Below are 144,179 nucleotides of genomic sequence, written 5' to 3'. Positions count from 1 at the left end.
GGATGAATTACTATATGGGGGATGAATTACTATGGGGGATGAATTACTATGGAGGATGAATTACTATATGGGGGATGAATTACTATGCTTACTATGGGGGAATATTACTATACTTACTATGGATGACACATACACATCATTCATCTACTCTTGGTCCGGCCCCTGGGTCCAATATATGAACCCATTGCGGCCCTCAAGTCAAAAAGTTTGCCCACCCCTGCACTAGATACATGTTAGGAACATACAAAAACAGCATTTTTGCACATGATTGGATGATAGAAGTCAGCAGAGTTTCCTCTCATTTACTTTTAGATCCCCTTTTAGATTGTAAGCTCAAAGAGCCAGGCCTTCTGATTCCTCCTGTATTCAGTTGTATTGTAACTGTACTGTTTGCCCTCACGTTGTAAAGTGCTGCACAAACTGCTGGTACTATATAAATCCTGTATAATAACAAAAATAATAATTTAGTAAGATCTGCAGCAACTGCACTTGCAGAGTGCACAGTCTATTTGCCTTTAGTAAATCAGCCCCACTGTCTACCTAACATGCACACTACTGTTTACTTTGTGCCCTTAGGATACCGTCTACATGCCAACAGGTAGGAACATATGCAGTCTGATTCATCTTGTCTCTTTTTGGGTCAACTTTTTTTACATTCTTTTTTCACGGTCACTGTAGCCTCCCTGGTGGTATTCCCAAGTTTAGCTTGGGGTTTCAGTACTACAAGCGGTAATCCCGAGCTACACTCGGGCTTACCATGCGGTGCTGCTCCAGGATCTGTTCTTATCTTGTCCTGCGCTCCCGCGATGTCCCTCCTGCAGTGTCCCCAGCCATCTCCTCCGGCCGATGCCGGCATCTGTCTTCTGGGTTCCGTTCCCTGCGACGTCGGGACGTACGGGGGACGGAACTGGCGGGAAATTTGAAAATGACAAAAAGTGACATTCACTAAATACACTAAAATCACATAGTATAACATTCCTGTATCAAACCATTTCACATACATTTTGTCCCGAGTGCTTTGTCCGGCGCCCTGCCTGCATTTTTACTGTTCTTTCTGCCTGGAAACTGAGAAACGTCCATGGCGTCCAAAAAGCGTCCCTTTAGGTCAAAAGCGGTTTTAGACCGGCTAGAGAACAGCGATAGTAAATCAGAACCACTTGCAGAATTGAGTGATAATGATTCGTGGGGGAAATTCCTCATCAGACACTGAAAACGATTCTGCGACTTTGCTCAGCGATGTGCGAACTTGGCGCTATATTTCACATTTCAGTGTTTTTGGTTTGATTATATTATTGAATTACATTTATTATTATTATATTCATTTTTTTATGATTATTTATTAAATTATAATTTATGATTTTGTGTTTCAAATTTTATCATCCCTGGGATGTTTACTACACTCTTGTTCGGACAGATTTCAATGAGTTATTCCTAAAAATTACAGGCCTACAATAAAAAAATACATATTTCCATGCAAAAAAATGTACCGCTTTGAGCACAGAAATATGGACATAATCAGACCGCTAGGGAGGTTAAGGCCAAATCCTTTCACCCAGTTGTTGCCCAAGTTAACATTTCTAGTTTGTAGAGTGATTGTTAAATGTTCTTTTGACTGACCTTGTTTCTGACACTGCTTGTTCTGACCTTGCTTGAACTCTACCCATGAACTCATTGTGCCTACTGATTTCATGTTTGCGCATTGCCCTTGTTTCACAATGTGTTCTCATAGCCATTGGCTAAATGCCAATAGCCATTTGGACCACCCCTGAATTTGAAACACTCCTGTTTCACCCATTTTTCATCTTTTATCCTTTGGAATTCTCAACAGCAGAGGCGTCCCTAGGCTTGGTGTCACCCCTCCAGAGAGGAAGAAGCGGTGCTGGTCGGGTGGACTGACAACTCATGGGGCCCCCGGGCAATAGGGGATCATGGGGCCCCTGTGTCCTTCCCCACACTCAAAAAAGCCTATGAAAAAGGTACCAGGGGCATTTCATGGGGCCCGAGTGCTCGAATGGTCAGTCCGCCCCTGGTGCCGGTGTATTGGTAAAATGAGTATCCCTTAAAGATATGTATCCCCTGAAGCAACTGTGCATGTGCCAGTTTCAGGCCGAAGAAGCAGATCTCCAACTCTAGCACAGAGCCGGCGATCGGCTTCTTTGGCCTGAAACCGGTACATGCACAATTGCTTCAGGGGATACTCATTTTACCACTGCACCAGGGTGCAGGCAGCTGTCACTGTGCCGGCATCCTGCACCCCCTGTGATGGGGTCACCCGGTGCGGCCTGCACCCCCCTAGGGACGCCACTGCTCAACACCCAGCTGATTTTGATCCCTGTTAGTTTACCTGCTACCCTTTGTGCACCCCCTGAATCTATATTGATGTTCAATACAGCCCCTGGAAATCCAGTCAATAACTAAGGCTGAACCTGCTCCCACCCCCATTCTAAAGCCATTCTATAGAACCCTATATTCCTATACTTTCCTATTCTGAAGACGCTTTGTTCTGGTCTCCAGTGGTGGTCTCTATGTGTAGGGAGAAAGCCGACAAAGGCTTAGAAAGACCTGGGAGATGACAATAGATTTACTACGGAACATCCGTTGGCTGCTGCCCCTCCTGCACACAAGAGCCACCACTGAGAGCTCATCCTGGAGTGGAGCGGCTTTAGAATAAGTAAGGGATCTTCAGAATAAGCGATCTTTTCTTTACAGTGTTAGATCCAATAGCTTTAGAATGGGGGTGGCAGCAGGTTTAGCCTTTGTTAGCTATTAACTGGAATTCCACTTTAAGAAATTCAAGAAAGGTGCCACCACTTTCCCATAGAATGACAACCTATGACTACCCCACATTGATATTAACACCTTACCCCCACCTCCCAGGTAGCTCTACAAATGTATCAATAGTCATACAAACCCCTGCATATTATATACAGTATACTCTCATCTGCATTTCATATATAATACAGTGCATTATATTTACCCTCCTGTAGTTCAAATACACTACCTTATACAGGTGTACCTCGGTTTACGAACGCCTTGGTTAATGTAATTTTTGGTTTACGAATGGAAATCCATTGAAAATAATGCCTCAGTTTACAAATTTTTTTTGCAATACGAAGCAAGTTTCCCCAGGATGCATTGTGCCTGGGAGGTTTATTGCGCTGGCCCCGTGCCTTTAAAGTACACTTTATTATTATTATACAGTATTTATATAGCGCTAAAAGGTTTGCTCAGCGCTGTACATTATAGTGGGGGACAGAACATGAGACAATACAGTAACAATACAATACACGAGGGGTTCGAGGGCCCTGCTCTTTCGAGCTTACAATATAGGAGGGAGGGGATAGTGGCACAGGAGGAAGTGGCTGTGGGGGATGGAGTGGTAGAAGGAGTGGAGGAGATCGGCTGTTAGGTGAGGGTGGGGTAGGCTTCCCTGAAGAGATGGGTTTTCAGGGTGCGCCTAAAGGTGAGGAGGGTAGGTGACAGTCTGATGGATAGGGGTAGTGAGTTCCAGAGGATGGGGGAAGTCCTTGCGAAGTCCTGCAGTCGGGCGTGAGAGGTGGAGACCAGGGAGCTAGAAAGTAGGAGGTCTTGTGAGGAGCGAAGATTACGGGTAGGATGGTATTTAGGTATCAGGTTGGTGAAGTAGTTAGGGCAGTATTATGAATGGCTTTGTACGTCAATGTTAGTAGTTTGAATTTAATGCGTTGGGCAAACGGGAGCCAGTGAAGGGAATGACAGAGGGGGGTGGAGCCAGTGGAGGGAATGACAGAGGGGGGGGTGAAGCCAGTGGAGGGAATGACAGAGGGGGGTGGCAGAAGTGGAGCGGTTGGTAAGGTGGAGGAGTCTGGCCGCTGAGTTCAGGATAGACTGAAGCGGGGATAGTCTGTGATGAGATAGGCCGATGAGGAGGGAGTTTTGAAAAGATAAGACTTTTTTATACTTTTTTCTGACCTCCAGAACTGATTAATTGGTTTTCAATGCATTTACGAATTTTTTTTTTAATAATGTCCCTGTACAGTATTTATGCCTTTAAAGTGCACTTTTTAAAGAGTTTCGAACAGATAAGACTTTTTTTTACTTTTTTCTGAGCTCCGGAACGGATTAATTGGTTTTCATTGCATTCCTATGGGAAACCGCGTGTCGGTTTATTAATTTTTTGCAACATGAAACATCCCGGAGAATGCATTAAATTCGTAAACCGAGGTACACCTGTACATTCTTTCTTGTCATTTTTTTTCTTTTTACTGGAAGACACATTACTCTTTCCCATACCAGAAACATTAAAATGCGTGTTTTGCTTCTTGGGAAGGGGGAGCATGGCTAGTTGTTAGCAGTGTTGGAGATATACCTCTCGAATGAAAAATGTTCCACAAGATGCAAGAAACCTCATTTTATCCCAACCACGGCACCACCTGCCTGGAGTTTGCATGTGCTGTCTGTGTGGGTTTCCTCAAGGCACTCCAGTTTCCTCCAAAGATATGCTGGTAGGTTAAATGGCTCCTGTCTAAATTGTCCCTAGTATGTGTATGTATGAATGTGAGTTAGGGACCTTAGATTGTACACCCCTTGAGGGTTAGGGACTGATGTGAATGTACAATATATATGTAAAGTACTATGTAAATTGATGGTGCTATACAAGTACCTGAAATGAATAAAATAAATGAATGACAGTAATGCTCCCAAATGATATCGTAGAACGTTTTCGCTGAAAGCCATGTGTGCAGGCAGTGGATTCTTTTTATATGCTTGTTTATCTCTTGGGGCTCAGCCTTTGTGATTTTATACATCTGATGTTCAACTGCTCTGGGTCTCTGAGTTGTATTTTAATTACTTCAGATTCCATTTTAATTAGATTCAACAAACATTCATTAAATGACTGATAATTACAATATCACCAATTAAAAAAAATTTAATGGGGGGATATATATATATATATATATATATATATATATATATATATATATATATATATATATATATATATTATATATACAGTCATGGCCAAAAATATTGGCACCCCTGCATTATTGTCAGATGATGAACTACTTTGCCCAGGAAATTGTTGCAATTACAAATGTTTTGGCATTCTCATGTTTATTTCTTTTGTTTGTATTGGTATGACACAAAAAAAGTGGAGAAACAAAAAGCCAAATCTGACACATTCCACACAAAACCCCAGAAATGGACTGGACAAAATTATTGGCACCTTCTCAAATTGTAAGAAATAATTGCATTCCAAGTTTGGGATGCTCCTGTAATTTGTAATTAAACTCACCTGTATCAATTAACAGGTGCTGACAATATAGAAATCACACCGACAATTAGTTAAAATGGTGAAAAATTTACTCAACCTTTCTGTTTTGCCACATGGAGTACGGAGACGAGAAGGAGCAGGAAAGAATTGTCTGAGGATTTGAGAACAAAAATTGTTACAAAACATGGGAAATTTCAAGTTTATAAGTCCATCTCCAGAGATCTTAATGTTCCTGTGTCCACTGTGCACAGCATTGTCAAGAAGTTTACAGCCCATGGCACTGTAGCTAATCTCCCTGGACATGGACGAAAGAGAAAAATTGATCAAAGATTGCAATGAAGGATTGTTTGAATGGGGGATAAAGAACCTCAATCAACTTCCAAACAAATTCAAGTTGACCTTGAGGCACAGGGTACGACTGTGTCAGCTCGCACTATACGTCGCCATCTGAATGAAAAGGGACTCTATGGTAGGAGATCCAGGATGACCCCATTGCTGACACAGAAACATAAAAAAGACAGATTGGAGTTTGCCAAAACTTACCCGAGGAAGCAAAAATCCTTTAGGGAGAATGTGCTGTGGACAGACGAAACAAAATTACACCTTCTCCGGTTGATCGCCACCTACAGTGGAGAAAGCAGTACTGTTTTTAGAAAAAGTAATGAGGCTTTCAAAGAAAAGAATCCAGTCCTTACAGTCAAACATGGTGGAGGGTCACTGATGTTTTGGGGTTGCTTTGCTGTTTCAGGCACTGGATGTCTTGACCGTGTGCATGGCATTATGAAAACGAAAGCGTACCAAAGTTTTCTGGCATGCAATGTAGGGCCCAGTGTCAGAAAGTTGGGTCTCTGTCAGAGGTCTTGGGTCTTACAGCAGGACAATGACCCAAAGCACATGTCAAAAAGATAGTATTGAACTGGCCAGCAATGAGTCCAGATCTCAATCCCATAGAGCACCTGTGGAGAGATCTCAGAACAGCAGTTGGGAAAAGGAACCCTTCCAATCTGAGAGACCTGGAGCAGTTGGTGAAAGAAGAGTGGTCTAAAATTCCAGTAGAGATGTAGAAGAAACTCATTGAGGGTTACAGGAAGCAATTGATTTCAGTTATTTTTTCCAAGGGGTGTGCTACCAAAAATTAAATTGAGGGTGCCAACAATTTTGTCCAGTCATTTTTGGGGTTTTGCTTGGAATGTGTGAGATTTGGCTTTTTGTTTCTCCACTTTTTTGTCTACCTGTATGGGCCCCACATGGTTATTTGGACAGTTTTGTTCGCCTTCTTCCTTCACTTCCTGGAGGGGTCTTTTGAGTACAGGGCAGGATATTTGCAATACATTGATCATAGATTTTTCAATATTTTAGTTCTTTTCTGTAACTGTCAATAATTTTTGTTTGGAAGATTGAGTGGTCCTTTGGTTCCTGAAGAAGTGGACCAAGTCCAAGAAACATGTTGAGCTATAATATGATACAAAGGACAACATGATGCACAGACATTTACTTACTTGTTAACATAATATTCAGAATTTGTGTGTCTGTTTTTATGGAAATGTTTGTAAATTTTTTAATATATATGAATAAACATTTGAAAATGTTTAATTTGTAATTTGTTGTGCCTCAAAAGTCCCACCCATTTAAGTTTGGTATATTGTAGAATGTTGCAGAACAATCACAACAACCCGGCAGGGAGAACACCTGTCCAGGAACTCACAGTCAGTGTAGTGGAGAGTCAGGGGTGGCAGACTCAGGGGTCTTCAGGTCAGGGGTGGCAGGCCTGACCTGAAGACAGTGCCTGGCGAGGGAGATGGAGTGACTGGTCCAACCCAAGGGCAAGAACCTAAAAAGGCTCTGCTTGACCCAAGATGGCCAACAGGGTCACCTGGGTGCAGCGTAGCCAACCGGAATGCTGCTCTAGGGGACTGAAGAAACCACAGAGAAATTTCTCCACTTCCATTCCACTGCAGTACGGCTACGGTTGATTGCCACCTACAGTGGAGAAATCAGACTGCACCTGCCTACAGCCTGTTCCCGATTCACAGCACCACTATGCTCACATACAAACTCTGCACTTATCTCTTTATTGCACTTTTGCTGCTCCCTACTGTGCTGATCCACACCTTGGCCTCTGGGCATGGGACTTCCTGTCTCCTGGGTGGAACCCTGAACTGACTGGCCCTTGATTATAAAAGCTGTTCATACCTGCACTCTCAAACTTCTGGTCTCCAGTAAGACCGGGACACAGGGTTAGAGGCTTAATCCCCCCTAAGACTCTTGGAAACCTCCAAACTCCAGAACGTAATCCAGGAATTACAACCCCCAGAGAACTGAAAACCCAATTTTCTCCATTCAAAATAGTCATGGAGCCTCTCAGCAGGGGCGGACTGACAACTCATGGGGCCCCCGGGCAATAGGGGATCATGGGGCCCCTGTGTCCTCGCCCACACTCAAATCACACCCAAAAAAGCCTATGAAAGGTACCAGGGACATCTCATGGGACCCCCTACTGACCCTGGGCCCTCGGGCAGTGCTTGAGTTCCCCAATGGTCAGTCAGCCCCTGCCCCTCAGTCTGCATGTCTGAGAACCTGTGTGCCATTTGCCTCTTTTTACACAGTGGAAGGGACTGTCACTATATACACCCATCAGCCATAACTTTTTTGACCACTAACAGGTTGAGCGAATAACATTGTTTATCTTGTTACATTGGTATCTGAAAGCCAGTGGGATATGTTAGGCAAAAAATAAACATGCTGTCCAATTTTCCATGTGGTTGATGCATTGAAACCAGGAAAAATGAGCATCACTGTTTATTCTGTATGGGACTGTGTAGCTGCAGATGAGTCAGGGCGCCCATGCTGACCCATGTCCACAGCCAAAAGTGCCTACAATGGGCATGTGAGTGGCAGAATTGAACCACGGAGCAATGGAAGAACGTGGCCTGGTCTGATGAATCACATTTTCTTTTACATTATGTGGATGGCTGGGTGCGTGTGCGTCACTTTCCTATGGAACAGATGGCACCAGGATGCAGTGTGGGAAGAAGGCAAGCCGACAGAGGCAGTGTGATGATTTGGGCAATGTTCTGCTGGGAAACCTTGGATTCTGCCATTCATGTGGATGTTACTTTGCAACATACCACCTACCTAAACGTTGTTGGTGACCAAGTACACCCTTCGTGGAAACAGTATTCCCTGATGGCAGTGACCTCTTTCAGCAGACTAATGAGCCCTGCCACATGGCAAAAGTGGTTCAAGGATGGTCTAGGGAAAACAACAATGAGCTGTCGAGATTTCAATCCAGTTAAGCATCTGTGGGATGTTCTGGCCCCACCTCACAACTTCCATGACTTAAAGGATCTGCTACTGACCGCTTTGTGTCAGATACCATCGTGTACCTTCAGAGATCTAGTGGCGTCCATGCCTCGATGGATCAGGGCTATTTTGACAGCAAAAGAGGGACCTACTCAATATTAAGTGGTTGGTCATAAAGGTATGGCAGTTCAGTATGTATGTATATATATATTTAGCCTGTGACAGCCCCTTAGTTGTATTACCCCCCCCCCACCGCACCAGGAAATTACAGAGAAATGGGTGGAGGGGTATAGTGGAATGTGGATTTCATCTAAAATCCAAGTTCTTTTGTTTTTTATTTTGGCTGCTCTTAGGCTTTAACTTCCCAACGACCAGTCTGCAGTGTATGCACATTAACCAGTTATGAACCGCCTTCCCGCATTGTACTGCGGACTAGCAGCGTGTACAGGTATGGTGACGTATCTGTACATTGCGCCCCCCTCTGACTCCCACTGTCATTGGACACAGCAGGATTTTGTCAGCAGGTCCCAGCCAATAATTTATGCTGATGATCGGCTGTGCCCAACCACAGCCCAGAGCTCTCCACGTGCGAAAACAGGGAGCATATTGAGATCATGAGGCAAATACACCAGAGGACATAATTTTAAAAAAACAATAAAAAGAACGATCTGGCCTCCTACCTGATGCTAAGTATCCACAAAAGGCATGGTACAGCATCGGCTATGGTACAAGACTCCAGGAAACTACCCAAGAGGCACAATCGCCTTCAAGTCTGACAATCCTGGAGCGATATGTGGATTACTACTACCACTTTTCTGATGAAAGGTAACGTCGTGACGTCATCCGCATGCTCTTCCTGCCTTGCTCTTTCTTTTTGCAGCCTATTCAAGTACTTGTGTACGGTTTTGACAGGTTTGCCAATTTCTACACTGTATACTGTGAGCCTTTAGAACAGTGGGGGACTATTAACTATTCTTAAATAGTAAGGTATTTCTTTTAAACAAGCAAGAAAGAGCAATTGGTTATAGTTCATGTAATTTCAATATTTTTCAAAATATTTCCAAAAGCTCTTTAAAGCTTCTATGAGCTCAGAATTCATAAGGCTATATATCAGAGAATTTAACATAGGTATATCTGTAGTGTAACAATATATATGTGACTTTTCTATGAGCAAATACATCAAATCAAATGAAATAAAAACCAAAAAAAATTTATATAAAAATTATAAAATTATAAAAATTATATAAAATAATGTTCAAAGTCCCACCGTGTCCAAAAATAAAATCAAAAATCCCAAAAAAATAATCCTCACAAGTGTAACACAAAAACTTAAACTTTTTCTTCTTCTTTCATCACAAAAACCTTCTTAATACCCGCAAATCCTGATATTCGTGTACCTCAAAAAGGAAAAAAAACTCGACATAGTGTCATACCTTAAATAATAAAACACACGTGCCACTCACTGTGCAGCATGCAAAATAAACGTGTATACTCAAAGCAAGTGTCAAAACACATACAAATAAGTGAAATGACAATATGAGTGAAAGCACATTCACATAGGATATGCAATGCAATGTGTAAAACCACTCCACAAATAACACTGCCAGTGTATAACACAACACCCTATATATAAAAAGTGATAACCAAAACCCAGATCCCCACTCTCCAACTCTAATATGGATGGGTAATTACCCTATAGCAGAAACAGCAGGGCAGATTAACCACTCTGGGTTACACTCTCCTCTCATCGATTTTCTCCAAAGACTAGGGTCACTTCCTCCACTTTCCTCAATGGTTCCACCCGTTAATTTCATGAATCCATATAAACTTCCCTCATACACATGGGATATTTTACAAATATCGTAAGCCACAGAGCCACAACACAGCACCCTGGTATTCTGTGGTCCTAGCTCTACAAATTTTGAGTCTCAAAATTTGTAGAGCTAGGACCACAGAATACCAGGGTGCTGTGTTGTGGCTCTGTGGCTTACGATATTGTTTGTAAAATATCCCATGTGTATGAGGGAAGTTTATATAGATTCATGAAATTAACGGGTGGAACCATTGAGGAAAGTGGAGGAAGTGACCCTAGTCTTTGGAGAAAATCGATGAGAGGAGAGTGTAACCCAGAGTGGTTAATCTGCCCTGCTGTTTCTGCTATAGGGTAATTACCCATCCATATTAGAGTTGGAGAGTGGTGATCTGGGTTTTGGTTATCACTTTTTATATATAGGGTGTTGTGTTATACACTGGCAGTGTTATTTGTGGAGTGGTTTTACACATTGCATTGCATATCCTATGTGAATGTGCTTTCACTCATAGTGTCATTTCACTTATTTGTATGTGTTTTGACACTTGGTTTGAGTATACACGTTTATTTTGCATGCTGCACAGTGAGTGGCACGTGTGTTTTATTATTTAAGGTATGACACTGTCGAGTTTTTTTTCCTTTTTGAGGTACACGAATATCAGGATTTGCGGGTATTAAGAAGGTTTTTGTGATGAAAGAAGAAGAAAAAGTTTAAGTTTTTGTGTTACACTTGTGAGGATTATTTTTTTGGGATTTTTGATTTTATTTTTGGACACGGTGGGACTTTGAACATTATTTTATATAATTTTTATAATTTTATAATTTTTATATACATTTTTTTTGGTTTTTACTTCATTTGATTTGATGTATTTGCTCATAGAAAAGTCACATATATATTGTTAAGCTGGCCTTCAAGGGTGAAGATAGATCACTTTTCTGGGATATTATAGGTTTAAGTGTTGTGATATAGAAGTATATCTATAGTGTAGAAGATAGAAGCCACCCATTCCTGATGTAAAATGGGTGGTAGGATGGAAATACATAAAGAAGACAGTTACATAGAAGACATATATATATTATTATTATTATTATACAGTATTTATAAAGCGCCAATAGTTCGCTCAGCGCTGTACATTATTATATTATTATTATACAGTATTTATATAGCGCCAAAAGTTTGCTCAGCGCTGTACATTATAATGGGAGACAGTACACGAGACAGTACAGTAACAATACAATGCGATACACAAGGGGTTCGAGGGCCCTGCTCCTTGGAGCTTACAGTCTAGGAGGGAGGGGAGAGTGGTATAGGAGGAAATAGTTGTGGGGGATGGAGTGGTGGGAAGAGCGGAGGAGATCAGCAATTAGGTGAGGGCTGAAGAGATGGGTTTTCAGGGTGTGCCTAAAGGTGAGGAGGGAAGGTGACAGTCTGATGAATTGGGGTAGTGAGTTCCAGAGGATGGGGGAAGCCGTGGAGAAGTCCTGGAGACGGGCATGGGAGGAGGAGACCAGGGAGTAGTGGTTAAAGAACTCCACAAGGACAAGGTTACGGATCCACTGTATGGAGAACCAACAGTGGTGACTGCTATAACAAGAACCACAATCCTAATGCCTGATTCTCAAACCTGGATCCATACTTCAAGAAAGTCCCAGAGGATCATAGGATACAAGACACAGAACAACAGAGTGAGGTAGGTGCACAAGTCTTGAAGCAATCAAATCAAAAGAAGCAGAAGACACAGAGTAAGATGTTGATTCTCAGTCCCCAGACATCTTGGAGGTTCTTCCTACTGATAGGCTTTCTCTCACTGACAGTTTTCTTGCCTGTATGGGTGATTAGTACCTGTTATTATCATCCATTCCAAATATATATATATGGCTTCTGTCTAAATTGTCCTAGTTTTATCCCTGGCCATGCGGGATCTCCTGCATGGTGGGGGTTGGGTAAAGACCTGGCAACCTACCCTGTAAAAATAATTGCTAAGAGAATTCATGGAAAAAGTCGCTTACGAGTGATGGTCCATGCAATCACCAAGGGTCGGATACGACTGAATGGATATATATATATAAAATGAGTGCGCTGTACACTAAATAATCACAAACAATAATCAATCAAATAAATTCTGCTACATAAAAAATGTGCATAAATTAATTGAAATAATATAAGTCCACATTAATATATTAAATAATTAAAAGTCCCAAAATCCAATAACACAGTGCTGTGTGCTAAAGAAATCCTCCAACGGAAAGTGCATAGGTGTCCACACATGCTTGACACAAAAGAAAAAAATCAGCCTCTTACCAGACACTTTGGCCTCCAATCAAGAGATCAAACGAGCAGATGGTGTTCAGATCCCACACTGACACCCTAGTTAGCCGTATCAAGGAGAAGAATAGGAGATGAATGGACAACTGCAGGTTCACTTGAACGAATCCATCACATCAGACAGCTCTCCACATCATACAAGGAAAGGTTTAAAACAGAAGAAGAAACCTTCATAGTGCAACCCGATAAACCAGCAAAGAATTTATTAAATTATTGCACTTACATAGATAAGGTGCATAAAGGCAGTGTAAACATTTAAAATTCCTGCGGTGTCAGACCACCGGCCAGAATGAGGTGACGTCACAGAAAGCTCCGCCCAATTATATGTTTTATATTCTCTGATGTTCAGGGAAAGAGTAGCAGCAGTTCACTAATTGTTTCACTATTGTTTCAGAATATATATTTTTTTCACACATTTATTCACATATTGTATTGCCTGGGGTGTAGCATAGGTTTTTTCCCCCGTCTTACATAAAAGACACTGACAGCAGTTATACGAGAAGTACATGTTTTCAAAGCCTTGTGTCTACCATGGAAATAGATATACAAATACAGTGAGCGCTCTCAATAATTAGCAGCTGAGCATTCAAGGAAAAACATATAAAAAGTCCCAAAGAATATATATATAATAATGCAACGCTTTTTGATGTTGTAATGCTATATGCAATTAAATGCAAATGGATATATGAAATAAAATAAATTATATCAAATCACAGTCCACAAGAAAAAGTGCTCGTTGATTCCCAGTGCGGATGGTAGAAATGCAAACTAACCAGAAGCGTATTGGTAATACGCATATGTATAAAATATCCTGAAGATTCCCCTCTCTTTTTTGGTCTGGTCATGGGCAGAAGCTGGAAAATATGAAGATGAAGCGCCCTCGTGTGGAGAAGATGAGATCCGACAGGTCAGAGAAATCTTTACCAAGATGTAGTCCCCCTTCTCCCAGGAGCTGGTACAGAGATCACTCTGGGGCTGCAAAAATTGAAAAGGCTCCTCGCAACTCCAGCGTTTATTGATTCTGCATCTATTTCTTTAGCCTTTTTCTCCGCCACTTTAGCTAGCGCCAATTCACCCTTATCTAGTGCAAGGTAATGGATGTCCTAGTGGGTAGCTAGGGAAAGCTGTTGGTACAGAGAGTGGAGGTGGAATCCCAGAATTGATCTGGACCCGGGAGTTTGAAGCCACTTGTGTCTACCATGGACTGATCGTGTCCTCAGAATGGCCCGGACAATATTGGTGACAGAAAAATGAGTATGATGCAGGTTAGGTTGACCAAACTATCCAAAATGATCAAACCAGCAAAGTTCATGAATATATCAGAACAGGACAGCTTAAAGAGTGGTTGAAGGTCTCAGAAGAAATGATCAATAATGTTGGATCTGCAAAAGATCAGACAGAATGCGGCCACTGTGTGCACAAGAGAACTGAATAAACCTCCAAAAAAGACAGCAATCAACATATGGAGATACAAGACACTGCTCATGTGGACCTGGTATGGGCTACAAATGGCCACATAGCAATCATGCCATGGCTCCTAGCAGACGTTCAGTGATTCCAAAGAATCCAAACATGAAAAACTTCATGGTGCACCCAGCCACTTATCACATCACGAATAGTAAAATAATCGGAGAATTTGAAATGAAAAACATCTTCAGGAAGCCATCATCTCTTTGCCTCTGAAGTCAGACTTAACTTTTCTGTATCCTGACACCCACACACTCCGTTAATTTTTTAATAGAAAAACTAATTTTGTAATTATTCATTTTTTTTTTCATAAAGAAAGGCTGGGGCCCCCTGTGGCAAGTGGGGCAATTGCCCCTTTTGCTCCCCTGTAAATCCAGCATTGGTGCTAAAACTCTGATAAAACGCAGAGCACCAACCCCTTGGGATAAAACCCTCCTCCAGTGATCCTACTGGTAAAATAACCAGGTGTTAAATTGGCAAATACCCTAATGGGCAAAAATAATAATTGCAACAGTGTAAAACATTATAAAAAAGATGTAATATAAAAGCTGAATAAAGCAGGTAGCTCAGAGTGCTATACAATGTACTTTTAATCTAACTATGGAAGTGCTGCTTCAGTCCAACATGGGTGTGCTGTAAAGCTGTATGAACACAAGAGGAAGGGGAGAGAGAAGCGTAAATTCCATAGTGTAGCACGTAAAAAACATATTTTCTAAAAATGATTATGATTGTTTCTCGTAAGCGACAAAAACGCAGGTAAGGCAATTGCATTTTTTTGCATTTAAACATGCCTTTCAGTGCAAGAAAGGTAGGTAAACTGCGGGCAGGAGCCATTGGTATCAGTGGAAATTTACTTAGATCAATGTAATTCTCCACATACTGAAAACTATTTTGGGCCAATCAGATATTGTGATACTGAATTTCGGGTCGCTTTTCAAGATGTTCCACTCTTTGGACAGAATTTTCTTAATAGACAGATATTGTGTATTGCACAGGTGTCAAACACAAGGCCCGTGGGCCATATTCAGCCCTCCAGGCCATTTCATGTTGCCCTCAGACCTCTCCTGCAGCTGTGGCACTCCCTCGTCTCCACCTTGTCTCAGTAGTTAACAGAAGAGAGGAGGACAGATCTCCTCTGCCAGATCCTGCTCTTCTCCATGCAGCCACAGAGAGGCTCATTTCTGCAACCCCCCACCCTTGGTCTCAGCAATTGGCAGCATAGAGGAGGACAGAACTCTCCAACAGGTCCTGCACGTCTCTGTGCATCCGCAGCACTGCCTTGTCTCCACCTCCCCTGCAGACTTCAGCAGCTGACTGCAGCCCTCCTTTGGTCCTCCTCCAGACCCTGCTCTCGTATGCATTCCCCCCAGGGGTTCGTGCCAGGAGATTTAGGGGTGCACTAAAAAAAAAAATGTAATGATGTAGCTGTAGGAGGGGCCAGCTGTTAACACCAGAACAGCCAATGACACACCACAGGTGTATTGCCAAGGTAGGGGATACCGGGAGGTGTCCAATATATAGTGTGATACTTTATTTTATTCTTTTTATAAAAGGTTCTACACTGCTGGGGGCTTGGTTGAAATCAGCTACTGCCTTCATATATATATATGAATATTGATTATTTAAACAAGCTTTACATGTAGCGCCAGACATATTTTCAGGATAACGTCATAATGCAGCTCCTAGGATAAGCAAAATAAAGTTACCAATACCAATCAATCACATTTCATCCTAATATAGTCAACTGCAAACAAAACAATTTCCATATCTCTTCAAGCAATCACATCAGTAATGATAGCCATGCTTCCTTTACACTGAGATCATTACTACAACCTCGAGGTATGACCTGAAGTTAAGAATTTGTTTTCTATTGCTTGGTAGAGGTCTCAAATTATGTGCATCCTAATTGTTTTTTGCTTTCATTACTGTATGAAGCCAGAATTTTTTGCTTTTTACATTTCGGAGAAGGGATGGAACTTTTTCAAGGTTTGTCATATGTGATGCACAAAAAAAACCCCTCACCTTTCCTACTGCCCATGCCTCCAAATTACCATTCGGTTTCTGAGAATTCCTCATGTAAAGTCTCCAGAGAAACCTATAATTCCAGGAAATGTTGATCTCTTGGTTCCCCCACTGTGTTCATTGGTTTCTCCTATTGACCTCCACATTATAACTGTGTGCTGTACAGTAATGTATGGAGGTCAGCAGGTGGAACCATTGAGCACAGCGGGGATCCCAGGAAATCTAAACTCCTGGAAGTGTCATGAAGATTTCTCATGAAAGGAATGGCAGAATGGAGGAGTAATCACAGTTTTCTTTTATAGGTGTGCTTCTTTGGCTATTTTTTTAAATGAATGTCAGGGTCCTTTAATAGAGTCCATACTTTTACAAACTCTTTTATTATTGTGTGTCCCCACAATTCCTCGGCTATCTATTATTCTATTATCTATCTATCTATCTATCTATCTATCTACCTTAGTGCTAACACCCTAAAGGGCCCACTGTTTTGCTTCTTTCCCCAGTAGGTGCTCTAGCAGCCAAGCAGACAGTCTCCATGAACAATGACCACTTTTAAGCACAGGCTGACTCAAGGCTGGTCAAAAAAAGAAGTCCCTCAGTTAGCTCCAGCAAAGTTCGGTAGAATAGGCGCCCCAGCTAGCATAGTTGGGACCTCTATGAGCAGTAGAAAAACAGCTGGACTGGGCAGCAGGCCTTCAGGCTAGGATCTCCTCCTCCTAGACAAGAACCGCTCTGCTCCAGGCTTCAAGGTATTTATGCTCCCACCCAGCCACCTTCTGTGCCCTCTCCCCAGAATTGGCTGGGACCACCTAAATAGTCATACTATGACTTTGTCTCTCCCAACCCACTATCTTCCAGAACCATCCAAAAGGTAGGAGGAAGCAGTCAACTCACAGCCTGTGAAACTCAGAGCAGACCAAAGTAATCACAGGCAGCTCCACTGATTACAGGAGAGCTAAAGACTAAATTTACCTAGCCTACCTATTAATTATCGATATCTATCTATCTATCTATCTCATATTAATATACAGTTGCAAGAAAAAGTATGTGAACCCCTTGGGATTACGTGGAGTTTTGCATGAATTGGGTATAAAATGTGCTCTGAACGTCATCTAAGTCACAACAATAGAAGAACACAGTCTGCTGAACATAATACTACACAAACATTAGATGTTGCCATGGTTTAATTGCACATAACATGTAAACATTCACAGTGCAGGGAGGAAAAAGTATGTGAGGCGCTAGCTTAATGACTTCTCCCAGAGCTAATTGGAGCCAGGAGTGAGCCAACCTTGACTCCAATCAGTGTGATGATATTGGATGTGTTGCTGACAGCTGTCCTGCCCTTAAAAAACACACACCTGTTTTGGGTTTACTGGTTTCAAGAAGCACTGTCTGATGTGAACCATGCCTCGCAGAAAAGAGCTCTCAGAAGACCTACGATCAAGAATTGTTGACTTGCATGAAGCTGGAAAGGGTTAAAAAAGTATCTCCAAAAGCCTTGATGTTCATGTGTTCACGTTAAGACAGACTGTCTACAAATGGAGAAAGTTTAGCACTGTTGCTACTCTCCCTAGGCGTGGTCGTCCTGTAAAAATGACTGCAAGAGCACAGCGCAGAATGCTGCATGAGGTAAAGAAGAATCCCAGAGTGTCAGCTAAAGACCTACAGAAATCTCTGGCACATGCTAACATTTTTGTTGACACATCTACAATAAGGAAAACATTAAACAAGAATGGAGTACATGGGAGGACACCACGGAGGAAGCCATTGCTGTCCAAAAAGAATATTGCAGTTTGCAATAGAATATTGCATATTGAAGTTTGCAAAAGAGCACCTGGATGTTCCACAGCACTACTGGCAAAATATACTGTGGACAGATGAAACCAAGATTGAGATGTTTGGGAAGAACACACAACACTATGTGTGGAGAAAAAAAAGGCACAGCACACCAACATCAAAACCTCATCCCCACTGTGAAACATGGCGGAGGGAGCATCATGGTTTGGGGCTGCTTTGCTGCCTCAGGGCCTGGACGGATTGTTGTCATTGATGGGAAAATGAATTCCAGAGTTTATTGAGACATTTTGCAGGAAAACGTACGACCATCTGTCCGCCAACTGAAGCTCCACAGAGGATGGGTGATGCAACAGGACAATGACCCAAAGCATACAAGTAATTCAACAAAACAATGGCTGCAACAGCACAGAATACGCCTTCTGGAGTGGCCCAGTCAGAGTCCTGACCTCAACCCGATTGAAATGCTGTGGCATGACCTTAAGAGAGCGATTCACACCAGACATCCCAAGAATATTGCTACACTGAAACAATTTTGTGAAGAGGAGTGGTCCAAAATGACTCCAGATCGTTGTGCAGGTCTGATCTGCAACTACAGGAAACGTTTGGTTGAGGTTATTGCTGCCAAAGGAGGGTCAACCAGTTATTAAGTCCAAAGGTTCACATACTTTTTCCTCCCTGCACTGTGAATGTTTACATGTTATGTGCAATTAAACCATGGCAACATCTAATGTTTGTGTAGTATTATGTTCAGCAGACTGTGTTCTTCTATTGTTGTGACTTAGATGACGTTCAGAGCACATTTTATGCCCAATTCATGCAAAACTCCACGTAATCCCAAGGGGTTCACATACTTTTTCTTGCAACTGTATCTATCTCTCTATCTATCTATCTATCTATCTATCTATCTATCTATCTATCTATCTATCTATCTATCTATCTATCTATCTATCTATCTATCTATCTATCTATCTATCTATCTATCTATCTATCTATCTATCTATCTATCTATCTATCTATCTATCCTTTCCTTACATAGTTTCTATTAAGTTTTAAGATAAAAAAAAACAAGTCAACATTTTCTGATGTCATTCTCTGCCAATTTGTAATTAAAGCCCATTCATAACTAGTCCATTCTCCAGGGTAGGTGATCTCAGAGTACATTGGTACAAGTCAGTCTGTGTATTGAAACCTTGTAGCCAGAACTGTAATTTCTCCTCTAGGAAATGTGCTGTTTATGACTGAACCATTAATGAATCATATGGGATCTAATCTTCCATCGTGTCTCTGCGGTGGAATTATTTGTCTGGTTGTGTGAAAGAAATATTAATTTGGCTTTTCAGTCTTAAAGATGACCCAACTAGAAAATTGTCTCCCGAGGGACTTTAATGCATCCATGACACCATAAATATGCGTACAAAACATGTTTTTATTGATACACAATTGCTTATAAAAGAATAAAACCAACGAATGTATCTCTGGCATAAATATTGAGAGTCTGTATCTTCAGACAATATTGAGCAACAGATAACAGATGGGCCACCGGGCCCTATTCTACAATAAATGATTGTGGTTATTTTTGATTAGGGGATAAAAATCCCCTCAATCATTTATTGTAGAATAGGGCCCAGTAGCCCATCTGTTATCCGTTACGTAATATTGTCTGAAGGTACAGACTGTAAATATTTATGCCAGAGATACATCAATTGGTTTTATTGTTTCTTTGATAAGCAAGTTTGTATCAATAAAAACATCTTTATGACGTATTTATGGTGTCATGGCTGGATTAAAGTCCCACGGGAGACGATTTTCTGGTTGGGTATAATATAGGGACTCAGCAGCCTTAGATCAAGGATGATGCACTCACTTTCATCTCTTAAAGGTGAACTCTTAGCTGATGTAATTTAAAAAAAAAAAACAACGTAATGCAGATATGTGTCTATTAAAATCATTAAAGTTTAAATCCAGGCATCAGTGTGGTATGTATGTAGTTGGATTGGCCCATTGCTGGACAATGCTTAACCACTTCCCCGCCACCCTATAGCAGAAGTACTGCTACAGGGGTCAGGGCCACACCAAATCACGTAAATATACGTGATTTCCATTGGCGGCTACAGATGTCAATCACTGGGTCCTGGCCGGAGATTCCCCGGCAGCACCAGTCAATCGCTGAGAAACAGTGATAGGGGAGAGACCTGTGAGTAAACAACACAGGTCTCTCTCCTGCCAACAAGAACATGCTGCTTTGTATTTCTCTGCACAGCAGAGAAATACACAGCAGCATGTTTCTCTAGTAAAACACACACAGCACATGTTGTAAAACATGCACAGCACACAGTTAACCCTTTGATCGCCCCAGATGTTAACCCCCTTCCTGCTCTGTGTCATTAGTACAGTGTCAGTGCCAGGGGTGGACTGACAAGTCATGGGGCCCCCGGGCAATAGGGGATCATGTGGGCTTGCCCAAACTCAAAAAAACCTATGAAAAAGTTATCAGGGGCATCTCATGGGGCCCCAATAGATCTCCCAGATGACAAAATCAGTAGACCCTTCTTCAGCCAGTAACAATAGACCCCTCCCTCAACAGTAGATGCTTCTCAGCAACAACTTACCCCTCCAGCAACATAAGACCCCCCCAGCAACAATAGTTCCCCCACTAGCAACGAAAGCTTCTCCCAGCACCAATAGATCCCCCAGCATCAACAAACCCTCCAGCACATCCCAGCACCCCTCGCCATTACATTCAGTGGTGAGGGTGCTGGAACTGCGTTCCCCTATGTTCCCACTGAAAAAAAAGCCCTGATAATACATAACATTCTACATAAATAAAAATAACAATCAAAAGAATCCATAGAATTTCCCAAAATAAATCCTCTATTTATAGCAAATCTTACCACACTAGATAAAAAGCAGATTAACCCCTCGCCCTACAGAGGATTTCCTCCCCTCCCTGACCAGGCCATTTTTTGCAATACAGCGCTGCGTTACTTTAACTGATAATTGCGCGGTCATGCAACGCTGTACCCAAATGAAATTTATGTCCTTTTTTTACCACACATTTTCTGTGTGATTTCGTTCAGTGGTATTTGATCGCCTCTGCGGTTTTTATTTTTTGCGCTATAAAAAAAAACAAACATTTTGAAAGAAACAACATATTTGACATTTCCTAAAAAACATATCCAATCAAAAAATTTAAAAAAAAATCAAATTTCAGCTTAAATTTAGACCCCAATGTGTTCTGCTCCATGTCTTTGCAAAAAAAAAATCCCAATAAGTGTGAATTAATTGGTTTATGTGAAAGTTATAGACTCTACAAATGGCGGTATAGATGCTGAAATTTTTACTTTACTTTTTTTTTATACTAGTAATGGCGGCAATCAACAGGATTACGGCGGGCATTCTGACACTGGGGGGGAAATGATTAACTGCCACTGACATCCCCAGTGACACCAACACAATGATCAGTGCTAATAAAAAGCTCTGACCAGGGGCAGACTGACTATTTGGAAACTCGGGCACTGCCTGAGGGCCCGGGGTCAGTAGGGGCTCCATGAGATGCCCCTGGTACCTTTCATTGGCTTTTTCATAGGCTTTTTTGGGTGTGGGCAAGGACACAGGAGCCCCATAATCCCCTACTGCCCGGGGGGGCCCCATGAGTTGTCAGTCCGCCCCGGGGTGGGCTATCTATACAGCATTAACTAAACCAAAGGAAAGGGAGGAGCTGAAACAAAATATAGAAAACTCTTAAAGGCATATGACAGTCAACATGACCGTCATGTGAAACATGACATGTACTATGGTACCTAAAAAGTCCTATTGAGGGATTCTTTTCTCTTCCCCATTCTGTTTAGATTGGTCCAGCTTGGACCAGTGTAACAATGGCATACACCATACCTGGCCAGTGCCCCTGGAAGATGGAAATCACTGAAGTAGACACCGCTACTTCAATGATCTCCACGAGCCTCCCGATCATAGTCCGATGCAAGAGCTATGTTTAATCGTATGAGGATACACAGTTGTTCCATGCATCCCAGTGCAGGCGTCCCATTCATGTCATCGCTTCTCGGCCTTTTGGCTAAGATCAAGTGTAGTATCTGTTCTTATCAGTGTCCAGTGGGGGTGCTACCGACCATTCTGGTAAGAGGATGGTTGTTGTATGGTACCCTCACTGGTATGATGGGGGTCTGGATGGCTATTACGGGGAGGACAGAAACCGGGGAGCGCCATGATTCGTTCTGGGGCCTCGGGAGTAATTCTCCTTTGGAACGTCTGAAGGACCCAGTTGCCTCCTGATTTGGACGGTCTACCTTGGTCTGGCCTGGGGCTGGGAAGGCAGAGAGTCCGCAAACTAGGTGCCCCCTGAGTAGTCGCCTCAGGGGTGCTCTGAGTAACACTTGGGTGTGGGACCCCATGCTGTGAATGAGCACATGGTCACCGAGTTTAACACTTTTTGCACTGCGCCTCTAGGACCGGGCCTTTTGGTCAAGTTCTGGGCAATTTTTTTGCTACAGGCCTCAGGGTCTGGTCAGTGCACAATTTGGGCACGACACTTTTTATTATTTTTATAGATTTATTTAATTATTTATTTATTTATTTTTCCTCACCCCACGTTTGTCACCTTTTACTTTTGTGTGTGTTTTTTCTCACAGGATGGAGGGTGTGGGTCCTCGGGCCTACCCTGACGTCTAGGGGGAGGATGTGTGGCCATACGGTTCCTTCCTCCCCTGTCCCTAGGGGGTTTTCTCTTCGGGAGAACCCCCTGACCTAGTACTGGATGTCCGGCTTCGGCTGGACATAAGGAACGGTGGTCCACCAGGCCTTTTGGCCAGGAGGACCAAATGGGAACCTTGTCCCTGTCAGGAGCTTCGTGCCCCGGGGGATCAGGGTAACGGTTCAACCCCTTCGGGGGTAGGACAAAAGCACACCCTTAAGTGCACTTTTTGTGTGGTGTTTTGCACTTGCACTTTTTTGTGAACACTTACGGGTTTTTTCGTTATAGTCTCACGTTTGCGGACTTAATAAAAAAAAAAAAAAAATTAATGTCATTTGGGATGCAGCAGCTGCACGGACGCACATCCACACAGATGTCAAATTAGGAGCAGCGGCTGTGTCCGTGCAGCTGTTCCATCCAGATTGACATAAATGGGACTGCCTGCATGGGGATGCATGGAACACATGTGCATCCCGGTGAGGGCAAACACAGCCCCCACATGAGCATACGCTAAACCCCTTCACGCCGGCCGCACGCAAATGTGCAGCCTCCCGGCATCTGGTCCTAGACGCCAAGTGGCCGCACATTTGCGTTCATGTAACAAAAAACATATGTGCTGAGAGCTCCCAGCACACGTGAGGTACTCACGGAAAGGTCCCGGTCTGCTCTTTCGATCGGGACCTTTCCCAATCATGTCACCGGCCGTGACGTGACATCACGGTGGCCACATGACACTAAGCCACGCCCCGCCCCGCCCATCTCTCGGCGCAGGAATTGCTCTTCACACCGGGATGATCCGGCATGAAGGGGTTAAGAAAGTAACATGAACAAGACCTAAGAAATGAAGGCTTGCATGTGCTGAAAGCTTGAAGGATAAGTTCACCTTTCATAATATGTTATGTTGTACCCATATTCAGGGTGTAACATGTATCATGCTATGATCTGACCGGCCTCTGCACCCCCCCGATGCCCTCTGTGACAACTAGTGGCGGACCTTCTCTCCCGTCGCTAGCTGTCACAATTTTTAAAAAACTTGGCTGTGCGAGGCTCCGCCCACTCGGCCATATCGTTCATTCACAGCATTCTGTGAAAAGGAAAACTACAAGTCCCAGCAGCCTTTGTGGCTGTCAGCTTGTAGTTTTCTGTGAACTACCATGGCACTCCGCAGCGCTCCACAGTGCCAGGGTAGTTCATTGAGCCTTCCTGTCAGTAGTATCTGCTGGATTTACGAGCACACAGACATACTGACAGGTCAGGGGGAGATCTGCTGGTGCTATGCTTTAGAGCGGGGGTCTCCATACTTTCTAAACAAAGGGCCAGTTTACTGTCCTTCAGACTTTAGGGGGGCCAGACTGTAGCCATTGGGAGTAGAAAATGTCCCAGCATCAGTTGGAGTAAGCAATGCCCCATCGTTGGTGTCATTGAGAGGAATTGTGCCTCAACATTGGTAGGAATTGTGCCCCAACATTGGTGTCATTGACTCCATTGTTGATGTGTTTGGGAGAAATTGTGCCCTATCATGTCAAGGTCCTACCTTTTCCCTGTGGTTATGTTACTTCATGTGCTGGTGTCCATCTTGGATTCTGCTGTGCATGATGGGAGCCCTTTTATGCCTTCAGGTTTCTGTGGTCCATCCTCCAGAGGGGTGTGGCTGATGACATATAAGCCTGTGGCCCGCACATGCTCTTTGCACTTGTGTCTTGTGTCTTTGTGTCGCTGTTACTCTGTTCTGACTCTCGTGACTCTCCTGGTATCTGATTTGGCTTGTCTTGACTATTCTTTGTATTCTCCTTTGATCTGACCCTCTGTTGCTGAACCCGGCTCGTGACCTGTGATTCTCGTCTGCTGTCCTGTACTGTCCTGTCCTGTTGTTGTTGACCCCGGCTTGTCTGACTACTCTTTTGTCTCTTCCACCAGCTACACGCCATTGGTGGCGGCCATTACCGCAGCTGAGGTGTCTCGGGGGCCGCGACCTGGTTCCTGGCTGCGTCAAGTCCATCCCCACCATCAGGGGCCCTGGTGAAGGGCAGCCTGGGACTTAGACTCCGCGCCCTGAGGGACTTCGGTCTGTGGGTAGTGGTTGTCGTCAGCCAGTGCGTTACATTGTTAGGCCTGCCTGTCCGTTCCTCAGCTCCTGTCCTGACATATCACTAGTGTCATTGGAAAGAATTGTGCCCCATCACTGGTGTTATTGGGCCCCAATGTTTCTGTCATTGGGAGGAACTGTGCCCTATCATTGGTGTCACTGGAAGGAATTGTGTCCCATTGTTGGTGTCATTGGGAGGAACTGTGCCCCTTCATTGCTGTCATTGAATAAAGTAGTGCTCCAAGGGCCAGATAAAAGCAAGCAAAGGGCCGCATTCGACTCCAGATGTCTCATTAAAGAGAACTTGTCACCAAAAAAATCATCACATAGGGGACATTCTGTATTGCACAGTGGAAACATATGGGGTCTTTTAGACCCTGGATGTCTCATTAAAGAGAACCCGTCACCAAAATATCATCACATAGGGGACTTTTTGTCCCCTATGTGATGAAAAAATAAAGATAGGTTAAAAAAATTATATAAAATTAAGGTTACACGCAAGCATATAAAACCCCTTCCACCCCAAACGTAAACGCACATTTCGGGGGCACCTACGCATGTAAATGTTGATTACAATACACTTTACAGTAAAGCATGCTTGTTATACTCACTGTGGAACCTAAGAGGTTAATCCTCTGTATCGTGTAAAAAGGCTGTTTGATCCTGTCTTCTGCTCTAACTGCTGATGAGAAAATGTATTTATCAGTGTATATTTACTAAAATAATTGCATTTCCATGTTCTGTGTACTGTGGGAGACCAGAAATAGTGAATGCAGCGTCCGGGGAGACCAGATATAGTAAATGCAGCTTCCGGGGAGACCAGATATAGTGAATGCAGGGTCGGGGGAGACCGGATATAGTAAATGCAGGGTCCAGGGAGAGCGGATATAGTGAATGCAGGGTCTGGGGAGACCAGATATAGTGAATGCAGGGTCCGGGGAGACCGGATATAGTGAATGCAGGGTCGGGGGAGACCGGATATAGTGAATGCAGGGTCCGGGGAGAGCGGATATAGTGAATGCAGGGTCCGGGGAGAGCGGATATAGTGAATGCAGGGTCCGGGGAGACCGGATATAGTGAATGCGGGGTCCCGGGGAGACCAGATATAGTGAATGCAGGGTCCGGGGAGACCAGATATAGTGAATGCAGGGTCCGGGGAGAGCGGATATAGTGAATGCGGGGTCCCGGGGAGAGCGGATATAGTGAATGCGGGGTCCGGGGAGAGCGGATATAGTGAATGCAAGGTCCGGGGAGAGCGGATATAGCGAATGCGGGGAGAGCGGATATAGCGAATGCAGGGTCCGGGGAGAGCGGATATAGCGAATGCAGGGTCCGGGGAGACCGGATATATTGAATTCAGGGTCGGGGGAGACCAGATATAGAGAATGCGGGGTCGGGGGAGACCAGATATAGAGAATGCGGGGTCCGGGGAGACCAGATATAGTGAATGCGGGGTCCGGGGAGACCAGATATAGTGAATGTGGGGTCCGGGGAGACCAGATATAGTGAATGTGGGGTCCGGGGAGACCAGATATAGTGAATGCAGGGTCTGTGGAGACCAGATATAGTGAATGCAGGGTCCGGGGAGAGCAGATATAGTGAATGCAGGGTCTGTGGAGACCAGATATAGTGAATGTGGGGTCCGGGGAGACCAGATATAGTGAATGCAGGGTCCGGGGAGACCAGATATTGTGAATGCGGGGTCCAGGGAGAGCAGATATAGTGAATGCAGGGTCCGGGGAGAGCAGATATAGTGAATGCAGGGTCCGGGGAGACCAGATATAGTGAATGCAGGGTCCGGAGAGAGCAGATATAGTGAATGCAGGGTCCGGAGAGAGCAGATATAGTGAATGCAGGGTCCGGGGAGACCAGATATAGAGAATGCAGAGTCCTCGGAGACTGGATATAGAGAATGCAGAGTCCGGGGTTTAGTAACACTTTAACTTTAGTGAATTGTTTACTGAAATTTTGCTTTTTCCACACCTTTGCATTAATATCGTAACATAAACATTGGAACTACAGTGCTGCCATTTTATTCTCTAGGTTGTTTGCCTTGAAAAAATAATGTTTTAAGGTTTATGTAATCTTCAGGCCTAAACTGATTTTTTAAACATATGTGCGAAAAAAAAAAAACCGCAAAAACAGCTCTGGCAATGAAAGGGTTGTTATTTTTTTTTTTTTTCGATTTTAATTATGAAGATGGAAAGGAAATAAAATCTCCCATGAATTTAGCCTGTCACGTGGGTAGGGTGTGGAACCAAGGGATAGTGCTCTGAGGTGGGTAGGGGGTGGAACCAAGGGACAGCGTTCAGAGGTTGGTAAGGGGTAGAACCAAGGGGCAGTGCTCAGAGGTGGGTAAGAGGGTGGAACCTAGGGACAGCGTTCAGAGGTGGGTAGGGGGTGGAATCAAGGGACCGCACTCAGAGGTTGGTAAGGGGTAGAACCAAGGGATAGTGCTCGGAGGTGGGTTGGGGGTGAAATCAAGGCATAGTGCTCAGAGGTTGGTAAGGGGTAGAACCAAGGGATAGTGCTCGGAGGTGGGTTGGGGGTGAAATCAAGGCATAGTGCTCAGAGGTTGGTAAGGGGTAGAACCAAGGGATAGTGCTCGGAGGTGGGTTGGGGGTGAAATCAAGGCATAGTGCTCAGAGGTTGGTAAGGGGTAGAACCAAGGGACAGTGCTTTGAGGTGGGTAGGGGGTGGAGCCTAGGGACAGCGCTCAGGAGGCGGAACAAAGGAACAGTGCTTTGAGGTGGGTAGGGGGTGGAACCAAAGGAGAGTGCTCATAGGTTGGTAAGGGGTAGAACCAAGGGATAGCGCTTTGAGGTGGGTAGGGGGTCAAACCAAGGGACCGTGCTCAGAGGTTGGTAAGGGGTAGAACCAAGGGATAGTGCTCGGAGGTGGGTTGGGGGTGGAACCAATGGGCAGTGCTCAGAGGTGGGTAGGCATGAAACCAAGGACAATGCTCAGAGGTGGATAGGGGGTGGAACCAAGGCATGGTATTCGGGGGTGGTTAGAGGGCAGAGACCAGGAGTGACTCGGAAAGGGGGGAGAACATGCACTTATTCCCTGAGACAAAAGCCCTTGGGCTAAGTGATAATTGACACAAATTTTTAATTCAAGAAAAATGGTACAACTGTTTTGTAGGCAAAATTACAATTTTATTTCGATATTATACTCTAGTAATGTGCTAACATTAACATTGTAGCGCGTTATAATTTGTGTATTTGATGTAGAAATCAAATCTTCCCATGAATATCTAATAAGAAGCTACGCAAATATCAATTTTCCCTGTGGATACATAATCTGAAGGATGAGTGCTTCCACATTATTGGGGTTTCTGAATAAGAACTTGAACCAAGGATAGCCAGGCATGTCTGTGCACACATCTGCACTGAAAACGTTTTCTACTGTTTTTTGTTGTGATCCGTTGATATCCATCATCTTCTCCTCTTAAATGATTCATGAGTTCTCTTTGGGCGGAACTTTGCTCCCATCAGTAGGACATGGGCCGTAGGTAGTGGTGGCACTATCCTCTGTGTAAAGTGGAAAAAAAAATTATTTCATGTGGACAAAATACCACCCACGCTCTTCACACACTAAGAGCTCATTCACACTGGTGTTGAACCCCGTGGTTAGGCTGCGCTTCTACTACCCCCTAACCGCTACACCCCTGCAGAGGCAACGGCCGGGGGTCTACGCATGCTGCGACCCCCTGTTGCTTTCGGTGGGTGCAGAGCCTGCCAAATACAACCCATTAAAATGAACAGGGTTGCAAGCATGCGCCATGCTAGTATGGGATTCAGGGGTTTAACCTCCTCGGCGGTATGATTCTTTCTGATTTTTTGTGCTGAAAGCGGTACATTTTTTTGCATGGAAATATGTCGTTTTTTATTGTAGGCCTGTAATTTTTAGGAATAACTCACTGAAATCTGTCTGAACAAGAGTCTAGTAAACATCCCGGGTAAAATCAAATTTGAAACACTAAATCATAAATTATAATTTAATAAATAATCATAAAAAATAATAATAATAAATTTAATTCAATAATATAATCAAACCAAAAACACTGAAATTTGAAATAGGCAAATTCACACATCGCTGAGCAAAGTCGCAAAATTGTTTTCAGTGTCTGATGAGGAATTTCCCCCACGAATCATTATCACTCAATTCTGCAAGTGGTTCTGATTTACTATCGCTGTTCTCTAGCCGGTCTAAAACCGCTTTTGACCGAAAGGGACGCTTTTTGGACGCCATGGACTTTTCTAAGTTTCCAGGCAGAAAGAACATTCAAAATGCAGGCAGGGTGCCGGACAAAGCACTCGGGACAAAATGTATGTGAAATGGTTTGATACAGGAATGTTATACTATGTGATTTTAGTGTATTTAGTGAATGTCACTTTTTGTCATTTTCAAATTTCTCGCCGTTCCGTCCCCCGTACGTCCCGACGTCGCAGGAAACGGACCCCAGAAGACAGATGCCGGCATCCGCCAGAGAACATTACAGGGGACACTGCAGGAGGGACATCGCTGGAGCGCAGGACAATGTAAGTGATCGAGGGATCCCGGAACAACGCTGCATGGTAAGCCCGAGTGTAGCTCAGTGGGGGGTTACCGCTTGCGGTGCTGAAACTTTACCCCGAGCTACACTCGGGAATACCGCCAGGGAGGCTACTAAAAATTAAATAAAAAATGAAAATTATTCAGTCCCACTCCAAATCAATAAAGTGAAAAATAAAAGTAAAAAAAAAACATTCATAAAAGTCATTTTTCAAAAAAAACTTTTGACCCGTTTCCACCGAAATAGTGCTCAAATACCACACCGCACTCACTAGATATTGGTGAAAAAAACGCCTTTTAGGGTTTTTTTGGGATCCTAGACCCAATCAATAAGCCTCCAAACACCAGATATTATTGGATCTCCCTTACTCCAGACAGGAAGAAAAGGTTTTGAATAATGCAGGGAAAAAAAAACAAATATATAGTGTAATTCTGCAATACTCGGGCAGAATCAATTTCCAAGATGACAGCACAAGAATCACCCACAAGCAAGATGGCCCCCGGTAACGCCACCCGCCGGTGTGCGTTCCACTCCCAGAAGTGATGTGGTACGTTGAACGGAGATCCGATAATATCTGGTGTTTGGAGGCTTATTGACTGGGACTAGGATCCCAAAAAAAACCCCTAAAAGGTGTGTTTTGCACCAATATCTGGTGAGTGCGGTGTGGTATTTTAGCACCATTTCGGTGGAAACACGGGTCAAAAGTTTTTTTTGGAAAAATAACTTTTATGAATGTTTTATTTTTATTTTTCACTTTATTGATTTGGAGTGGGACTTATTAATTTTCATTTTTTATATATATTTTTATGAATTATTTATTTACTTTTTCACTGGAGTGTATATTTATATATACAGTTGTTTTCAAAATAATAGCAGTGTGTTGAAAAAAGTGAATAAAGCTGAAAATCCTTCTAATAGCTTTTATTTCCATCCACACAAATGCATTGGGAACACGACACATTCTATTCCAAATCAAAACACGAAGAAAAATACATCAAATTTGTGTTGTTCCTCTAAAAAAAAATTGAAGAAAAGTGAATATTAGACGGTTCAAAAAAATCGCAGTGTTTGTATTCTTCTTTACAAACTCAAACATTCACTATATAAACTGAGAAATGTTTGAAGATTTTGCTTTCCTTTGAATGACTTCATGAATATTTGGTTGTAGTCGCACTGTTTCTGAGAACTGCTGTACATCTGTGTTGCATGGAGTCCCCCAACTTCTGGTCCCTGTGATCAGGTATTCCAGCCCAGGATGATTGGACCACATTCCACAGTTCTTCTCTATTTCTTGGTTTTGCCTCAGAAACTGCATTTTTGATGTCACCCCACAGGTTTTCTATTGGATTAAGATCCGGGGATTGGGCTGGCCACTCCATAACGTCAATCTTGTTGGTCTGGAACCAAGATGTTGCACGTTTACTGGTGTGTTTGGGGTCGTTGTCTTGTTGGAACACCCATTTCAAGGGCATTTCCTCTTCAGCATAAGGCAGCATGACCTCTTCAAGTATTCTGATGTATTCAAACTGATCCATGATCCCTGGTATGCGATAAATAGGCCCAACACCGTAGTATGAGAAACATCCCCATATCATGATGCTTGCACCACCATGCTTCACTGTCTTCACAGTGTACTGTGGCTTGAATTCAGTGTTTGGGGGTCGTCTGACAAACTGTCTCCGCCCACTAGACCCAAAAAGAACAATCTTACGTTCATCAGTCCACAAAATGTTGCGCCATTTCTCTTTAGGCCGGTCAATGTGCTCTTTGGCAGATTGTAACCTCTTCAGCATGTCTTTTTCCCAACAGTGGGACTTTGCGGGGACTTCTTGCAGATAGCTTGGCTTCACATCGGCGTCTTCTAATTGTAACAGTCCTCACAGGGAACGTCACACCTTCTTTCATCTTCCTGGAGCTGATTGTTGGCTGAGTCCGCGCCATTTTGGCTATTCTTCTATCCATTCCAATGGTAGTTTTTCGCTTTCTTCCACGTCTTTCAGGTTTTGGTTGCCATTTTAAAGCATTTGCGATCATTTTAGCTGAGCAGCCTATCATTTTCTGCACTTTATATGTTTTCCCCTCTCCAATCAACTTTTTAATCAAGGTACGCTGTTCTTCTGAACAATGTCTGGAACGACCCATTTTCCTCAGAATTTCAGAGAGAAATGCACTGTAACCAGCATGTACAACATTTGCTGCCTTCCTTCCTTAAATAAGGGCAATAATTGCCACCTGTTTTTCAAAGAATGAATGACCTCACTAATAGAACTCCACACTGCTATTATTTTGAACACGCCCCTTTCAATGAGTGATTCAATGACACAGAATCAGCAGCATGCATGTCATGACTGTTGGGTCTGTTGGATTTCTATTACTCTACCACACCTGCTAGTAAATTATCTGCCATGTAGAAATATCATTTCTGCCAAAAACAGTGATTGATCCAGTTAGTGATGTCTGACTGCTATTATTTTGAACACAACTGTATATTTGCGTTGTTTTGATGTGTTATATTATTTTTTGGTGTTCACACTAATGAGCAGCAGCATTTATTTATTTATTTAGTATATAATTTCACGGTTTTGGCGCTGGTGATTTTTTTTATATATATTTGGGTCATTTGACTGCTCTGATTGGCTGTCACAGTGGTCACATGACTGTAAAGCTCTTGATCGCACGTATGCATCAGGAGTTTATCGATCTGCCGGCTACCGCGTTGGGAATGAGCAGAGAGCACGCTCTCAGCACGGCAAGTTGTTTTAACAGGGCCGCTTAGATGCAGCCGCTTGGTGTCGAGGCTCACGAACAGTCGCATATATGAGTGCGGCCGCCACCAAGAGGTTAAAGTACTCTGGAGTGACACTTGTCCAGTCATCAAATGTAGTGAGAAATGTTCTTCCAGATATCTGTATAAAGGTTCGTTGGAAGGTCTACTAGTGTATGGCCAAGCTTAGGTGCCCCAGGCAGCTCTATGAGTCTTCATGCTGGTCTACCTCTTACCATTCTGATAATAGTCATATATTTTTACATTGACCGGTTTGAGGCCAAACACCACCATATCTTGCACAATGATGATATCGTATTGTTGTTCTGAGTGATTCAGCTGGAAAAAAAAAGAAAGAAGAAAGTCAGAGGGATTCAAGAATTTCAATCAACTTTTGCACTTTAGCCCCTTGTCTACCAAAGGACAGTTATTTACCACATGGTGAAAAGCAAGGGGTTGAAGCAAGTTCCACTGCAGATGTGATCTCGGTGCCGATGTTTTATAGGCCTCCGTTTCCCGGTGGTTCCCAGGCTCTCCCATTTCTCCAGGGGGGCCCAGGACATTGGTAAATGGCCTTAAAGTCTTACTAAACCCACAACAGTACAATCAGTCTGTAGATGCAGTAAAGCATGCTTGTTATACTCACTGTGGAACCTAAGGGGTTAATCCTCTGCATTGTGTAAAAAGGCTGTTTGATCCTGTCTTCTCTGCTCCTCCTCTTGTTGAAATGCCCACCTGATACAGACTGAATCTGGAGTCAAGTGCACATGCTCAATTTGGTGGTGGGTTGGGGGTGGAACCAATGGGCAGTTCTCAGAGGTGGATAGGCATGGAATCAAGGACAGCACGTGGAGGTGGATAAGGGGTGGAACCAAGGCATGGTGTTCGGGGTGGTTAGGGAGCAGAGACCAGGAGTGACTCGGAAAGGGGAGAGAACATGCTCAGTTTGGTGTGTATTGCTAGAGAAGTTTTTTTTTTTTCTTGGGAGAGTGCATGTGATCAGCACAGGGCCAATCAGGGCTGTCCAGATAGAGGGTCAGGGATTTCACATCCTCCTAGAGCAGAAAGAAAACTCCTCCTACTAGCTTTAACCAGTGCTCTGCTGAAGTCACAAGACTGCTACAGTATATACTGCTGATTAGAAAAGGTATTTAGCAATTTTTATTTACTAAAATAACTGCACTTTCATGTTGTGTTTACTGTGGGAGACCAGATATAGTGAATGCAGGGTCCGGGAAGACCAGATATAGTGAATGCAGGGTCCGGGGAGAGCGGATATAGGGAATGCAGGGTCCGGGGAGAGCGGATATAGGGAATGCAGGGTCCGGGGAGAGCAGATATAGGGAATGCAGGGTCCGGGGAGAGCGGATATAGTGAATGCAGGGTCCAGGGAAGACCAGATATAGTGAATGCAGGGTCCGGGGAGAGCGGATATAGTGAATGCAGGGTCCGGGAAGACCAGATATAGTGAATGCAGGGTCCGGGGAGACCGGATATAGTGAATGCAGGGTCCGGGGAGAGCGGATATAGTGAATGCAGGGTCCGGGAAGACCAGATATAGTGAATGCAGGGCCCGGGAAGACCAGATATAGTGAATGCGGGGTCCGGGAAGACCAGATATAGTGAATGCAGGGCCCGGGAAGACCAGATATAGTGAATGCAGGGTCCGGGGAGAGCGGATATAGGGAATGCAGGGTCCGGGGAGACCAGATATAGTGAATTCAGGGTCTGGGGAGAGCAGATATAGTGAACGCAGGGTCTGGGGAGAGCAGATATAGGGAACGCAGGGTCCGGGGAGAGCAGATATAGTGAACGCAGGGTCTGGGGAGAGCAGATATAGGGAATGCAGGGTCTGGGGAGAGCAGATATAGTGAATGCAGGGTCCGGGGAGACCGGATATAGTGAATGCAGGGTCCGGGGAGAGCGGATATAGTGAATGCAGGGTCCGGGGAGAGCGGATATAGTGAATGCAGGGTCTAGGGAGAGTGGATATAGTGAATGCAGGGTCCGGGGAGACTGGATATAGTGAATGCAGGGTCCGGGGAGAGCAGATATAGTGAATGCAGGGTCTGGGGAGACCGGATATTCTGACCCCCCCCCCCCCCTCCCAAAAATGAAAAGTTAGCAGCTACAAATACTGTAGCTGCTGACTTTTAACATTAAGGCCCTTACCTGTCTAGGGATCCAGCGGTGTCCTCACCCCGAGCTGATTCTTCAGTCGGCTGTTGGGTGCTGGCGCCGCCATCTTAACTAAGGGAAACCGGCTGTGAAGCCTTGCAGCTTCACAGTCGGTTTCTTCCTGCGCATAGGCAAATTTGCGCTGCGGTTTTTGATGGGGCCACAGTCCTCTTGTACCTGTGAAATATCCCAGAGGGCTGAAGGCGGAAGGAAGGAGGGCCAAATTTCCGGCCAGAAGTGGGAGCAGGTACCTGTCAAAACCAGGTACCCGTTTCCCCTCAAAAGGTGCCAATTGTGGCAGCGGAGGGGGGAGGGAGGCAGATAAGCAGAGCTTCCACTTTTGAGTGGAACTCCGCTTTAAGTCACTTCTGAGTTCACAGCTGACATTTCTTTGCTAATGTAGTGGAGTATACAGCTAGTCAAGCATGATCTGTGATTGATTAGCTGCAGTGCAGGGCAGGGAGACATTGGAGGTCTAATGAACCTCCAATGTCTCCATAAGGAAAATGTCTCCTGCCCAATTCTATCACATAGGGGGCTTGTTAGATCCATTGTGTTAGCAAAAGCATTAAATGGAAAGAAAAAGGATAAATAAAAATAAGGAAAAGAAAATTAACACCCACCCTCCCACCACCGTATGCACCCCAATGCAAACGCACAGTGTATGGTGCACATTTGTACGCATGCATAAATTGCACCACATATGCGAGGTATCACCACGAACCTGTGTGAGAACAGTAATTCTTGAGTCTCCATTCTAGAGCCTCTAAACTAATAACCTGTAAAGGGTTTGAAAGTGTCACCTATGGAGAATTTGGGGTACTATAGGTTTTTTTTGCAGTTTCACAGGTTTGACATGTTTGGTATCTATTTACTTGATGCAACCCCATCTTTTATATTTTACCAACATACTGTATATTATATTGTGTATATGAACACTAAAAATCATTTTAGCGTATTTTTTCCTGAAAATATACAGTTGATAAACAGTTGTACAAATATCATACATAAGACATAAAAAAAGTGCAACTGCCTCTGCTTTGGGAAAATATAGAAATGTTTTTGGGTTTCAGATCATTTCCAGCAAAGAATACAGATTTTAACGTGTGAGTACATTTTTAAAAAATACCCAGGTAGACAAGTGGTTAAAGACCTGTAGACTTTTCCCACAGGGGTCTCCAAACCATGGCCTGCGGGCCACTCTGATCTTTACCTCTCCCTCTCCACTGGCACTTTCCCCTCCCCTCTAAAGCACGCGCACATCACCCCCATACTCAAAAAACCCTCCCTTGACGCCACTGACCTTAACAACCTTAGACCCATCTCCCTGCTGCCATTCACTTCCAAGTTCCTTGAGCGCCTGGCCTACAATCACCTAAGCTCCCACCTCACTGATAACAACCTCCTTGACCCCCTACAGTCTGGCTTCTGTCCCCTACACTCCACTGAAACCGCCCTACTTAAAATCACCAACGACCTGCTAACCACCAAAGCTAATGGCCACTATTCTATCCTCCTGCTCCTTGACCTCTCCGCGGCCTTCGACACTGTCGACCACCCTCTCCTCCTTGCCAAACTGAACTCCCTTGGCATCAGGGACACTGCTCTCTCCTGGTTCTCCTCCTACCTATCCCAACGCTCCTTCAGCGTCACCGATAACACTGCCACCTCCCCCTCTCTGTCGGAGTCCCCAAGGCTCTGTCCTCGAGCCCCTCCTCTTCTCCATCTACACCTCCTCCCTTGGTAAACTAATACACTCCCACTGCTTCAATTACCACCTCTTTGCCGACGACACACAAATTTACCTCTCCACCCCCCACCTCACCCCCTCACTCTCCGCCCACATCGCCCACCACCTGAATGACATATCAGACTGGATGTCGCTCCATTTCCTCAAACTAAACCTGTCCAAAACCGAGCTCCTAGTCTTCCCCGTGCCCCCCCATCCTCTCCATCACTACTAACAACCCCACCATCTCTCCCACCCCACACGCCAAAGTCCTGGGTGTCACCCTGGACTCACACCTCTCCTTCCTACCTCACGTCCAATTGCTATCAAGATCATGCAGGCTCCACCTCCGCAACATCTCCAAGATACGTACATTCCTCACCCCAGACACCACCAAACAACTCGTACACTCCCTCATCACCTCACGCCTGGACTATTGCAACTCCCTTCTCACTGGCCTACCCAAACGAATGCTATCCCCACTCCAGTCTATCCTGAACTCAGCGGCCAGACTCATCCACCTCACCAACCGCTCCACATCTGCCTCCCCCCTCTGCCAATCCCTTCACTGGCTCCCGATCGCCTCGAACCCCTCGTGTATTGTATTGTTTCTGTCTTGTCTCATGTTCTGTCCCCCTTGCTATTGTACAGCGCTGAGCAAACCCTTTGGCGTTATATAAATACTGTATAATAATAATGTAAGGGGGGACTCTGAACTTTGATGGGTACTTCTAGATGTAAGGGGGGACTCTGTTGGATACTTCTAAATGTAAGGAAGGACTCTGATGGGTCTCTGGGATGTAAGGGGGGCCACGGATGGGTGCTCTGGGATGTAAGGGGGGCCTGTGATGTGCACTATGGGTTGCGGGGGGGACTCTGATGGGTACTTCTAGATGTAAGGGGGGACTTTGATAGGCACTCTGGGATGTAAGGGGGACCTGTGATGTGCACTCTAGGATGCAAGGGGGGACTCTGATGTGCACTCTGGGATGCAAGGGAGGACTCCGATTGGTCCTTCTAGATGTAAGGGTACTCTGGTGGGCATTTATGGATGTAAGGGGAAACTTTGACACTCCTGGGTGTACAGGGGGATGTAATCCCAGTTCTCCGTAATCTTCTCCACTTGTCAACCATTTTTGTGAAAATCTCTGGTGCTGGAAGTTCAGTAGTGAACCCATGATGGGGCATTTAAGGCTCTCACACCTCTCTGGAGGACAGGACAGGATTAGTGGCTTCTATGGGCACTCCTGGAAGTAAGGCAAAACTCCAATGGGCACTCTTGGATGTAAAGGATGTAAAGGGGGGGACTGTGATGGGCACTTCTGAATGTAGGGGGAAACTCTGGGATGTAAGTGTAAGGGTGACTTTAATGGGCACTTTTAGATTTAGGGGGAGACTCTGACGGATACTCCTGGATCTAAGAGGACTCCTAGATGTAAGGGGGCACTCTGATGGGCATTCTAGAATTTAAGGGGGGACTCTGATGGGCTCTCCTGGATGTAAGGGGAACCTTTGATGAACACTCCGTGGTGTACTGGGAACTCTGATGGACATTCTTTGATGTATAAGGGGACTATGATTGGTACTCCAGAATATAAAGGGGAACTCTGATGGGTACTCCTGAATGTAGGGGGAAACTGATGAGCACTCCTGGATGTAGTGGGAATCTGATGAACACTCCTGGATGTAGAGGGAAACTGATGAGCACTCCTGGATGTAGGGGGAATCTGATGAACACTCCTGGATGTAGAGGGAAACTGATGAGCACTCCTGGATGTACGGGGAACTCTGATGAACACTCCTGGATGTGGGGGGGAACTGATGAGCACTCCTGGATGTATGGGGAACTCTGATGAACACTCCTGGATGTAGGGGGGAACTGATGAGCACTCCTGGATGTATGGGGAACTCTGATGAACACTCCTGGATGTAGGGGGGAACTGATGAGCACTCCTGGATGTACGGGGAACTCTGATGAACACTCCTGGATGTGGGGGGGAACTGATGAGCACTCCTGGATGTGGGGGGGAACTGATGAGCACTCCTGGATGTACGGGGAACTCTGATGAACACTCCTGGATGTAGGGGGGAACTGATGAGCACTCCTGGATGTATGGGGAACTCTGATGAACACTCCTGGATGTAGGGGGGAACTGATGAGCACTCCTGGATGTACGGGGAACTCTGATGAACACTCCTGGATGTAGGGGGGAACTGATGAGCACTCCTGGATGTACGGGGAACTCTGATGAACACTCCTGGATGTAGGGGGGAACTGATGAGCACTCCTGGATGTATGGGGAACTCTGATGAACACTCCTGGATGTAGGGGGGAACTGATGAGCACTCCTGGATGTATGGGGAACTCTGATGAACACTCCTGGATGTAGGGGGGAACTGATGAGCACTCCTGGATGTACGGGGAACTCTGATGAACACTCCTGGATGTGGGGGGGAACTGATGAGCACTCCTGGATGTGGGGGGGAACTGATGAGCACTCCTGGATGTATGGGGAACTCTGATGAGCACTCCTGGATGTAGGGGGGAACTGATGAGCACTCCTGGATGTACGGGGAACTCTGATGAACACTCCTGGATGTGGGGGGGAACTGATGAGCACTCCTGGATGTGGGGGGGAACTGATGAGCACTCCTGGATGTACGGGGAACTCTGATGAACACTCCTGGATGTAGGGGGGAACTGATGAGCACTCCTGGATGTACGGGGAACTCTGATGAACACTCCTGGATGTAGGGGGGAACTGATGAGCACTCCTGGATGTACGGGGAACTCTGATGAACACTCCTGGATGTGGGGGGGAACTGATGAGCACTCCTGGATGTACGGGGAACTCTGATGGACACTCTAGGATGTAAGAAGGAAATCTGACGAACACTCCTGGATGTAAGCGGGGACTTGGATGGTCACACCTGGATCTAAGGAAGGACTCTGATGGGCACTCCTGAATGTGGGGGGGAAAAGCACTTATGGGTACTCCTGGTTGTTAAGAGGAGAGTTGGATGGGCAATCCAGGATGTAAGGGGGGACTCTGATAGGCACCCCTGGATGTAAGGAAGGACTGATTTTTTTTTGGTCTGAGAGTGTTTGTAAAATCCACAATGTGGCCCCCATACTGGATAGTTTGGAGACCTTTGCTATAAACCATTAAAAAGATCAACTAAATGGGGAACTCCAGTGTTTCCAAACACCCCCACTGCCCCGACATGCTGATTGCCGGGAAATGTGTTCGGTAGCAAACTCTGTGCTTCCTTGTTGCATAAGCACCAAACAACAGTGGCGAAAGGATAACTGAAGCAACACACGACAACCAATCAGAAAAAACCTCTTCACTGAATGAAGTAGGCTGTCATTTGGTTACTATTGGTTACTGCAGTTTGGATAGCCTTGCCGGTCCATGTACTTCCTTACTGACTTGGCTTGTTGGTGTTCAGCTCCCGACGATAAAACTATTAATATATTTAGGAACGAAGCATGAGAATATACCAACCTCATCCAGATAAATGAAGATGGAGTTCTCACTGGTCTCCACTCTTTTAACAAAAGGATAACTCAAAAGCTATAGAAAAACAGAAACAAAAATAATCATTAAAGTTCAGGCAATGTGCATAGCATCCAATGTGCTAAGGTCATAAGTATCATAAACAATTGCCTATAGCAGTGGTGGGCAACCTTTTTTTTCAACTGAGCCAAATCTCGCCAAAACCACGATTGAAATTTATTTTGAGAGCCACATTTTTAAAACTGAAAATACATCCCCCATATAGTAATTCATCCCCCATAGTAATTCATCCCCCATATAGTAATTCATCCCCCATATAGTAATTCATCCCCCATAGTAATTCATCCCCCATAGTAATTCATCCCCCATATAGTAATTCATCCCCCATAGTAATTCATCCCCCATATAGTAATTCATCCCCCATAGTAATTCATCCCCCATATAGTAATTCATCCCCCATATAGTAATTCATCCCCCATAGTAATTCATCCCCCATATAGTAATTCATCCCCCATATAGTAATTCATCCCCCATATATAGTAATTCATCCCCCATATAGTAATTCATCCCCCATATAGTAATTCATCCCCCATATAGTAATTCATCCCCCATAGTAATTCATCCCCCATATAGTAATTCATCCCCCATATAGTAATTCATCCCCCATATAGTAATTCATCCCCCCTGTAGTAATTCATCCCCCCTATAGTAATTCATTCCCCATATTGTGTCAATTCACTTACCTTTGCTCCGCGCGTTCCTCTCGCTGTGTTCCCGCGCCGTTCTGGTCTTCAGGACGGACTGTGAGAGGAGAGGAGTTCGTCACGCTACCCCGCCTACATCCTGGCTGCCCCGCCTACATCCTGACAGCTGCAGAGTCCTGACTTTTGGGGCGGCCGCCCGAGAGGAGGGAGGGGAGCGGGCGCCCGAGAGGAGGGAGGGGAGGGGGCGGCCGCCCGAGAGGAGGGAGGGGATCGGGCGCCCGAGAGGAGGGAGGGGAGCGGGCGCCCGGCACACAGAAGAGCCGCATTTAAGTTTGTAAAGAGCCGCATGTGGCTCGCGAGCCGTGGCTTGCCGACCACTGGCCTATAGTAATAGTAACAGAAAGATAAAGTCAATGGTTTGAAAGTTAGAGGTGTTATAACATCATACACCAATAGCGTAGTAAACAAGTCAGAGAAACAACCCAACATGGCTAACAGGAAAAAGTCCAAGCATCTGCGTCGTAAAAATAGATACAGTTGGGTGGAGTAACAATGTGTGAACTACATTACTTACTGAACATACAAAAGAGGAAAAATATAAACAGGAACAGATCATGTTTTACCAATCAGTCCTGCGGTGGGGCCCAAAGGGAGAAAAAATAAAAAATGGGGGGAGAAATTAAAATATGAGATAAACAAGGATATCAGGTGCCCAAGCCCGAGCCCAGAGGACTCAGTGTTATAGTTACATCCTTAGTTTGGCTGAAAAAAGACAAAACTCCATCCAGTTCAACCATTACTTTTGTAATGAGTAGGGGTATACTCATTCACATGGGGGGGGGGGCGAGATCTGGTGGACCCTTGTTAAAGGGGGCCTCCAGATTCCGATAAGCCCCCTACCCACAGACCCCCACAACTACAGGCCATCACTGTGGGGAAGAGGTCCTTGTCCCCATCAACATGGGGACAAGCCCCCCCTACCCCAAAGCACCCCCCCATGTTGAGGGCATGTGGCCTGGTATGGTTCAGGATGGGGGGGGTGCTCGCTCGTCTTCCCCCTTTTCTGACTTGCATGCTCGGATAAGGGTCTGGTATGGATTTTGAGAGGGACCCTGCGCCTTTTTTTTTTTACATTTTGGTGTGGGGTTGCCTTTAAAATCCATACCAGACCCGAAATGCTTGGTATGGATGGGAGGGGGTCCCCACGCCATTTAAAAAAAATGTTTTAATTGTCGGGCAATGCTTTTTGCTTTCAGCTGTCAGCGGGGAACCCCTCTGACAGCTGAGACATGAATGAATGTTTCACTACTAAAATACCGCGTGACTTCATAGTAGAACCCATGCCGGATTTTAGTAACTGAGCGGATCTTCCCACATACTCGGGTGACGTAAGATACCGCTCAGTGAATTGTTCGTGTTTGAAGTTTCGCAGTCGAACATTCTGTAGGTTCAGATGTTCAACAGCGAACCAACCGGGGGGGGGTTCAGCCCGTCACTTCTGATAATCTTGGGTCTTTTTGTAAAATTTCAATGGGGCTTTGGGTTGAAACGTTTCTCGAGGAGCCTCCAATGACGTAAACCAATCTATTGGTGTTTGTTATACGGTTAATATTTTCTCATACTTTACCTTCTGCACCGTCAATTCATTCGTACTGAAACCCGACAGCATTTCGGCTTCAATAATGACCATATTGGTGGTCTTCCGAGGCCCATTGTACCTGCAAGAAACACCCGGTAGACCATCAGTTTCCAGCAGTCTATCCATCAATTATTTCCAGTAAAATATATTCAAGCCAGACATTGTTATATATGGCGGATAATAAAACAATCGAATTTTTTTTTTCTAAGCTCAGTTTCAAACAGATAATGGGGTTGATTTACTAAAACGGGAGAGTGCAAAGTCTGTTGCAGCTCTGCATAGAAACCAATCAGCTTCCAGGTTTCACTGTCAAAGCTTAACCGCTTGCCCGCCGCTCTATAGCAGAAATACTGCTACAGGGCGGCAGGTCTGCGCAAAATCACGTATATATACACGTGATATTGCATTTCCGGGTGGGGGGTGGCCTCAGCTGTAGATCACTGGGTCCCGGACAGTGATTCCCCGCCAGCACCTGGTGATTGCCAAGTATCACTGACAGGGGAGAGGCTTGTATGTAAACAATACAGATCTCTCCCGTCAGCTCCTGCACACTGCTTTGTATGGCTCTGCGTAGCAGAGCCATACAAAGCAGTGTGCTTACACAGCACACAGTTAACGCTTTGATCCCCCCAGATGTTAACCCCTTCCAGCCCAGTGCCGTTAGTACAGTGTCAGTGCTTTTTATTAGAACTGATCACTGTATTGGTGTCACTGGGGATGTCAGTGACACCAAGTCAATTAACCCCCCCAGTGTCAGAATGCCCACCGCAGTCCCGCTATAAGTCGCTGATCGCCCCCATTACTAGTCTTAAAAATAAAACTTCCAGTATCTATACCGCCATTTGTAGACGCTATAACTGTCACGTAAACCAATTAATTTACACGTATTGGGTTTTTATCAAAGATATGGAGCAGAATACATTTTGGCCGAATTTTATGACGATATTTGATTTTTAAAATTTTTTTACTGGATATGTTTTATAGCAAAAAGTCAAAAATATTGTTTTTTTTTCCTCAAAATTGTTGGCCTTTTTTGTTTATAGTGCAAAAAATGAAAAAACGCAGAGGTGATCAAATACCACTGAAAGAAAGCTCTATTTGTGGGGGAAAAAAGGACGTAAATTTAATTTGGACGCAGCATTGCATGACCGCGCAGTTGTCAGTTAAAGTAACACAGCGCTGTATCGCAAAAAATGGCCTGGTCAGGAAGGGGGGTAAATCCTCTGGAGGGCGAGGGGTTAACTGAACAAGCTGAAGTTAGAAGCTGATTGGCTCCCATGCATATCTGCACCAGATCTCCTAGCTTACAGCTCTGCGGAGCAGGGCCCTCTGATTCCCCTTGTACCAAAGTGTATTGTAACTGTCATGTCTGCCTTCATTTTGTAAAGTGCTGCGGAAACTGTTGGCGCTGTATAATAATAATGATAATTCTGAGTTCTCCAGTTTTAGTAAATCTCCCCCTTTCTCTCATTATAGGGGGCAGGTATGAAATGTCAAATTATTCATTTCATCAGTGTGGTAGTGCAATGCCAGATATATAAACAGGCAGGAAAATGAACGCCAGTTTAAATCCAAAATAAATTTGAACCAATCGAAAGTTCAGATTCTGCTTAACCCTTTTGCGCCGGCACTTCCCGGCCCTTTAAGAGGTTTCAGAAGCCAGGAGGCAGGGTGGGGTTTTAGGGGCCTGTGATTACCGTGAGTCGCTGTCACATGATCGGAGAAGGTCCTGATCGCAAGGGGAGATGGGGACCTTTCCGTGAGTCACAGACATGTGCTGGGAGCACGCTCTCAACACATATGTATTTCCAACTGGTAAGCAAATATGTGGCCGCTCGGCATCAAGGCCCAGATGCCGAGAGGCCGCATATTTGTGTGCGCTCGGCGTCTAGGGGTTAAAGCCAATATATTTCAGGGGTTTTAAAATCCTCATCCAGGGGCGAACTGACAACTCATGGGGCCCCCGGGCAATTGGGGATCATGGGGTCCCTGTGTCCTTACCCACACTCAAAGCACACCCAAAAAAGCCTTCAAAAAAGGTACCAGGGGCATTTCATGGGGCCCCCTACTGACCCCGGGCCCTCTGGCAGTGCCCGAGTGCTCGAATGGTCAGTCCGCCCCTGTCCTCATCCCTCTGCCGAAACACGGCATTGTATACTGAGCTGAGGCTACATTCAGTTAGGTCCCATGTACACAGGACATTTATTTTCCTCCCATAGATGGAAGAAATCGCAAGGGAGGAAATACGCTTTAAGATTTTCTCATCACTACTGTGAACAATGAAACTTCGATTTGACCCCACTAACCATTAGAAGATTGAACAAACGTTCCTAAAACTAACCATTTCAAAGCACATTCTACTCCTGTTTAGCCAGCTTAAAGGAGAAGTATAGCCGAAGCTCTTTCGCCTGTACTTCTGTAGATCCCAGGAGTGCGGTTTGTTCTGCACTCCCGTGACCCGTTTTCAGCTGATAGCAGGCTGAAGCCGGCAGTTGGCTGACATCACTCAGCCGGTCCAGGCTGGGGAACACCCCATTCCCCAGAGTCTGGAGCAGCTCCTTGCTCAGTGAGAGCTGGAGCCAGCCGCTCCCTCCCCCTCCACAGCCCAGTGCTCCAGTGAGAGCTGGGGGGAGGGCAGAGCAGAGAGCGGTGACTCACAGTCACCGCTCTCTGCTCAAAGCGGCTGTGAGAACTCAGAGATCAGCTGTCATGTGATCACTGAGTTCTCACCCTTAGAGCCAGCGGAGGACAGATGCAGCATCCACCTGGGTAGGTATAATTTGAGGAAAAACCCTCCAAAAAAACCCATACTACTTTTTAGCAGGCTGAAGCCGGCAGTTGGCTGACATCACTCAGCTGGTCCAGGCTGGGGAAGACCCCGTTCCCCAGAGTCTGGAGCAGCTCCTGGCTCAGTGAGAGCTGGAGCCAGCCGCTCCCTCCCCCTCCACAGCCCAGTGCTCCGGTGAGAGCTGGGGGGAGGACAGAGCAGAGAGCGGTGACTGACAGTCACCGCTCTCTGCTTAGAGCGGCTGTGAGAACTCAGCGATCAGCTGTCATGTGATCACTGAGTTCTCATCCTTAGAGCCAGCGGAGGACAGATGCAGCATCCACCTGGGTAGGTATAATTTGAGGAAAAAAAAACAAACCCCATACTTCTTTTTTAAAGCGGAGTTCCATTCACCTCTCAAAAAATAAAAGCAGCTACAAAAACTGTAGCTGCTGACTTTTAAAAAACAGCCACTTACCTGTCCCATGATCCCGCTGTGTCCTCCCCGCAGTCCATATCACCAGCTGTCTGGTGTTCCAGGCGCCAGCATCTTCAGTGTGGGCACCCAGCTGTGACAGCTTGCGGATTCACAGCCTGGTGCCCACTGCGCATGTGCGAGTAACGATTCGCTTCTTGAATGGCCCCGTAGTCTTCTGGGTCCTGTCACGTGTTCCATTAGTCTACGGGAAGGAAGGGTAGGAGGACTACTTCCACTTCCGATCGCCTAGGCCAGGGGTGTCAAACTGGCGGCCCTCCAGCTGTTGCGAAACTACAAGTCCCATCATGCCTCTACCTATGGGAGTCATGCTTGTAACTGTCAATCTTGCAATGCCTCATGGGACTTGTAGTTTGGCAACAGCTGGAAGGACACCCGTGGCCTAGGCAATCACAGCGGGAGCGGGTACCTGTCAATTTCGGGTACCTGCCCCCCAAAGGTGCCAATCTTTAATGGGGAGCAGGGGACCAGTCTTTAAAGCGGAACTTTCCCTTTTGGGTGGAGCTCCGCTTTAAGTCTGATAGCCTTGTAATGTGTCCCTACCGAAGAACAGTACCTGACGGTTACACGAAGGTTCAACTTTCCATCTGCACAGTCACTGATCTCTGCACGGATGCTAAATGTTGACTTTACCACCACAGGAAGTTCATTGTACTTTAGGACAATCTATTAGGAATAAACAGATGGAATTAGAAGATTTGTCAACCAGGTTTAATACCACCAGAAAAAGGAGCAACGATGTGGTGACACCTGTAACCACTAAATCACAACTCAGCTTTGAGCAGCTTTAGTGCCCAGTCATACCGGTGCGATTTGGGAATTGAAATCAGAGCTAATGAATGTGAATGATTTGCTGCCACGCGATTTCTAAAGTAGTTCTTCCATTACTGTTTATGCAGCTTTGTTGCGATTTCACATATATAGAATATAATAGAAATCGCTCTGCAAATTGCAAGAAATAGTTGAAAATCTTCACAAGTCGCAATAAAGTCTTTAGAAATCACACCTGAAATCGCACACAGATCGCATTCGGTGTGACCAGTGCCTAAAGCACAACTGTGAACGCTCAGTTTTGTCAACTATAGAGTTTACCTTTGCCCCAAAACCAGGCTATTGAACCCTTTCGTATGCCAGAGCCTTTTTTTTCTGCATGTTTGCTTGCAGAACGTTTATATAGACGTGTGCCAGAGACCCTGGAGAATAAAATAGTGGTAGCCCCAGATTTTTATGTCACACAATAGTGCAAAGGTTTACTAAGCATGAATTTACAGTTAAAAGTACACTAATTCTAGGGCACACAAACGCAATATATTACCGGACTTTTTTGTAAACTATAAAAGTTGAGGTTGCGTCGAGTAAACAGATACCCAACATGCCAAGTTGTGAACACCCGCAAAACGACAACAAATTTTGGTACTCTAAATTTCTTGTAGGCGATGCTGTAGCCTCCCTAGCAGTCTGATTATGTCAGTATTTCTGTGCTCAAAGCGGTAAATTTTTTTGCATGGAAATATGTCGTTTTTTTATTGTAGGCCTGTAATTCTTAGGAATACCTCACTGAAATCTGTCAGAACAAGGGTCTAGTAAACATCTCGGGTATGATCAAATTTGAAACACGAAATCATAAATTATAATTTAATAAATAATCATAAAAAATAATAATATAATAATAATACATTTAATTCAATATTATAATCAAACCAAAAACACTGAAATGTGAAATATAGCGCCAAGTTCGCACATCGCTGAGCAAAGTCGCAAAATCGTTTTCAGTGTCTGATGAGGAATTTCCCCCACGAATCATTATCACTCAATTCTGCAAGTGGTTCTGATTTACTATCGCTGTTCTCTAGCCGGTCTAAAACCGCTTTTGACCTAAAGGGACGATTTTTGGACGCCATGGACGTTTCTCAGTTTCCAGGCAGAAAGAACAGTAAAAATGCAGGCAGGGCGCCGGACAAAGCACTCGGGACACAATGTATGTGAAATGGTTTGATACAGGAATGTTATACTATGTGATTTTAGTGAATGTCACTTTTTGTTATTTTCAGATTTCCCACCATTCCGTCCCCAGAGGTCCCGACATCGCAGGGGACGGAACCCAGATGACAGCATCAGCCGGAGGACATTACAGGGGACACTGCAGGAGGGACATCGCGGGAGCGCAGGACAAGGTAAGTGAAGAACAGATCCCGGAGCAACGCCGCATGGTAAGCCCGAGTGTAGTTTGGGGTTACCGCTTGTGGTACTGAAACTTTACCCCGAGCTACACTCGGGAATACCGCCAGGGGGGTTACTAAAGTCACTGTGGACACTTTAATTGAACTTAATGGCACTTTATACCTATTGTGGACACTTAATTGTGTATTGCACTTTGAAGTGCCTTTGATGGAATTTTTTATGTTAGTACAAATTTCATAAGTGCATAAATATATCTAAGGGGTACTGTGGCAGTTCTGGGCACTGTCACTGTGAGAATCAAGGTTATATCCCAGGATTCTCAACTAAACAGGTTGAGGGGCTCCGGAGGGTTCACTTAATGCAGAGGAAACTGGCTTTTCAGTTTCCTCATTTGTTCGTAAAGTCCGTTTTGGGATCTGAAGCCTGGAGATTTCAAAGTGACCTGGGAGGGATGAAATCTCAAATCCCGGGTCCATGTTTTCTTTACCCCCAGCACACTAATTGTACAGGTGTGTGCAGGGCTTTAACTAATAACCTGTCTAGGGTTCTGGGCTCCACCCCGGCAGACAGGAGGTTGTTGCCAACCAGGAGTCAGGAGGGCTCCACCTAGGAGAGGTGGGAGCCATAGCAGCAAGGGGCTGTATACCTGAAAGAGCCAGGAGGCTGAATCTTTGTTTTGTTTTTATTGATGGTGGATACCCCTGCGTGGGAAACCTGTATTGTGTGGAGCTTTCTTTTAAATAAAATTGGGCAAAAACGGCCCTTAAAAAGAAGAAAAAAGAGTGTCTGTGTGCTTCAAAAGCTCTACCCGTGATGCTAGTTCCCACAGTACATATAGGTTTATTATGATGTATACTTAACCCCCCTGGCGGTATTCCCGAGTGTAGCTCGGGGTAAAATGACACTACCAAAAGCGGTAACCCCGAGCTACACTCAGGCTTACCATGCGGCGCTGCATAGGGAGTCCCTGCAGAGCTTGCCTTGTCCTGCGCTCCTGCGAGGTGTCCCCTGCAGCGTCCCCGGCCAATGCCAGCATCCGGCTTCTGTGTTCCGGTCCCTGTGACGTCGGGACGTACGGGTGCCATCGCCGGCGGTGGGAAATTTGAAAATTTTAAAAAAATTCAATTTTTTCCAAACAAATTTTACATAGTAAAATATTGCTGTTTCAACCCATTTCACATACATTTTGTCCCGAGTGCTTTGTCCGGCGCCCTGCCTGCATTTTTAACTGTTCTTTCTGCCTGGAAACTGAGAAACGTCCATGGCGTCCAAAAAGCGTCCCTTTAGGTCAAAAGCGGTTTTAGACCGGCTACAGAACAGCGATAGTAAATCAGAACCACTTGCAGAATTGAGTGATAATGATTGGTGGGGGAAATTCCTCATCAGACACTGAAAACGATTCTGCGACTTTGCTCAGCGATGTGCGAACTTGGCGCTCTATTTCACATTTCAGTGTTTTTGGTTTGATTATATTATTGAATTAAATGTATTATTATTATATTATTATTTTTTATGATTATTTATTAAATTATAATTTATGATTTCGTGTTTCAAATTTTATCATACCCGGGATGTTTACTAGACTCTTGTTCGGACAGATTTCAGTGAGTTATTCCTAAAAATTACAGCCTACAATAAAAAAAACTACATATTTCCATGCAAAATAATGTACCGCTTTCAGCACCACAAATCTGAAATAATCATACCGCCAGGGAGGTTAAGCGCCGTTTTATTGAAGAAAGAATATCCATCATCCACTAGCTACATGTGAGAGACCCGGGATAGGACCTTCCATCCTCTAGGTCTCCAAGATACTGCAGCATACCATGACATGCTCACTGACATATTGGGGTTTATTTACTAAACCTGGAGAGTGCAAAGTCAGGCTCACTTCTGCAAAGAAACCAATCAGCTTCCAGGTTTCATTGCCAAAGCTTCATTGAACAAGCTGAGGTTAGAAGCTGATTGGTTTCTATGCAGAAGTGAGCCTGACTTTGCACTCTCCAGGTTTAGTAAATAAACCCCATTGTCTCCTGATTGAAGGAAATCCACCAGTCACAATGATGGCAAGCCACACAGGGTAATCCTTAAGGGAGATTAACAGCATCCTGGTGCCTGTCAATTAGTGTTGAATATGTTCTTGTGGTTCCTGTAACACCATATAGCAGCAGTTACTTTAATGGACAGCACTGCAGAGACTGTTGTCATTCAGTTACCGTAGGCACTTGTACATGTGGTCTTTGAACCAAGGCTATCTGTGATGGAACAGGAACCGCATGCTGAGCATTTGTTTGTGAATATTATCTCAGCGTAAAGCATAGAAAGTTGAGGAGAGACACCTGAATGAAAACGCATCCATTTCCTTTAACAGTTAGATTGTAATTCCCAGGAATATGAGGCAGAGGTTGTTTTTGGAAGAGTAGACGGTTGGTCTTGTCCACCTTGAACTGCTTCAGAGAGACATTATTTCTAAAGACTGTCACCAGCAGGTTTGAGCTGGGGTTGAATGTGATTTTGGTGTATTTAGCAAGAGCTTGGATGGCCACAACTGTATCCTGTGAGAAGAGAATAGCAAAGGTCAGACCGACCACAATGGAGCTTGTTAAGCTTTGTAGTAAATTAAAGTGTGGAGTTACCGTTTTTTCCGGTGTATAAGACGACCCCCTACTTTTCCTGTTAAAATATAGTGTTTGGGCTATACTCGCCGTATAAGACTACCCCTCTTCCAATGCACACCAAATAAAAATTAAAAAACATCAGATTTGATTTCAATATGGTATGGTATTCCAATGATGGGGCACGATTCCTCGCTCTGACACCAATGATGGGGCACTATTCCTCCCACTGATACCAATGATGGGACACTATTCCTCCCACTGATACCAATGATGGGGCACTATTCCTCCCACTGACACCAATGATGGGACACTATTCCTCCCATTGACACCAATGATGGTGCCCCATCATTAGTTTCAGTGTGTGAGGAATAGTGCCCCATCATTGGTGTCAGTGGGAGGAATAGTGTCCCATCATTGGTATTAGTGGGAGGAATAGTGCCCCATCATTGGTATCAGTGGGAGGAATAGTGTCCCATCATTGGTATTAGTGGGAGGAATAGTGCCCCATCATTGGTGTCAGTGGGAGGAATAGTGCCCCATCATTGGTATCAGTGGGAGGAATAGTGCCCCATCATTGGTATCAGTGGGAGGAATAGTGCCCCATCATTGGTATCAGTGGGAGGAATAGTGTCCCATCATTGGTGTTAGTTGGAGGAATAGTGCCCCATTATTGGTGTTAGTGGGAGGAATAGTGTCCCATCATTGGTATTAGTGGGAGGAATAGTGCCCCATCATTGGTATCAGTGGGAGGAATAGTGTCCCATCATTGGTATTAGTGGGAGGAATAGTGCCCCATCATTGGTGTCAGTGGGAGGAATAGTGCCCCATCATTGGTATTAGTGGGAGGAATAGTGCCCCATCATTGGTATCAGTGGGAGGAATAGTGCCCCATCATTGGTGTTAGTGGGAGGAATAGTGCCCCATCATTGGTATTAGTGGGAGGAATAGTGCCCCATCATTGGTGTCAGTGGGAGGAATAGTGCCCCATCATTGGTATCAGTGGGAGGAATAGTGTCCCATCATTGGAATCAGTGGGAGGAATAGTACCCCATCATTGATGTCAGTGGGAGGAATAGTGTCCCATCATTGGTATCAGTGGGGGAATAGTGCCCCATCATTGGTATCAGTGGGAGGAATAGTGCCCCATCATTGGTATCAGTGGGAGGAATAGTGTCCCATCATTGGTGTCAGTGGGGGAATAGTGTCCCATCATTGGTGTCAGTGGGAGGAATAGTGCCCCATCATTGGTGTCAGTGGGAGGAATAGTGCCCCATCATTGGCGTCAGTGAGAGGAATAGTGTCCCATCATTGGTATCAGTGGGAGGAATAGTGCCCCATCATTGGTATCAGTGGGAGGAATAGTGCCCCATCATTGGTATCAGGGGGAGGAATAGTGTCCCATCATTGGTGTCAGTGGGAGGAATAATGCCCCATCATTAGTATCAGTGACACCAATGATGAGGCACTATTCCTCCCACTGACACCAATGACACTTGCTGACCCCTGTTGCAGTATGGTGCTGCTGCAGCCAGCATATGTGGTTGCAGCAGCACCTCTGCACTGCACACTTACCGGCTTCTCCCTCACTCGATTTTCGCGGGTCCGCTCGGCTCCGCCTCCTCGCCCGTGATTGGCCGCCTGTGTGTCTTTCCTGAGCTACAGTTCTGGCGGTCAATTACCAGTAAGGAGGCAGAGCCGTTCGGCAGGAGTGAGGGAGTGGCCGGAGTGACTGAAGAAGCAGCGCTTCCTGGACTGGATCGTCGTGGGAGCCAGGTAAGAGACAGCAGCTCTCTGCCCACCCCTGTACTTAGTGTCCCTTCCGTCGGAAGGGGGGGACGGCGGCGGCACCGCCCCCCTAAAAAGTGCCGCCCTGACGTATACCGGCTTATAAGACAGCCTTGACTTTTGAGAAGATTTTCAAGGGTCAAAAAGTCGTCTTATACGCCGGAAAATACAGTAACTTCTCAAATCTATTACAACTAGTACAATTATCTTCCAAAACTGTTCCCAAAAGTAAAACATATACCCATACAGATGTCACCTCCAGTAGCCCACAAGCCTCAAACCCTAGGCATACAAGCAAATAATAATATTTTCCTAAATGTGGAAAGCTCCCTATCGCCTCCTACACCTTACTATTGGCCAGTTAAAAAAAAGTCCCCCATCATAGTGATAAGCCAATAAAGTGAGGTTTAGGGGGCACATTAGCTATCGAAATTGCTAGGAACTATTAGTATTTGCATATCAGAGAACGAGCCAGAGAAGACATCTGAAAGTAAAAGTCTTCTATTACCTTCAACCCAGAAGACTGAGAACATACTGTAAGTGCAGAGCATCCTGGACCTCAGTCTGCTGGGTTGAATACAGTGGTGCTGCATATTTGACTTTGAATATCAATGCAAGTTTTGAGCTAATCCATGCATAACAGTGAAAGTAAGGCCAATGTACTACAATCTTTAGTAGCTCTTTTTTGTTGGTCATGTGTTAGAGAAGACACTGGTAGTGATGAGGTAGAACTATGACTTTACTTGTGTGGCTTAAGTTGCAAACATACAGAGCACATTTCAGCAGACTGTGATAGCAGACATCTTGCTTTGAAGAGAGGAAGAGGAAGAGAGAGAACCAACAAGTTTTACACATATGCACAACTAGAAACCTTAGTGTACAGTGCCATCTACTGGCCAAGTGATATTAACATACAATACTATATATAGTACATTATAGTACAGGGGTGGGCAAACTTTTTGACTTGAGGGCCGCAATGGGTTCATATATTGGACCCGGGGGCCGGACCAAGAGTAGATGAATGATGGGTATGTGTCAACCATAGTAAGTATAGTAATATTCCCCCATAGTAAGTATAGTAATTCATCCCCCATAGTAATTCATCCCCCATAGTAATTCATCCCCCATATAGTAATTCATCCCCCATATAGTAATTCATCCCCCATATAGTAATTCATCCCCCATAGTAATTCATCCCCCCTATAGTAATTCATCCCCCATAGTAATTCATCCCCCATAGTAATTCATCCCCCATATAGTAATTCATCCCCCATATAGTAATTCATCCCCCATATAGTAATTCATCCCCCATAGTAATTCATCCCCCATAGTAATTAATCCCCCATAGTAATTCATCCCCCATATATAGTAATTCATCCCCCATATAGTAATTCATCCCCCATAGTAATTCATCCCCCATAGTAATTCATCCCCCATATAGTAATTCATCCCCCATAGTAATTCATCCCCCATATAGTAATTCATCCCCCATATAGTAATTCATCCCCATATAGTAATTCATCCCCCATAGTAATTCATCCCCCATAGTAATTCATCCCCCATATAGTAATTCATCCCCCCTATAGTAATTCATTCCCCATATTAATTCATCCCCCATATTAAGTCCCCAAGTCCCCCCTGTGTCAATTCACTTACCTTTGCTCCGCGCGTTCCTCTCGCCGTGTTCCCGCGCCGTTCCGGTCTTCAGGGCGGACTGTGAGAGGAGCCTAGCTCCCCTCACGTTCGTCACGCTGCCCCGCCTACACACATCCTGACAGCCATCCTGACAGTATCACGCTCCGCGGGCCGGATTAAAAGGTCCGCCGGGCCGTAGTTTGCCCATTGCTGTTATAGTACATGCTGTTGCATTCCCAACATTTTTGTCCCTCTTGGGGTCCTATGTGTACACGAACAATGGTCAAATTACAGAAAGACAGTGTACAGGACAAAAAGAGCAAAGTGGAGAATTATGAAAAGGGTAAAGATAAGCAATTAAATTAAATTGAGATAATTTCTACAGATCAACAGTCTCCTCACCTGTGTGGATGCAAATCCTCCATAAGGATTTTGCTGTCTGGACAGCCAGCTGACAATGCGGGAAGAAGTCGTTAGCTCGTCCATACTTATCGTAGGACCACAGACCAATGCCAGCAAGACATAAGCTGTCATTTCTACACTGGCTGATAATAGGTCAGAATTCCCTGGAGAGTTTAAATTGTATGGCCAATACAAGTCAATTCCTGGAGAACAGAAGGCTTGAGTAAGTGACAGGCAAAAAAAAACAGCGGCAAGGGTGTTGTGTCACAGTCACGTGATAGTTTACGTTTTTGGGGTTGCATTCGATATGTGCAAATAGAGATCACACAAATACTTCTAAGTATAACAATTGCTAAAAGTAATGACAGATAAAGAAAATATAACAAAAATACTTTTTCGCCATGGAGTCCCTGCCCGCTTTTCGTGGCATGGCCGACCAGGTTTAGACACATGCATAATGGCAGATGTGAGACTGAATGTTCCAAGCTACAACTGTAGTATACAGGGCCTTAAAAAACTATTCATACCCCTTAAAATTTTCCACATTTTGTCATGTTACAATTAAAAAAGTCAATGTATTTTATTGGGTTTTTATGTGATAGACCAACACAAAGTGGCACATAATTGTGAAGTGGAAGGACAACGATAAATGGTTTTCAAAATTTTTTACAAATATGTGAAAAGTGCGGCGTGCATTTGTATTCAGCCCCCCGGAGTCAATACTTCGTAGAACCATCTTTCTCTGCAATTCCAGCTGCAAGTATTTTTGGGGACGTCTCTACCAGCTTTGCCCATCTAGAGTGGGACATTTCTGCCCATTCTTCTTTGCAGAAGTGCTCAAGCTCTATCAGAGAGTGTCTGGGAACAGCAATTTTCAAGTCTTGCCACAGGTTTTCCATTGGATTTAGGTCTGGACTGTGACTGGGCCATTCTAACACATGTAGATGCTTTGATCTAAACCATTCCATTGTAACTCTGGCTGGATGTTTCGGGTCGTTATCCTGCTGGAAGGTGAACCTCCGCCCGAGGCTCAAATCTTTTGCAGACTCTTAACAGATTTTCTTCTAAGATTTCCCAGTATTTGGCTCCATCCATCTTCCCATCAACTCTAACCAGCTTCCCTGTCCCTGCTGAAGAAACGCATCCCCACAACATGATGCTGCCACCACCATGTTTCACAGTGAGGATGGTGTGTTCAGGGTGATGTGCAATGTTAGTTTTTCCCCCACACATAGCATTTTGCTTTTAGGACAAAAAGTTCAATTTTGGTCTCGTATGACCAGAGCACCTTCTTCCACATTGTCACAGATCTGAACCTCACGCACACGCCCACAGTGACTAGCTAACCGAGGCGTGCACGTCCGGCCGTGACTTGAGATAAAGAGGGAATGAGGGGGACTTACTTTGAACATATAAGACTGGCCATGATACACTTTCACAGCCCGCACTGCCTCTGGTCAGCACTAGAGGGAGACTCCACTCCAATCCAGCTGGCTGACTACACACAGGCAGATATGAATCTTATATACAATCTGGTGCACTTTAAGGGTTGGGGAGCAGTCTAGCAATTCACACACCCTTCTAGGATTCCTCCAGCTATCCTACAAGCTAGAACCCCGGTGTTAATCACCCTTCCACTGTCCACACACCCCCACACCAGACACACAACAAACGGTAGCTTGCCACCACCCAACAGTTTGTCCACAGACTGGTCTGCTAGGCCACCACACACACACACAGATCTCCATCTGGCAGATCTGCTACTTTACAATCCGCATGCAATCTGCCAACACGCAGTGCAATTGCATACAGATTGGCAATGAACTTGACCGAGCATATAAAGGCGCTAAAATACAATACATTCTAATCTTATCGGATATATGAGCCCGAGCTTAAGTACCCAGAAGTCAGTTATTAATTTTATGATTTTATATCCCTAAAGTGCGCAGTGCATAAAATACGTACAAAGAAAAAACAGTTACAGAAAATACAAAAAGACACACAATTGGCTATTCACTATAAAATAAAATGGAATAAAAACAGAAATAAAAATTTTACCAAGAGTTATCCTGCGACTGGAGCAAGTCAGAGTCTGCGATTCGCCAGTCAAATAAAAATGGCTCTGTACGAATCACACCGTCCATATCTCAGGGTCCTCAGTTTATTGAAATATGGATCTGGGCTGGACTTTAGCCCTTGGCCAATCAACCCTGAGGGGTGTTTCTGTACCAGCCCACAGGACGTTCTGGGTTCTGAAGTGCCCAAAGTCGATTGGACCAGGAACAGTTTGAATCACCAAGTCAGGGATAGAATTTCCAACACCAGCGCATCACTCCGATCACAACAGTACCAACCATTATTCAGCTGTCGCAATCAGGCGCCAGATAACTGCGTTTCTCTGGGATTCTACATAGGTTACAAATACAGTTTTACATATAGATGGAGCCTACAGTGTGTCCAATCAGAAGGAAGTATTTTCATCTCTCTGGAACTAATATTTTAGCTTTTATGAGAGATGAAATATATTCCTCTGTGGATATAATTTAAATCTGGCAGACAGATCGGAGCCACTCCTGGTCTGTTGCTTCATTTTGCACCCGAAATGACTAGAGCTCTTCTTTTAGATTTCAAGAAGGTGGCAAACTCTGGCTACATAGCTGACAACATTTTATTGGCATCCAGATGTCACCTCCATCCTAGAAGCTGCTCTGTCCTGTATTCAGTCAGAGACATATGTTCACTAATTAACATCTGAAAGAACACTTATCTGATTATATTGTAAAGCGCTGCGCAAACTGTGGGCACTATATAAATCCTGTATAATAATAATAAAAATATCTGTAATAACATGAGACGAGATCTACAATTACATATTTCTACAGACCACATCACATCTCAGCTACCTGAATCATACATTTATTTCACACACGTTTGCTGTGTCCCCCACATGGCTTTACACAAACTGCAAACGGGACTTCTTATGGCTTTCTTCCAACAATGGCTTTCTTCCTGCCACTCCTCCATAAAGGCCAGATTTGTGGAGTGCACGACTAATGGTTATCCTGTGGACAGATTCTCTCACCTGAGCTGTGGATCTCTGCAGCTCCTCCAGAGTTCCCATGGGCCTCTTGGCTTCTTCTCTGATTAATGCTTTCCTTGCCCGGCCTGTCAGTTTAGGTGGACGGCTATGTCTTGATAGGTTTGCAGTTGTGCCATACTCTTCCCATTTTCAGATGATGGATTGAACGGTGCTCCGTGAGATGTTCAAAGCTTGGGATATTTTTTTAATAACCTAACCCTGCTTTAAATGTCTCCACAACTTTATCCCTGACCTGCCTGGTGTGTTCCTTGACCTTCATGATGGAGTTTGTTCACTAATGTTCTCTAAGAAACCTCTGAGGGCTTCACAGAACAGCTGTATTTACACAGGTGGACTCCATTAATTAAGTGTCTTCTGAAGGCAGTTGGTTCCACTAGATTTTTAGTTAGGGGTATCCGAGTAAAGAGGGCTGAATACAAATGCACACCACACTTTTCAGATATTTATTTGTAAAAAATGTTGAAAACCATTTATCATTTTCCTTCCATTTCACAATTATGTGCCACTTTGTGTTGGTCGATCACAGTGGTCTACAGCCCTGAGGCTGGATGTGGCCCTTTGCCTACTTTTATCTGGCCCTTGGGCCCTTATTCCCCTCATGTCAGTAACAGTGGGGCATAGTTCCTGACACCGACAAGAGGGCACTATTCCTCCCACTAACACCAATAATGGGGCACTATTCCTCCCACTGACACCAATGATGGGCCACTATTCCTCCCACTGATACCAATGATGGGCCACTGTTCCTCCCACTGACACCAATGATGGGCCACTGTTCCTCCCACTGATACCAATGATGGGCCACTATTCCTCCCACTGATACCAATGATGGGGTACTATTCCTCCCACTGATACCAATGATGGGGTACTATTCCTCCCACTGATACCAATGATGGGGCACTATTCCTCCCACTGACACCAATGATGGGCCACTATTCCTCCCACTGATACCAATGATGTGCCACTATTCCTCCCACTGACACCAATGATGGGGTACTATTCCTCCCACTGACACCAATGATGGGGTACTATTCCTCCCACTGACACCAATGATGGGACACTATTCCTCCCACTGATACCAATGATGGGGTACTATTCCTCCCACTGATACCAATGATGGGGTACTATTCCTCCCACTGACACCAATGATGGGACACTATTCCTCCCACTGATACCAATGATGGGCCACTATTCCTCCCACTGACACCAATGATGGGGTACTATTCCTCCCACTGACACCAATGATGGGGTACTATTCCTCCCACTGACACCAATGATGGGACACTATTCCTCCCACTGATACCAATGATGGGCCACTATTCCTCCTACTGACACCAATGATGGGGCACTATTCCTCCCACTAATACCAATGATGGGGTACTATTCCTCCCACCAATACCAATAATGGGAAACTATTCCCCCCTAATACCATGTTCTGCTCCCGCTGGTCACAGTCCGGCCCTTCTGAAGTTTGAAGGACAGTGAACTGGCTTTTTGTTTAGAAAGTTTGGAGACCGCTGGTGTATCGCATAAAATCCCAATAAAATACATTTATGTTTTTGGTTGTAACATGACAAAATGTGGAAAATTTCAAGGGGTATGAATACTTTTTCAAGGCATTATATAGGATTTGTGTATAAGGAATGACCAACCCCAGGCCATTGTCCTAAGTACAGTTAAAGAATGAGACCTTCCTACTCAATTGAGGTGGCATGGGGTCTGCTGACCACCAGACAAGAGAAAGGAGAGACAGTTTCATGTTTGCTGAGCTATAAAGAGGCTTCTGAATACTCTTAACATTTGTACATATTGAAGCTTGGAACTGCCCCGAGTGCCATACAATCCTGGAGTGACAAATGACAAAACATATACGAGATGTTATCTTACCCCACGTAGCACATTACCTGTAGACTGACCAAGCAGGAGCAGCCTGTTCAGAAGTGTCTGTCGTGTTTCCGTGTCATTGGCCAGGGTGAACGTGTAGGCCATTAGAGCCAGCGTGTACGTGTTGGAAGTGCGGTTGACGTTGTTTTTGAGGCAGGAGAGAGCGGGGCCCAACACGGCGTACTGCTTATCAAACATAGGAATCAATATCTAGTTATCTGTTAAAGCATTTTCTTCAAGGAACTCCAAATCAATTTTATACAGTATAAAGCTGGGAAGGGTTACCTCTGAATAACCGTTCAAATAAGTTTTAAGTCTTGAAGAACCCCTGCAAAAAATGATGAATCCTCCAGCTCATTGTCCAATAGCATGATCAGCAAGTTGTAAAAGGTTTTAAATAAAAGATTAAAGAATATGGCCTCCCTAGTGTATTTGACACTTGGGGGAGATCATTTTTTACCACCCCACTGCTCTATACAACAAAATATTTTCGGTAGTAATCTTGAAATAAAAAAAAAAATGCGGCATTCTCTTAAATTATAGGCCATTGTAGAAGTGACCCGTTTGGCTCCGAAGAAGAGGGCTCGACCTTCGAAACGCATAAGTCATAGGACACTATGAGAGCTTCCCACACCACTGGCTGAGTACCCTGGACCTGGAGGCGGTCTCGTCTGCATCTTTTTATATGCTAATCCATGTAATGCGTTTGTGAGCAGAATACTTTTATATATTTTGTAATAAATTGTTATTTTGGTAATGCGGTAGGTCAGGCGCCCTCTTTCTGTTGTTGTTAGAAGTGACCCCTTACATTGGTGGTTAGTGGAAAATATCATCTTGCATTGGTGATCAATTAACCATCGCTCACTACTCTAGGAATCTCTAGAAAACTCAAGAGGAACGCTGGTATAGAGAGGCTGGGTTAGAATCTCTCTCTGGTTTCTATTGCTGTGCAAGGAGAACTTCTCGCACTTCTTTTGTGGTCATCAGACAGGAAGTGATGGGGACATGCAGTAACGAAACCCCAACAAGGATTCTAACCCTGCACCACCTTTTCCAAATTCTAAAAAGATGAATCAAATGCAAAGAAAAAAAACAAAGTTCTACTTTAAACATCTTTTTTTCGTATACCTAAAAAAAAGGTCTGCACCTATTTATTGTACGCCACATGACCAGGCTTCATTCTGTGTAAAAGGAAATGAGCATCTAGCTGGATCCTGAGAATGCTGTAATTGAAAGTGAACTTTTCCTGAACACGAAGCTGCTATTGTTGACCTTGAAGCTGAACTCGAGGAATTAGACAAAATCTACCCTTGCAGTGGGGCCCCCCTGCACTGCAAGGTGAATCGTTTATCCTAGGGGTGCAGGGATAAGGTGTATTAGGTATCCCATTCCTCAATGCACCAGGCTCCGGCGCTATTCTCTTGTACCCGAAGCTCCAAGCTGTGCACTGTCCCTTGCAGTCATCACATACAGTGCAGGACTATTATCAGAGACAAGGCAAGCATGTAACCACCACTGAGGGCATGCTAGTGAAGCGGTAGCTGCGGACTGGTTGCATGGATGGAGAAAAGCTGCCCGAGCCACGGGTACTAACCCAACATTTTATATACCTGATATGTATCTGTACCAAGTACTTAAAGTGTGTCAGGAATGGACTCGCCATTAGTGGTGGGACTCACCTGCCTTGTGGGTTGCAGTACCAGGACTGGCCAGCGGGTGCTCTCAGCAACCAGAGGCTCACTCCTGCAGTCAGCCAAAACACCTGAGGCTGATTGCAGAAGGTGCATATAAGGAATGGCCAGGCCTGTGATCAGGGCCTTGCTGTATGTTTTCCCAAGAGCCCCTGTACCTGCATCCTGTCTGCTTCCTGTCTAATCCTGCTTGATCCCTGACTCTGATTGAACTCCGCCTGTCCTGACCTCTGCTATTCCTGACCACTCTCCAGTCTGCTCCTTTGTACCTTGTCTGCCTGATTGTTCCTGACCCGGCCCGTTTGACTACGCTCTGCCTGCTCCTTTGTACCTTGCCTGCCCGTTTGCTACCGACCCGGCCTGCCCGACTACGCTTAGTATTGTTCTTTTGTTATCTGTTGGGGGTTTTGGTTTGGTTTGTTTGCACTGTGTTTATGTTTAGTCTTGCACTGCGTTTATGTATTGTTTAGTCTTAAATAAATTATATTGTTTATACTATATCTGAAGCCTGCATTTCCCTGTGTCAGTCCACACACCTCTGGTCATACCCGAAGCCCTGACAAAGTGTATCCTTTTCTCTTTGCACTGCTTCCTTTGTGTGAAATACCACAGCCTGCCTATACTCCAATCGTCAGACTTCTGCTGACACGCATTCTGCACAGCTCTTCACTAGGAAGATCAGTGTGCTGCTGTTTCTCTACCTCCTGCTGATACGCCCCCTTGCAGTCACCACCCTATCCCTCCACGCCCCTTATACAGCTACGAACAGAGGTCCTATGATCACATAAAAAAGTATTTACAATTTCTTCACCCCTGCCTAAAACCTTTGCACAGAACTGTATATGTACACTCACCGGCCACTTTATTAGGTCCACCTGTTCAATTGCTTGGTAACAAAAATTGCTAATCAACCAATCACATGGCAGCAATTCAATGCATTTAGGCATCTAGATGTGGTGAAGACAACTTGCTGAAGTTCAAACTGAGCATCAGAATGGGGAAGAAAGGGTGACTTTGAACATGGCATGGTTGTTGGTGGCAGGTGGGCTGGTCTGAGTATTTAAAAAACTGCTGATCTACTGGGATTTTGAGGCACAACCATCTGTAGAGTTTACAGAGAATGGTACGAAAAAGAGAAAATGTCCAGTGACTCGCAGTTGTGTGGATGAAAATGCCTTGTTGATGTCAGAGGTCAGAGGAGAATGGGCAGACTGGTTCCAGGTGATAGAAAGGCAGCAGTATCTCATGTCAATATGGACCAAAATCTCTGAGGAATGTTTCCAACACCTTGTTGAATTTATGCCATGAAAAATTAAGGCAGTTCTGAAGGCAAAAGGGGGTCCAACCCGGTACTAGCAAGGTGTACCTAATAAAGTGGTTGGTAAGTGTGTGGGGCAGCACAGTGGCTAAATGGTTAGAACTTCCCCCTGGCAGTACTAGGGTTATCGGTTTGAATCCAAACCATGGCACCACCTGTCTGGAGTTTACATGTTCTCCCTTTGTGGGCTTCCTCTAGGTACTCCAGTTTCCTCCCACACTCCAAAGGCATGCTGGTAGGTTAACTGGCAAACAAACGAAACCAGCGCTCCAATCCTTATGCAGACTAAAAGAAACTCAGGATGCCAGCCGAAGCGGTGCTGCCCTTCAAAGATCGGGAAATCTGAACACTGGTGAAAAAGAGCAGACAAGGGCGCACTCTCATCGTGCATTACCGTGGTATGCCACGTGTTTATTGAATAGACAAATGGATGTATACTCACAAACCAGCGAAGATAAAAGCAGTGTATGTGGTCCACAAAAACTGTCACACAAATGCTGTGTCCTTAATAAGGATAAGCTAACACGTTTCGGGAGATAAACCCCCTTCCTCAGAGCTAAAATATACCTACTGGCCCCAAGCCTATATACCAATGAGATGTCAAAAGGAGGGTGAAAAGGCCCTCCCACCCACTCCCAGCGGCCCAATCCCAGAGCTTTTATCTTCGTTAGTTTGTGAGTTTACAAATGGTAGGTTAACTGGCCCTAGTATGTGTATGTATGAATGTGAGTTAGGGACCTTAGATTGGACGCTCCTTGAGGGTTAGGGACTGATGTGAATGTACAATATACAGTTGCAAGAAAAAGTATGTGAACCCCTTGGGATTACGTGGAGTTTTGCATGAATTGGGCATAAAATGTTCTCTGAACGTCATCTAAGTCACAACAATAGAAGAACACAGTCTGCTGAACATAATACTACACAAACATTAGATGTTGCCATGGTTTAATTGCACATAAAATGTAAACATTCACAGTGCAGGGAGGAAAAAGTATGTGAGGCCCTAGCTTAATGACTTCTCCCAGAGCTAATTGGAGCCAGGAGTGAGCCAACCTTGACTCCAATCAGTGTGATGATATTGGATGTGTTGCTGACAGCTGTCCTGCCGTTAAAAAACACACACCTGTTTTGGGTTTACTGGTTTCAAGAAGCATTGTCTGATGTGAACCATGCCTCGCAGAAAAGAGCTCTCAGAAGACCTACGATCAAGAATTGTTGACTTGCATGAAGCTGGAAAGGGTTACAAAAGTATCTCCAAAAGCCTTGATGTTCATGTGTCCACGGTAAGACAGACTGTCTACAAATGGAGAAAGTTTAGCACTGTTGCTACTCTCCCTAGGCGCGGTCGTCCTGTAAAAATGACTGCAAGAGCACAGCGCAGAATGCTGCATGATGTAAAGAAGAATTCCAGAGTGTCCGCTAAAGACCTACAGAAATCTCTGGCACATGCTAACATTTGTGTTGACACATCTACAATAAGGAAAACATTAAACAAGAATGGAGTACATGGGAGGACACCACGGAGGAAGCCATTGCTGTCCAAAAAGAAGATTGCAGCACGTTTGAAGTTTGCAAAAGAGCACCTGGATGTTCCACAGCACTACTGGCAAAATATACTGTGGACAGATGAAGCCAAGAATGAGTTGTTTGGGAAGAACACACAACACTATGTGTGGAGAAAAAAAGGCCCAGCACACCAACATCAAAACCTCATCCCCACTGTAAAACATGGCGGAGGGAGCATCATGGTTTGGGGCTGCTTTGCTGCCTCAGGGCCTGGACTGAGTGTTGTCATTGCTGGGAAAATGAATTCCAGTGTTTATCAAGACATTTTGCAGGAAAACATACGACCATCTGTCCGCCAACTGCAGCTCCGCAGAGAATAGGTGATGCAACAGGACAATGACCCAAAGCATACAAGTAATTCAACAAAACAATGGCTGCAACAGCACAGAATACGCCTTCTGGAGTGGCCCGGTCAGAGTCCTGACCTCAACCCGATTGAAATGCTGTGGCATGACCTTAAGAGAGCGATTCACACCAGACATCCCAAGAATATTGCTACACTGAAACAGTTTTGTGAAGAGGAGTGGTCCAAAATGACTCCAGATCGTTGTGCAGGTCTGATCTGCAACTACAGGAAACGTTTGGTTGAGGTTATTGCTGCCAAAGGAGGGTCAATCAGTTATTAAGTCCAAAGGTTCACATACTTTTTCCTCCCCGCACTGTGAATGTTTACATGTTATGTGCAATTAAACCATGGCAACATCTAATGTTTGTGTAGTATTATGTTCAGCAGACTGTGTTCTTCTATTGTTGTGACTTAGATGATGTTCAGAGCACATTTTATGCCCAATTCATGCAAAACTCCACGTAATCCCAAGGGGTTCACATACTTTTTCTTGCAACTGTATATGTAAAGCACTGCGTAAATTGATGGCACTATATAAGTACATGAAATAAAAAAATATATATACATAAATACAGTATATATACTGTGGATAAATAAGATACACAAATGTTTTGTCTTGCATTTCTATTTTAAACTGAATGGATTGATTTACAAGGTTGGGGTTCACATCAGGGGCGGACTGACAACTCATGGGGTCACTTGGCAATAGGGGATCACGGGGCCCCTGTGTCCTCGCCCACACTCAAACCACACCCAAAAAAGCCTATGAAATGGTACCAGGGGCATCTCATGGGGCCCCTTACTGACCTCGGGCCCTCGGGCAGTGCCTGAGTTTCCAAATGGTCAGTCCGCCCCTGGTTCACATAAACCTTAAGGCAAGTATTGCACCTTATTGCTGCACCCCTAGAACAAGCATTTTAACCCCTGCAATGCGAGGAGCAGGAAATGCAAGGGTAGATTTGGTCTAATTCCCAGGGCTCAACTTTAATAAACCTAAGCTATGGAAGATGCCCAAAATCTGTCTGTACTCCCCACTGGCCTCATTGTCCCGAAAACAAGGATGCAGATCAGTAATGCTGATCAGAGTAATCCCTTTGTGATCCAGGGCTGGTCCTCCTCTGAGTTGAGTAGCACCCAGCTTCATTCAACCCACTTGTTTTAAGTGCAGAGTGTCATGGACCCATTACCTGGGAGCCCTTATCACGGTGACCTGCCATCATAGTTTAATGATGCTGAGAATGGTGCTGATGCCATCACATCTGCAATGCTTTTTGACTGCCTATTACTAAAGAAGAGGCATAGGTGATCCTTCATGTCACATAATCAGTCTGAAAACATCTGAAAAAGGTAAAAAAAAAAAGCAAAAAAACACAATCTGGGGGGAATCTGAATGGGATGGGGAAGAGGCAGTTCTTTATAAGCTCCGTGAAGATCATCTCAGAGCTTACATGGGGTATGTTCTTCTAACTATGGCAGGCAAAAATGGAAGACTAGTACACTATAGGGCCAAAATAATGCGGTTCCCACTTTTGAAGGATTTCATTCAGGTATCTCCAGTGAAGGGTATGGTTAATACTACAGCATGCAAAGACATTGTAGACAATTGTGTACTTCCAGCCTTGTGGCAATAATTTAGGGAAGGTCATTTTCTGCTCCAGTATGACTGTGCCCCTGTACACAAAGTCAGTTAGACATGGTCTGACCAGCATGGCATGGAGGGACCAGGGGCAGACTGACCATTTGAAAACTCGGGCACTGCCCGAGGGCTCGGGGTCAGTAGGGGGCCCCATGAGATGCCCCTGGTACCTTTTTTATAGGCTTTTTTGAGTTTGGGCAAGGACACAGGGGACCCATGATCCCCTATTGCCCGTGGGCCCTGTGAGTTGTCAGTCCGCCCCTGGGAGGGACTTGAATAGCCTGCACAGAGCCCTGACCTCAACCCTACTGAACACTGTTGGGATGAGCTGGAAGTCCAAATGTGAGCCAAGTGCTCTCACAAAGCCTGCTCAGAAGAGTGGAGGCTGCTATACCCACAAAGTAGGGAAGGGGACTCCATATTAAAAGCCATGGTTTTGGAATGGGATGTCCAGCAAGCTCATGTACAGTTGTGTTCAAAATAATAGCAATGTGTTGAAAAAAGTGAATAAAGCTCAAAATCCTTCTAATAGCTTTTATTTCCATCCACACAAATGCATTGGGAACACGACACATTCTATTCCAAATCAAAACATGAAGAAAAATATATCAAATTTGTGTTGTTCCTCTAAAAAAATTGAAGAAAAGTGAATATTAGACTATTCAAAAAAAACGCAGTGTTTGTATTCTTCTTTACAAACTCAAACATTCACTATATAAACTGAGAAATGTTTGAAGATTTTGCTTTCCTTTGAATGACTTCATGAATATTTGGTTGTAGTCGCACTGTTTCTGAGAACTGCTGTACATCTGTGTTGCATGGAGTCACCCAACTTCTGGCCCCTGTGATCAGGTATTCCAGCCCAGGATGATTGGACCACATTCCACAGTTCTTCTCTATTTCTTGGTTTTGCCTCAGAAACGGCATTTTTGATGTCACCCCACAAGTTTTCTATTGGATTAAGATTCGGGGATTGGGCTGGCCACTCCATAACGTCCATCTTGTTGGTCTGGAACCAAGATGTTGCACGTTTACTGGTGTGTTTGGGGTCGTTGTCTTGTTGGAACACCCATTTCAAGGGCATTTCCTCTTCAGCATAAGGCAGCATGACCTCTTCAAGTATTCTGATGTATTCAAACTGATCCATGATCCCTGGTATGCGATAAATAGGCCCAACACCGTAGTATGAGAAACATCCCCATATCATGATGCACTTGCACCACCATGCTTCACTGTCTTCACAGTGTACTGTGGCTTGAATTCAGTGTTTGGGGGTCGTCTGACAAACTGTCTCCGGCCACTAGACCCAAAAAGAACAATCTTACTTTCATCAGTCCACAAAATGTTGCGCCATTTCTCTTCAGGACAGTCAATGTGCTCTTTGGCAAATTGTAACCTCTTCAGCATGTCTTTTTTCCACCAGTGGGACTTTGCGGGGGCTTCTTGCAGATAGCTTGGCTTCACATAGGCGTCTTCTAATTGTAACAGTCCTCACAGGGAACATCACACCTTCTTTCATCTTCCTGGAGCTGATTGTTGGCTGAGTCTGTGGCATTTTGGCTATTCTTCTATCCATTCCAATGGTAGTTTTTCGCTTTCTTCCACGTCTTTCAGGTTTTGGTTGCCATTTTAAAGCATTTGCGATCATTTTAGCTGAGCAGCCGATCATTTTCTGCACTTCTTTATATGTTTTCCCCTCTCCAATCAACTTTTTAATCAAGGTACGCTGTTCTTCTGAACAATGTCTGGAAGGACCCATTTTCCGCAGAATTTCAGAGAAATGCACTGTAACCAGCATGTACAACATTTGCTGCCTTCCTTCCTTAAATAAGGGCAATAATTGCCACCTGTTTTTCAAAGAATGAATGACCTCACTAATAGAACTCCACACTGCTATTATTTTGAACACGCCCCTTTCAATGAGTGATTCAATGACACAGAATCAGCAGCATGCATGTCATGACTGTTGGGTCTGTTGGATTTCTATTACTCTACTACACCTGCTAGGAAATTATTTGCCATGTAGAAATATCATTTCTACCAAAAACAGTGATTGATCCGGTTAGTGATGTCTGACTGCTATTATTTTGAACACAACTGTAGGTGTGAAGGTAACGTGTCCACAACCTTTTGGGTATATAGTGTATATGAAGCAGTGCAGGGTGGCAGGTAATTGAGAATGTTGCTTTGTACTGTATGAGTACAGCACAGGTTCACTTTATGCATTTGCCCCAAAAACTAGAATGAAGTCATGTACCAAGTGTGCCGTAGATCTCATCAAGCAACTGATACCAACTCTGTCAAATGAAAATGGACAGCGCTTAAGCGAGGAAAGGTTCCTCTTGGTCAGTTTTTGAAAAGATTAAATCAAAGACATTATCTTTCACATCTTTTCTAGCGTATGTTCCTAGATACTTACATTTCTGGGTTCTCCACGTTCTAGTAGAGCAGACGTGATGAAAGCACAGAGTGACAGGTCATCATTTACTCCACCCTGAGAACACAGCATTGCTGGAGTTAAATATACAGATGCAATGCTAAATGTACAAAATATATCTGATGTTAACATTTATAGATAACAATAGGGATTGTGGATCCAGAGAAAATCCAATTGCCTTCTGGGGAATCAGGAATTATTGTATTTTTCCCCCACTGGAGCAGATTGGACCAGGCGCCATGGTGGGTTAGTTGTCTTCCATTGGATCAACAGTGGTTATAGGATTCTTTATATGGAGGTTTTATATTTAATATTTTTTCTATTGGTTGAACTTCATGGACTTGTGTTTTTTTTAAATCGGATTAACTATGTAACTATGTTAGTTACTCAGAGCAGGCCCAGATCTAAGGGTTTGCTGTGGAGGGCTATGCCGCCCCCTGTCCCCCCTACATGATTCTAGTTTCACACACCCCCCTCCTCAAGTCTCTGAGAATACATCTTTTAATCCATGAGCCAAACTGATGGGGGCATTTGATGTAAAGGGCACTCTGATGGGAGCAAGTCATGTAAGGGAGCACTCTGAGGGGGCAATTGATGTAAGAGAGAACTCAGAAGCACAACTGATGTAAGAGGGCACTCTAATGGAGACAGTTGATGTAAGAGAGCACTCTGATAGTGGCACTCAGATGGGGACAGTTGATGTAATGGAGGCCTCTGATGAGGGCACTCAGATGGAGACAGTTGATGTAATGGAGGCCTCTGATGAGGGCACTCAGATGGAGACAGTTGATGTAATGGAGGCCTCTGATGAGGGCACTCAGATGGAGACAGTTGATGTAATGGAGGCCTCTGATGAGGGCACTCTGATGGAGACAGTTGATGTAAGAGAGCATTCTGATAGTGGCACTCAGATGGGGACAGTTGATGTAATGGAGGCCTCTGATGAGGGCACTCAGATGGCAACAGTTGATATAAGGGGGCACTCTGATAGGGACAGTTATGGTTGCATTATAATGGGGACACCTGATGTAAGGAGCCACTCTGATGGGAACCCTGATGTAAGGGGGCACTCCGTTGGTTACCCTGGTGTAAGAGGGAACTCTGATGGAAACTCCTGATCTAAGAGGGTACTCTGATGAAGACCCCTGATCTAAGGGGGCACTCTGTTGGGGCCCTAATGTAAGAGGGAACTCTGATGGGGACCTTGATATAAGAGGGCACTCTGCTGGGGACCTTGATATAAGAGGGCACTCTGCTGGGGACCTTGATATAAGAGGGCACTCTGCTGGAAGGCTGATGGAAAAGGGGACTCTATTAAGTTCTCATGTTGTAAAAAGGGACTCTGGTGAGGACACCTGATACAGGCGGGGGACTCTGATAAAGACACTTGATATAAGGGGTGCACAGGTTCTGTTTAATCATCCTGACCTAATGACAGCCTAATACAAACCGGCATTCCCTGTTCACTCCTGCACCGCTTCTGCGCCACCTATCAGACATTAATTCTGGGTTGTGACGTGGTAGAAGCATGTTAAGTAAAAAGTAAAATGTGATATTGTCATATAATGTTATGCCCCCGTGCACCCCCCGTATCAGGTAGGCTAAATCTGGCCCTGATTCCGAGCCTTATCTGGTGCCACCAATAGAGTAGAGCAGAATCTGGTGCCACCAATAGAGTAGAGCAGAATCTGGTGCCACCAATAGAGTAGAGCAGAATCTGGTGCCACCAATAGAGTAGAGCAGAATCTGGTGCCACCAATAGAGTAGAGCAGAATCTGGTGCTACACGGAATGCATAAGGCTTTATCTAATTCCATTTGCAGAGATGGATGTGGTTCCAAGCCTGCTATATACAGCCTGGGCTGGTGGCAGATCTTGTACACAGAGCCATCTGCATTGCCCAGAGTAATACCCAAAGCCAGGTACATTTCATAAGGAAAACTATGTTAGAGAAATACACAGCCTAAATGTGTGCAGCATTCATGAATGTCTTTGACATTCATCCAACCACTGTGTTTTTGTATGCATTTTACATACAGTACCTGTAAAAGCCTCCCTTGTGTAGACATCCAATAGCTCTGAGACTGTTGCTGGGCACCGACATGTTGGATATGATGTTAGCAGCCCCAGCACTCATGTGATACTCCATAGAACTTTCCTTCATTCTCCCTCTGGCAGCTACTTAAAAGGTAGTGTAGGGAGGTAAGAGGAGGGATGGAGGAGCTGGGATGGATCAGATCAGTTCATGTGCTGACCAATCAGAACCACTCTGATCCATCCCAGTGTTCGTAGGGAATAAAGAAGAAGAACAATGTGGTTTTCAAACCCCTGGACCACTGCACCGGACTCCCTCAGTTTTTCTCCATCACTAAGCTAATGTGACCCCAGCAATGATGGAGAGGGGCGGGGGAGGGTCAAACTAGGATGCTGTGCAGGCAGCTGACATCCTCCATATCAACTGATGATGTCATTGGTTGTCAGGATGCTGGCGGCTAGAAGTCTTAATGGTGCACAATGAAAACCTGTGCCTTTGTGTAACTAAAAGGCCGGCTTGTTCCACCCGATGGCTTGTACACACATTTTGGGCAATTTTTGGACAATTTGCCAAGGCACCCTTGAAGGAACCTCAAGGCATCCCAGGGTATCTGGGCACCCTGGTTGAGAAAGGCTGCTCCAGCATATATCTATATCACATCCAACAAGCACATAAACATGGCACTCAATCAGATCAATCATTTGAAAAACATAGCACACATGGGCAGGGTAATTCACAGAATACAGTACAGAAAATAAAATAAAATCCCATTCATTTACTAATTAGTCAGAAAAAAAGTCTAAACTCTGCCAACCACAGTCAATGTTGATTTACGAAAACTGCAGCACTCAGAATCTGGCGCAGCTGTACATGGGAGCCAATCAGCTTCTAACTTCAGCTTGTTCAATTAAGCTTTGACAAAAAGAAAACAAAAACTGGAAGCTGATTGGTTTCTGCACCAGATTTTGCAATCTCCAGGTTTAGTAGATCAACCCCAATGAGTTTTCCTGATTTACCTTCATGGTAGTGTGGAACAGCATACCCCTGTTGTTAAAACATCCATCCGGCCTCTGATGACTATTCAGCCATGAAGCAGCCTGACCGAGAATCTGGTCATCGATGAATATGTACTTTTTGGCCTGATAGAAGCATTTAATCACGAAAGCGGTAAGCCTGAAGAAACAAAAGTTTTGAAGGTCAAATAGGAGCTTATTATGTAGGCAGCACAGTGACTAAGTGGTTAGCACTTCCACCTGGCAGTACTAGGGTTGTTGGTTCGAATCCCAACCAAGGCAACACCTGCCTGGAGTTTGCATGTTCTCCCTGTGCCTGCGTGGGTTTCCATACCTCCCAGTGTTTTGGGATTGGAACGAGGGGCACCTATTAGCAAAAGTATGTATAGGCATAGGACACGTTCCTGACATGCCCCTTTAACCACTTGCCTACCGGGCACTTTTAACCCCTTTGTGCCCAGGCCAATTTTCAGCTTTCAGCGCTGTCGGACTTTGAATGGCAATTGTGCAGTCATGCAACACTGCACCAATATGAAATGTTTATCATTTTTTTCACACAAATAGAGCTTTCTTTTGGTGGTATTTAATCGCCACTGGGGGTTTTATATTTTGCACTATAAACAAAAAAAAAGCAAAAAATTTGGGGAAAAAAAAAGTTTTCTTTGTTTCCATTATAAAATTTTGCAAACAGGTCATTTTTCTCCTTCACTGATGTGCGTTGATGAGGCTGCACTGATGGGCACTAATAGGCAGCAGTGATGGGCACTGATAGGCGGCACTGATAGACAATGATGAGGAGGCACTGATGATGCTGCACTGACATGCAGCGATGATGGTCACTGATTAGCGGCACTGATGGGCTCAACTGAATGTACAGCACTAATGGAGGGCACTGCTGGGCACTGGTGGGTGGCATTGCTGGGCACTGATGGGAGGCACTTCAGGCACTGATAATCAGTGTGATCTGCCCTGTCATATTTGCCGATTAGCGGCAGTACTTTCCTCACACTGTGACAGCATGAGGAAAGTGCAGCCGATAACCGGCAACTGTATTTACTCCGTGATGTGCTATGTCATTGGACACAGCTGATCACATGGTAATAGGCCACAGTGATTGGCTTTTTACCTCATCATGTGATCACCTGTGTCTTTAGGATACAGTGATCCATGGGGGGGCGCGCAGGAGGGTGCGTTCTGGGAGGATATCATATGACGCCCTCCCAGAACTGGACAACCGCGCTGTAGCCGTCATTCAGCTATAGCGCGGTTAGCAAGTGGTTAAGGAGAAATATACAAAAAAAATGATTAGTTAAAGCCACGAATACTTTTTTTAACCACTACTATTCCTTTATACCTAGTGGAAAGTATACCTTATGGCACCGCTCCAAGCTGTGGATGGAAGGAAACAGAGCACCCCACCGGCAAGTGAGAAGAGGGGAGCATGAGTCTGAGTGATTCCAGTGCCAGGTAATACAAGTGAAGGGATGTACGATGCTCAGCTGACCCCAGGAGTCCAATGTTATGAAATGGCCTCAGCTGCCGTTCTGGCCTCACCCTTTGACGCGGCTCTGGGACCAAGCCCCCAGTGGGTGGGGCGAAACGCATCAGTGGGTGTGTCCAGAACGGTGGCCATTCCTTAAAATTCCTTAACATTGGACTCCTGTGGTCAGTTGAGCAGCATCCATCCATTCACTTATTCCTTTATACTGTCTTTTGAAAAAAAAAAGCAGCAGTTTAGAAATTGGATGAAAGTTTTAGCAGTGGGAAACACTTTTTGAAAGATAAGACCTATAGATCAGACCAAAATGAGGGACAAATGAGGAGGAATGAGGAGGAAAGAGGGACAGAGGGACTTTGTTCCAAATGAGGGACAGTTGGGAGCAATGGGTTTCCTTCCACACTCCAAAGACATGCTGGTAGGTGAATTGGCTCCTGTATAAATTGTCCCTAGTATGTGTATGTATGAATGTGAGTTAGGGACCTTAGATTGTACGCCCCTTGAGGGTTAGGGACCTTAGATTGTACGCCCCTTGAGGGTTAGGGACCTTAGATTGTACACCCCTTGAGGGTTAGGGACCTTAGATTGTACACCCCTTGAGGGTGAGGGACCTTATATTGTACACCCCTTGAGGGTGAGGGACCTTAGATTGTACACCCCTTGAGGGTTAGGGACCTTAGATTGTACACCCCTTGAGGGTGAGGGACCTTAGATTGTACACCCCTTGAGGGTGAGGGACCTTAGATTGTACACCCCTTGAGGGTTAGGGACCTTAGATTGTACACCCCTTGAGGGTTAGGGACCTTAGATTGTACGCCCCTTGAGGGTTAGGGACCTTAGATTGTACACCCCTTGAGGGTTAGGGACCTTAGATTGTACACCCCTTGAGGGATAGGGACCTTAGATTGTACACCCCTTGAGGGTTAGGGACCTTAGATTGTACACCCCTTGAGGGTTAGGGACTGATGTAAATCTACAACATCTGTAAAGCCCTGCGTAAATTGACGATGCTATATAAGTACCTGTAATAAATACATAGTATGTACAGTACAAGCTGAATACAGGTCAGGCCATTTCAAACCACGGGGCTGAATCATCTCTACATTCACATCAGTCCCTGCCTTCAAGGAGCGTACAATCTTAGGTCCCTAGCTCACAGTCATACATATACATGCTAGGGCCAATTAACCTACCAGCATGTCTTTGGAGTGTGGGAGGAAACTCACGCAGGCTCAGGGAGAATGTGCCGTGGTTTAAACAATGTTACCATTAAAAATCTTGTATTCTTGGACATTTTATTGGCGCTGTCATTGGATTGTATGTACCTGGTTGCTTTATGTCAGTTTTCAGCAACAACAGGTATGCAAAGAACAATCTTCGTCCAATCACTGTCCGAATCTTGTATAGTTAACCTTCGTAACATCTCTAAAATGTGCTGCTTCTCAACCAATGAAACTACCAAGCTACTCATTCACTTTCTTGTTGTCTCTCACCTCAACTACTGCAACTCCCTTTCATAGGCGTATGCCTACACAAGCTATCCTCTCTTCATTCTATTAGGAATGCTGGTGCCAGGCTTATTCACTTTACCAACTGTTAAGTGTTCACTACTCCTCCATGTCAATTCCTACATTGGCTTCCACTCACCCAACAAATAGAATTCAAGATACTAACAACATACAAAGCCATCCACAACTCTGCTCCAAGTTACATCACTAACCTTGTATCAAAATATTCCACAAACCATCCTCTGCATTCCCCCCGGGACCTCCTTCTCTCTACCCTCCCCTTGTCACCTCCTCCCATGCTTATATAAATATTGTGAACACTCCCAAAGTTTAAATAACTACAACAAAAGAAAGAAAAGATAAAATACTTTCACCCTTGAAAGTGATATAACAAACAAATTGCTCCTTTCATTTATCCCTATAATACCCTCTCTCAGATAAATCTATGTAAATAAAATCAAATATACAAACACAGACGTGTAATAACACTCAAATTGGATGAAAATATATATATATATAAAAAAATTAAAATAAATAAAGCTATAGTGTCCAAAAATGTCTTTCAACCAAGTCAGATCACTTTTTCTCCTCTTTCATAACTTCTTCTTGTGATATTATATATGGAATTTCAAATACGATGATCCAATGTAGAAAACCTCAAAAAATATAAACCGCAAATAGTGTATTATCTTAACCATTAGCCGCCCGGCCAATGGCCGTTTGGCGGCTTCAAAAGTGTTGCTGCATTCCGGGTGCACGCCATTTGGCGTCCTCCCACACATGCGCAGTTTGCGCTAATGCAGAGCGGTGCAGCAGCGCGATCTGTCACCGGCCGTGTACCTCGAACACGGCCGATGACAGATCCGAGTACCGGCTCCCGTTGCTGGTACCATGTGACCTGCTGTGACCAATCACAGCAGGTCACATGACAGTTGTATACAATGGATGGCTTCATTCATGCCATCCATTGTATACTAGTGCCTAGCTGTGAATGGTCACAACTAATCACATGCACATGTCATGTGATTAGCTGTGACCAAATCACAGCTAAGCACAAAAAAAAAAAAAAAAAGCTGAATGAATCGATGTCATTCAGGTAAATGCTTGCTTATAGTAAAGTAATTCTTTGCTATAAGCAAATTGTGAAAAAAAAAAAAAATACTGATCACTTCCCCAAAGTAGTACAATGTTACTATGGTAACATTGTACTACTTTGGTCATAGTAAAATATGAAAATAAAATCTTAAAAAAAATTTAAAAAAATGTAATAAAAAATTAAAAATAATAAAAAAATATATATATATATATTTTTTTTTCATACTGTCACCAGTCAGTGTCCCTGTTCACCGCCATGCCAGTTATATGATGACGCTGTTCTGCACTGGTGACAGTATGTAAAAAAAAAAATTGTGAAAATAATTTTTTTAATTTTTTCATTTTCCAAAAAATTATGACAAAAAAAATACAACTTCAAAAAACTCGCCATGCCTCTTATGAAGTACGTCGGACTGTCTACTCTGCAAAAAGGGGTCATTTGGGGGATATCTGTACTGTCCTGACATTCTTGGACCTCAAGAAATTAGATTGGCTGTCAGTACTTCAGGATTGATCAATATTCAGATCTATACCATAGTTTGTGAACTCTATAACTTTCCTACAAACTAAATAATACATCCTAATTTGGGTTATTTTCACCAAAGACATGTAGCAGAATACATCTCGGCCTAAATTTATGAAGAACAATTATTTATTTGTAAACTTTTATAACAGAAACAAAGAAAAGTGTTTTTTTTTCAAAATTTTTGGTCTTTTTTTGTTAATTTAGCAAAAAATAAAAACCCCAGCGGTGATTAAATACCACCAAAAGAAAGCTCTAGTTGTGTGAAGAAAATGATAAAATTTTAGTTTGGGTACAGTGTTGTATGACCGCGCAATTGTCATTCAAAGTGTGAGAGCGCTGAAACCTGAAAAATGGCCTGGGCAGGAAGGTGTAAAATTGCCCGGTACTGAAATGGTTAATTACATATGATTGTGCGCTATGTGTCATGCACACTCCATAAAAGGTGTTCAAACCGTGAAAAAAAAAAAAATTGTTTTATCTCTATATATACTCTAAATGTGCACCAAGAAGATAACTCAAAATGCGTGTAGAGTATATCTCATTAATTGTGACAGTGAACTCAACACACTGCAACCTCTACTATTATACCATAAAACAAATGTGAATCCAAACAATTGGTGTAAAGTGACCACTCCAACCTAGTGCAACAAATGAACAATTACCCTATAGAGGTAATAATCCGCTTTACAAAGTGGTGGATGGCTGCACCTCCAAATTTCTCAAACTTCCTTTAAGCATATATCCACTTTCTTTAGGTATCTCCACATCCCTCGGTCACGGCTCAGTCGGTGGATTCTAATCTTCTTTCTCTCACACCAGCATCCTCTTCTTCCGGGTGTCGCTGAGCTGGAGACGTCATGACGTCTCCAGCTCAGCGACACCCGGAAGAAGAGGATGCTGGTGTGAGAGAAAGAAGATTAGAATCCTCCCATGCTTACCTCCAGGACCTCCCCAGAGCTTCTCCCATTCTCTGGAACTCCTTACTGCAATCTATCCAACTCTCTACTACTCTGTCCACCTTTCGGCGATCCCTGAAAAGGCATCTCTTTAGTTCTATGAATAATAAACTGTACTTTTACTTTGTCCATAATCTCATCCCTAAAAGTTATTACGTTTTAGATTGTAAGCTCTAACAAGCAGAGCCAACTGATCCCTCTTGTATTGAGTTGTATTGTTTGTGTACGGTCTCTCTTCATTTTGTAAAGCACTGTGCAAATTGTTGCTATGTAAATCCTAAATAATAATATCGATATAGAGAGTGGATCTAGAATAAGTATTAACCTCACCATGTGCTGCCTTCACGATCTTGTTCTCCAAAGGCGCTGTATGATCCGTCATTGTGTTTATAGTTGAGCTGTCTCTGATATCCTGGTGATAAAGAAGACACATCATGTTAAATAAAAAACACTGTAATGTAGAACTGCCAAAGGAAACAATTTACACATCATACTGTGATGCCATGTAGAGCAAACCGCCTGGATATGTTCTAGTACTCACAGGATTTCCAGAATTCCTAGGACCTCCAGTACTTGCAGGATCCCTGCTAGTCTTTCCAGGATTCCTAGGACCTCCACAACTTGCAGGATCCCTGCTAGGCCTTTCAGGATTTCCAGGATTCCTAGGACCTCCAATGCTCACAGGATCCCTGCAAGACCTTCTAGGATTCCTAGGACCTCCACTACTTGCAGGATCCCTGCTAGGCCTTCCAGGATTCTTAGGACCTCCAGTGCTCACAGGATCCCTGCAAGACCTTCTAGGATTCCTAGGACCTCCACTACTTGCAGGATCCCTGCTAGGCCTTCCAGGATTCTTAGGACCTCCAGTGCTCACAGGATCCCTACTAGACCTTCCAGGATTCCTAGGACCTTCACTACCTCTTAGACTTCCAGAGTTGTCAGAAACAACACTAATCAGAAGGGCATCAGCATCAGCCTTTGAAGCAACTGGTGCTAGGTCCTATCACCAGCTATGTAAGAGCTGGAGCAGTATAATACTTACCTGCCATTTTCCTGTTTGTTGTTGAATTGACATGACTACTCTCTTACTTGCTACCCAAGACTCCAGCCTGGTTCTGACTACTCTTTTGCCTGCCTGCCTGCCTGCCTATTGTTGCTTAAAATTCTGCTTGACCACTCTCTTGTCTGCAGACCTGTGAACAATCTACACCATAGCCTTTCCATTCCAGTCCCCTCTTGGTGGGACGATCTTTAGGGCCATGACTTGGTGCCAGTTTGCAGTAAAATAAACCAAGACCACTAGGGTTCTTGGCCCATCTCCACCATGAGGAGCTCTGATAAAGACCAACTGCCACTCAGACTCTGCACCTTAGGTGAGCCCACATCACCTTCAGGGGGCACCACACCAGGACAGGTTCCCTGACACTTAACGTTGTCCTCCTATGATCATACCTTTCATCCCTATCTAGGCCTAGAAAAACAATGGCTCATCTGACTGTGTAGATGATTTTTCCCTCCAGTTTTAAAACCTAATGAGTATATTTAGAGCCTTCTGTTGCAAGCTGGGGGTTAATAGGCTCATAACATCACATTTGAAGGAGGGAGTCTGCAGCTTAGGTGAGCCCACATCACCTTCAGGGGGCACCACACCAGGACAGGTTCCCTGACACTTAACCTTGTCCTCCTATGATCATACCTTTCATCCCTATCTAGGCCTAGAAAAACAATGGCTCATCTGACTGTGTAGATGATTTTTCCCTCCAGTTTTAAAACCTAATGTGTATATTTAGAGCCTTCTGTTGCAAGCTGGGGGTTAATAGGCTCATAACATTACATTTGAAGGAGGGAGTCGCTGCGGAAAAAGGTGAGGGTTCAAAGATTGACTTGGAAGCAAGACACTATTTGAATATACATAAATGTGATTGGGGAAAGTGTTACAACCTCCCTTGTTGTCAGATAGACTTAAGCATTGATTATATCTAGGACAGGTGAGTACTAGGGGTATGCTGTATAATTCTCAAACACTTTTACTGGTCTGTAATATTCAATTGGTGTCAAGCACAGAGAACATCCATTATGCCCTGCCTTATTAGCACTAGCTATGCAGAAGGCCTTTCAGATGTCTTCTTGATGTCAGGAAAACATAGGACATTCTCTTTCTGACCCCAGTTTCATAGTATGGACTGTGAAAGGGTTCAAAGAATGCCAAAGGCTATCCTTCAGCTTCAGCTATTAACACTATGCAGTGTTTGTGCCTAGGAAAGGCATTGAATGGGGGACCCAAAAATGGTTCTTGCGGTGGAGAACGTTGTACACCTTATGCATTTTTTCCATTGAAAATGTAATTTAGGAAATTCATACAAAGTCCAAGAAAACTGCCATTTTTTTTTAGCATTGGCTGTACTGTAGATCAGCAAGATAATACAATACAGTCAATGTGTTTTAGGGCTCAGAAGCCTGGAAAGACTCAAAATGGTAAACTCACCACAATTAATTTCTTTGAAAAAATGAAATAAATTGATAAAATCCCGAGCAGCAGCAAGCATTCTTGTAATATCTGAGCCCTGAAGAAGAGGGATTTTCTGAGCTCCTGAAACATGTAGGCGGTTTTGTATTGTCCTACTGAACAAATGTCTTCCTGAGCGTGCTTTTGAGCAAAATCGTGAATAAGCTGGATACCTCTATGCCCCTGAAGGTGGTTTGGCTGAGTTTTATTGTCCTGCTAAACAAACACCAATAATAAAAGTTTTTGGACTCTCAGGTCATTGGTCTGGAGTGCTCTTTGGACATTGTATGTGTGGTTTCCAAACTCCCAGTCCCCTGTTCAAGGGGATTTTGATGTAAATGGGGATTCTGATTTAAAGGGGCACTCTGATGGTCTGCGAATGTTTGTAAAATATAAAATGTGTCCCTCATACTGAAGAATTTGGAGACCCCTGCCACAAGGTAAAACAGATATTCCCTGGATCCCCATTCGGCAGTGTTCTAACTTATAAATAATAACAGCTAATTATATTCTGTTTATCTATAAAGCACTGGCGGACTGACCATTTGGAAACACTGGCACTGCCCGAGGGCCCGGGGTCAGTAGGGGGCCCCATCAGATGCCCCTGGTACCTTTTTCATAGGCTTTTTTGAGTTTGGGCAAGGACACAGGGGCCCCATGATCCCCTATTGCCCAGGGGCCCCATGAGTTGTCAGTCCGCCCCTGCTATAAAGACATTTTTTTTTTAACCAATTGGCACAGTCGGCCTGCACTGCATATGGCGGTTAAACCTGTTTTCCTCCCGGAGCCCTCCCTTGTCATTTTCCTATCTTACCGCTCTGTAGGTAGGTCAGGGCCTTTTCCTTCAGTGAAGAACTCAGCTGCTCTGTGGCTGAAAGATATTCCAGCACATATACGATCGGCGCCATCGTCAGCATGTTCTGCTCTCCACAGCCGTACGGCATTACGATCAGACTATTGAGGTTCTGCAGCGCTGTGCCCAGAATGTCACCTGGGAAAAATGTGCATAATGGACACTTTTATCTTCATTGTTCTTTGGCAGGCATATACAATAAAGTGCTACAAAAGCGTAATAATAATACGTAAAGTTTAGCAACCCAATAGGACCAAATAGAGATGATCTCAACTGATCTGACTTCTGTAAACTGTGACCTGATTGGTCTGCAGAACACTGCATTGTGCACATCAGTATTTCTCTCCATTTAGCTCCATGTAGTTAAAGCGGAGTTCCACCTAAAAAGAAAAAAGTAAAAGTCAGCAGCTACAAAAACTGTAGCTGCTGACTTTTAAAACACAGCCACTTACCTGTCCCTCGGTCCAGAGGTGTCCTCACCATGGCTGGTTTCACCTGCCATCTTCCTTCCCTGACGCCGGCATCTTCAGTGTTGGCACCCGGCTGTGACAGCTTGCGACTTCACAGCCAGTGCCCACTGCGCATGTGCGAGAAACGCTGCACTTTGTGAATGGCCCCGTAGTCTTCTGGGACCTGTCACGTGTCCCAGAAGCCTATGGGGAGGGAGAAGGGGGGAGGACAACTTCTGCTTCTGATTGCCTAGGCCAGGGATAGGCAACCTGCGGCTCTCCAGCTGTTGCAGGACTACAAGCTCCATCATACCTCTGCAAGTCATAGCTGTAACTGTCAGTTTTGTAATCTTTGCAATGCCTCATGGGAAATGTAGTTCCACAACAGCTAGAGAGCCGCAGGTTGCCTACCCCTGGCCTAGGCAATCGCAGTGGGAGTGGGTACATGTCAAATGGAGGTACACACTCCCTAAAGGTGCCAATCCTTAATGGGGAGTGATTGACAAAGGCTTAAAGCAGAACTTCCCCTTTTGGGTGGAGCTCCGCTTTAAGGGGTCTATTTATTAAAAAAAAAAAAGTCACAGCATTCACATTGTTCTTCATGAATATTCCCCGTAATGTTTCCGTTCCCCATAATGTGTCCAACATGTTTATTTCCTCATCATCAGCATCTAGTGGCCATAATACAGTATCTGAACTTCTTTGAAGGTCACCTAACCCCGCTTGAACCAAACCCAGGTCAGTTCAGCTCATCCCAACTCTTGAGTGACGTCACCGGGTCTGTGGTTCCAGAGGTATTGAAGCCCAAAGGTAGCCTGGCACCCAGCATTTTCAGAAGGAGGTCAGGAATGACAGTTTTCTTTGATAGACCCACCAATGACGGAAATGTATGCGCTCTCAGAACCCTTCACAAAGTTTCTTGGCAGCTCCAGCGAGAAATTTCTCTCTATAATTTTATTGGAATCTAGAAATAAAGAAACAAATAATTATATATATATATTGGATGTCAGTCGTGCTGAAGTCAGTTCTGTGCTCACAAATGATATAAGTGGCGTTGTTTTGATGGCTCAAACGTCTGGCATCCCTTCACAATACAATAATAATCGATCTTACTTAAAAATAGATATGAAAGCGGTCACCAAAATCTCATCGAAGCTTTAAGCTGCTAATGTAATTACAAAAGTTACTTTCAAAGCTCTTAAATCAGAAGCCGGTTTGCCCTCCAGAGGATTTACCACCCTGTCCTGACTAGGCCATTTTTTGCGATACGGCGCTGCTTTACTTTAACTGACAATTGCGCGGTCATGCGACGCTGAACCCAAATGAAATTTATGTCCTTTTTTTAGAGCTTTCTTTCGGTGGTTTTTGATTGGTCTGCGGTTTTTATTTTTAGCTCTATAGACAAAAAAAATGACTGACGGTTTAAAAAAGAACAAAACAATATTTTTTACTTTTTGCTATAAAACATATCTAGTAAAAAAATTTTAAAAATTTATTTCGTCATAAATTTAGGCCAAAATGTATTCTGCTCCATGTCTTTGCTAAAAAAAATCCCAATACGTTTATTAATTAATTCAGTAATTAATTGGTTTATGTGAAAGTTATATACTGTAGTTACATAGTTAGTCTGGCTGAAAAAAGACAAGAGTCCATCCAGTTCAACCATTAAAAAAAAGAAGTTATAATCCTACACCCACAGTTGATCCAGAGGAAGGCAAAAAACCCAGCAAAGCACGATCCAATTTGCTCCTGCTGGGAAAACAATAACTCACTGATCCCCCGAGAGGCAATCAGATATTCCCTGGATCAACTTTACCTATAAATGTTATATCCAGTTATATTCTTTGTATCAAAGAAATAATCCAGGACTTTCCTACAGCAATCCACTGAGCTGGCCAGAACCAACTCTTGAGGGAGTCTATTCCACATTTTCACAGCTCTCACTGTGAAGAAACCTTTCCGTGTTTGGAGATTACATATCTTTTCCTCCAGACGTAAAGAGCGCCCCCTTGTCCTCTGTGGTGACCTCAGGGTGAATAACTACACCGAGTTCACTATATGAACCACTGATGTATTTATACATGGAGATCATATCCCCCCCCTTATGTATTATACATGGAGATCATATCCCCCCTTATGTATTATACATGGAGATCATATCCCCCCTTATGTATTATACATGGAGATCATATCCCCCCCTTATGTATTATACATGGAGATCATATCCCCCTTATGTATTATACATGGAGATCATATCCCCCCCTTATGTATTATACATGGAGATCATATCCCCCCTTATGTATTATACATGGAGATCATATCCCCCCTTATGTATTATACATGGAGATCATATCCCCCCTTATGTATTATACATGGAGATCATATCCCCCCTTATGTATTATACATGGAGATCATATCCCCCCTTATGTATTATACATGGAGATCATATCCCCCCTTATGTATTATACATGGTGATCATATCCCCCCTTATGTTTTATACATGGTGATCATATCCCCCTTATGTATTATACATGGAGATCATATCCCCCTTATGTATTATACATGGAGATCATATCCCCCTTATGTATTATACATGGTGATCATATCCCCCTTATGTATTATACATGGAGATCATATCCCCCCTTATGTATTATACATGGTGATCATATCCCCCTTATGTATTATACATGGAGATCATATCCCCCCTTATGTATTATACATGGAGATCATATCCCCCCTTATGTATTATACATGGTGATCATATCCCCCCTTATGTATTATACATAGAGATCATATCCCCCCTTATGTATTATACATGGAGATCATATCCCCCTTATGTATTATACATGGAGATCATATCCCCCCCTTATGTATTATACATGGTGATCATATCCCCCCTTATGTATTATACATGGTGATCATATCCCCCCTTATGTATTATACATGGTGATCATATCCCCCCTTATGTATTATACATGGAGATCATATCCCCCCTTAATCTCCTCTTCTCCAGAGAGAATACATTCAGTTCCTCTAATCTTTCCTCATAGCTGAGCTCCTCCATGCCTCTTATCAGTTTAGTTGCCCTTCTCTGTACTTTCTCCAGTTCCCCAATGTTATTTTTGTGAATTGGAGCCCAAAACTGAACTGCATATTCCAGATGAGGTCTTACTAATGATTTGTACCGGGGGAGGGGGGTGATATCTCTCTCTCTATGGAGTCTATACCTCTCCTAATACAAGAGAGGATTTTGCTCGCTTTAGAACCCGCAGCTTGGCATTGCATGCCATTATTAAGCTTGTGATATACCAGAACCCCCAGATCCTTCTCCCCCTTTATTCCCCCAGTTGTTCCCCCCCTAGTATGTATGATGCATATTCTTAGCCCCCAAGTGCAGAACCTTACATTTATCAACATTAAACCTCATTTGCCACATAGTTGCCCAATTACAGTCAATTAAGTTGGAGACATCCTGTAAGGACGTTATTCCCCGGCACAGCTTGGTGTCATCTGCAAAGACTGAAATGAGATTTATAAACTCTGATCCTATATTGTTTATAAATATATCATATAAGGATGAGGCTGTCATCTGTGAACCCAAGAGATGCAGGAACTTCTTACATGATGTCAGACTCCAGGGGTTTGTAGGGGTCGTGGGAGGGGGATAGGAAAATTGAGAGATCATTTCTTCTATATGCAGCAGCCCCCGCCACTCCTCCTATTCAGGTGTACAGTGGGGGCCGCACGGGCCCCCTGCTGCATGGGGCCAGGTTGCAGTTGCGACCCCTGTAGGTACGCCCCTGGTTGCAGAGGCGCATGAAGTTCAGATTATACACTCAGCTGTACAAGTCAGAAGAGTGCCTCCTCTCGTCCTGCCTCCTCTCGTCCTGCCTCCTCTCCCTCCTGCCTCCTCTCGTCCTGCCTCCTCTCGTCCTGCCTCCTCTCGTCCTGCTCTTTACAGCTCTGACGATTCTACTGATATACTTTTTCCATGAAACTGCTAATTTGACCGATACCCATAACCTTGTTTTTAGTTTTTTTTACCTTTCAAACAGAGGAACATGTTCTGGGGAATTTCCTTTGTGATGCCTTCAGCCTGCAAAGAAATTTGTAGAAGATAGGTGTAAGAGAGATGCAAGATTAAGGTACACAGGCGGGGTGATCGCAGTTTCCATACAGTTTTATGGGCACATAATATGGGGTCACCTCAGAAAGTCTTGCTAAAACACTGGTGCCCCGAAGTCTCACAACAAGGATTGCCAAGGAAGAGGACAACAAAACAACTGCAACCCAGATGTTCTGTACCTGTATACATGACTGTAGTGAACGGTGCTGGTAAACGTATGTGATACATGGGGTCTGTGCATCCCTGACACAACCAAAGTGCCACAAAAGGTTTGCATCCAGAAAAAAATGCTGGTGTGAATAGAGCAGAATCAAACATTCTCCTGCTATTTCCTCTACAGATCGAATGTCATCTATCGTGGTTCAGGAAAATAACCACTAGATGGAACTGAGGATGACAGTTATTTCCTATGATGCTCAGCCCCATCTAATGGCCATAAATCGGTATTTTCCCAAACCCACCTCATTTTTTTGAATAAATAACATTTGACCTGTAGAGGAAATAGAAGGAGAACATATGATTTTCCTCTACTTGCACCAACAGTTTTGCTGGACGAATAGCTCTGCAAACATTTTACTACATACATCCCTTAGGGCTCCTTCACAAGGCCGGCTATCTGCGTTCTGTGGATTCCAGTGGCGGATCTTTACATGCGGTCATGTGATTATCAGCTGCCATTCGGCCTATAGATACTAATGACAAGCTGACCGCCGCTGACGCTATTCACATGTGACAACACAGCGCACGTTTACCTGCTGTGTCTGAGTCTGGATACAGCTACGTTTCATTTGAAATATATGTTTTAGTCCTCATGCACACGGATTGTTTTGATAACACTGGCAGCGTTAGCTGTGTAAAGTTATGTTAAAAACGTGAGTTTTTCAGCTTTTGTTAGTGTTTTTGCATTAGCGTTTTTTTGTGTTTTTAGCAAAACACTATTCCTCCCTCTGATACCAATGATGGGGCACTATTCCTCCCTCTGATACCAATGATGGGGCACTATTCCTCCCACTGATACCAATGATGGGGCACTATTCCTCCCACTAATACCAGTGATGGGGCACTATTCCTCCCACTGACACCAATGATGGGGCACTATTCCTCCCACTGACACCAATGATGGGGCACTATTCCTCCCACTGATACCAATGATGGGGCACTATTCCTCCCACTGATACCAATGATGGGGCACTATTCCTCCCACTGATACCAATGATGGGGCACTATTCCTCCCACTGACACCAATGATGGGGCACTATTCCTCCCACTGACACCAATGATGGGGCACTATTCCTCCCACTGACACCAATGATGGGGCACTATTCCTCCCACTGACACCAATGATGGGGCACTATTCCTCCCACTGACACCAATGATGGGGCACTATTCCTCCCACTGACACCAATGATGGGGCACTATTCCTCCCACTGACACCAATGATGGGGCACTATTCCTCCCACTGATACCAATGATGGAGCACTATTCCTCCAACTGACACCAATGATGGGGCACTATTCCTCCCACTGACACCAATGATGGGACACTATTCCTCCCACTGATACCAATGATGGGGCACTATTCCTCCCACTGACACCAATGATGGGGCACTATTCCTCCCACTGACACCAATGATGGGGCACTATTCCTCCCACTGATACCAATGATGGGGCACTATTCCTCCCACTGATACCAATGATGGGGCACTATTCCTCCCACTGACACCAATGATGGGGCACTATTCCTCCCACTGATACCAATGATGGGGCACTATTCCTCCCACTGACACCAATGATGGGGCACTATTCCTCCCACTGATACCAATGATGGGGCACTATTCCTCCAACTGATACCAATGATGGGGCACTATTCCTCCCACTGATACCAATGATGGGGCACTATTCCTCCAACTGATACCAATGATGGGGTGCTATTCCTCCCACTGATACCAATGATGGGGCACTATTCCTCCCACTGATACCAATGATGGGGCACTATTCCTCCCACTGATACCAATGATGGGGCACTATTCCTCCAACTGATACCAATGATGGGGTGCTATTCCTCCCACTGATACCAATGATGGGGCACTATTCCTCCCACTGACACCAATGATGGGGCACTATTCCTCCCACTGATACCAATGATGGGGCACTATTCCTCCAACTGATACCAATGATGGGGCACTATTCCTCCCACTGATACCAATGATGGGGCACTATTCCTCCCACTGATACCAATAATGGGGCACTATTCCTCCCACTGACCCCAATGATGGGACACTATTCCTCCCACTGATACCAATGATGGGACACTATTCCTCCCACTGACACCAATGATGGGACACTATTCCTCCCACTGATACCAATAATGGGGCACTATTCCTCCCACTGATACCAATGATGGGGCACTATTCCTCCCACTGATACCAATGATGGGACACTATTCCTCTCACTGATACCGATGATGGGGCACTATTCCTCCCACTGATACCAATGATGGGACACTACTCCTCCCACTGATACCAATGATGGGGCACTACTCCTCCCACTGACACCAATGATGGGGCACTATTCCTCCCACTGATACCAATGATGGGGCACTACTCCTCCCACTGATACCAATGATGGGGCTCTATTCCTCCCACTGACACCAATGATGGGACATTATTCCTCCCACTGATACCAATGATGGGGCACTACTCCTCCCACTGATACCAATGATGGGGCTCTATTCCTCCCACTGACACCAATGATGGGGCACTATTCCTCCCACTGATACCAATGATGGGGCACTATTCCTCCCACTGACACCAATGATGGGGCACTATTCCTCCCACTGATACCAATGATGGGGCATTATTCCTCCCACTAGTACCAATGATGGGGCACTACTCCTCCCACTGACACCAATGATGGGGCACTATTCCTCCCACTGACACCAATGATGGGTACTATTCCTCCCACTGACACCAATGATGGGACACTATTCCTCCCACTGACACCAATGATGGGGCGCTATTCCTCCCGCTGACACCAATGATGGGGCGCTATTCCTCCCACTGACACCAATGATGGGGCACTACTCCTCCCACTGACACCAATGATGGGACACTATTCCTCCCACTGACACCAATGATGGGGCACTATTCCTCCCACTGATACCAATGATGGTGCACTACTCCTCCCACTGATACCAATGATGGTGCACTAATCCTCCCACTGACACCAATGATGGGGCACTATTCCTCCCACTGACACCAATGATGCGGCACTATTCCACTGACACCAATGATAGGGCACTATTCCTCCCACTGACACCAATGATAGGGCACTATTCCTCCCACTGACACCAATGATGAGGCACTATTCCTTCCACTAATACCAACGATGAGGCACTATTCCTCCCACTGACACCAATGATGGGACACTATTCCTCCCACTAATACCAATGATGGGACACTATTCCCTCCACTAATACCAATGAAGGGGCACTATTCCCCCCACTAATACCAATGATGGGGCACTATTCCTCCCACTGACACCAATGATGGGGCACTATTCCTCCCACTGACACCAATGATGGGACACTATTCCTCCCATTGACACCAATGATGGGGCACTATTCCCCCCACTAATACCAATGATGGGGCACTATTCCCCCCACTAATACCAATGATGGGACACTATTCCTCCCACTAATACCAATGATGGGACACTATTCCTCCCACTGACACCAATGATGGGACACTATTCCTCCCATTGACACCAATGATGGGGCACTATTCCCCCCACTAATACCAATGATGGGGCACTATTCCTCCCACTGACACCAATGATGGGACACTATTCCTCCCACTGACACCAATGATGGGGCACTATTCCCCCCACTAATACCAATGATGCGGCACTATTCCCCCCACTAATACCAACCAATGATGGGGCACTATTCCCCCCACTAATACCAATGATGCGGCACTATTCCTCCCACTAATACCAATGATGGGGCACTATTCCTCCCACTGACACCAATGATGGGGCACTATTCCTCCCACTGACACCAATGATGGGACACTATTCCTCCCACTGATACCAATGATGGGACACTATTCCTCCCACTGATACCAATGATGAGGCACTATTCCTCCCACTGACACCAATGATGGGGCACTATACCCCCCACTGACACCAATGATGGGGCACTATTCCTCCCACTGATACCAATGATGGGGCACTATTCCTCCCATTGACACCAATGATGGGGCACTATTCCTCCCACTGATACCAATGATGGGACACTATTCCTCCCACTGACACCAATGATGGGGCACTATTCCTCCCACTGATACCAATGATGGGGCACTATTCCTCCCACTAATACCAATGATGGGACACTATTCCTCCCACTGACACCAATGATGGGGCACTATTCCTCCCACTGATACCAATGATGGGGAACTATTCCTCCTTCTACTGATACCAATGATGGGGCACTATTCCTCCTTCTACTGATTAGGGAAAATATGTCATTTTTATATTCTCACTGATGCTGGGGCATTTTCTATTCCTACCAGCCACTCCGCCCCCCCCCCCCCTCCTATATTTGGAAGGACAGTCAACTGGTCCTTTGTCATAAATGAGAGCCTCCAAACTTTATAAACAAAGAATGTATATTGGAAAAGGTCAAATAGGTTAAAAAAAAAATGTCAACGAAATCTGAAAAGAGGGAGTATCGTATGTAAAAGGGTCCTCAACATACACACAAAGTAGAGACTTGCCTTGACAAGCAGTTGTTTCTGCACTGTGTCCACATTTCCATTAGGGGGCACATATACTGGATGGCCCCTGCAGGGTTCAGGGCTTCTGATGGCTTCAGCTTTCACGGTGATCGGCAAAAAACCTGGACAAACAGACAACACACAGGCCAAGCAGTTTATAAGTTTGTAGTTTACAATGTATAATAGAAGTTTCCTTAAAATGTTTGATTTTCTGTTTTAACCTGCATGTATAACTATTAACTATATTTTTTTTAACTGTCAAGTTTCTTTGCTGTAGGGTTCTTTGCTGTAAGAGCTGTAAAAATGTGTCGGGTTCCCACAGTGCTAGCAGGTGGCCTGGAAAAAAAGGGTTTGTTATATTTTAAATATCTTCAAAAATACATGTCAGAAAAAGTGTTGCTGTATCCTGTGACTTGCCAGGTGTCCGCTGAATTAAGCATTCTCTACCAATTTTGATCTTCATCTACATCAGGTGTTACTATGGAACAGAGCACCATCATCGTTTGGTAATTTCTGCCTTTACTGTACATTTTCATTGAGTTTATTATTATTTTTCATCTGTATTTTCATTGTTAACCACATGCCGCCCATCACTGTAGAAATACAGCGGCAGGGCGGCACGGCTGGGCAAAAGCACGTTTTAAAACATATGTTTTGTAAACAGGTAGGGGGCACGCGTGAGGCGCGCCGCCTCCCTACCTGTCCCGCCGATCACAGCCGCGGATGTCAGTCGCCGGGTCACTGCTGGTCGTTACCCACTATGTCCCGGCGATCAGCAGCAATCGCTGACAGAGAGCGCAGCTGCAGTAGCTGTGCTTTCTGTCAGTTCCCTGACAGCTCCAGGACAAGCTGATCGGGACAGAAGAGTTTCTCTCTCCCGATCGGTGTTCCCTGCAGTACACACCCCCGCCCCCTAGTAAAACACTCCCCTCACACAGTTAACCCTTTCCCTGAATAATAAACTTAACCCCTTCCTCCCCAGTGCCATTAGTACAGTGTCAGTGTTTTTTTTTTTTTTGCACTGATCACTGTATTGGTGTCACTGGGGATGTCAGTGACCCCAAGTCAGTACCCCCCAATGTCAGAATGTCCGCCGCAGTCCCGCAGTCCTGCCATAAGTCCCTGATCGCCACCATTATTAGTATAAAAAAAACCTAAAAATCCCAGTATCTTTCCCGCCATTTGTAAACGCTATAACTTTCACGTAAACCAATTAATTTACACGTATTGGGTTTTTTGTAGCAAAGACATGGAGCAGAATGCATTTTGGTAGAAATTTATGACTAAATTAGATTTTTTAATTTTTTTTTTACTGGACATGTTTTATAGCAAAAAGTCCAAAATATTGTTTTTTTTCCTCAAAATTGTCAGCCTCTATTTTTAAAGCGCAAAAAATAAAAACCGCACAGGCGATCAAATACCACTGAAAGAAAGCTCAATTTGTGGGGAAAAAAATGATGTAAATTTCACTTATGTACCGTATTGCATGACCGCGCAATTGTCCGTTAAACTAGCGCAGTGCTGTATAGCAGAAAAATGGTGTAAATTGCAGTATCTATACCATAGTTTGTAGACGCTATAACTTCCACACAAAGCAATCAATATACACTTATTGGGATTTTTTTACCAAAAACATGGAGCAGAATACATTTTGGTCTAAATTTATAACCAACTTTGAGTTTACTATATATTTTTTTATAGCTGAAAGTAAAAAATATTGTTTTTCTTCAAAAGTTTTGGCCTTTTTTTGTTTATAGCGTGAAAAATAAAAAGCGCACAGGTGATCAAATACCACCGAAAGAAAGCTCTGTTTGTGTGAAAAAAAGGCCGTAAATTTCGTTTGGGTGCAGCATTGCATGACTGCGCAATTATCAGTTGAATTACTGCAGCGCCGAGTAGCAAAAAGAGGCGTGGTCATTAAGGGGGGTAAATCCTCAGGAGCTCAAGTGGTTAATTGGTTTTGTAATTTTTGATTCCATTGTAGGCACAGTTTTGTTTTTCCTAAATTCCCTGAAGAAGTGGGTCCTATCCCACGAAACGTGTCGGATCTCTTGAGTATTGATCCAGTTTTCTAATTCAATCCTATGGAAAAACGTTTTGGTATTTCACCTGCTGAATGACGATCAGTCTCCCTAGTGGTATCGGTGAGGCTCCAGGACTCATGCCCTTGACGCTCTTGCATCCCAGGCCGGAGTCTTTTGCCCGCTGTTGCCATTGGATTTCTCGATTGATTTTTTACAGTTCCGTATTCAATCTTATGGAAAAACATTTTTGTATTTTACTTGTTCAATGACAATCTGTTTCTCTAGTGTTATTGGTGAGGTTTCTGGACTCTTGCCTGTGATGTTTTTGCAACCTGGGCCAGAGCCTTTCCCCGCTGTTGCCATTTATAGATATATATTTTGTTTTTGTTGATTTATTATGTATGCGCCTATTTTGGATGTTGTCTTTCTTAGCACTTGTGTGGTTTTTGTAGAACAATATAATAAAACACGTTCCATTTTATCTAGTGTTCCATGTTGTGCATTTCTATACTTTTATATGGTATGGTGCCTTGAAAAGCCCTATTAGTTTTTCCTCTGTTGGGGGCTTTGCTTTTGTCAGGAATGTATACCTTCAGGCTGATTAGTCCGGCTTATTGATCATTACCTATTACTTGAGCAGTGATATTCCAGTGGAAGGTGTTGGATTCATCCGCGCACATGCATTTGGTATACACACAGCCTGTGCAGGCTTGGATGGTGAAATTCGAATAAGTGACCAGCGTTACCTTGACCTGGGAGACAAAATCAGAATTAGACTGTTAAAACCCAAATCTTGACTCCATGTTGTCCTTTCCAAAGCCCCCCCCCCCCCCGCCAACACTGAGGTCCCTCCCAATGGTCTATGCATTTTTTTTTAAATTTACCTTCTTTTAAAGTCTACTGACCGGCCATGTGATGATCTGGGTCCTTTTCGGTCTTCCCGCAGTCGCCCAACACTCACAGTATTTCCTGAGTCCTCCAGGCTGAGTGTCATTCAACCTAGGACGCTGAGGACATCTACTGGCCAAAAAGAAGTACTGTAGGGGAGAGCTTGGAAATTAAAGTGGAGTTCCACTGAAAAGCTCAGCTTATTTGCCTCCTCCCCCCTCCACTGCCATATTTGGTGCCTTTTGAGGGGGAGGGGGGGGGTGCCTGGTTTTGACAGGTACCCACTCCCACTTCCAGCTCAGTTCGCCGCGGCAAAGTGAGCTGGAAGTTCGGCCCCCTCCTCCCTCCCGCAGTCTCCTGGGAACTTTCACTTTTCACCAATTAGGAAGTGCAGCGTGACTCGCGCAAGCTATCACAGCCTGGTGCCCACAGTAGAGATGCCGGTGCCGTGGAGGAAAGAAGAGGAGAAGAGACGGTGCAGGTGAGCACATCGCTGGACCTCAGGACAGGTAAGTGTGTGTTTATTAAAAGTCAGCAGATACAGTGTTTGGAACTGCTGACATTTAATAAAAACTAAAATGGCTGGAACTCCACTTGAAAGTGTTACTAAACCCAGGCCCCTGCCACTATATCCGCTCTCCCCGGACCCTGCATTCACTATATCTGCTCTCCCCGGACCCTGCATTCACTATATCCGCTCTCCCCGGACCCTGCATTCCCTATATCCAGTCTCCCCGGACCCTGCATTCACTATATCCGCTCTCCCCGGACCCTGCATTCCCTATATCCAGTCTCCCCGGACCCTGCATTCACTATATCCAGTCTCCCCGGACCCTGCATTCTCTATATCCGGTCTCCCCAGACCCTGCATTCTCTATATCCGGTTTCCCCGGACCCTGCATTCACTATATCCGGTCTCCCCGGACCCTGCATTCATTATATTCGGTTTCCCCAGACCCTGCATTCCCTATATCCGGTCTCCCCGGACCCTGCATTCACTATATCCAGTCTTCCCGGACCCTGCATTCACTATATCCGGTCTCCCTGGACCCGGCATTCACTATATCTGCTCAACCCGGCATTCACTATATCTGGTCTCCCCGGACCCGGCATTCACTATATCTGGTCTCCCCGGACCCGACATTCACTAAGTCTGATCTCCCTGGACCCTGCATTCACTATATATGTTCTCCCCGGACCCTGTATTCACTATATCTAGTCTCCCCAGGCCCTGCATTCACCATATCCGCTCTCCCCGGACCCTGCATTCACTATATCTGGTCTCCCCGGACCCTGCATTCACTATATCCAGTCTCCCCAGACCCTGCATTCACTATATCTGCTCTCCCCGGACCGCGCATTCACTATATCCGCGCTCCCCGGACCCCGCATTCACTATATCCGCTCTCCCCGGACCCTGCATTCACTATATCCGCTCTCCCCGGACCCCGCATTCACTATATCCGGTCTTCCCGGACCCTGCATTCACTATATCTGCTCGACCCGGCATTCACTATATCTGCTCGACCCGGCATTCACTATATCTGGTCTCCCTGGACCCGGCATTCACTATATCTGGTCTCCCTGGACCCGGCATTCACTATGGCTGGTCTCCCTGGACCCGGCATTCACTATGGCTGATCTCCCTGGACCCTGCATTCACTATATATGTTCTCCTCGGACCCTGCATTCACTATATCCGCTCTCCCCAGACCCTGCATTCACTATATCTGGTCTCCCCGGACCCTGCATTCACTATATCTGGTCTCCCAGGACCCTGCATTCACTATATCTGGTCTCCCAGGACCCTGCATTCACTATATCTGGTCTCCCAGGACCCTGCATTCACTATATCCGGTCTCCCACAATACACACAACATACTAATGCAATTATTTTAGTAAATATAAACTGCTAAAAACCTTTTCTCATCAGCAGTATATAGCAGTCTTGGGACTTCTATCAGTGTCCAGCAAAGCACATTTAAGTTAAAGCTAATAGGAGTTTTCATTCAGCTCTAGGAGGATGCAGAACCCCTGACCTCTGAGTATAACAAGAATGCTTTATTTCATATACAGACTGATTGTACTGCTGTGGGTTTAGTAACACCTTAAAGCGAACCTTCACCCTTCAGATCATTTTAGGTAGATTTTCACCCTCCCACCATATTTTAAAAAAAACAAAAACGCTGCTTAGTGGTGAATGAAGCATATTTCAGATACTCACCCTCTCAGCGGATCCTGCATTGGCCAGTTGAGATCTTCTTCCCTTCTGGCAGCGCTCGGTCCCACGTCACCATGTTTTTCTGTGATGTCATCAATAGGCTGTCAGCTGCACCAGGTTCACCGGGGATCTCTTCCTTTCCTCAATCACAAGCTATGTCTTCTGGGATATGTGACATGCATATCCCAGAAGGCAAAGGGAGGACAGTGCACATCATTCACCTAGGCCAGGGGTAGGCAACCTGAGAGCCGCAGGTCAGTTTTGTAATCTTTGCAATGCCTCATGGGAAATGTAGTTCCACAACAGCTAGAGAGCCGCAGGTTGCCTACCCCTGACCTAGGCGAATGATGTGCAAAGAGGGGCAGGCCAGAGATTTTCTTAAAAGTAAATAATGGAATAAAAAAAGCTCATTAATCGTGTAGAGGACCGATGGAGGTGTGCAGTGGACGGATAACGTTTTGGAGGCCAAAGATCCACTTAAAAAAAAATAAAAAAGGCAAATAGGCAGAATTTTAATGCCGAAGAGAAATACTGGAAGAGATTTACTAAAACCGGTGCACTCAGAATCTGGTGCAGCTGTACAAGGCTGCTGTTAGAAACCACGGGGCCCCATACAGCCAACCTGACAGGCCCCCCCAATAAAACACAGTTTACTATGCTTCAGTTATGAATGAACACAGCGAGTGATCAGGAGAGGAAGGGTTTGGTAAATGTGACTTTCTCCCATTCTCCATCTGGAAGAATACCATTGTGTTCTAGCAGCTGCCAGTGGAAAGGAGAGGAGGGAAGCCGGCAGCACTGTGGGGGTGGGGGCATGGGATGTAGGGATCGGTTCCAGTAACTTCCCTCCCCACCTGCCATGCCAATCACCCTCCCTGCTCACATCCAATTTACCCAGCTGCCTGGGCCCCCTTTCTGGCCTGGGTCCCGTACAGGACTGGTGGTACCCCTTTATCCACAGCTCTGTAGCTGTACATGGTAGCTAATCGGTTTTTACTTTCAGCTTGTTCACTTTAGCTTTGAAAATAAAACCTGGAAGCTGATTGGCTTCTATGCTGGGGCGGACTGACCATTTGGAAACTCGGGCACTGTCCGAGGGCCCGGGGTCAGTAGGGGGCCCCATGAGATGCCCCTGGTACCTTTTTCATAGGCTTTTTTTGAGTTTGGGCAAGGACACAGGGGCCCCATGATCCCCTATTGCCCGGGGGCCCCATGAGTTGTTAGTCCGCCCCTGCTTCTATGTACAGCTGCACCAGATTTTTCACTCTCCAGTTTTAGTAAATAACCCCCACTCTGTCTCTCCTGCATTACAATTCCATTACTTATTGTATGCCCTGTACACTGAGCTGCGCCATGCCAAAATGTATGAACTTCCATGCAAGTGTGGGAGTGATGTCATCTTAGTTGGTACAATCGAAAAGGACGAAGATCGGTACCAGGAAGCCGATCCAGGCAAAAATTACAGCTGCGGGCAGGGAGCTCTTGGAAACTGCACCGCTGGACTGAAGATTAGTAAAGTTCTGCTTTAAGGCTCTTTACGTGGCTTCTTCCCTTCCCAGTATGAATTGCCATTTTTCTCTTGGCTCTTTATTTATTTAATTTAGGCCTCCCCCTGCCTACTCACAGCTATTCCCACCCCTGCTGCCTCAGCCTCCTGGGATTCCTCATCACATATCCCAGGAGGCTGCATGAGATGGGAATAACAGAAGTGGATGGTCTAACTAGTGGTCCTCGGAGGCTGGCTGCCCAAATCCGGATAAGGCAGCCAGCATCCAATGATTGGGGAGGACTAAGATGGTGGCAAGAGACCCAAGGTGCTGCACCTGAAAAGTGGTTTGCAGCAGGACAACACTGGTTTCACTGGGTAGGGAAGTATCTGAATGCAGGACAATGCTGGATCCGCTGGGCAGAGGAGTATCTGAATCCAGGATTACGCTGGATCTACTGGGCAGAGGAGTATCTGAATCCAGGACAAGGCTGGATCCACTGGGTAAGGAAGTATCTGAATCCAGGACAACGCTGGATCCACTGAACATGGGAGTATCTGAATCCAGGGCAATGCTGGATCTGCTGAACAGGGGAGTATCTGAATCCAGGACAACACTGGATCTGCTGGGCAGGGCAGTATCTGAATCAAGGACAAGGCTGGATCTGCTGGGCAGGGAGGCACCTTAATCCAGGACAAGGCTGGATCTGCTGGGCAGGGGCATATCTGAATCCAGGACAAGGCTGGATCCACTGGGCAGGGGAGTATCTGAATCCAGGACAAGGCTGGATCCGATGGGCAGGGGAGTATCTGAATCCAGGACAAGGCTGGATCCGATGGGCAGGGGAGTATCTGAATCCAGGACAGGGCTGGATCCGCTGGGCAAGGGAGTACCTGAATCCAGGACAAGGCTGGATCCGCTGGGCAAGGGAGTACCTGAATCCAGGACAAGGCTGGATCCGATGGGCAGGGGAGTATCTGAATCCAGGACAAGGCTGGATCCGATGGGCAGGGGAGTATCTGAATCCAGGACAGGGCTGGATCCGCTGGGCAAGGGAGTACCTGAATCCAGGACAAGGCTGGATCCGCTGGGCAAGGGAGTACCTGAATCCAGGACAACATCCAGCCAAGAAATAAAACAGGCTGTGTTTTCTAATATACATTGTGAGAAGCTCCTAGTGTTCTCTGGAATCGGAATAAGCAAGACTGAAGAAGGTTGAAGCTCAGCTTTAATTTTCGTATCATTACCTTTAAACACTGTTTAACATAATTGAAGACCAAGGCTTTCAGTGTGACCATCTCCCCCCGGATGATGGAATAGGGTAAGGTGAGGTCCACGAAGAACGGCTTGAAGACGGTCAGGGATACTTGTGGTGAGAGGCCAAAACCGCTGTTCCCCATGCAGAAGGTCTTGGCGTTAAATGTGGTGATGGTGTCGGGAACAACCACCCAGATGCTTGCGTAGCCAACTTGACTATGAAAGACAAAAAGAATAACACGGGATGAGTGTGGATGAGGTGAAAATATTGAGTCCGCCACATATGGTGAGAATGCCCCAAAATCAGACAATTTTGCAATAAAGTGCTGAATCTTATTTTTAAGGTTACTGGTATTTGGGTTCCCAAACTCCCCCACTTCATCCTATTTAAAGCGGTATTAAACCCAAAAGCCATAGCAAACATTGCAGCTTACCAATTCATAGATGTAGTGGCTGCATTAGTTTTCTTTTTTAGGCTTTCTTTCTTCTATTTTGACCTGGTGATCCAGCCAGTTATTTTATTCATCAGACAAGCTCTCCTGCAAATGTATTGCTTTACAGGGATAAGACAAACTATTTACCACTGACGGGTGCTTACAATGAGCAGCTTTTATTTATGTATGTGGAACCTTTATTATTACAGGTACTTACAGTTAGGTCCATGTATATTTAGACACAGGCACAATTATCATACTTTTGGCTCTGTATGTCACCAGAATAAATTAAAATGAAACAATCCAAATGAATTTGAAGTGCAGACTTTCAGCTTTAATTCAAGGGGTTGAACATAAATACTAAGTACAAATTTTAGGAACTGCAACCATTTTTATACACAGTCCCTCCATCTTCAGGGGCTCAAATGTAATTGGACAAATGAATATAATCATAAATAAAATGTTCATTTGTAATATTTTGTGGAGAATCCTTTACTGGCAATGACTGCCTGAAGTCTGGAACCCATGGACATGACCAAAGACTGGGTCTCCTCCTTCCTGATGCTTTGCCTGAAGTCTGGAACCCATGGACATGACCAAAGACTGGGTTTCCTCCTTTCTGATGCTTTGCCTGAAGTCTGAAACCCATGGACATGACCAAAGACTGGGTTTCCTCCTTTCTGATGCTTTGCCTGAAGTCTGGAACCCATGGACATGACCAAAGACTGGGTTTCCTCCTTTCTGATGCTTTGCCTGAAGTCTGGAACCCATGGACATGACCAAAGACTGGGTTTCCTCCTTTCTGCTGCTTTGCCAGGCTCTAACTGCAGCTGTCTTCAGTTGTTCTTTGTTTGTGGATCTTTCTGCCTTTAGTTTTGCCTTCAGCAAGTGAAATGCTCAATTGGGTTGAGATCAGGTGATTGACTCGGCCATTGCAGAATATTCCACTTCTTTTCCTTCAAAAGCTCCTGGGTTGCTTTTGCGATGTGTTTTGGATCATTGTCTATCTGATCATTGTCCAATCAACTTTGCTGCATTTGGCTGAATCTGGGCTGACAGTATATCTGTAAACACTGCAGAATTCATCCGGCTGCTTCTGTCTTCTGTGACATCATCAATAAACACCAATGACCCAGTGCCACTGGAAGCCATGCATGCCCATGCCATCACACTGCCTCCACCATGTTTTACAGATGACGTTGTGTGCTTTGGATCATGAGCTGTTCCAAGCCTTCTCCACACTTTTTTCTTCCCATCATTCTGGCACAGGTTAATCTTAGTTTCATCCGTCCAAAGAATGCTTTTCCAGAACTGGTCTGGCTTTTTTAGATGTTTTTTGGCAAAGTCTAATCTGGATTTTCTATTCTTCAGGCTTATGAATGGTTTGCACCCTGTGGTGAACCCTCTGTATTTGCTCCCGTGAAGTCTTCTCTTGATTGTAGACTTTGACAATGATACGCCCACCTCCTGGAGAGTGTCCTTCACTTGTCTGGATGTTGTGAATGGGTTTGTTTTTACCATAGAGAGGACCCTGTGATCATCCACCACTAGGCCCAGACTAGGACAAAAAATAGGCCTGGGCATTTTAGACTGAACAGGGAGGGTGCAAGGGCATTTGCAGAGCAGTTGGTGACGCAATATTTACAGAGTCGATCCTACGCACTCTAATATAAAGGGGACTGCACTGTAAAGGGGCACTGTATTGATTACAGTGCCACTTTACAGCGCAGTCCCATTTATATGATAGTGCCCCTAGAAATCTAATCACAGTGCTCCCTATATATTCAAAGAGATGGCCCAATCCAGCAAAGAGACATCCCCATCCAGCAAAGAGACATCCCCATCCAGCAAAGAGACATCCCAATCTACAAAGAGATGGGATGTCTCTTTGCTGGACAGGAATGTCTCTTTGCTGGATGGGGATGTCCCTTCTTGGACTGTGATGTGTTTGCTGGATTGGGATGTCTCTTTGCTGGACCCAACTGAGCAAAGAGACAGCCCAGTCCAGCAAAGAGACATCCCCATCCAGCAAAGAGACAGCCCCATACAGCAAAGAGACAGCCCCATCCAACACAGAGACAGCCTGTCCAGCACAGAGACAGCCCATCCAGCAAAGAAACAGCTCAACAGCAAAGAAACAGCTCAGCAGCAAAGAAACAGCTCAACAGCAAAGAGACAGCCCATCCAGCAAAGAGGCAGCCCGTCCAGCAAAGAGACAGCCCATCCAGCAAAGAGACAGCCCGTCCAGCAAAGAGACAGCTCAACCAGCAAAGAGACAGTTCAACCAGCAAAGAGACAGTTCAACCAGCAGAGACAGCTCGTCCAGCAAAGAGACAGCCCATCCAGCGCCACTACAGACCTGTCACAGTGTGCCAGTCAGTGAAGGAGAGGCCACCGTTGTCCCTTCAGTGCGGCTGTGTACAGCGGCCAACCGAGGAGGTGTCAGCATGTTGGCGGGACTTCTTGCTCTTCAGCTGATGCTCCTCCTGTCAGCCCTGCTTTGGGCATAGTCACACAGCGGAAGGTGAGCAGCAGCCGAGGTCTGTGTTAGCTTTGCCCAGGCCGCGTTCACCGCTTACCTCCTGCTGTGTGGCCGGTCATCAACAGGCCGCTCTTCTAATGCCCGGTGTGTCCTATGGTCAGTCCGGGTCTGTCCACCACTGTTGTCTTCCATGGACGTCCATGCCTTTTTATGTTGCTGAGCTCACCAGTGCATTTTTCTTTCCTCAGAATGTACCAAACTGTTGATTTGGTCACTCCTAATGTTGCTGCTATTTCTCTGATGAATTTGTTTAGTTTTTGAAGCCTTACAATGGCCTGTTTCACTTGCATGGACCGCTCCTTTGAACGCATGATGTAGGTTCACAGCAATAGATTCCAAATGCAAATACCACACTTAGGCTGGCCAGACATTGTACAATTTTCTGTTCAATTTCCTTTAGATTTATCTTCTTAGCGCAAGGGCCCCACCTAACTGGATACAACTGAAAGTGTTGTTTAGGTTTGACCTCATATTATATGGTTTTTGGTAAATCTAAAGCAAAATTCTCAAGAAAATTGTATAATGTATGGCCAGCCTTAGAATCAACTCCAGACATTTTACCTGCTTAATTGATGAAGAAATAACGAAGGAGTAGCCCACACCCGGCCACAGCTTTTGACTCAATTGTCCAATTACTTTTGGTCCCTTGAAAAAGGGGGGATGGCTACTCTTAAGAGCTGTAATTCCTAAACCCTTCCTCCAATTTGGATGTACATACCCTCAAATTACACCTGAGAGTGTGCACTTTCAGCCCATATCCATTATAGAACTATAGCTTGAATATGTTTTGGTCAGTGCCTGTGTCCAAATATATATAGACTTAACTGTATGTAGCGCTGTCAATGTACGCAGCACTTTACATATATATTGTACATTCACATCAGTCCCTAACCCTCAAGGGGTGTACAATCTAAGGTCCCTAACCCTCAAGGGGTGTACAATCTAAGGTCCCTAACCCTCAAGGGGTGTACAATCTAAGGTCCCTAACTTTTATCCCAAAAGGAAACAAAAACTGTTTGCTGTAACTGCTTATAAAGTATTAGCTGCAGGTTGGCTTCCATTTGTTAGTGTATCTAAATCTGCTAATAAAGCTAACACTCCTCTCCCCCCAGACTGGTAATGCTGCTGTGCCCCCTGTGCGCCTCCATCCAAAGTGGGGGTGCTCTAATAGCGGAGGTGTGTTACTGGCCAGATCACCAGGTGAAAATAGAGGGGGGAACATTAAAAAAAGAACACTGATGCAGCCAGCACAATAAATTACATTTTTGATTTTGGGTTTAATACTGCTTTAGTCCTGGTTCACAATGATGTGATGCAGGAAATGCAGCAATTCCTGTGCATTTTCCCGCAACGCATAGCAAACGATCTACTGCGGGTGTCATTTAAAAGTCAACAACACCCCAAAAGCAGGTTTGCCTGAACCAGATTGCATGGGTAAGGTAAAGAAAATCTGGAATTACCTTGCAGTTTCACAGACGAGCTGTGCATGCACCTTCACTCTTAGCCCTCATGCACGCTTTGCAGTTTTGCAGCGGCTGTTTTTGGCTTTTGACATTTTTTTTTACAGCTCGTAAACCCCCCACCATGTTATCCTATGTGTCCATACACACAGACTGTAATCAATGTTTTTTGGCTGGAAAAAAACCCCAAAACTAGTGGGTTTCTAGATGTTTGTGACGGAAGTGACTTTGGGTGGAACCCAGCTCACTTTGGAGGGGTGGGGAGACCCCTGTCTCAGCTCCCCATATCCCTCTTATGTGTAAGTCACCCTGTGCCTGTTAGGGGTGCAGGGTGAAATGTCCTGATATTGTGTAGACATGTACAGGTGGGGTGGGGGTTGTTCATTGGTTAATACCATGTAGTTGTATCCCATTGTTCTTGTGTGTCTTGCTTGGGAGCAAACTATTATGGGATGTATGTGTTTGTGTATTGGCTTAGTGGGGTGTCTGCTGATGTGTTTCTTGTTGCTAGATTTGGTTTTCCCCGCCCTATGTGTCCTTATGCAGGGAGGGGGGAATTGTACCCTTGAATGTATATATCTTGTGTCTGTGTTAAAATAAAGCAGTTTATTTCCTGGTTTTCGTTCAAGAGTGGTGTCCGTGGATCTGTGTTCGGACAGGGAAGCGGGAGTCTAACGGAAGTACCCAAGTGCAGTCGGGGTCCGGTTCCGCCACTAAACGCTAATGTAAAAACGCTAAAAAAAGCTGAAATACTCACGTTTTTAACGTGACTTTACACAGCTAACATCAAGTGTGCATGAGGGCTGAAGAGGACCTCTGGGGCTGGATCAACGAGTCAGGGACTTGTGTGCGAGGGACCAAAAAGAAACCTGGGTATTTTTTTTAATATGGGGGTACCATAGAAAAGAAAATAAGCTGGAGTTCTTCTGGAGTTCTAAAGTAAGTACAACCAAAACCTTTTTTTCTTTTGGTTTTAGATAGAGCAGGGAACCGTTTTCTCTCCTGTGAGGTTTTCATCGCAGTCTATGAGATTGATCCTTTCTATTTGTCTTGTTGACCATTCAGTACAGAGCGATGAGCAATACAAAATGTTACAGTCTTCGTGAACAGCCAACCAGGGGAATCTTCCAATGGTTCCATTGGCAACTGACATTGACAAGAGAGGCTTTCCTTTCAATTTGAGATTACACTTCCTTACCCATAGACACAGTAGCAGGGGCGGACTGACAACCCATGGGGCCCCCGGGCAATATGGGATCATGGGGCCCCTGTGTCCTAGCCCACACTCAAACCACACCCAAAAAAGCCTATGAAAGGTACCAACGGCTTCTCATAGGGCCCCCTACAGACCCCGAGCCCTTGGGCAGTTCCCGAGTGCCCGAGTGGTCAGTCTGCCCCTGCAAAACAGGAAGAGAGAAGAAATCTCTCCAAAGTGAGGAAAACCCCCTTCTCAGACAGCAAAAAAAAAGAAAAAAAATTACGGGGTTTAAAGTGTACCTAAATCCAAAACCTTTTTTTTATTCTGTGGGAAAGAATAGGAAAGGGCCAAAACCCCCCATCAAGGTTGTTTTTGCCATCTCTGCCCAATTTAATAGATTTCTCTCCAATTTTTGTTCTGTCGACACGGCAAGAAGGTGAGAGAAAAATCTCTCCTAAGTGAGATATATGCCAGGTTTTTCACCAGATCCGGTGTTCCAAGATTTCCTCATCACTCAATCCCAATGACAATGGTTACCAAGGGTAATAAAAAGGGTGAATCTGCCTAATTGCGACATAGGCAGCAATAAAAACCTAATAAAAGACAGAGCCGGCACTCGATCAGACATCCTCAGGATTTTAATTAGGTCATTTTGCAAGAGCAATGTATAAATATGCAAAGTAAACCATAACACATCGACATTTCAGGGCCACGGCTGTCTGCCACCTTGAGAAAGGTTGGTGTGTAAGGGCTCGTTTATACTTGCTTCAAAATGTGGCATTGGACACGCTTTTTAAAGCACTCTAAATACCAATCAAAGCCCCGGCCATTAAATGAAATGGTCACCTTACAGTCCTGTTCACACCTGGGGCGGACTGACCATTTAGGCACTCAGGCAATGCCCGAGGGCCCGGGGTCAGTAGGGGGCCCCATGAGATACCCCTGGTACCTTTCATAGGCTTTTTTGGGTGTGGTTTGAGTGTGGGCAAGGACACGGGCCCCATGATCCCCATGATCCCCTATTGCCCAGGGGCCCCATGAGTTGTCAGTCCGTCCCTGGTTCACACATTGCACTTGCTTTGCTTCAAAAAGTATACCCCATGTGGCATTCTTCATGCTTCAAAGCGTCTCCAAAGCCTCCATAGAAGTTTATGACAACACTATCTAACAGCACCTGCAGCTTTTAGAGGTTTTTAGTAGCTGACAGTAGCTTTGCTTTGTTTTGGAGGTATTGCAGGTATGAGATATCCCAGGATGAACTGGGAATCAACAAGTGAACTGAAAAGATGTCATAAGAAGTCGCTTCCGGTTCACGTGTATATATTCTAGAAGTGTCTGGTGCAGACATCACATCTGGCGTGCAGAGTGGAGCAGCATGGAGGTGAGCGGGGACCAAAGCGGAGCAACTAGCAGACGAAACACGTGGTGTGCAACATGGAAAGGTGAGCAGGGACCTGATAGAAAGGACTGAACGGCAGAGGATCAGCAGAGCTGGGGGACTGGAGCAGCAGAAACAAGCAGATGTTACATGTGGTGCGCAGGATGGGAGCAATATAGTGAGAGGTGAGCGGGGACCAAAGAGAGCAAACCAGAATCAGCAGATCTGGGGGTTACTACTGAGTGGGGGATTAGCAGAGCTGGAAGTTACTACTGAGCGGGGAATCAGCAGAGCTGGGGGTTACTACTGAGCGAGGAATCAGCAGAGCTGGGGGTTACTACTGAGCGGGGAATCAGCAGAGCTGGGGGTTACTAATGAGCAGCGTATCAGCAAAGGTGGGGGTACAACTGAGTGGGGCATCAGCAGAGCTGGGGGTTACTAATGAGCAGCGTATCAGCAAAGGTGGGGGTACTACTGAGTGGGGCATCAGCAGAACTGGAGGTTACTAATGAGCAGGGTATCAGCAAAGGTGGGGGTACTACTGAGTGGGGCATCAGCAGAACTGGGGGTTACTAATTAGCAGGGTATCAGCAAAGGTGCGGGTACTACTGAGTGGGGCATCAGCAGAGCTGGGAATATTACTGAGAAGGGGAGCTGCTGGACAAGGGTACTAATAAGCTGGGGATCTGCTAAAGGAGGGTAATAATGAACCAGGCATCTGATTAACAGAAGTACTAATGAGCTGGGGATCTGCTAAACAGGGATACTAATGAGCTGGGGATCTGCTGAACAGGGGTAGTAATGAGATGGGAATCTGCTGAACAGGGATACTAATGAGCTGGGGATCTGCTGAACAGGGGTAGTAATGAGATTGGGGATCTGCTGAACAGGGGTAGTAATGAGATTGGGGATCTGCTGAACAGGGATACTAATGAGCTGGGGATCTGCTGAACAGGGGTAGTAATGAGATTGGGGATCTGCTGAACAGGGATACTAATGAGCTGGGGATCTGCTGAACAGGGGTACTAATAAGATGGGGATCTGCTGAACAGGGGTAGTAATGAGATTGGGGATCTGCTGAACAGGGATACTAATGAGCTGGGGATCTGCTGAACAGGGGTACTAATAAGATGGGGATCTGCTGAGTGGGGGTACTAATGAGATGGGGATCTGCTGCACAGGGGTAGTAATGAACTGGGGATCTGCTGAACAGGGATACTAATGAGCTGGGGATCTACTGGACAGGGATACTAATGAGCTGGTGATCTACTGAACAGGGGTACTAATAAGATGGGGATCTGCTGAGTGGGGGTACTAATGAGATGGGGATCTGCTGCACAGGGGTAGTAATGAACTGGGGATCTACTGGACAGGGATACTAATGAGATGGGGATCTGCTGCACAGGGGTAGTAATGAGCTGGGGATCTACTGAACAGGGGTACTAATGAGATGGGGATCTGCTGAGTGGGGGTACTAATGAGATGGGGATCTGCTGCACAGGGGTAGTAATGAGATGGGTATCTACTAAACAGGGGATCTAATGAGATGGGGATCTGCTGAGTGGGGGTACTAATGAGATGGGGATTTCCTTCACAGGGGTAGTAATGAGCTGGGGATCCACTGAACAGGGGTACTAATGCGATGGGGATCTGCTCCATAGGGGTAGTAATGAGCTGGGGATCTCCTGAACAAGGGTACTAATAAGCTGGGATCTGCTGAGTGGGGATACTACTGATCTGGGGTTTTACTGTGGCTCTACAAAACAACAGAAAATCAACACACACAGGGGATTTGCCAAGCTTCGTTAAAGCATCACAGAAGCATAAAAAACACATCAAAAAGCATGCTGAAGTGGAAGGCACTGTGATGTGTGCCAGTGTAAATGAGCCCGTACAGTTTTCTCTGCATATGTGTACATTGACCTCACTAAAATCCTGAAGACGTCTGGTTGAGTGCTGGCTCTCTCTTCCACTGGTTGTTGATAGGGTCAATGCTAGCCATACACTCCCAACAGAGGGAAAGGGTCAATGGATTTGTTACAATGCAGTGAAAACCTGACTGGGGATTTAATCCCTCCCCACTCTATCCAAAACTATAAAGAAAAGTTTTGATTTTGAATATTTAGGTGGAGGAATGTTGCCAGTGACAATCCAGTGTTTGTGTCTGTTAATGGGTCATCTCATGCGAATCTGCTTGTGAGATTGTGTAACTTACAAAATCTGTGCCCACCCACTCACCCGATCTCCACCAGGCTCCACAGCCACGTTTCAGGGAAATACTTGCGAATCTCAAGCTGAAGCTCCCTTTCACGTTCAGCTGCTTTGTCTGGGAGACAAGAACAATATTGTAAAATGGACTTGCAAGGCTGGAAATACAAAGAAACTGCCTTACCTGTAAAATCCACATCTTGGAGTACAGGACAGGACATGGGCTGAGTATTCATAGACCCTGGGTTACAAGCTACTACCTGCAGGTGATCGGACACTGGTAACGTTTTAGTAGACATGCCCCCCTGAGCATAACTCTATTACCCCCTACCCCACTCCATGAGTCCTCAGTTTTTCAGCAAGCAATGTAGAGTAACACATGAACATGAGTGTGGCTTGTGGTCTCTACTGTACTCCAAGATGTGGAATTTATTATTATTATACTACAGGATTTATATAGCGCCAACACTTTACCACATGAGGGCAGACAGTACAGTTACAATACAATGCAATACAGGTGGAATCAGAGGGCCCTGCTCATTAGAGCTTACAATCTAAAAGGGAGGGTCAGGTGATACAAAAGGTAACAACTATGGGGGATGAGCTGATAACAAAAGCGGAAATACAGTTGTTCGATGGAAGCAGGATAGGCTTCTCTGAAGAGAAGGGTTTTCAGGGATCGCCTAAACATGGACAGAGTAGGAGATAGAGAGATTGAGGTAGGGAATTCCATAGGATGGGAGAGGCTTGGGAAAAGTCCTGGAGATGAGCATGGAAGGAGCTGACAAAGGAGCTAGAGAGCAGGAGGTCTTAGGAGGAATGAAGAGAACGATTTGGCATTTTAAGACTAGGTTAGTGGTAAAGTTGGGGATGAGTTGTGGATGGCTTTGTAAGTATCTTGAATTTAATTTGTTGGCTGAGCAGAATCCAGTGGAGGGGATGGCAGAGAGGGGTAGCAGACACTCAACTCTTGGTAAGGTGGACAAGTCTGGCAGCAGCATTCATGACAGAATGCAGGGAGGATAGCCTATGTAAAGGTAATCCAATGAGGAAGGAGTTGCAGTAGTCGAGGTAGGAGGTGAATAAGAAGCATTGTGGTGTCATTGGTTAGGAAGGGGAGTTTTTTGGAGATGTTGTGGAAGTTGAGGTGGGAAAGATTGGCCAAAAGGAGAGTTCAGAGTCAAGGATTGCACCTAGCGCCCTGGCATGGGGGACAGATTGATGGTTGTGCATCAATCTTGACAGAGAAATCTTGATGGAGAAAGGGGCATGTAGGGAAGGAAATGTTATTACCTCGGTTTTGGATAGATTTGGTTTGAGGAGGTGGTTTGACATCCAGGCTGATATGTTGGTCAGTAAATTTGTAAATTTATAGGTACATCAAAATTCCTTTTATCTTAACCACTTCAAGTGCAGATACTTTCACCCCCTTCCAGTCCGGACACTTTCACCCCCTTCCTGTCCAGGCCAATTTTCAGCTTTCAGTGCTATCACACTTTGAATGACAATTGCGCGGTCATGCAACACTGTACCCATAATCATTTTTTAGCATTTTCTTTAGACAGATAAAACTTTATTTTGGTGGTATTTATTCACCACTGGGATTTTTATTTTATGCTATCGAAATGAAAAAGTCCAAACATTTTGAAAACAAAAAAGTGTTTTTCAAAATTACAGTGCAACGTAACTTTCCCCAGTGATCTTATCCAACGCGTTTCAACTACAAACAGGTCTTCATCAGGGACAACTGGAGATATAGCTGCATATATGTACAAGAAGGTACATATGGATAATAACAATTCCAATATCATATAAAGTCAATGCAAGTAAACAAGCACAATAGGAGTAGTATATCAAAACAGCTTACAATTGTCATTGAAGTGTAGGGACCATTTGTCTTCCAGCTTCCATAACTCTGACAACATCCAGACAATGAAGAGCAATCTCTTTGGACGGATTAGGTGCAGGGCACAAAAAGGGAAGGACAATGTCCTAATTGAGGTGGAAGGTTGATACCATCTGAGGTAGAAAGGTAGATTACTTTATCCTTGTGAAGAAGCAGGAATGGCTCCTTACAAGAATGAGCTGCTAGTTCAGAGACACATCTGACAGACATGATAGCCATCAAAAAGGCCACTTTGCAGGAGAGGTCGCCCAAAAAGAATTCCCTGATGGGTTTAAAGGGTGGTCTGTATAGGGTGGCGAATGAAGCACAAGGTGTTGTAAGGGTGGTGATCTGAGAAACACCTTTAATAAAGGTTTTTACAGGGGAAAGAGGCCGTCAGTTTTTAGAAAGTTGAAAAGTTCAAAACTGTATGAACAATTTTCAAACACATTCACAATTTCCTGCTAGTTTTAATGTACAAACCAAATACTATACAGCAGACACATAATAAGTGTAAGACTACAGTATCAGTCCAACTACAGGGTGACCCTGTCTTACCTGTCCATGTCACTCAGGCTCCAGGCTTCACTTGTCACGGTGGGCATACCCCCCAAGGGGGTCTTCAGGGTCTGGGTTCCAGAGAGATGGACCACTACCCTGGATCTATATTAAGCTCTCAAGCAGGATATGGTGCCCAAAGCAATATTGCAGGACATCTCCATAGTGTACAGGGTATGGCTCCCAAGGAAGAAAGGAAAATTATAACAGTTCAGGAAATTGCACCTTGGAAAAATTCAGCAATGGCAGTTCCCATTATTCTGTCTTGACTCTAGTTTGACTGGCCCATTAGTACAGCTCAAACAGTACCCATATCTCTAACAGCAAAATTCATTTTGTATTTCAATAGTGCCCCCACAGGGGCTATCAATTGCACCGATAAGATAAAAAACATAATAATAAAAGAAAAACAGTGCTCTAACTTCAACAAGGCAGAAGGTACGCCCACACAGGGGCTATCAATGGCACATAGGTTACAATGACGGTAATGAAATTCTAACTGCAATTAAAGGCAGCTGTCAACTATCACCCAAAAAAACTAACAGAAATGGAGAGAAAGAAAGAGAAGAGAGATAAGAGGAGAGAAAAAAAAAAAAAGAGAAGAGGGGGCAGAGATCCAAGAGCGCCACCATCAAACGCCAGTGCCTAACGCCATTACATCCCCATACTAGCCAAAGGAAGCGTGGGAAAGGCATATTGCAACCATGGTTCCCATATTTTCGAGAATTTACATTGGGAGTCGTTGCATATGCTCGACATCTGCTCATTAAGCATCATATTGGTCATACGATCCCGCACCCCCTGAAAAGGGACAAACGGACTCTTCCAGGCCTGAGCAATTGTTCTGGTGGCCGACAAAAACAAATAGGACGCCAGCTTCTGCTGATGAGCAAAGAGACCCGGTATAGCAAAATTTATTTTAATGCCCAGATGAATACTCTATGCTTTTCCAACCCCAGAGAACTGTCTTCCTATCTTGAGCCCCACCCTAGCAGTGCATTATGCTTTTTTTACTTAGCTTTTTCTAATATATTCTGTCCTTTTTGGTTTTTCCAATGGCTGACGGTCCTGAATAATGCAGTGAGTGGTGCTGAGATGATAATGACATCATCGCCATCATCATCATTAGTATTATTATACGGGATTTATATAGCGCCAACAGTTTGTGCAGCACTTTACAAAATTAAGTATGTAGAAACATCTGTAGACTTTAACTTTACTTACAGCTCAACAAAATATAATTCAGCTGCTCACTGGGTTTTCAAACTGGTTAAAAATAATGGAAACCAAAGTTGATGCATTTTTGGGTGGAATCAGCGTGGTGTAAAAAGGAAGGGATAAGAGAGCTGGAGGGAGATGAGTAGAGAATCTGGGCATAGCTTGCAGCGATGTGAAAGACTCAGTGTGGTTTCCCTTCTGGGATCAGCTAGAACCTGTTCTCCCTCCAAGATAGCTAGACACCACCTAGAGAGGTAAGACTTGGATTAAACAACCCTTTGTAATGGGCAATGAATGGAGGTAATGGGTCTGGACTGGAGCAGCCACAAAAGATGAAGAAAAGTTTGAAAAAGCTAAAGGTGAATATTGAACTATTTCGTATACCTTTCTGTTAAAGCCCAACCATTTGGGCAAAAACCTATCCCTCTACCCCCACCACCAGGTGTTTAGATTTTCTTACCTGGTAAAGCAAATTATACTCATCTATGTCCCCTCATTTGTGACCATTGCTCCAGTCATTTTCTAAATCCAGTGCCTCAGATTAACCCCTTGACTCCCATCATTTTGACAGCATTGGTCTTCTGGATCATGAGAGGACTCCTTCAGTGGACAACTAATGGGAATTGTCTACATCATGCAATCAGTGGACACCCGAAAGAAGAACCCCAGTAAGAGGTAAACAGAGGGAAGACGGTCCAGGCGCCGGATGATCATGTAAATATTTTGAAAGGTTTTTTTCATCCCAACGATCAGTGAGAGGGGAGTGGGAGGGAAGGGTAGGAAGGGGGTTAATATTATTCCAGAGTTGGGCTTTGAGTAAAGAAAACACTCGAGTTGAAATCAACACATCTCTTCTTATTTTTATGGAAACAGATGGTAAGCCTATACCTGAGCAGCAGAGATTTGAGGCTAGTTCTGGTTGAAAAATGGGTGGTGGCTTAACAGGAAGGTCAGCCTGCTTGGTAGTACTAAGAGGGGTCATCCTGTAGTGCCACGCACCTGGTAACCTGGAACCTCGCGCCCAGAACCACATACATGGGCCTGAATGTTTGGTCAACCCCCTCTGCAGACTAGGTGTGTAAGCTTATGGGTCCCTCCTGTGTATGTGGCAATTCTTTTCCTACTGTGACCTGAAAGCCTGGGAATAGCAAACTGGACTGATGGTTGCATTACAAAGTCTCTAACCTACCATCACTGAAAAGGCACTATAGGTGTTGTTGCAGCAGCTGTATGTATATCTTCATAGTCTGTGTTGCCTATCTCTTTTGGGTACAACCGACCTACACTTGGCACTGCTGCAAAACGTTGTCTTTTAAAACAATCCTAAACACAACATATCAAGCTTTACGACACACCTGAAAAAAAACAAAAAACAGTCTTTTACCAAAAGCTAAAATTTCTCCTGGAGGACACTTATAGTTCAGAAGCTTCTTGATTTGCATATTTGTCAGGACCTTCAAACCAACATCCTGTAGAGGATACAAAGACAAGCATGTGAGAAGGACCTACAAAATGAACAAGATAAATGAAAAAGTCCACAAATAAAAAGTGAAAATCAAAAGTATTTGGAGAAGATTTTTTTGTGTGTTGTAATTAATACGCATACATTTTTGGCTCGGCACCAGTGTTTGTGAGATTGTGATAGTACATTGGATGTGGGGGTGGGACTGTAACGTCACTCGGAGGGAGTCAGTTTGTTTGCCGGACCACGAGTACACAGCTCCGATAATCAGCGGCGGTTTAGGATTGCATTTGTGCTACCACTATCCGCACACTTTATATGTGAGTGCCATATCATCAGCAAATAAAAGGCATACTTTTATAAAAGATAAAGCACCATGTCGAGATTTTTTTTTGTATGTGGAGAATCGCATGGAGATGAAAGTATAGAGGAGTTGCACCCTCTGGAGAGGAGATTCATCCTATAGCATATGTCGCATACCATGGATATCTTAAAGCAGGAGTTCTAAACAAGTAGGTTCCAAAGGAGGTGAACCGCAAGCTTATATAGCCTAATTGCAGGCTTCTTATGAGGTGAGCGCACATCTTCACTGGAGGGAGGATTCACAAGCAGTCACCGATTTATAATTATTGTAGATTGAAGATTTTCCAGCACAAAGTCACTTTTTGGGACATTATCTTTATTTTTATTTTTATATTTTATTTTTTATATTTTTTAGTGATTTATTGTTATTGTTCACTTTTCATGCACATTATTTATTTGTATCAATTTAAAGTATTAGAATATTAGTATTTATGTTTATTCACACACATCATTCTGATTTATAGAGATCTAATTTAAATAACAATATATTGATTTGAGGTTTGGGAGCGCAACACTATATATTTATTTTTTGCGGTTTATCACATTGGTAGTTATGTGCTAGAGGTTTGCGATCCAGCATTAGAGTGTAGTAATTAGGAGTGTTTGTTCACTTTCTGGCTCGCAAGATATTCCTAATATTTTACAAGTACATTGGATGATGCTTGGGTCCAGCATTAGATTTAAGGGGTTACATTTAGGGTCGGACTCAAGGGTAGGGTTCAGGGGCAGACTGACAACTCATGGGGCCCCCGGGCAATAGGAAATCAAGGGGCCCATGTGTCCTCACCCACACTCAAACCACACCCAAAAAAAACCTATGAAAGGTACCAGGGGCATCTCATGGGGCCCCCTGCTGACCCTGGGCCCTCGGGCAGTGCCCGAGTGCCCAAATGGCCAGTCCGCCCTTGGTAGGGTCACTTTAACCACTTGAGCTCTGGGATCTACATATGTCTCATGGACCTGTATAACATTCATTATTAAATATGAAGGTGAGACAGCGATCTCTATAAAAGGTTACAGGTCTCCTGCTCTCCATAGAGTATTCTCTGCCGCCTACTGATGCAGAGTGGCCTCCACTGCTGGTTTACAGGGGACTCATCCTCATGCTTTCTTGTCCCTTCTTCATATTTTTTCCCCCACCCCTTGTCATGTACCCCCTCCTCTCCTTCACTCCCCTCTTTCTTTTATTGTCTTTCCCCTTCTTTTTATCCCTTCCTTTGCCCCCCCCCCCCTCCTTTCCTCTACCCCTCTTTTTGTCAGTTGTACTGTAACTTTTATGTGGGTCATTTCCCTGAGATTTTCTTCCCACTGACTAGGCAGAGGTCGGAATAGAATTGCTGTCCTCTTTCTGATTGTGGGAAGAAGGTGCTGACTCAATGTATTTTGTATATCCTGCCCAATGTACAATGTGAATCCTAGTATACCTTTGTATTTTGAATCCTATGTAATCACTATATGTTATGCCTCGAATAAAGATTATCATTAAAAAATTTTTAAAAAAATGATGCAGAAGTATAACTTTTAGGGGCCTATGCATAATGCATTCTTTATGCAGATATGGCAGGGAGAAAAGTGTCATACTTCCTCTATTATGTGTGATTCTTATATTATCAGTGCCACCTAGTAATCGCAATACCTTTTTGTTCCCTATTGAGGTATTTCTGGAAAAAAAACACATTGTGGCCACTAGGTGGTACTGTCGATATAGAAATCACACAAAATGGAGGCAGTATGGCAATACTTACATACTATTGATGTTAGGCTGATTGTTCTGTTTGCCTTTTTTGAATATAGGTTTCTGTCAGCCACATTCAATGTATTGTTATTGTGTACTGTTACATTACTGTCTTGTTTATTATAACTCTCCTTTTCCTTCATGTAACCTGAGGAGAAGAATGTATTTAATACGGTTGCCTTTTCCCTGTTGCTTGCGACCACCATCCGCCAGTCATCTGTTATGAGACCATCGGAGGTCGGAGTATCGGAGGGATGCTCAGGGAGTATGTACTCAACAGCTGGTCAATAACCTGAAGGTACCCATCTATACCCCAGGGTCTATGAATTCTCTGCCTCTACAATTAAGAGAACATGCTTTCTGTTTGTAACGCAAACCAGGGACTGGTCTGGCTGTTTGGTCAAGGTTCTATTCCCTGATAGGCACATAGCAGCCAGACACATGGTATTTCCCAACTACTCAAGCCAGAGAACAGACTGTGAATGTCTTTTTTGTGGTTTTTATTTTGTTAGGGTGAGCCATAGTCCAGTATCTGTAACCTTGAAAATGACTCTGCACTAAGACTTCAGGGTGAAGGCCCCCCCCCCTTTGAAGTATATATATGAACAATACAAAGCAGGGACTCCTCAACAGGAATATAGCTCTAAGTGTACAAATCAGCAACTGCTGACCTCCCAGTAAAGCTAAGGATCTTTAGATCCAGAAGGCTGGTACTCACTGTTTCCTGATCTCAGTGAAGCCATGTGCAAGGTCTGTCAACTTCTGTACTCCAATTGCCTGTGTCCTGGATCCTTAAGAGACTTTCTGTGAATGCAATGCTCATGGAAGGAAGAACAGAGGTCCCCCAGCCTAGCCATAGCAGGGTGTCAGGAATATGTAGCGCTCCTGCTGGTCTCATTCCATCTTCCTGATTTTGGCTGTGATACATTCTCTCTCTCTGTCTATTCAACTGCAAGGTGATTGATGTGGCCAGTCTCTGGGTGGAGACCAACCCTGATTTTGGCCAGCCAAGCCTGCAGTCTCATGCTTGAGATATTACATTTGTAACGTGTCCAAGCTCCCTGTTTGTCTACCCTGCTCTCCTAGTTTGGCTTCCCTCATTGAAGACCTCAGGCCAGATATCGACTACTCTCTGAACTCTGCCTGCCTTTTGACTACAGAATTAATCCTCGCTATTCTGAATCTTGCCTGCTTTGTACCTGGACATGTCATTGAACCACTGCCAACCGCAAGTACCTGTTTGCTGTGCTCAGTTCACGCCTGCCCGAGCATGGTAGCCAGATATTATAGCATTGTCTTGGGGGCAACCGAGCATAGGTAGGCCTGCTTGCCTTATGGGAAAAGGGCTGCTTAGAGGTGAAGAATACAGAAGCCAGCTATAGCTCCTGACCACCTGCGCATTTAAATAAAGCTTTTATACAGATAAAATGCTATGTATGGCGATTTCTCTTTCTTTATGACTGAGGAGGAATGAAGTGTGGGATGAAGAAAGTACTAATCCTCATGAACAGAGGACGTTGATAACACTGGTAACGTTAGCAATGTAAAGTCATGTTAAAATTGTGAGCTTTTTTTAGGGTTTTTGAATTAGCGTTTAGCTGCGTTTTTCCACATTTTTCAACATTTGCATTTTTTTTAGCGTTTTTTTACCCCCCACCCCCACAATTTTGTTTTGCTCACAAATAGTCCAAAAACACCGGTTTGTGGCGGTTTGCTTCGTTTTTCAGCACTGGAGCGTTTTTACAGCTAGAAAACTCCTCTAGAAACCCACTAGTCCTACGTTTTTTTTTCTGGCCAAAACACGTTAATTCCAGTCTATGTGTGCATGGACACATAGGATAACATGCTGGGGGGGTTTACTAGCTGTAGAAAAAAATGTCAAAAGCCAAAAACAGCAACTGTAAAAACATCAAATGTATAACCATTTGAGAAGTGGAACCTTCTGACATGCTGAGAGATCATTATATTGGTCCTGTGAGAGGATGCAAGTGTTATATGACCTCACTTAACGGCTTGGCCATATACCCCAGGTGAGGGCACATCTGGTGGTGGGTTTCACTAATAACAGTACTTTTGGCACATAAATGGTGATGATTAAGAATGAAGAAGTAAAAGGCAGTTTATAATACCATTGTGAAGCACAGAAGATATATAATAGGACTTTTTATTGGGCTGCACAATTGTGAAATTTTCTGGATTGTTCATATAATTTTTTGAACTACACATTTTTTAAGGGAAGCGCGGCACTGGTGTATATTATTTTATATAGTTTAACACATTATATATGAGGATCAACAGGGATTTTCTGATGTTTTCAGTTTAAAAAATTAAAACAAATGTGTCCAAGACATTTAAGGCCTGGCAAGCTGCAATATATAAAATGTATGTCTGTGCGTTTAGATACACTTATAGGGTTTAGGTTGAGGTTTAGGGTAGGTTGACGTTAAAGCGGGCAAAATAAGTTATTTTCACCTCCCTCTCTCACATTTATAATTTATATATATATATATATATATATATATATATACACACAGTGGGGCAAAAAAGTATTTAGTCAGCCACCAATTGTGCAAGTTCTCCCACTTACAAAGATGAGAGAGGCCTGTAATTGGCATCATAGGTAGACCTCAACTATGAGAGACAAAATGAGAAAACAAATCCAGACAATCACATTGGCTGATTTGGAAAGAATTTATTTGCAAATTATGGTGGAAAATAAGTATTTGGTCACCTACAAACAAACAAGATTTCTGGCTCTCACAGACCTGTACCTTCTTCTTTAAGAGGCTCCTCTGTCCTGCACTCATTACCTGTATCAATGGCACCTGTTTGAACTTGTTATCAGTATAAAAGACACCTGTCCACAACCTTAAACAGTCACACTCCAAACTCCACTATGGTGAAGACCAAAGAGCTGTCGAAGGACACCAGAAACAAAATTGTAGACCTGCACTAGGCTGGGAAGACTGAATCTGCAATAGGCAAGCAGCTTGGTGTGAACAAATCAACTGTGGGGGCAATAATTAGAAAATGGAAGACATAAAAGACCACTGATAATCTCCCTCGATCTGGGGCTCCACGCAAGATCTCACCCCATGGGGTCAAAATGATCACAAGAACGGTGAGCAAAAATCCCAGGACCACACAGGGGGACCTAGTGAATGACCTGCAGAGAGCTGGGACCAACGTAACAAAGGCTACCATCAGTAACACACTACGCCGCCAGGGACTCAGATCCTGCAGTGCCAGCCGTGTCCCCCTGCTTAAGCCAGAACATGTCCGGGCCCGTCTGAAGTTTGCTAGAGAGCATTTGGATGATCCAGAAGAGGATTGGGAGAATGTCATATGGTCAGATGAAACCAAAATAGAACTGTTTGGTAGAAACACAACGCGTCGTGTTTGGAGGAGAGAGAATGCTGAGTTGCATCTAAAGAACACCATACCTACTGTGAAGCATGGGGGTGGCAACATCATGCTTTGGGGCTGTTTCTCTGCAAAGGGACCAGGACGACTGATCCATGTACAGGACAGAATGAATGGGGCGATGTATCGTGAGATTTTGAGTGCAAACCTCCTTCCATCAGCAAGGGCATTGAAGATGAAATGTGGCTGGGTCTTCCAACATGACAATGATCCCAAACATACCGCCTGGGCAATGAAGGAGTGGCTTCGTAAGAAGCATTTCAAGGTCCTGGAGTGGCCTAGATCTCAACCCCATAGAAAACCTTTGGAGGGAGTTGAAAGTCCGTGTTGCCCAGCGACAGCCCCAAAACATCACTGCTCTAGAGGAGATCTGCATGGAGGAATGGGCCAACATACCAGCAACAGTGTGTGCCAACTCCTAGATTGTAAGCTCGAAAGAGCAGGGCCCTCGAACCCCTTGTGTATTGTATTGTACTGTATTGTCTCATGTTCTGTCCCCCTCGCTAATGTACAGCGCTGAGCAAATCCTTTGGCGCTATATAAATACTGTATAATAATAATAATAATAATAACCTTGTGAAGACTTCCAGGAAACGTCTGACCTCTGTCATTGCCAACAAAGGATATATAACAAAGTATTGAGATGAACTTTTCATATTGACCAAATACTTATTTTCCACCATAATTTGCAAATAAATTCTTTCCAGATCAGCCAATGTGATTGTCTGGATTTTTTTTCTTATTTTGTCTCTCATAGTTGAGGTCTCCCTATGATGCCAATTACAGGCCTCTCTCATCTTTTTAAGTGGGAGAACTTGCACAATTGGTGGCTGACTAAATACTTTTTTGCCCCACTGTATATATACACACATACATACATATACACTCACACAGTATATATATATATATATATATATATATATATGCGCTTTCTCCTTTCTTGCATAGGTGAGAATGACTTTGCACTCCTGGTGCCTCATAGCACGTGTATGCCTACAGATTTCACCAGTGTGCAAACGTGAAAAGCTCTGTCCAGCTTTTGTTACTCAGAAAAAACCTTTGGCACATCCGTATACATGCAGGGGTTTCCCCTGCGCATGGGGAAAGACTCCGCAGTTATGGAGGTCACGGATAACAGGTTGTCTGCACATGTTACATAGTTAGTCTGGCTGAAAAAAGACAAAAGTCCATCCAGTTCAACCATAAAAAAAAAAAAAGTTATAATCCTACAGCCACCGTTGATCCAGAGAAAGGCAAAAAAAACCCCCAGCAAAGCACGATCCAAATTGCTCCTGCTGGGAAACTCAGAACAGCTATTTCTACCAGGTCCCAAAAGCCTTGCAGAGCCCTAAACCCCATACGCGCAAGCCAAATCTTCAAAGACAGTGGATGGAGCCATCATTATGGGGACTGATGATCCCCTTTATATGTTAGGCCCGAAGTTCAGCTTTAAGGTACGAAACAATTATTTTCAAACCATACACATATTGACAATCAGTGATTTTTATCTTCTGATTTCCTGAAAATCTCTGAGTATTTCAATTCTTATCAGCACACCTTAAATAAGCTGAATATATCCAGAGTGTCGAAAGCTGATCGATGCCACCAACAATGAAAGAACGGGTCTTCATTCACACTGACAGGATATCCTCCCCTGACTGAGTACGGGAACAAGCTGAAGACCTGAAAGGAATTTGATTGGGTTATAAAATGTAGGAAATATGTAACTAGATCAGAGTCCCTCTCCAGTCCCATTCTTGAACAATTGACATCTACACATTCCATGGTGATTGGATTAAGGTATCTTCGGGTGTGAATATAAATGTTGGCGTACACTTCTGACCATATTTGAACCAAAGAAGTTACTTGACAATAACTATTACAGTGTTTCTCAACCTTTTTTCCATCACAGCACCTTTTCAAAGTACGTATGTAAAATCCCTGACGTAATTGTTACTTACTGTACCATCAAAGGGAGACCTGAGCCTTGAGTGATGCACACAACCACCTTCATGAAATCAACTTCATATCAGAAGTCCTTCACATCAGAGGTCCCTCCATCACATCAAAGTACCCCCCATCAAGTCAGAGTCCCCCCATCACGTAAGATTGTGTACCCCCATAACATCAGCAGTCTCCCCCCATCATACAATCCTCTAATCAAATCAGAAGCCCCACCCTTTCCATCAAAGAATACCCTATGCATCAGAGTCCCCCCTATACATTAGCGTACCCCCTATACATCAGGGTCCATTACAGTCCCTCTATCCCATCAGAGCCCTACCTTTCTCCATCAACATGGCAGTGGGAAGTGACATAGAAGTTCTGGACAGAGCTGCACACTGCCTTCTGAACGCTGGGGCTGCCCTGCATGCCACCTGCCCTGGATCAGCGCCATGCATTGTCATGGTAGGCTGGACACCATCCATCCTGGCCCTACATCTTAATTAGTTGTTATGGTGCTAGTGGCCAGCCCACACCATGTGACTGATCCAGAGAAAATTGCGTTCCATTGGCACCCTAGTCGAGAAACACTGAGCTACAAAATATTTCCAACAAGACCAGTTGAATGTGACTAATTACTACTAAGTCTACCATGACCTAGATAAATGAGAACCTTCACATACAAACTGGACCTATATTAACTTGAAAGGGGGCTGTCATTCATACACAAATGTACATCATTGCAACCAGTGCCAAGCTGCATCTCTGGACGTACATCCAGTTACTTCAAGCTGTATAAGTCCTTTTCTAAACCCCAAATTCATATTTTTCCTTACCATGTTTTTGGTTAATTCACGATCTTCAAAACCGATCTGGACGCTTTTGTCTACGGCACGTATTGCACACAAAGACCCGGCAGAGGATGCAATGTGGAGGTTGACTTTGAGTTTTGGGAGGGACTCTGAGTTTGAAAACTTTAACGTTGCCTGCAGGGGAGCAAAATATTGTCAATTCTATGAATAAAAACAGAAACAAGCTGTTTCATAATTAAGTGATACTAACTAGGAATGAGATTCTGGACCGAGTCCAACAAGAGTTCAACCCATACCCAGCCAGTTCGTGGTTCAAGAAACCGACGGCATACTGGCCAGATTTGGCCAGGTTGTCCACCCTAATCATCAGTTGCTATATTGTAAAAACAAAGCCAGCCATGGTTATGAGGCCCCATCCTTGACCAAATATGGTCATGACCATATCTGGTCAATGATGTCAATCAGGAACCCCAGGGACTGTTGCGTATATAACACTCTTTCTTTTAGTGGTGGTAGATTGGTGGGGAAGCTTTTTCCTTTGGTGGGTCCTCATGATTGATGATGGTTCAACATTACTGGACAACATGACTGGCAGTGGATTTACTCCTTGTGGGAATGGGTAAGGAATACTAAAAAAGATGCTGCTGCTCTTCTTTAGATGACAAGCCTAGCATGATTTTAAATGCATGCTTTGCCAAGCCTGCCATGCAATTCTGTCACATAACAATTGTGGCAGATTGGCACTGCATTTGGTGTGTCATTAGGAATAATGGCACCATGTCAGGGCAGGGCTGTAGAGCGGATAGGTAGGCCTAGTGGCAGGGTAACGCACTGACTGACGACAACCACCCACCAACAGACCGAAGTCCCTCAGGGCGCAGAGTCTAAGTCCCAGGCTGCCCTTCACCAGGGCCCCTGATGGTGGGGATGGACTTGTCACAGCCAGGAACCAGGTCGCGGCCCCCGACACACCCTGGCTGCGGTAATGGCCGCCGCCAATGGCATGAGCTGGTAGGAATGACAATAGCGTAGTCAGGCAGGCCGGGTCGACAACAACGGGACAAAATGGTACAGAGTAGTAGACAAGAATCACAGGTCACGGGCCGGGTTCAGCAATGGAAGGTCAGATCAAAAGAAACCACAGAGAATGGTCTAGTCACAAGCCGAGTCAGATACCAGAAGAGTCACGAGAGTATACACAGAGCTGTAGCGACACAAGACACAAGTGCAAAGAGCATGTGCGGATCACAGGCTTATATGTACTCAGCCACACCCCTCTGGGGGATGGACCTCAGAGACCTGAAGGCATAAAAGACTCCCACCATGCTCTGCAGAAACCCAAGATGGACGCCAGTACATGAAGCCGCACAATCTCTGGGTAAAGGTAGGACCTTGACAGACCAAAATGTGCGTTACATGTTTTGATGAAAGTTGGAAACTTGGCCAATTCTGTCTGCGATTCCAAATTCCGTAATGTGAACAGGGCCTGGCAGAAGACCTTTACAAAAAAAATATATATATATTTTCCTCTACCATCTCCCCCACCCCTCACATTTGGTTAATACTATTTGATTTTTTTCCTCCTAAGGATTTGTGTGCTAGGTGAGAATGAAGTTTGTCCCCCCAAACCTCGGATTCTGCACAGATGTGCTGCAGAGCTTCAGGTCCCAGCAGAACCCTGCGACACATCTGTATGCATGTAGATTTCCTGTGAATGCACGAAGACAGTGTGGGTATGGAAGTTCAGAAGCTCTCCTTGTCTGAGCAGGGGTGGAAACCCCCACGCATGTGCACAGATGTGCCAGAGGGCACATTGAGCCAAGGTGCCATGATGATGTAAATCTTGTGTGCATGCAAAGGGGTTGCATCATCAGTAGCTGGCCAGTGGTGGACCTGGGAGCTGCCAGATCAAGACCAGGAGAAGATGTCAGCCACCATGGACAGATGAAAGAGCAGGGACATCACACCTATAGAGGATGTTGCAGCAGAGAGTTATTTTACCATACCATACAATAGTTTGCAAAGACGGTGTTAGTATGGAGGTCCCAAAACTCACAGTGCCTGAGCAAGGGCATTTGAAAAGATATGCCACAGTGCTTTGTTGGGACTTGAAGGCCAGGCTGAGCTCTTTGGCACATCTATGCAAATGAAATACCATCAATGGTAGCAGTGCTGCGGTAATGGGGCCAAAGAAAAAGGGGACTGAGGGTCCTCTTTATGGGTTAGCTCTTCTTGATAAAAGGTGGAACTTTCCTGAAAAACATTATACTGTTGGTATACTGTAAATTTTGAGGTCAGGAACTTATGGAAGCAAAGTGCCTTGATGATGTATAGCTAGTGTACATACAAAGGAGCTGCATCATCAGTGGCTGGCCAATAGTGGGCCTGGAAGATGCCAGAACAAGACCAGGAGAAGATGTCACCCACCATGGACAGATGAAAGAGCAGGGACATCACACCGATGGAGGATGGTGCAGTAGAGGGTAAGTGCACCATACCATACAAGCATTTGCAGTATGGAGGTACGGAGGTCCCAAAATTCACAGTGCCTGAGCATGGGCATTTGGACAGATATGCCACAGTGCTCTGCTGGGACCTGAAGGCAAGGCTGAGCTCTTTGGCAAATCTATGCAAGTGCCAGACCAGCAATGATGGCAGTGCTGGGGTTATGGGGCCAAAGATAAAGGGGACTGGGGGTCCTCTTTAGGGGTTGGGTCTTCATGATAAAAGGTGGAACTTTTCTAAAAAGAAAAACATTATACTGTTGCTATACAGTATATTGTGAGGTCGGGAACTTATGGAACCAAGGTGCCATGATGATGTATAGCTAGTGTACATACAAAGGAGTTGCATCATCAGTGGCTGGCCAATGGTGGACCTGGAAGATGCCAGGAGAAGATGTCAGCCACCATGGACAGAATGAAGAGGACAGACATCACACCGATGGAGGAGGGTGCAGTAGCGGTAAGTGTGCCATAACGTACACGGACGCTGTGCAAATTTGCAGATTATAGCAAGAGGTCCTGGGACCTGTGGAGGTATTAGTTCTGCTTGAAGTTGATGCTCCCTGACGTTCACCAGCAGATATTTCATTGCTGAAGCTCCCCACCCTTGGATAATTGAACCCACACCTTGTACACTGTCCTGGAATGCTCTAGAGTAAATGGAAATCCCATTGGTCGATGGGGTTGTTCCTTTAGATCAATACACATAAGAATCATGCCTTACCGAGTTGGGAAAACACATTTCCAGTTCGAAAAAGATTCTATCTGCAACCACCATTTGATTCTTCAGTAAAAGGAAGCCGATCATTTTGGGAGCCAGCCCAAACTTGTGCGTGAATGTAATCGGGACTTTCAAAGTGCCGTTCAAATCTATAAGAAAACGAAAAGATCCGAAGAATGACTTTGATTTCTACTCAAGAAAAAAATTGGTACTTGTCTGTTAATTCACCGGATTTATTTATATTTATATATATATATATATATATATATATATATATATATATATATATATATATATATACAGTGGGGCAAAAAAGTATTTAGTCAGCCACCAATTGTGCAAGTTCTCCCACTTACAAAGATGAGAGAGGCCTGTAATTGGCATCATAGGTAGACCTCAACTATGAGAGACAAAATGAGAAAACAAATCCAGACAATCACATTGGCTGATTCGGAAAGAATTTATTTGCAAATTATGGTGGAAAATAAGTATTTGGTGAATATGAAAAGTTCATCTCAATACTTTGTTATATATCCTTTGTTGGCAATGACAGAGGTCAGACGTTTCCTGTAAGTCTTCACAAGGTTGGCACACACTGTTGCTGGTATGTTGGCCCATCCTCCATGCAGATCTCCTCTAGAGCAGTGATGTTTTGGGGCTGTCGCTGGGCAACACGGACTTTCAACTCCCTCCAAAGGTTTTCTATGGGGTTGAGATCTGGAGACTGGCTAGGCCACTCCAGGACCTTGAAATGCTTCTTACGAAGCCACTCCTTCGTTGCCTGGGCGGTATGTTTGGGATCATTGTCATGTTGGAAGACCCAGCCACATTTCATCTTCAATGCCCTTGCTGATGGAAGGAGGTTTGCACTCAAAATCTCACGATACATGGCCCCATTCATTCTGTCCTGTACATGGATCAGTCGTCCTGGTCCCTTTGTGGAGAAACAGCCCCAAAGCATGATGTTGCCACCCCCATGCTTCACAGTAGGTATGGTGTTCTTTGGATGCAACTCAGCATTCTCTCTCCTCCAAACACGACGAGTTGTGTTTCTACCAAACAGTTTTATTTTGGTTTCATCTGACCATATGACATTCTCCCAATCCTCTTCTGGATCATCCAAATGCAATCTAGCAAACTTCAGACGGGCCCAGACATGTACTGGCTTAAGCAGGGGGACACGTCTGGCACTGCAGGATCTGAGTCCCTGGCGGCGTAGCGTGTTACTGATGGTAGCCTTTGTTACGTTGGTCCCAGCTCTCTGCAGGTCATTCACTAGGTCCCCCCTGTGTGGTCCTGGGATTTTTGCTCACCGTTCTTGTGATCATTTTGACCCCACGGGGTGAGATCTTGCGTGGAGCCCCAGATCGAGGGAGATTATCAGTGGTCTTGTATGTCTTCCATTTTCTAATTATTGCTCCCACGGTTGATTTGTTCACACCAAGCTGCTTGCCTATTGCAGATTCAGTCTTCCCAGCCTGGTGCAGGTCTACAATTTTGTTTCTGGTGTCCTTCGACAGCTCTTTGGTCTTCACCATAGTGGAGTTTGGAGTGTGACTGTTTGAGGTTGTGGACAGGTGTCTTTTATACTGATAACAAGTTCAAGCAGGTGCCATTGATACAGGTAATGAGTGCAGGACAGAGGAGCCTCTTAAAGAAGAATGTACAGGTCTGTGAGAGCCAGAAATCTTGCTTGTTTGTAGGTGACCAAATACTTATTTTCCACCATAATTTGCAAATAAATTCTTTCCAAATCAGCCAATGTGATTGTCTGGATTTGTTTTCTCATTTTGTCTCTCATAGTTGAGGTCTACCTATGATGCCAATTACAGGCCTCTCTCATCTTTGTAAGTGGGAGAACTTGCACAATTGGTGGCTGACTAAATACTTTTTTGCCCCACTGTATGTATATATATATATATATATATATATATATATATATGATATATTTAAATAAAACATAAAAAAATATTTATTTATATATATATATATATATATATATATATATATATATATATATACAGTGGGGATCGAAAGTTTGGGCACCCCAGCTAAAAATTTGTATTAATGTGCATAAAGAAGCCAAGGAAAGATGGAAAAATCTCCAAAAGGCATCAAATTACAGATTAGACATTCTTATAATATGTCAACAAAAGTTAGATTTTATTTCCATCATTTACACTTTCAAAGTAACAGAAAACAAAAAAATGGCGTCTGCAAAAGTTTGGGCACCCTGCAGAATTTATAGCATGCACTGCCCCCTTTGCCAAGCTGAGACCTGCCAGTGTCATGGATTGTTCTCAATCATCGTCTGGGAAGACCAGGTGATGTCAATCTCAAAGGTTTTAAATGCCCAGACTCATCTGACATTGCCCCAACAATCAGCACCATGGGTTCTTCTAAGCAGTTGTCCAGAAAACTGAAACTGAAAATAGTTGACGCTCACAAAGCTGGAGAAGGCTATAAGAAGGTAGCAAAGCGTTTTCAGATGTCAATATCCTCTGTTCGGAATGTAATTAAGAAATGGCAGTCATCAGGAACAGTGGAAGTTACAGCAAGATCTGGAAGACCAAGAAAAATATCAGACAGAACAGCTCGCAGGATTGTGAGAAAAACAATTCAAAACCCACGATCCCTCTAGAAAGATCTGGCAGACACTGGAGTTGTGGTACACTATTCCACTATAAAGAGATACTTGTACAAAAATGGTCTTCATGGAAGAGGCATCAGAAGAAAACCTCTTCTACGTCCTCACCACAAAAATAATCGTTTGAACTTTGCAAATGAACATATAGACAAGCCTGATGCATTTTGAAAACAAGTTCTGTGGACCGATGAGGTTAAAATGGAACTTTTTGGCCGGAATGAGCAAAGGTACGTTTGGAGAAGAAGGGGCACAGAATTTAATGAAAAGAACCTCTGTCCAACTGTTAAGCATGGGGTTGGATCAATCATGCTTTGGGGTTGTGTTGCAGCCAGTGGCACAGGGAACATCTCACGAGTAGAAGGAAAAATGGATTCAATAAAATTTCAGCAAATTTTGGATGGTAACTTGATGCCATCTGTGAAAAAGCTGAAGTTAAAGAGAGGATGGCTTCTACAAATGGATAATGATCCTAAACACACCTCGAAATCCACGGGGGATTACATCAAGAGGTGTAAACTGAAGGTTTTGCCATGGCCTTCACAATCTCCTGACCTCAACATCATTGAAAATATATGGATAGACCTTAAAAGAGCAGTGCGTGACAGACAGCCCAGAAATCTCAAAGAACTGGAAGACTTTTGTAAGGAAGAATGGGCAAAGATACCTCAAACAAGAATTGAAAGACTCTTGGCTGGCTACAAAAAGCGTTTACAAGCTGTGATACTTGCCAAAGGGGGCAGTACAAGATATTAACTCTGCAGGGGGCCCAAACTTTTGCAGACGCCATTTTTTTGTTTTCTGTTATTTTGAAAGTGTAAATGATGGAAATAAAATCTAACTTTTGTTGACATATTATAAGAATGTCTAATCTGTAATTTGATGCCTTTTGGAGATTTTTCCATCTTTCCTTGGCTTCTTTATGCACATTAATACAAATTTTTAGCTGGGGTGCCCAAACTTTCGATCCCCACTGTATATATATAAATAAATCTGGTGAATTAACAGACAAGTACCAAAAAAGTGAGGTTACTAAAACTACAGCAGTCAAATAATTGGATTAAAGCAGTATTAAACCCTAAAGCAAACATTTATTATATTGCAGGTTACCAATTCTTAGATTTGGTGGCTGCATTCAGTTTTCTTTCTCCTATTTTCACCTGGTGATCCAGCCAGTTATTTCTCAAAAGAACAAGCTCCATTCTAGATGTATCAGTTTAGAGGAATGAGACAAACCATTTACTACTATCAGGGGTGCTTATTCATTCATGTAATACTTTTTTCCCAAAAGGAAAATAAAAAACTGTTTGCTGTAACCGATTATAAAGTGTAGGCTGGAGTTTGACTTCAATTTGTTAATGTGTTTAACCCCCGGTTCACATATATGCGGCCGCGCGGGCCGCGTTTTGCACGGGTACGAGAGCCCATTCATTTGAATGGACTCCTGTGCCCGTGACACACAGGGAAAGAAGCCCCTGCACTACTTTGGAAATCGCAGCCCGCACAGGAACCTCGGTCTGCATGTTCTCCCTGTGCCTGTGTGAGTTTCCTCCCACACCAATTTTTTAGTGTGATGGCTGCATTCATTTTCTATTTAACCCGTGATTCACATCTATGTGGCAGTGCGGGCCACGTTTTGCACGGGTACGAGAGCCCATTCATTTGAATGGACTCCCGTGCCTGTGACACGCAGGGAAGAAGTCTCTGCACTACTTTGGAAAGAGCAGCGCACATGGGAACCTCGGTTCCCAGTACGGTTGCGTTTCCCAGTGCGGGTGGCGTGCCATTAGAACTAATGGTACCCGCCCGCGGGTCCGCAATTCTCTGTGTGGGTGGTGCGGCTGTACGGATTTTCATTCGGATCCGGAGCGGCACCACCCGCACAGATGTGAACTGGGGGTAAATCTGCTAGTACATCTAACTCTCCCCTCCCCCCAGACTGGTAATGCTGCTGTGCCTCCTGTGCTCCTTCATCCAGAGTGGGAGGAAGGGGGCACTCTAATACAGGAGGTGTGTTACTGGCCAGATCACCAGGTGAAAGCATAGGGGTAAAAAAGCCTAAAAAAGAAAACTAATGCAGCCACCACATCTTCTGATTGGTAAGCTACGATATGTAACATTTTTGGTTTTGGGTATAATACCGCTTTAACATTGCATGTATAACATTTTTTTTTTCATTTATAGAGGGGAATTATAGGAAACTCTTTTAACCTCTTCACACCGGCCGCACACAAATGTGCGGCCTCCCGGCGTCTGGGCTTAGACGCCGAGCGGCCGCACATTTGTGTGCAATTAAGAAAAATATATGTGCAGAGAGTGCGCCCTGCACGCTCCCAGCACACATGTCCAGTACTCACGGAAAGGTCCCGGTCTGCTCTTTTGATTGGGACCTTTCCCGATCATGTGACTGTCGTGACGGCGGTCACATGACCATAAAACCCCTCCCCGCCTCCCGGCTTCTGAAACCCTTTAAGGGCCGGGAGGCGCGGGTGCCAAGGGGTTAATTTACGAGTTACATAAGACCTCATGCACAAAGGATATTTTTTTTCCTCCCCTAGACACCTTTGCTCCAGAGGAGGAAAATGAATCTGAAAAAATGTGTCTAAAGCCGTGTTTTGCGTACGCATTTATGCGCGTTTGCACGTTTGGCGTTAATGCATCAGATTGGCCAGAATATTCATTTATTCCAACTATTAAAATGCATTAACACACAAGCGTGTGAATGGGCCTAAACGCACTCGTGTTAATGTGCATTAATCCGCATTGGCCGCTTTTTTCGCCCAAACGCTCCTCTTCTGAACATGCCGCTCATGCATTTCTTTTTCTGCCTCCAAACACCTGTAAACGCCGATGTGTGCATGGACAGATAGGCAAACATAGAGGGGCATTTAGAAGCAGAAAAAAACCCTATCAAACATCTGTAAAAGCAGCATTTGTGATGTGCTGTGTGCCTGAAGCCTAAGAATCAGGTTTAGGCTCCATGTACACGGGACACTTCTGAGCGATGGAAACTGACTGCTGGAAAATGTAGGTTAAAATGTCTGTTTAGCTGCGTTTGCATACCGCGTTTATGCGCTTTTGCGTTTAGAAGCGTTTTAAGCACAGGAGAACCTCCCAAATGCCCAGAATGCACTGAAAAGTGGTAATTTATTAACTATTTCAGACTGTTTCAGAGAAATACAGAGAGTAGAAGCAGAGACAGCAGTATGTGTTGACATTAGGTGTGAGTTGCTCATTAACATATCTTTTGTTTCCAAGGGTGGGAAAGGTGTCTGGTGGAGGGAGTCATTAAGGTCACCTGGCAGGGGGTCTTCATGAGGAATTTAAGATGTGAATGGTCATTAACATATCTTTTGTTTCCAAGGGTGGGAGAGGTCTGAGGTGTGAATGGTCATTAACATATCTTTTGTTTCCAAGGGTGGGAGAGGTCTGATGTGTGAATGGTCATTAACATATCTTTTGTTTCCAAGGGTGGGAGAGGTCTGATGTGTGAATGGTCATTAACATATCTTTTGTTTCCAAGGGTGGGAGAGGTCTGAGGTGTGAATGGTCATTAACATATCTTTTGTTTCCATGGGTGGGAGAGGTCTGAGGTGTGAATGGTCATTAACATATCTTTTGTTTCCAAGGGTGGGAGAGGTCTGAGGTGTGAATTGGTCATTACAATGTGTGACAAGCTTGGTAGGAACATCCTGTGTTCAGTGTTTTGTCCATCTGAGCACCTTGAAAACGCTTTGCATGCATTTTTCATGATGAAAAAAGGCTCTGGACAGCATTGGGAACTGGGAGAGTTAAGAAAAAAATTTAAAATTCCTATAAACGCAATTTTCTGTGTTTACAAGCATTTTGCGTTTGAAAGGCTGATAAAATTGACGTCTGAATGCAGGTTTGTTGCGTTCAAAAAAACGACTGTAAACTCAAGTGCCTGTAAACGAGTGCAAACAAAGATGTGTACATGGACACATAGGAAAACATTAGGGAGGGTTCAGGGGCTGCTGAAAAATATGCTGAACAACTCCTAAACGTGAGTTTATCAGCTGCAGTGTACATGAGCCCTAAACCTCAGATATGAAATATAAACAAAGCAAATCCTTCTATAGTGTGTATTTGTCTCAATCCAGAGCACTAAGTGTCATTTATGTCTGCTGCTTTGTGCCTCTGCTGTCAGCATGAGTCACTTCTGACAAGTCTTCCTGACAGCAAGAAAAAAAATGGTGACAGGGTAGGGACCTCAGCACACAGCCTGTGACTGACAGCCTCAGCCCTGCTCCTGTGAGCTGTGTGAAGGGGGGGGGGTGTCCCTTCCCTGTAATCAGCCTTGTGAGCTCTCCTCACTGAGCTCTGCAGTGTGTAACTTCAGCTCCCCACCCCCTGCTTTCTAAAAGCTCAGACAAGCTGTATAAATTCTGGACTTTGAACAGATGTAGAGAAAATATGCTATAGATAAACATGTACAACTTATGTAGTGCGATTCGTTTCATCTCTACAGTCAGTTCGCTGGTATATGTGAGGGTTTACAACCACTTTAAATCTGAGAGCCAGTTAGTTCCCACTAATTATGCCTCCTCCAATCACTGTCACAGAAAGTCATGGGAAACCCAATATGTGGAAGCTGAAGTTATAACCTACGTTTAGGTATTTTTGGGATGGTGCTCACATTTAATGATTTAATGAGAAGTGTTGCTTGTGCTGCAGGGCTTAATGCAAGTGCCATACCTCATCAACTGTGCCCTCCCTGACCAATCAGAATCAGAGCAATCCTGACTGGTCACCGCTAGGAAAGATCATTGCTCTGATCCATCCTGGAAGTTGGGTTGCCACCTTTTCTTCAAGCCACACCCCAACACTTTAGCGGCGCACAGCAATTTGTTTTTGTAGTATACACAGTAAGAATGTAGAAGACCTAGGACACTTTTGGGCGCCCCCAGGAAAGTAGCAATGCGGTGCACCTAGCAAACAGTGGGTGTGGCCAAATTGCATTAACAATGGGAGGGGTTAAAGGGACATGGGTAAAAAAAACAAAATAATTCTTGTACTTGCTTTACTATGCTTTATTACAACCAATGTCACTGTAAAAATATGAACAAAGCCTACATTAAAAGTGGACAGTGTCAGTAGTGCAGACGTTGGTGTCAGTAGTGCAGAGGTTGGTGTCAGTAGGGCAGTGAATGGTGTCAGTAAGGCAGTGGATGGTGTCAGGAGGACAGTGGATGGTGTCAGGAGGGCAGAGCACGGTGTCCGTAGGGCAGAGGATGGTGTCAGGTGGACAGTGTCAGTAGGGCAAAGGATGGTGTCAGGAGGACAGTGGACAGTGTCAGTAGGGCAAAGGATGGTGTCAGGAGGACAGTGCACAGTGTCAGTAGGGAAGAGGATGGTGTCATTAGATTAGAGGATGGTGTCAGCAGGGCAGTGGACGGTGTCAGTAGGGCAGTGGACGGTGTCAGGAGGACAGTGGATGGTGTCAGGAGGACAGTGGACGGTGTCAGTAGGGCAGAGGATGGTTTCAGGACAGTGGACAACTTCAGTAGGGCAGAAGATGGTGTCAGGAGGACAGTGGACATTGTCAGTAGGGCAAAGGATGGTGTCAGTAGGGCAATGTATGATGTCAGGAGGACAGTGGATAGTGTCAGTAGGGCAGAGGATGGTGTCAGTAGGACAGTGTCAGTAGGGCAGAGGATGGGTGTGAGGAGGACAGTGGATAGTGCCAGTAGGGCAGAGGATGGGTGTCAGTAGGACAGTGTCAGTAGGGCAGAGGATGGGTGTCAGGAGGACAGTGTCAGTAGGGCAGAGGATGGGTGTCAGTAGGACAGTGTCAGTAGGGCAGAGGATGAGTGTCAGTAGGGCAGAGGATGGGTGTCAGGAGGACAGTGTCAGTAGTGCAGAAGATGGTATCAGTAGTGCAGATTGTCAGATTGCCCGCCGCACTATCACAGTCCCATGATATGTCCCCAATCACCGGCATTAGTAGTATAAAAAAATGTAATAAGTATTTAAAAATTCCAGTATATCCCATAGTTTGTAGACGTTATACATTTCATGCAAACCAATCAATAGACACGTATTTGATTTTTTGTTTTTTGACATGTAGCAGAATACATTTTGGCCAAATCGTATGAACAAATTTTAATTGCTTTTACATAGTTTATTTTGTTTTTATAATATTGTTATTGGATAAGTTTTATAACAGAAAGAAAAAAAATATTGTTTTTGTTTCAAAATTCTAGTTTTTTGTTTATATTTCAAGAAAAAAAAAAAACACATTAGTGGTCACATACTACCCAAAGAGAGCTCTATTAGTGTGGGGAAAATATCAATTTCGTACACAAATTTCATTTAAAAAAATCACATTCGGCCTTTCAATCTGGGCAACACTGACATCTAGTGGCAATTTAGCATACTGCAGTTGCTCCTAATACTGTATCTACTGGGATGCCTACAGCAGCAATAAACCCAAAAGCAAACATTTATTATATTGCAACTGACCAATTCTTAGGTGTGATGGCTGCATTCATTTTCTTTTTTAGATTTTATTTCTATTATCTTCACCTGGCAATCCAGCCAGTAAGTCTGATGTTTTTCAACAGAAAAAAAAACCCTCCTCCAAATGGTAGCACAGTGGCTAAATGATTAGCCCTTCTGCCTGGCAATACTAGGGGCTGTAGGTTTGAATCCCAACCATGGCACCACCTGCCTGTAGTCCCTGTGCCTGTGTGAGTTTCCTCCCACACCAATTCTTTGGTGTGATGGCTGCATTCATTTTCAATTTAACCCCCAGTTCACATATATGCGGCCATGCAGGCCACGTTTTGCACGGACACGAGAGCCCATTCATTTGAATGGACTCCCGTGCCCCGTGACACGCAGGGAAGAAGTCCCTGCACTTCTTCTGAAAGTGCAGCCCGCACGGAAACCTCGGTTCCCAGTACAGTTGTGTTTATAGTCACATTAAAAATGTGAGTCTTTCAGCTTTTTTTAGCATTTTTGCATTAGCGTTTTGCCACGTTTGCATTTTTTAGAGGTATTTTTTGGTCAAAAAAAGTCCAGATATGCTGATTTGTGGCATTTTTCAGCGTTAGAGAGTTTTTACAGCTAAAAAAAACTCCTCCTAGAAACCCTCTAGTCCTGGGTTTTTTTTCCAGCCAAAAAACGTTGATTCCAGTGTATGTGTGTATGGACACATAGGATAACATACTGGGGGGTTTACTGGCTGTAGAAAAAAAGTTAAAACGCCAAAAACAGCCGCTGTAAAAACGCCCCATGTGCATGAGGACTCATTCAGGAGGTGTGTTACTGGCCAGATCACCAGGTGAAAACAGGAAACAAAGCCTAAAAAAAAGAAAACTAATGCAGCCACCACATCTAATGGTTGGTAAGCTGCAATATATGATAGTTTTCTGTTTTGGGTTTAACCCCTCGCCTACCGGGCACTTATACCCCCTTCCTACCCAGACCAATTTCCAGCTTTCAGCGCTGTCACACTTAGAATGACAATTGTGCGGTCATACAACACTGTACCCATAGGAAATGTTTATCATTTTTTTGTGACAGATAGAGCTTTCTTTTGGTGGTATTTAATCACCTCTGGGATTTTTATTTTTTGCTAAACAAACCAAAAACCACTGAAAACTTTGAAAAAATGAAGTTTTTTTCTTAGTTTTTGTTATACAATTTTGTAAATAAGTGATTTTTCTCCTTCACTGATGTGCGCTAATGAGGCTGCAGTGATGGGCACTGATAGGTGACACTGATGGGCACTGATAGGTGACACTGATGGGCACTGATGAGGAGGCACTGGTAGGTGTCACTGATGGACATTGACAGGCATCACTGATGGGCACTGAAAGGCAGCACTCATATATGGCACTGATAGGCAGCACTGACTGGCACTGTTAGGTGGCACTGACTGGCACTGTTAGGTGGCACTGTTAGGCAGCACTGATAGGCAGCACTGTTTGGCACTGATAGTCGGCAATGACTGGCACTGATAGATAACACTGAAAGGCAGCTCAGATGGGAACTGATATGTGGCATTGATGTTCACTGGTAGGCACTGATATGTGGCACTGATTTGGCACTGATGGACACTGACAGGTGGCACTGCTGGGGCTACACTGATCATCAGGGCACACTGATCACCAATGCTCTGATGATCAGTGTAGATGTCCCCTCCGAGGAATGACGATTACCGGCTCTCCTCTCCTCTGTCAGCGTGACAGCTCATGAGGAGAGAAATGCCGATACCTGGCATTTCCCTATTTACATGCGATCAGTTGTGATTGGACACAGCTGATCACATGACTGAGCCGATGACTTTGGCTCTTTCCATTGAGCGGTGATCCGCTATGTCCGAGGGACACAGCGCACCGCCGATTGCCACGCTGCGCGCTCACGGAGTCGCACACACGCGGTTAGAGTGGGAGGTCGTCATATGACGTCCTCCCAGAACGAGAGAACCGCCTTGCGCCCGTCATTACCTTATATGGCGAGCAAGAGGTGGTTAAAATCTCTTTAAAACGAGAACTGCGCACTTTGCTAGTGCAGTTGCTCCAGAGCTTAGTAAATGAGGGAAGGCTTCACATTGCAAAAAATACCCAATCACAAGCGAGGAATATAACAAAAAATTAATTGTGCATGATTGGATGATGGAAGTCAGCAGAGCTTCCCCTCATTTACTAAGCTCTGGAGCAACTGCTGTTGCAAAGTTCACAGTCTGTTTGCCTTTAGAAAATCCCCTCTTATTGGTCCACCAGCAAGAATATAAAAGGAAAACCAGGCAGCTGCTTGGGGCTTTACACTCCAGGGGAGCCAGTGGGAATGCTAAAAAATAATCTGCACTTCACTATTCTTCACATTTATCAATTTTAGCTTTGCAAGTCTTTAGACCACAGATGTCAAACACAAGGCAACCGGGTCGAATCTGGCCCTCCACGCCATTTCATGTGGCCCTTGCACCTCTCCTGCAGGTACCCCCTTGTCTCCACCTTGGCAGCAGAGAGAAGAATAGAACTCCTCTGCCAAATCCTGCACCTCTCAGTGCAGCTGCAGCACCCCTCATCTCTGCCTCCCCTGGTCTCAGCATTCAGCAGACTCTGGTAACTGACTCCACTCCTCCTCTGGTCCTCCTCCAGACCCTGTACTTTCTGCTTTCCAGCTCTGCCCCCAAAGGGAGGGTGTGGGATTCATGACATCTGATGTAATGGGGGGGGGGGGGGGTGCTCTGGACAGTCTAGTCTTACAGATACAACCGGCCCTTTGAGGGCAACCATAATGCCGATACGGCCCGCGATGAAATGGAGTTTGACACTCCTGCTTTAGATCTTCAAAACAACAGGGGGGTCCATTTATGAAAAAAAAAATTCTGGATGAATGTTACAAGCATTCATCCAACCACAACAAATTTTGGCCATACTTTGCCTAATATGATCATTTTCTATCCATCAGCTCCATCTGCTGGCCATAATGCAGTATTTTCCTGAGTGGATAAAAAAAAAAAAATCGGATAAAAAAAAAAAAAGTTCAGTATGGTTGGGCAAATTCTTGTGGCATTCAACCAGTGAATTTTTCAGAAAAAGTCCCCCAGGTGTCGGCTGCTGTCAAAGCTTACAGGGAGCAATGACTCCACCCCCTTTATGTGACGGCGTTGTGAGTGATTGGTTACTGGGTATAAGCAATGCATCATGGGAGGAGGTCACTGGCTTTCCAATACTCAGATGTCCTGCTTGGTGGAGGCTTCGATGGAGGAATGAACAGGTAAGGGAGCCAAGTGAAAGCGAATACAAGTGGGTTAAGGGGTTGGGCTAAAGTGACCCTATCACTGAGCCAAGAATGGGAAAGCAGGAGGGTTCATTTTTAGTGGAGGGGCCCATAAACTAAAAAGGAGCCCATGGCCAATGGTGCGCAAGGTTCTACCACTGGACACAACAGTGAGGCCATGAAAGCCCTACATGGTTGACGCAAGTTTTGGCCGTATTGGAACCAGCGATTGTACTTACAGGAGTGGCTTTTCACTTTCATTATTTCAGTTCCGTAAGCCATAATCCCACCTTTGCCAACGACCTAAAAAAAAAATAAAAAAAATAATAATAAAAAATTAAAAGAAAAATCCATTAATTAAAATCACGCACCGCAATCTTTAACCCCTTTGCTGCCAGACCCATTTTTGCATTTTTCTGCGCACGTTTAAAAAAAATCATTTTTGGCCTGAAGATTACATAAAACCCCCCAAGCATTATATATTTTCTGAAGGCAGACTCCCTGGAGAATAAAATGGTAGTAGTTTAACATTTTTATGTCACACAATATTTATTATATTATATTTAAAACGGTTTAGGAAAATGCAAAATGTCAGTGAAAAATAAAGTTCATTTTAGCGCCCACAAACACAATACGTATCATGTTACACATGCATTGTCTGTTTATTTGCCTTCATTCATTTTGTCCCTTCCTCACTCCATAGATAGGGGATGCTCTGTGTTGTGAGTTCCGCCCTTCTTCACGCTTTAGCCTCCATTCACCACCTGTCCTGTATTCTGCTGGAGCTAGGCACACTATGGTTTTTTGATTTATCTGATGTTCATGTGTTATGATCGGCACAAGTTTTGGATGAAAGCTTTCTATGATCTACAAAATGTCATTTGGATCGAGTCACCGCCTACCAAGCTGCTGAGACTGTAAGTTAAGCTATCTCACCACAAGTGGATCGGTTATAGCAGTGGTTCTCAACCTTCCTAACGCCGCGACCCTTTAATACAGTTCCTCGTGTTGTGGTGACCCCCAACCATAAATAATTTTTGTTGCTACTTCATAACTGTAATTTTGCTACTACTATGAATCATAATGTAAATATCTGATATGCAGGATGTATTTTCATTGTTATAAATTGAACATAAAGCACAGTGACTAATCACAAATATTTTTTGCAGTATTTGATGATTTACATTTACCCAGTAATTAGAATTCATGAAGTGTCGTTTTACCTCCAATACTGCTGCTTTCAACACAGTAGCTGCTTTCTACACAGTAGCTGCTTTCTACACAGTAGCTGCTTTCAACACAGTAGCTGCTTTCAACACAGTAGCTGCTCTCTACACAGTAGCTGCTCTTCACATCTGTGACTGGTCCACATAATTACATTATGGCGCCAACCCTGTCACATACACCTGTATTTGTACGGGGTGTATGTGATGGGGTTGGCGCAATGATGTTATCACGCCGGGTACTCAATAGCGGGCGTAGCTGCATGTGGGCGGACCCGCCTGGAGACGGATAGAGGAGTGGTGTCTCAGTTCCTAAGACCTTTGGAAATATGTGTTTTCCTATGGCAGTGATGGCAAACCTATGGCACGCGTGCCAGAGCTGGCACGCAGAGCCATCTCAGTGGGCACGCCAGGAGGAAGAGGAAGAGAACGCGCTCTCCTGCGCACCTCCGGGGGCGCGCACCGGGCGATCTCCGTGATCGCTGTGTCCTGCGGACACAGCTGATCACGTGACATGGTAAAAGGCCAATCACAGCGGCCTTTTACCACGTGATCAGCCGTGTCCAATGACACGCTGATCACCGGGAAATGTAAATGCCGGTTCTCGGCTGCACTTTCCTCACGCTGTCAGATCGTGAGGAAAGTACTGCCGAAAACCGGCAGTTGTCAGAACAGGGATCGGCACCGATCATCAGGGTCACTGATCATCAGTGCCCTGATGATCGGTGCCCACCTGTGCCACACACAAGTTCCGCCCACTTGTGCCCAGCAATGCGCCCACCTGTGCCCAGCAGTGCGCCCACCTGTGCCCAGCAGTGCGCCCACCTGTGCCCAGCAATGCGCCCACCTATGCCCAGCAGTGCGCCCACCTGTGCCCAGCAATGCACCCACCTGTGCCCAACAGTGCACCCACCAGTGCCCACCTGTTCCGCCCACCTGTGCCCACCAGTGCCGCCCACCAGTGCCCATCAGTGCAGCCCAGCAGTGCTGCCAGTCAGTGCCACCAGTCAGTGCCCAGCGGTTGTGCCAGTCAGTGCCCAGCAGTGATGTCAGTCAGTGCCACCTATCAGTGCTGTCTATCAGTACCCATTACAAGTGTCGCCTATCAGTGCCACCTATCTGTGACACCTCATTAGTGCTGCCCATCAGTGCCACCCATCAGTGCTGCCCATCAGTGCCACCCATCAATGATGCCCAGCAGTGCCGCCGGTCAGTGCCGTCTGTCAGTGCCTCCAGTTGGTGCTGTCAGTGCCGCTTATCAGTGCCCATCATTTCCTGCATATCAGTGCATCATCAGAGCCTCCTCATCAATGCTCACCAGTGCCGCCTCATCAGTGCTACCTATCTGTGCCGCCTCATCAATGCCCATCAGTGCTGCCTATCAGTGCAGCCTCACCAATGCACATCAAAGAAGAAATATTACCTGTTTGCAAAATTTTAGAATAGAAGCAAAGGAAATCTTTTATGTTTTTAATTTTTTGCTCTTTTTTCATTTATAGTGCAAAAAATAAAACACCCAGTGGTGATTAAATACCACCAAAAAAAGCTCTATTTGTGTGAAAAAATGATAAAAATTGCATATGGTTACAGTGTTGCATGACCGCACAATTTTCTTTGTTAAGTGCAACAGCACTGAAAGCTGAAAATTGTCCTGGGCAGGAAGGGGGTAGAAGTGCCCGGTAGGCAAGTGATTAATTCCAGTGTTGGCACTTTGAAATAAAAAAGTTGGTTTTGTGTTGCAGTTTGGGCACTCGGGCTCAAAAAGGTTCGCCATCACTGTCCTATGGGCTTAGGCGACCCCTGTGAAAGGGTCATTCGACCCCCAAAGGGGTCGCGACCCACAGGTTGAGAACCACTGGGTTATAGAAATCACATTTTCAGTGTAGTGATTGCAGAAGCAGAACAATACATTTCCCAACTTTTTGGAAAAATACAAAAGATGAGGGAGCGCCAAGTAAATAGATACCCAACACATCAAACCTTAAAATTACGTGTGCCCGTGGAATGGCGACAAACTTTAGTACCCTATATTTTTCATAGACAACAATTTAAAAGCCCCTACAGGTCATCTGTGTAGAGTGAACCAAGAATAATGAGCTTAGAATTGTTGCCCTCAGTCCGGCGTGCACAGTAATATGTAACGTGTAGCGCAATCAATGTTTTGTGCATAGGCGTCCTCATAATGTGCATTTACGTTTGTGTGTATGTAGGGGTGTCTCAAAATTTTATTAGGGGTGATTTTAAGTGCTTGGGTGGAATTTAAATTTTTTACAACTTTTTTTATTTACTTAACTTTTTTCATCGTATAAATAACAAAAGGTCCGCTGTGTTTTGATAACATGGGGGGGTCAATTCACTAAAGGTTACCGCATGCGATAACACTGTCACGTGACTCATTTGCATAAATTATCGCATGCAGTAACAAAATGTCCAATTCACAAAAAGATAACGATTCTGCAGTATTTGACGCAAAAATTAAAAATGTGTCGTAAATACCACAAAAAAATAAAATAAAACATGGGCTAAGCGGTTGAGTCCAATTCACAAACAGAACAGAAAGTAAAAAAAAATGCAATATTTATCACCAGGGTTTTTCTGGCGATATCACATGCAGTATTTTTTCAGATGCAGCGAGGGGGTACCCCCCCAACCCCTAGGGGCCTGTATGGATATTAAAGGGAACCCCACGCCAAATTATTTTTAAAAATGGCAAGGAGTCCCCCCTCAGATCCATAACAGACCCAAAATCCCCTAGGATTGTGAGGGGACCCGCACGCCATTTTTTTTTGGTGTGGGGTTCCTCCAAAATCCATACCAGACATAAGGGCCTTTTTTTTTTTTTTTTAGTTCGTTGTGGGGTTTTACTTAAAATCCATATCAGGTATGGATGGGGGGCACACTGTTTTTTTCAGCATTTCTAACGGCTGGCATTTTTTGTTTTCATTCAGCTGTCAATTCCCCCCCCAGTGTCAGAATGCCCGCCGCAGTCCCGCTATAAGTCGCTGATCTACCATTACTAGTAAAAAAAAAAGTGAAGAACACCCCCTAGTAAAACAGTCCCAGCGCACAGTTAACCCTTTGATTGCCCCTCACATTAACCCCTTCCTGCCCAGTTCCATTAGTGGTGTCAGTGCTTTTTTTTTTTTTACCACTGATCACTGTATTGGTGTCACTGGGGTGTCAGTGACACCAAGTTAGTCCACCCCCCCCAGTGTCAGAATGTCCACTACAATCCCGCAGTCCCACTAAAACTTGCCACCATTACTAATAAAAAAAAAAGAAATTCCGTTAAACGCTATAACTTTCACGTAAACCAATTAATTTACACGTATTGGGATTTTTATTTATCAAAGACATGGAGCAGAATACATTTCGGCCTAAATTTATGACGAAATTAAAATTTTTTTACTGGACATGTTTTATAGCAAAAAGTCAAAAATATTGTTTTTTTTTTCAAAATATTTTTTTTTTATAGCGCAAAAAATTTAAAAAACACACATCAAATACCACCAAAAGAAAGCTCTATTTGTGGGAAAAAAGGACATAAATTTCATTTGGGTGCAGCGTCGCATGACCGCGCAATTGTCAGTTAAGGTAACGCAGTGCCGTAACGCAGAAAGTGGCCTGGTCAGGAGGGGGGGAATCCTTTGGAGGGCGAGGGATTAATGGTAAAACACATGGAGGGTTTGAGTCCCATGAGTCGTTAGGCCCATTCAGTTCTAATTTGTGAACATTCAGATTCTTGCACCCATGGAGGCTTGTGGCAGGAAGCGGCAGAAGAGAGAGTCGTGAGTAGGAAGTCTTACTATATAATAGAAGTTCACACTTCTGGCGTCCTCCTCCAGGTCCTGGGGGTTTATGACGTACTGAACATAGACCACTTCCGTGTAGCCACATTGGATGACTTTTTTGATTGAATGCAGCTGTAAGAAGGACTTCGCTGTGCTGTAAAATGGTAAAACGTCTCGATAGGCATTGTCCACAATCCTTCTTTTCTGATCTCCTAAAAATGGCTGAAAATAAAAATTGTATTAAGTCAGTATAAGGAATAAAATCTCAATTGCTCCATCCACGAGCCTAATGGACATTCATAGGTAGGCCTCATCCACACAGGACGTTTTTTTTTTTTCGTTTTTTTTTTCCTCCCCTGAAGCAAGGGGGTCCAAAACTCAGCTTAAAAAAAAAGCACCTAAAGCCATGTTGTGCATTCGATGTTAATACACTCTACTGGCCGCAATTGTCATTTATTCTGGCCATTAGAATGCATTAACGCACAAATGTGCCAAAGCGCGTCAAGTGTTAATGAGCATTTATGTATATTTGGCATTTTTTTCTGCCCACATGCTTGTCTTCTTAATGCGCAAGCAGGGGCCATTTGGAAACTCGGGCACTGCCCTAGGGCCCAGGGTCAGTAGGGGGCCCCATGAGATGCCCCTGGTACCTTTTTCATAGGCTTTTTGGAGTTTGGGCAAGGACACAGGGGCCCCATGATCCCCTATTGCCCGGGGACCCCATGAGTTGTCAGTCTGCCCCTGGCGGAGGTATGGACGACCCTGGCAGCTGGCAGCCAGAGATAGTCACAGGCAGGAGAGGTAGCAGCGTCAGACAAGCCGGGTCAGGATCAGTCGGGCAGATCAGGTACAGAGGAGCAGGCAAGTGGAAAGTCAAGGGATGAGCCGGGTCGGTGCAGGCGGCGTTCAATTGTAGTCAAATCAGTTAGATAACAGGAGTCAGGATACAGGCACAGAACGTAGAAGACCAGAAGGCACCATTCTAAGTGCGGCAGGGGTTTAAATAGCCCGCCTGTGCACGCCGGCGTACACGCATGCGCAACCGTGTGCATATGCACACCAGCACGGCTGACTGGACCCGGCGTTGGCGCATAGATGTGCGCCGAAGCGAAGCTTCCTTACCCTGACAGTCTGATTTACTAAAACTGGAGAGTGCAAAATCTGGTGCAGCTGTGCATGGGAGCCAATCGGCTTCTAACTTCAGCTTGTACAATTAAGCTTTGGAAATAAAACCTGGAAGCTGATTGGTTACTCTGCAGAGCTGCACCAGATTTTGCACTCTCCAGTTTTAGTATATAAACCCCCATAGGCTAACATAGAGGGGCATTTTGAGGCATAAAAACATCAAACACCTGTAAACGCGGCCTTTCTGACATCCTGGGTGCATGAGGCCTTATAGATTTTAGTGAAGGAGAGATCACTAACCCAGCTGAGCTCACTATATGCTGCCCTATTACAGGATATATGTGGTCTTTGTATATTATCCAGCATTAACTTGTTCCTGACCGCGCCATAGCCAAAAGACAGCTGCAGTGCGGTCGGCTAGTTCTGGGAGGGTGTCCATGGACGTCCTCCCAGAACCACACGCCCCCTGTGTGCCCTCTGGGGTACTCAATGTGTGCCATCTGTGATCATTGTGTCTTTTGGACACAGCTGATCACATGACTAAGGATCATCAGTGCCCATCAGTTGAATCAGTGCCCATCAGTGCTGTCCATCAGTGCCACCTAACAGTGTCCATCAGTGCCACCTATCAATGCCCATAAGTGCCACCTAACAGTGCTCATCAGTGCTGCCTATCAGTGCTCATCAGTGCTGCCTATCACTGCAGCCTCATCAGTGCATCCTATCAGTGCCCATCAGTGAACCCCTTATCAGTGCCCATCAGTGACTCCTCATCAGTGCCCATCAGTGACTCCTCATCAGTGCTCATCAGTGACTCCTCATAAGTGCAGCCTATCAGTGCAGCCTATCAGTGCCCATCAGTGCAGCCTATCAGTGCCCATCAGTGCAGCCCATCAGTGAACTCTTCATTAGTGCCCATCAGTGCAGCCTATCAGTGCCCATATGTGAACCCCTCATCAGTGCCCATCAGTGCAGCCTCATCAGTACCCATATGTGAACCCCTCATCAGTGCAGCCTCATCAGTACCCATCAATGAACCCCTCATCAGTGCCCACCAGTGCAGCCCTCATCAGTGCCCACCAGTGCAGCCCTCATCAGTGCAGCCCTCATCAGTGCCCATCAGTGCAGCCTATCTGTGCCCATCAGTGACTCCTCATCAGTGCCCATCAGTGACTCCTCATCAGTGCCCATCAGTGACTCCTCATCAGTGCCCATCAGTGAAGGAGAAAAATTACTTATTTACAAAACTTTATAACAGAAACTAAGAAACTTTTTTTTTTTCAAAATGTTTTTTTAGTTTATTTAGCAAATAATAAAAATCCCAGTGGTGAGTAAATAAGAAAGCTCTATCTGTCTCAAAAAAATGATAAAACATTCATATGGGTACAGTGTTGCATGACCGGGCAATTGTCATTCAAAGTGCGACAGCCCTGAAAGCTGGAAATTGGTCTGGGCAGGACGGGGTATAAGTGCCCGGCAGGTGAGTGATTGAAATACATTCAAGGAAGCTTATATATAAACTTATGAAGGATTTGCATCTAGTTCTTGTTGGTTATGTGTTATAGAAGACACTGGTAGTGATGAGGCAGAACTAGGACTTTACTTATATGGCTTAAGTTGCAAACATACAGAGCACATTTCAGCAGACAGTGATAGCAGACATCTTGCTTTGAGAGAGAGAGGAAGAAAGAGAACCAACAAGTTTTACACATATGCACAACTAATAACCTTAGTGTACAGTGCCATCTACTGGTCAAGTGATATTAACACACAAATACTATATAGTACATGCTGTTGTATTCCTAACAGTTCTGAGAATCAGCTCTGTGTAAGAGACACTTAAAGGTCTTGTCCACCCCCAACCCTGTCATCTCTCTGTCACTCTGCTCTCTCCTCTCGTCAGCATGCCCCTTGCACTGCAACACAACTGCTTGGCTCCTTGTGCTGCTTCTCCCTCCCTCTGTGCTGTGCTGGGATTGCCGATATTAGGTCCAATCCAGGAACTTATGCTGCTTGTATGTAACATACGTTTAAGTATGTACTGATGATTTCAGAGCTGCTCTGATGTGTGTCTTTTATATCTGCCTGGAGCCCAACAGTGAGAAATGTTGGAGGTACAAGGAGGATAAAATAATGATGATGATCACATTTCATTTATAGATAAAAATACATAAATAAATGAATTGGCAAGATTACATGTATGGCAACGTACCCGTATAGAGACCTTGTTGGTCCATGTTGATGTATGCAGACTGAATGTCACTTCTCCTTTGTCGTCTGTGGTTCCATTTATAAAAGTCGTGCCATCTCCATTTATGATTCCCAGTTCGATTATTCTAGCTGGCACTGGCAAGCCGTTCCGGTTCGTGACTGCGAGCTATGGCAGACATGATATTGGTCACATGACTTGCTCTACCAGATCTAACACATCACATGACCCGCTCCAGCAGCTATAACACCCATCACATGACCTGCTCTACCACATATACCACCCATCACATGACCCGCTCTACCAGATATAACACCCATCACATGACCCGCTCTACCAGATATACCACCCATCACATGACCCGCTCTACCAGATATAACACCCATCACATGACCCGCTCTACCAGATCTAACAGCCATCACATGACCTGCTCTACCAGATCTAACACACATCACATGACCTGCTCTACCAGATCTAACAGCCATCACATGACCAGCTCTACCAGATCTAACACACATCACATGACCCGCTCTACCAGATCTAACACCCATCACATGACCCGCTCTACCAGATAGAACACCCATCACATGACCTGCTCTACCAGATCTAACACACAGCACATGACCCACCCTACCAGATAGAACAC

General features: G+C 44.7%; 1 protein-coding gene and 1 pseudogene across 1 annotated transcript; one reads left to right on the top strand and one right to left on the bottom strand.

Moving 5' to 3' along the window:
• The first annotated feature begins 22,031 nt into the window (after positions 1–22,031).
• Positions 22,032–22,144, top strand: LOC149447903 (U2 spliceosomal RNA; annotated as a pseudogene).
• A 17,307-nt stretch (positions 22,145–39,451) lies between these two features.
• Positions 39,452–143,561, bottom strand: LOC149447902 (alpha-2-macroglobulin-like protein 1). Its single transcript, XM_089651891.1, has 22 exons — positions 143,537–143,561; positions 140,235–140,411; positions 122,792–122,937; positions 119,588–119,737; positions 118,365–118,490; positions 111,209–111,293; positions 106,194–106,281; positions 96,934–97,159; positions 91,716–91,842; positions 89,067–89,188; positions 84,211–84,262; positions 81,041–81,130; positions 79,679–79,855; positions 76,689–76,770; positions 70,779–70,935; positions 67,711–67,785; positions 58,755–58,917; positions 53,751–53,953; positions 49,650–49,865; positions 45,686–45,795; positions 41,855–41,945; positions 39,452–39,580 (listed from the first exon to the last, which is right to left on the bottom strand). The coding sequence occupies exons 1-22, from the start codon at positions 143,559–143,561 to the stop codon at positions 39,452–39,454; spliced, it is 2,817 nt and encodes a 938-aa protein (XP_089508017.1).
• Between the last annotated feature and the right edge of the window lie 618 nt (positions 143,562–144,179).

The sequence above is a fragment of the Staurois parvus genome, unplaced genomic scaffold (genome assembly GCF_062004578.1).
Source record: "Staurois parvus isolate SC_StPar_1 unplaced genomic scaffold, SC_StPar_1.0 ptg000667l, whole genome shotgun sequence".
NCBI classification, from domain to species: domain Eukaryota; kingdom Metazoa; phylum Chordata; class Amphibia; order Anura; family Ranidae; genus Staurois; species Staurois parvus.
Note: the sequence above shows the minus strand (reverse complement) of the source record. Positions and strands in the feature narration are given on the sequence as shown.

Coding starts and splice junctions, on each gene's coding strand:
- LOC149447902 (XM_089651891.1), bottom strand. CDS start 143,561: ATGGACCAACAAGGTCTCTATACGG. Junction 106,282..111,208: donor AGGAGAAATTTTAGCTTTTG/GTAAAAGACTGT, acceptor CTTGTCTCCCAG/ACAAAGCAGCTGAACGTGAA. Junction 67,786..70,778: donor TGTTCCACACTACCATGAAG/GTAAATCAGGAA, acceptor CTGTGTTCTCAG/GGTGGAGTAAATGATGACCT.